At 30.4% G+C, this 144,179-nt stretch overlaps 2 protein-coding genes across 3 annotated transcripts; both read right to left on the bottom strand.

Annotated features, from left to right (window-relative positions):
- Positions 1-52,264: 52,264 nt before the first annotated feature.
- On the bottom strand, positions 52,265-92,128 carry LOC142324738 (uncharacterized). Its single transcript, XM_075365672.1, has 4 exons — positions 91,736-92,128; positions 83,617-83,916; positions 79,237-79,391; positions 52,265-52,429 (listed from the first exon to the last, which is right to left on the bottom strand). Exons 2-4 carry the CDS (start codon positions 83,880-83,882, stop codon positions 52,413-52,415), a joined length of 438 nt encoding a protein of 145 aa, XP_075221787.1. The 5' UTR covers positions 83,883-83,916; positions 91,736-92,128; the 3' UTR covers positions 52,265-52,412.
- On the bottom strand, positions 92,021-134,354 carry LOC142324736 (uncharacterized). Of its 2 annotated transcripts, none has more exons than XM_075365668.1 (9): positions 134,120-134,354; positions 131,489-131,644; positions 104,923-105,089; positions 103,928-104,027; positions 103,401-103,488; positions 102,626-102,832; positions 101,489-101,583; positions 94,542-94,676; positions 92,021-92,154 (listed from the first exon to the last, which is right to left on the bottom strand). In XM_075365668.1, exons 4-9 carry the CDS (start codon positions 103,986-103,988, stop codon positions 92,129-92,131), a joined length of 612 nt encoding a protein of 203 aa, XP_075221783.1. In that variant the 5' UTR covers positions 103,989-104,027; positions 104,923-105,089; positions 131,489-131,644; positions 134,120-134,354; the 3' UTR covers positions 92,021-92,128. The 2 variants fall into 2 exon arrangements, with proteins under 2 accessions (XP_075221783.1, XP_075221784.1); XM_075365669.1 differs by having other exon boundaries at positions 103,401-103,479.
- Positions 134,355-144,179: the final 9,825 nt, after the last annotated feature.

The following is a 144,179-nucleotide window of genomic DNA, read 5'->3' as shown; positions in this document are numbered from 1 at the left end:
ATAATTTTAATTTCTTGATGGATTTTTTTAATTTGAGGTTTTTTAATTTTATGATCAACTGATGATGAGGGTAACCTTCAAAAGTCTTTTGATTACAAATAAGTATTGAAATCAGATAAGAAACATTATTGGATTCTGTACTGTAGTGGATAGTTGAATTTTACTTTTATTTAATATAATTAGTACAGAGAGAGATACGGGCAGCAATAAAGAAAACACACACACACATGCACACACATTTTACATTAACAAAAAACAAAATGTTGTCAATTTCACAGATATAGAAGAGGACTTTTGTTCACTTACCCTTGCATTAAACTATCAGAAATTTAGTCATTTAAATCTATAATAGCCAATGAGAGCAAGCCTCTTTAGTTACATTTTCTTTTAGTTCAGTAGTCTTTAATTTATTTCCTGCTAGCAATACTTTGAATAGACTAATGAGTATAATTATATTTATTGACCTATTTTTTCAATTTAATAATTTATTAAGCTGTTACAACTACATCTTTAATCACACTTAGTCAACCGTTAATTAATATAATTAAAACAAAGTGCAAGAGACATTGTTCAACCACCATCAAATTGCCGTAATTGAGTTAGCACCATCTGAAAAAAGTGTATAAAACATACATTAACTAACAGTAGATTACACTTAAACACAAAAATACACATTTATTAAAATACACAGTTAATAAGGCAGAAGATAAAATCAAAAATTGAAATATATAAAAATTAAGAGAAGGTTACGATTTGAAGGTTACATGATCTGAATGTATCCACAATGATAAACAAAATAATTTTCAATAAATTTTGACTTCTTACAAGTGCTACGGATATATTAAGGAAATGCAAGTAAAAAAAAATAACATATCAGATAAAAAAGCCTTGATTAAAATAAATTCAGAGAAATAGTACACAACACAGAAATTCTTGTGGTAGAAGAGAATTGCCCACACAGTGAAATAAGTTGCAAACCATATTTACAGCATAAATAGCTGGAAGCTTGAACCACCATGAAAGATATATTAAAAAAATGACTAGTTTTAGAAATTTAAAGCATTTTACTAAAATAAAAAGGATGAAATAAAATTTACATAAATAGATTTTATGTAAATAGATTTTTATTTTACAACTCATTAAGTGCTTTTAACAATGCATATTAAAAAATTATTTCCTTTTTACACCTTTATTTTCTCTGTAATGTAACTGACATAAGAAGGTTGTGTTACAAAAAAAAGTTGGCAATATCTCAAGAAATTGTGAGAGGTTGGCATTAAATTGTGAAATCATGTCTTCAACTTATCAGTACTTGTAATTTGAAAATATTGTTTTCTTGTTGTGCATTTTCCAAAGCTGCAATACCATATTACTGTGTCAGTAATGTAGAGAAATATGTAACTTATAGATAAGTGAATACAATTATGTAATTTTTAAACATGCATTACGTACTTGCTACACATAAATATTTATTTACATATACTCTATACAAACTGGATATGCAAAAATCAAGATTTTTTTAGAATAAACTATTTTATCTCTAATAAATCATTGATATTATATAGAGATGGGAAAAATGGTCAAAGTGATTAGAGATTGTACAGTTATTGTGAAATGTAACTGGTAAACTAAATTCTGCCTGAAACTCAATACAAATGCTGTGACTAAATATCATACCTGAGTTATTGATGGAGGAGTTAGCCGTGTCATTATGAGCCTGTTGATCAGGAGATTCATTTATATTTTTGGTGTTTGAGTTCAGTCAAGTGGGGACTTCATCCAGATGCTGTTCTCTATCTTGTTCAACAGCCCAATTATCAGCCTGAGAAAATTTAACTCATAATTAACATCTACCAGCACATCATCACAATCATGATTTATTACAATGTAACATTTTATTTTATTATAGACAATTAAATTAGTTTTAGATGCTTTGATTGAGGAATATTATTTTCATTGCTTTTTATTTTAAGATAATAAATGTCAATTATTTAGAATATGGTAAGGTAATTCTGTCTAACGTAATTACCAATTACTAATACAAATTATTGTGTATTTGTGAAAGTGATTCAGACTAAATAGTGTTTATATTATTTTTTGCCTTATGGTTGAGTTTGGTTTTATTAAATCACAAGAATAATCTGAAGAGTATGTGTACCTTAGTTTTTCTATATTATTATTTTTAGTAATATTATACACTGTGAAAGTTAGAAAAAAGCTGGCACAAAAATATTTATCAAGTTTAAACAGAATTTAGAATTCCAAGATTAAATTGATATAAATACACAATTCTTCCAATTAATTTTTCTGTAATTTAAAAAAAACTCTACTGTAAAAAAAAAATATTAGGTAAAAAAATTACAACATAAGTAAATTCAATTTTAGTTATTAGATGTTTACATGATTATAAATGGCACACATACATAAACACACAGCACAGTGGTTTAGAAAAATTAGCTGATTTATAGGTAAAAAATAAATATTTTACAAGGGTGGATAAAATAAAAGTGAGAATTTCCATTTTGAACAAAACGAGCTGTTACTTCAAGATATGTCAGGTGGGATGTCAGGAGTGGGCATAGTGGCCAGCCATCCTTGTAAGATCCTGTCAATAGATCGTAAGTAATGTCTGAGAAAGTGAACTTCTTTCTGTTACATATTCCATCATCAGATTTCTCATTCATAAGGGCATAAAACTGGTAATATTCTGTGGAAACACTTTCAAGGCCATGTAATTTAGCTGGCATAAGAAATTCATGCAGGGCAATGAAGCTTACAAATTAAAAGAATATTTGTCATTCCATTGACATTCCATGGTTTTTGAAATTATTATTTCAATAATTAATATTTATAAATTATTATTTCCATGGTAATAACGCCAATTTATATAAGAAGTGGTCCTTTTCTATGAAAAAATGAGGCCTCATACAGCAGCTGTCACAAGCAAAATTGAAGGAAATGAGATGAACACAATTCAATGTCCTCCATATTAATCTGTCCTCCAGATTAATCACCATCCAATTTTCATCTCTTTGGACCAATCAAAGAAGTTCTGGGAGACCAACAATGGGGTGGTACATCAAAAAGGAAAAATCTACTGGGAAAAAGCATTTCAAATGAAGAAACGATATAGAAAAATGATGTAAACTTGTTTTCGCTTTTAGTGCAAATAAAGAATTTTTAAATGAAAAGTCGTGTTTATATATTTGATCCACCCTTATACTGAAAATGAGTTTTATTGTTTGAAAGAGTAACAAATGGTGAACAACATTATGTATTATTTACGTATGAAATTTTTTAAGAGCCCAGTATGATGATTTCTTGACTTATTACTAAACTTTCCCTTATGTATATGTAGCCAGGAAAGTAAAAATGTTACAGAAAACATTTTTTTCTTAAAAAAAAATGAAAAAATATAAAAGATTATACATAACTTCAGAAATAATCAATAAAAAGTAATAATATAAATACGTTTTTCTTTATGGAATTATTTAAGAATTAGACCTAGAATAAATATTTTTATTTCTGCCTTTCATTTTCTTTTGAAATGTTTCTATATTCAAAATACTTTAATTTACTTTAAATAAAATGGGTTTAAATAAAATGTGTACATTTGTGTCTTGAAATTAATAAAATGTAGTCATTTCATGAAAGACAATAATTAGCACATAAAATAATCATGGTACATAGGTGCACGATTGACTTTAGTGCAGGGAAAGAAGAAAGTAAGATTAAACATTCAGTAATTAATACAAATATAAAAGAGTAATATTCTGGAAAATGAAGATGTGGAAATGAGAGTCCATTATCAGAGGCTGAACCACAATTTATAATTCCTGTAAATTAACAAAGCTGAGTAACTGAATGTAATTTCATTAAATGATGTTGGCATTCAATGGGTAAAAATCACAGCAGATAATTTTACTTAAGTAAATGAAAATCAATTGTGGAATGTGATAAATAAAATACACATACATCACATATTGCATCAAAGGTGGCTGTTGAAGCAGTATTGTTGCCAATATTATTTTTCTTATGCAAGTGATTATCAATGCTGTTGCCACAAATGACATCAAAAGCTGCTCCAGTCATCAAAACATTTTCTTCACTACCACAACAAATACCAGCATTTTCCACATGATTAAGTTCCTGAAAAAAATTTATAAATTAATTTATGTGAGAAAGGGATCTGTGAAGATCTAAATAACTTACATGAAGATTTGTAATAATCAATAAATAACAAATGCCAGACGAAAAAATGTCTAGCCTGTAATACAATGATATTAACACAGGATACTCAATGCAAGAAGTATGACAATTTTGATTCTGGAATGAACTTTTAAATATAGTGTATTTTGAACTGGGCTTTAGTAGCTATTGTTGTCCTAAAAACACTCTTTTGTAAATTATACTGCTTAAATGATGCTCTCATTTATAGAAGCAGATGTGGAACTTTTTTTCTGGAAGTCTTGCGTTCTTTTATTATTATGGTGGATATTAGCAATTTTTCAATAAATAATTATTAAAACATAATTTCAATAAATAATGACAGAATGAATTGACAGATTGAATAAATAATGACAAAATGAAAGCACAGTCTTTCATTTTGGAATAGTGAGAAATTCCTACGGCTATTCACTAAAAATATTTCTTAGTGAGAAATCATAACTATTCACTAACTCGGGTGAATAGCCATTATGACTTGTTACAGTAAAATATTTCTTGGCTGAGATTACCTCATGATGAGTGTACTATGGCTAGGAGCATAATCATCATAGTCTACTTGTCTAGTCTTTTCCTCTGAACAGAATATCACTTATTTCATCAACCACATTTATTTATCTGTCAGACCATAAATCTCACACCCTATTCACATTTGCATCTATCATTTTGGGTTTGGTCGTCCACTTCTGAGTCGTCACTCATATCTCATCTATCTTTGAATTTTTTATGTCACCAAATGGTTATGGCTTTTTTAAAGTAACCACATATGCTATTTGGAAAATGATGATTTTCATGAAAAACTTTTTGTTTATACTCTACCCTAAATGTCAATCACTCACATTTTCATAGTCATAGTTCAAATGCGCTTATTATTGTTTTTGCAACAGAACACTAACAAATGGTTCTGCCAACTTGATATTTATGCAAGTATTTGGTAAAAATGGAAAAATACAATGGCTCATGTGATTCCAACCAAATCATTAGATGGGTTATTCTACATGTTCATTTGAGTAATAAAATTATTACAATCATATCAGGTGATATCAAGTTGTTCAAATAAACTGACTTCTGTTAATGACTGATGAACTCTTCATGACAAGAAATATTAACATCCTTGCCTTTTGTTCTGGGATCAAATTCCAGTCAGGTTTCACTTGCTACAAAATTTTCATCCCCATCAAAAAAATGACATTAATTGCAATTTGACAATTAAAGAAAAATAAAAATAAGCTGAAAACGAAGTGAGATTTTTAGTTTTTCCACATTAAGGTTAATAATCCACGGCCGCAAGCAGCTACGATTTTATCCGCTGCAGTTTACAGTATGTAAGCCATAACAACACTCATGAGCAATAAACTTAGCATAAATGACAGCAATAATTAAATTTGGATTCTAAATTATTTTTGTCTAATAAAATTTCTCTGATGATTAAACATGTCCTTTCTCCAACCTACCAGCTATAAAGCTCTCAAAAAGAAAAAAAAATAATACAATTTTAATAAAATTTAAAATCTTAAATTATTTCACACCTAACTAACTGTTCATACAATATGTGTTTAAAAACTGAGTTTCTTATAATGGTAATGAATAAACTCAGAACTCTTTATATATAGTGAAAGGAAACAGTAGTTTATTTAAGTTATATATTAAGCTATATATTTATAAATAATATATTTATTATGGAAGAGTGGTAGTGTTCTGTACCTTTCATATGTTTAAATAACAATTAAGTCTTGGCATTTTTGAACGGTACAAAATTCATTTCATAAACAAAAAGAAAAAAGCAATGTCTGAATTGATGCATAAGCCTGTTGACACCATTTGAGTAAATAAATAATGCTCATATAACCTCAGATGTGCATTTACAAACATAATTTAATTTGGAATTCGAGATAAAAGAATTATTAATATTTTTCTGCCTAATAAAGTATATATTTTACTGATCTGAATAAGCCATATCCATAAAGTTTTATTAAAAGAAAAAAAATCTTTTGTATTTATATATATATATAAATGGTCACAATCATTACATTTTATTTTATAAATTCCACATGAATTATATATATATATATATATATATATATATATATATATATGAGTGTGATCGTTATTTTTTAAATATCTTATTATAAGACTGTTTGTCTTATAAGAGTTGTGGTATTATTAATTTTTGAAATTTGTTTTTTGTATATATTATCAATTAAAGAATCATTATAACCATTATGTTTACCAATTTGTTTTATAACATCTATTTCTATTGTGTGTAATTAATTGCTCTATTAACCATATGTACTAATTTTGTGTGACCACGGATGATTTAAATTTCTATGTAATGTGGTTTTATTGGTTGTGGGTTTCCTACATACTGATATTAAAAATTGTTTATTTTTGTTAATTTTGACACTAACATCTAGAAAATTTATTTCTCTATTTATGTCAATTTCAAAAGTAAATTTCAAACTTATAAGAATTAATTTTATTCAAAATTATTAAATATTCATTGTGTATCAGAATGTATATAAATAATTTCAAATCCACTCAGTAATATAACACTGACTGACCAGGTTACAAGGTATTTTTAAATTTAATTTTAATTTAATTCTTAATTGACGTCACATTTATACATATGTACTTATTTTGTTTAATTGACTTCATATTTTGTATATATGATAGTAATTTTAATATTTTAATCTTTTAATTTTTATTCTAAAAAAAATTTGTTATATTTGATATGTAATTTTCTATAATTTATATACAACCGATGATGTGGGATCCTGCAAAAGTGCTAATGAAATAAAGAAAAAAAAAGGTAAGTGTCATTTCATTTACTTGGGTTGTTCAAATTGGTTTTTGATTATAAAAAAAATACAATATATAAATATATATGTAGGCATAAATGCTTCAATGCATTATATACAGTTCATGAATAAAGCTTTTTCTAAATGGTGAACAACCAAAGCGAAGAGTGTTATTTATCACTTGTGAAACACAGCAATAGAATGATGAACTGTTTTGAGATATGAGAAACATAAATAAAATTTCAATGAAAGACTGTAAAGGAAGAAAAAAACAAAACAGATTTTAAAAATGTAGTACTCAAAACAATACTGGTCTGCACAATACAATAGCTGGTCTGCTAGTAATAATATACATATTGTAAAGCGTCACCTTTATAGTAAACTGACACCAAAACCCAGCTCATAGAAAATGACTGATCATCAGGCAAAAATAGAAAAAAAATGTTTAGTTAAGAAAAAAGATTACATATGTAATAATATATAGTAGGTACTAGGTAGTGTACAGGGCTATTTTTTTGTAAAAATGCAAAGTAACAGAAAATAAATTGAAACTGGTTAAAGTTTAATGATCTCAGTAATTTGAAAAGTTTCCAATTTCATCATCCAATACAAGATGAATCAAATTTAAACAGTAATTTTACCATTTTATGCAGCAAGCAGTTCCGAACTGTAAGGTGAAGTGGGGGGGGGGGGTTAATGTTCAATCTGATAGAGAGGGGGAACCAGCTTGGGTAGTTCCACCATTCTGTTCTGTCGTCAGTACAGCCATGAATAAGCAAGAGGTTCTGTCGCCTGTTGCACAACTTATAATCAAAGTTTTTAACTAATGAACGCGTTAAACATGTGGAAATTTTAACATGTTTAAAAGTATAATTTGGGGACGCTACACTGTTCCAGAACTGAGTGTACGTGGGCCAGATAATTTAAGGGTGGGTGAGAAGAAAGTGTAGAAAATGAAAGTTATGATTGATGCCTAAGGTCAAGTCGCACAGCTGACAACATCTGTGCCATTTGAAAGCTTATCAAAGGTGACTGCCAATTCACTGTTGAAGAAATTGCATCAGAAGTTGGTATCAGCTACAGGAGTGCTCAATCTATTATCACTGATCATCTTGGCTTTAGAAAACTGAGGTTGTTAACTGAAAATCAAAAACAGGTCAGGTTGAAGAACTGTGAGAGACTTCTATATAGATTTTGGCAAGAAGGAGACAATTTTTTGAGGCATATCATAATATGTGATGAGACATGGGTTATCATTGCACTCTGGAGTCAAAAATGGCAAGTAAGGAGTGGCGAAGGAAGGATGAGGGCTGCCCAGTGAAGGCCAAAACCCGTCTGTCAGTCAGAAAAACTTTGCAAAATTTTTTTTTGACTAAAGGGGAACTTTAATCATCAATTTTCTCCACAATCCATGAATGGTGAATGCTGCTTACTAAGCTGCCAGCTGCTACAGTCAACAAAAGCCGCCTACCAAAACAGAAGATGGAGTATGCTCATTAGAGATATCATCCTTCTCCATGACAATACCAGGCCACACACCACAATTTGACAAGAGAGAGATTGGAAAAAATGCATTGGGAAACTATTGACCACCCTCCCTACAACCCAGATTTGTCCCTCTGTGATTATTTTTTGTTTGTGCCCTTGAAATGCTTGGAACAGAACAATTAAAAAAAAATAAAGCTGTTGAGTAGCATGCGTGAAAATGGTTGACAACTTATTCTCAAACGTTTTATGAAATATTCAAGCTTCCAAATCATTGGCAAAAGTGTGTAGATTGTGCAGGAGACTATAGATAAATGATGAAGGTATGAATTGTGTATATAATTAATCAATAAATTTATTAAAAAAAATTACTGTTTATATTTGATTTACCCTCGTACAATGCCAATTCTATATCCTAATTTAAACTGACGATACCATGCCACATAACCTAATTTTTATTAAATTAAATAAACTAATAAATAAATATCAATGAAATCTAATATTTATTACTTAAAATTAATAAAATTATATTCCATACCTGTTTTATATGTTGGCTACTGAAATTAATTTCAAAAATGGAATGTAATCTTTTTTGTAATATGTAGGGTTACTTTTTAAAACAATTCACTGAACACAGTTAAAATCACTGCAAAATACTCCAGTTCCAGTTACAATCTATTTCAGACAGCTATAAAAATGTATACCATACAGTATCTATAAAAGCAAAATATTGTAAATCAATGAGGATAGAGTGGTCTACCGAATAAATCATAACCACTACAAATTAGTTAGATGTACTCTATTCTGAAGAATTGAGTTCCCCTATTGCAAACTAATGTTAACTGGATAAGCTGTTTCAGGTTTTCCATTTGAATGTCAATAAAATAAGCATTACATTTGGAAGACCTGTTAGATACATATGATATTTTAATTCTCATTTCAAATATGTATTTTTTAAATTATTTTTATAAGGCCTTACATAGAAGTTGCATCCTAATGTAACAAAAATTATGCTGGATGTGGCTAACAATTTGAGCCAAGATTATTTAGTTATAATATTTATAGTTATTAATAATAATAAGTTTCTCTAACCATAGTTTTATTAGGAGTGGCAATTACTCAAATATAAATCATATTTTTTTATTCAAATGACATCAAAAAATAATATTTGCCTGCTCCAAAAAAGTGCTGCTCCCCCCAAAATGTGCCCCAGGAAAAAGCCAAGTGGGTACTCAAATTGTGCGAAATTGAGCCCAGAACCAGAATTCAAGACCCTCTTTGGGATAAATATACCTGACAGCCAGGGATGGACAAAAACCCTTTTAAGGATTTTTGAAAACCTTGTTTTCAACAGGGAAATTCATGTAATATAAATAACAAAAATGTATTACTGATATAACTCTGCTAATTACGAGAACATCTTTTTTTTTCATTTAAAATCTTTACCACTTGGAGCATTAATCAATTTAACAACTAATTAGATTAATGAATCTTGTTAATATTAATATCATAACTGTAATGGTTAAAGGTGATCTAACACAGGATTACATTTACCAAAAAAAAATAAAAATATTCTTAATAACTCACAAGCACTCAAACAAAAATAACAAAAGATAGTATACCCTGTTTATATCATCTGCAGCAGATCTGGTAGTCGATTGCTCATTCTCAGTAATGTTATTGGTGCTCATCTTTGGCAGACTGACTATGCAACTGGTGGTTACTACAGTAGCAGTAACGGTGGCAGAATGTCTACTTGATTGATCGGCTTCAGCTAATTCAGCATCAGACACTACTGCAGTATCACTCTGTCAAAAGCACGTACAGATTATTATTTTAATATACCCAATAAATTATTTACTCCATCAAATACCAAAGGGCATGCATCAAAACAAGAATAAACAAATTTTTATTTGTAATATTGAATAATAAAAGGGAGAATATTCTATTAGAAAATGTATTCATTATGAATGTAAGGAATTTGTACAATATTAATACTTTGTTCAATAATCAGTAAAACTATAAAAAGTATTGTGATAATGCAACACACTAGTAAAAATGATTATTGTATTATTTATCTGGTGCAAAAGATGTTTTTTAAAACATGTTAAAATTTTACTTAATTTTAATATTTGTAAATGTAATAATATATTAGATTACTTTTTAATAAAAAGCTAATTAAATATTTGTTAGTCTCATTAATATCATAATCCTTACCTTCATCCATCTACTAGACTGAGTTGCTAAACCTTTTTTTATGAAAAATCATCTACTAGACTGAGATCATAAACCTTTTTTTCCCCCTAAACCCCTGGGTTGGACATACAATTAAGTAAAGCTCAGTCCAGGGGAGCATCCTTTAACTGTAAGGGGGGCCTTCCCACCAACCAGCAATAAGTCCGGCATGGTAGATCTATGCCGTGGTATATTCTGCCATAGCATTCCTGCTACAATACGTACAGCAGGGAGAATCGCGTCTGCCCACTCTATGTAAATAATATTCAAAGGCACCATGGCCTGTAGACATATGGGATAATTGAAAATTCACCTCACTATGGCCATGTTTGATCCAAGCCTCTAGATCTGATATGAGACATTTATTCCACAACGATCTGTCACCTGTTGCCCATCTTTCACCCCAAATATTGAGCGTCCTACATTTCGCATCTGATGTATCCATGCCTCCATACCTATTACTCCTTTCCTCAATCTGTAAATCTATCACGCATGCTGACTCGTAAGAGACAGTTATGCAACCTGCAATTATGCTCAACAGCGTGCATCTGCATCTAAATAAAATACAGAATGTATTTTATTTAGATGTTTCACTCTCACAGCAGGGCCCAAAACTGGGGAGGCATACAGCATTGCAGACATTACTATCAACATTATTAGTCTTTGTTTAGAAGCGCAAGGAGGTGTAAGTGACGTCATCAGTATTTTAAGAGCTTAGTGGTCCTCTCTGCCTTGTCACAGCATTCAACCACATGCTGGCTAAATTTGCATGCTCTATCAATCTTTACCCCTAGCTACTTTACACTTGCTTTGTTCTGGAGTGGCTGGTCTCCCACTCTTAGATCGATGTGACCTATCTTTCTTCTGCCGGTTAATGTTGTGAACTCAAATTTTTTTGATGATCTAGTCCGTGTTCATTTAGTCACATACTTATACTAACAAAAGCTGCATTCCCATGCATCTCCAAGTCGCCCTCCATCTTACTGCTGACCAAGACAGTCAAATCGTCAGCATAGGTCACTGTTTCAGCTTCGTCTGGTAGATGGAGGCTAAGCACTCCATCACATACTAAGAGCCAAAGAAGCGGGCCCAAGACTGATACTTGTGGTACCCCCAAATATCTGGAATTGCAGGCTCTTGTTTTGTACGCCTGCAGTTATCCAATGATCCTTCAAGTATTCCCCAATCTGCCTACATAGAGCTATCATAAGGGCCATTTTATTGAATTCCAGGTTAAGGATCTGAACGCGTTCTTGACACCCAAAAATATAAACATTGGCATAGAGCTCGTTCTCCATGTACTTCTGCCCAGTTTACCACTATGGCAATGGCTTGAACTGCTGACCATCTGCACCAAAGTTTGAATTGATTTGCATGGATGCTGACGTCCACTTTGAACTCCTCCAGTAAGAGGAGACGTGTGTCTTTCCAGAACCTTGGAAAGACCTTGTTCTCTAGACCGTAATTTGCAATATCAATCATTTCCCAAGGCACCAGTTTGACCAATTCCTTTAGCAAAGATGCAGGGATACCATCTGGTCCTTTCGATCCTTTAGATTAAGAATCACCATGACCTCTTTTGCAGAGAAGCGTTTCCTCTCGCATTCAACTACTAAATCATCTCCCACATGTTCTCTTGGGAAGAGCCTGGCAATATGCTCCATCGCTTGGTTACTTGCGAGGATGGGTAAAAGTCTCTCAAACCATTTTGTTGCAATCTGATAGGCTCGTTCCCACAAATCCTCATCCAACTCTCCACACAAATCTTGCCACTTACTTTCCTTGGCTCGTTTTATTTTGTAATTTAATGTTCTTCTGTTTGTAATATACTCATGAGCTGCAGCATCATAGGCATCACCGCCTATTCTTCTGAGTCGTTTACTGGAATTCTCAAGTTCTTGCCTCATGTGCTTGATTGTGTCCAACCATCAATATGCAGGCTGAAACCTCTTGTCACCAATTGGTATTTGCGCTATTTCTTGTATGATGAGGTCTTGCAGGACTTCAGGTGTCAGCTGTCTCCCGTCCCAAAACCTTGACATGTTTGTCACTACAGTCAAAAACTGCCACTGCATCAGTCTTTGAGGTTTAAATTGATCGATTGACCGAAAGGAGCGATTGATTATCTGGAGGAGCATGGCACGGTGATTGCTGGCTGTCTCACCTTCCAGGACCATCCAGTTACAGTGATTATAGTTCCACCTGTTGTCCAATATTGTCAGGTCTAATATGGATGAATGGACGCCGGCCCCTTGCTTCAAAGGTCGGCGTTGAGTCGTTCAAGCAGTACAGCCCAGCTGTCTGCATCAGGTCCGCAACCATCTCACGTCACCGATTTGTAGATGAGTTGCTTGCTACAACTGTCTTGCAGTTTAGATCACCTGTAAGTATGATCTTTTTTCATGTTCTATTGATTTCATCTTGCAAACGTCCTATGTATCTCTCATAAACATACACATCACAGTTTGGGCTAATATACAACCTTATTACAACAGCTTCTGCCAACTCCACAGCTATTATCCCTGTCCTTGATGGGGCAGTTGCCACCCAAATCTGCCACTAACATTGTGTATGGCAACATCCCCTGACTCGTCTGCACACTAGTCATTTCTTGCCGCTATATATATATTTGGCTCAGTTGTTATTAATATATTTGCACTGATATTTCTCGCCAGCTCTCCCACTAAGTTGTGAGAGAGGGAACTATGATTGATGTTTGAGAGCATAACCTTAATTGCTTTTATTTTGTTTGCACGTCGAACCTCCGGTGCGATAGTATGTGCTTCTACAGTTCCAGCATTTCATATGGTTCCTGCATTCTTGTACCTTATGTCCGGGTTCTCTGCAATTATAACTTAATTCAGTCCTGTTGGGCCCCTGACGCTCAACACTTCTATGGCGAGCCCCAACATTTATAACATCTGCTTGTTTCTTCTCTAATGTAGGCCTGACAATGGACCCACCCAACTCTGATGCGTTCATTAACCAGTCTGAGTGCCACCTGATGTGAAGTAATAACTGTAATATTCTGAATTCTTCGTTCTTGCCTATAACATCAACTATCGCATCACACACCTCCTTTTCTGTAGTATCAACAGCAATGTCTTTTATATGGACTACAGCCTGCCTATCACCTCATGTTCTCTTGCCGACTTGTAAACTCGCTGCTCGATCCCTTTAAGTGTAGCAGTAAATTGTTCCGTACTTTATTTGCCCTTAATTTTAACTTGTAATTCATTTCCTCTGCTCTGCCTTATAGAGAGCACTTCACCTGCCTCTTCTCCTTGACCAACGTCTTCATCGTACGCAGGAAGTCTGAGTTTATCTTACCCTGGGCGTGCATTACTACAGCGCGGCTGTCTTCGACTGGAGGGGTCGACCTCTTAGCTGAAGCTGACCACGATTTGGAGCATTCAAGTTCTGGGAGAACCACTGATACCGTCTTGGCATTTTTTCTGAAAAGGTAAGTCAGAATCTTTTTGACCACTGCTCCAAGCAGACCTTCTAGGAGGATAAATATCAGAGATGTTGACTTCCCCAGTACTCGCCTCACTGCCTTCAATATGATTGCTGCAGTTTCTCAATTACCACTTGTTGAATCGTAATATATGCTATATCTGCTTCTGTAGTTTACGACAAATAATCATGGAACGCTAAACGTCTCAACAAACGTTTACAAATCATAAAAATTTATTATCGAAATAAGATTCAGCTTCTTCCCCCAGAGAGAGATTCCTCTAACGACATCACCAGGTTTATAACTCGTGACAGCCAGCTACTCTGTTCCTGATCTTCAGGTGTGAAAAATGTCTATAAAATTACATGTCCCCATTTTCAACAGACAGTGTTTTCACCTCTCTAACTCTATTTATGAACTTCGGCGGCCATCTTCGCAGGAGCTGGTCCAGTAGGTCAGTAACTGATAAGTCACTCCTAAGAAACTCGTCATTTTCCGATATCTTCTGTGGGTCTGTCTGCCTTGATTGAGTGACTGGCATAAGGTTCTTCTGTATATGCCCCTGTGGAGGCATTTGTTCACACAAAATCATCAAATCTGTGCCGGCAAAGCACACTGCAAATCACTGGAAAGCACCTCTAGTTTAGTAACAAGGGTGAGCAAATTGATAGCTCCTTCTTCTTCGTCTGACGATGCAACTTGGGCACGTTCAGCCACTTGCATGGTCCTTCAAGAGGTCGACGGTGCAGCAATTGCACCTGGGTTTTCAGCTTCCATCCGCAACGATGATGTTGAGCCATGAACTGATGAACTACTCCTATCTGGTGACCTCTCTAGCCTACTGGACGCCTTAAAAGGGTTTCTGTCCATCCCTGGCTGTCAGGTATATTCTACCCCAAAGAGGGTCTTGAATTCTGGTTCTGGGCTCAATTTCGCACAATTTGAGTACCCACTCTGCTTTTTCCTGGGGCACTTTATGGGAGGAGCAGCACTTTTTTGGAGCAGGTAAAATGTATTACACCAAATCTGAGGTCGATTTCTGGAAGGTGAAGGTTGGTCAGAAAGGTACAGAAGGGTGTGAAATATGAAAAGTGATTTTTTTGAATTTTTTCAGGGTGGGTATTTTTGGTGTTGGGGGTTTTTGGAGTCAGAGAGTGTAGGGCTATATGATTGGTGAAGATCCGAAAGGGTTCAGGTGGATTAGGTATGGTTCAGGAGTTATTTACGGATAAATAAAGATTCCCCCTTATAATGAGCCTCAGGATAGAAAAATTATCACTGGTATAGAAAGTATTACAAGTCCTTGTTTACTTAAGTATAGTCACAGCCTTGCTGAGTTGTGTTTAAAGACTTAGAAAATACTCACTCAACTGGTCTACAGGTTAAGCATTGTCTTATATGGAGAAATAACACTGTCACTAAAAAACTCTAAAAACAGTACAATCCGTCAACCAAAAAACTCGAAACTTTAAAGACTTATCTGGTAACCTAATGTCAACAATTCCTCACTATGTATCAGTTAAAAAATTCACCATAAAACCAATCCAAAAAGCTATTAAATGCAGAGCTAGATACAACAAGACCTCTCAGTATGAGCATTCACACTCTACTAGATCATAAACCTACTCTTAACTCTTCCTCACCACCAATTCCCCTCAAAAACTTTATTTTAATCTGTTCTTTATTTCAGGTATTTTTTTTTTACAAAATCTATCCAAATATCTTTCCTGGTCTTCCTCTAGATTTTAACATTTAAACAAAAAATTTCTTCAGCAAATATCACTTGGCATTCTCTCACTACTTGGCATTCTCTGTAAGTCCCCAAACCAACTTTGTCTACATTTCAATTCTGTCCTATAGTGCACAATCTAATAGGTGTTTTCTTATTGTAGAATTTTTTACTTGAAATCTTAATCTTTCCTACCATGTCTCTTAAAAACTTCATTTTCTTTTTCTTCAACCAAGATTCTAAACCATTTTTTAGAACACACATGGAAACTCATGAAAGTTGTCTGTTTACATTTCATTTGTACTAATACCACACTAAATTTTAACAATGATAAAATCCTCCTGCCATCTGAATGCTATTATTCATTTTCTCACTTGTCTATCTCAGATAATTTACAATATAAATATAGATAGCTTTTAATAATTTCTAAAGCTTCTGCTTGCATTTGTAGACTGCCTCTTCTATTTCAATAATTTCTTGTCACCATTAATATTTTACTTTTCTCTGTGATTATTTCTATTTTTTATACTCAAACAGTAAAGAAATTTTTTAACTGTTTCCTCCTCTTTTCCTAATATAATATTTTAATCTTACCTGGTGAATAACATCAATAACAATTGAATAATAACAATTTTATTCTTTGTGGATAACAATGGTGTTGTTTCATGGCTTTCTATTTTTCTCTTCATCTTCTTACTAGTCTTTATTCACAGGAGTGACAAATAATCATAAGTTACAACCATGGTCCAGTTTACACTACATTATTATTTCCATTTTAATACTCATTTATTTTTGATGTTAAAAAATGTAACATTTAGAACTAATAAAAACCACATAAAGCTGTTTTAACAAATTCATGATAAGTCATTATTGTACAAGACTATATTATATACAAGTACAATACAAAACAGAAGATAATAAAAAATAACATAATATATATAAATTAAAAGATTAAGTCATACCGTGCATACCCCAGAATGTACATTGAATTTATACTGCAAAGGTCATTCAATAATTAAACAAGACTAATACTGTCGGAAAATATTATTTATTCAATGACAATAAAACTAATGCTACTTTTCAACATAAATCTCTGGTTACATTAAGGCACTTGTCCTACCTTTCTGTGAACATTTTTATTCCAATAGTAAAGTTACACAAAACACTGCTCACCTTAGTGTCTGGGCTATTCTTGTACTATATTCTTGAACTGGTCATTGTTACTAAACTTATTGCAATATAAAAATTCTTTGAAAGGACCAAACAAAATAAATCTGATGGTGTGAGATTGTGAATTTAAAATGTTATCAAGCCTGCATCAGCACACTTTTATAGAAAATTATACCTGAATTTAATTCTTTAGGAAATGTAATGCAGATGTTCAAAACTGTTTTTAAAATAAATAAATTTGGCTATCTAAAATGTACCATTTGGGACAATATTCTACCTGGCAAATGACCCAAGCAGTTGACAATAATCAGGAAGAAACAAGAGTAAGTATAAAAATAAGAAATAATTTTTATTTTTCAACCATTTCATTGGTCCTATTAGTGACAGTGTACCTATAATGGAATGTACTTTTTAGAATCAGTAGTCTTAAGCAAAAACTTACATTTAAATTTTATGTAAAATAAACAACACATTAGAGATAAAGTTCCAAAAGCAATATGCACTTGGCAATAATATTCATTACATATTTAGGTGACGGCTTTTAAATATTTTCATATTTACACAAAATAAACCAGGCATTCTGCATAGTTAAATACTTAATTAAAAAAATTATGTATAACACTAATGTTAATTTGATAATATACAAATAATTCCTTATTATATTTAGACTAGATAAAAATAAAAATAGCCTATTATCTACCGTAGAAAAGAGATGCAAATATTATTATTAATTGATGCATGCATAAATTTTTTCTAGATATATTCCGTAGATTTATTTACTTACTTTTCCACAAACTTCATTAATTAAAAAAAATATATATATATAATTACATTAAACATGCAAAACTACACCTCAAAACATATCAAAATGAACTTGAATAAAGTAAATAAACAAAAAAAGGCATGCTGAGATGGTAGATAATTACAAACACTGATTTCTTAGTGATTTTCAGACATAAGAAATGATTTCTTTTAAACAAAACTACTGTATGAGTGTAAAAAGGAAATTAGAGAATATTGTACAATATGGAAATAAGCACTGGGCAGAAAAAACAGATTTTAAAAACTAAATAAGCCATTGACAAATCTTGTAACTAAATATGGCAAGTGTTAGGTTACTGCTATGGTTAAGAGTATTAATGTTACAACTGTGACGTTTACAATCAGTACTGTTAAAAACTTGTTCTTAATAAAAACATAGCTTTTGTCTATGTTTACCAATAATTAGACAATATAAATACCTTTGGACACCTAAGAATTTGATTAGTGACCAAATGCTGTTCAGCTGCATTCTTTGAAGTTTGATGGTCATGCAATCGATCAATTCCTCCTACTGCCCCTCCTCTTCAGCAGTTTCAGTCTCCACTTCATCTTCATTATCTACTCCCTCACCCTTTAAACAAAACCAAATTTAGAATTGCTCATTGTTGCTGAACTTGGTGCCACATAAAATCTCTTTGAAAGGAACAAATAAAATAAATATGAGACTGAGAATTTAAAATGTTATTAAGCCTGCACACATTAATGTTAAAATGTTATCAAGCCAGCAATTAGCACATCCTGAGTCCATCAGGAAAGACATCCAGCTTGTGACGATACCAGTCACTACACCACTCCCTAGCCCTGACAGACTTTACTGGAGGTCATTTTTTAGACCCTCTAAACATAACACAGCACAGTCATCAGTTTGGCTTCTGTCAGGATTCCACTGATGTAAATTCCTTGGCAGACATTTCCATCAGTGTATTTACACAACTTACTATCACCATTGAATGGCCTCCAACCATGACAACCTATCATAACTAATACCCTCAACTATCAAATTAGATTCATGGAAGCATGATCATCTCTGCTTCTTCCTCTAACATCAAGGTTTCACACAAAAACTCTTCCTATACCTAACTTCAATTAGACTGTGGTGCACTCAGATTATTACTTGACTGAGTCTTTAAACACCAAAAATACTATCCCCATACCAACAAAACAAGTGTTGATCGCAACAATGACAATTTTGTCCTATAATTCAATTAACTCACGTCCTCATGATTTACTTAAAAATCAAGAAAAAAATTCACAAATTTAATAAGCCTCTAATGAGAAAACATATCCTATCTCTGCTCTGGACCATTTTTACATCAATATTAGAAATGATTCATGACTCTTGTCAGATTGCCTGGAACTTGTGATAATATAGTACCTAACAGAGAAAAACTAAATTAAATAATATTAAAAGGAGAAAATATTTTGAGTAATACGAGGGTTATTTTTTTTCAAGGTCTGATCGGTCGCGAAATAAAAACCCGTGCAAAAATCGGATGAACCTTTGCATATATGTGTTGCGCAGCGTCTCTAGTATGGCCTGCAATCACGCCGTGTCACTTTATTTAGTTCTGAACATGCAAACACGTGTCTACAACAATAGCATCTCCTGCCAAGTGTGAAGTGTGTGCGGTAATTCTATTTCTTCAGGCTGAGGGGTGTAATGCAGCTGAAATTCATCGACGAATAAGTAATGTGGACGGTGAAACTTCAATGAGAGACAGCAAAGTGCGACAATGGTGCAGGAACTTTAAAGCAGGATATACAGATGTTCATGATGCAGGCGGTCAGGGAAGGAAGCGAGTGTCAACCGATGATCTCGTTGAGCGAGTGGATGAGGCAATTCGAGAAAACAGTCTGCTCACAATTTCTGTATTGAGTGATTTTTCCAGAAAATTTCAAGGTCAGCTCTCTACACCACTGTGAGTGAGAGACTTCAGTACCGCAAACTGTGTGTGAGATGGGTTCCCAAGATGCTGTCCGACCATCACAAAACAATGAGAATGGACGGCTTTCTAACGTTTCTCCAGTGCTACCACAATGAAGAAGATTTTTTGAACAAAATTGTCACAGGGGACGAGACATGGGTCCATTTCAGAACTGAAGAAACAAAAAAACAATCCAAACAGTGGATGCATTCTCATTCTCCCAGTAAACCAAAAAAGTTCAAGCGAACCTTCTCAGAAAGTGTATGGTTACTGTGTTCTGGGACCGGAATGGAGTTCTCTTGGTGGAATTCATGGAACTTGGCACGACCATCACTGCAGCCTCATACTGCATGACTCTTCAACGTCTACAAAGCACAATTCAGAATAAGCAGAAAAGAATGTTGTCATCAGGCATTGTCTTTCTCCATGACAATGCTCGGCCACACACTGCAGCTGTAACAAAGAAGCTCCTGCAGTGTTTTCGTTGGGAAGTGTTTGATCACCCACCATACAGCCCGGACTTGGATCCATCCGATTTTCACCTCTTTGCTCACATGAAATGCTGGCTAGGAGGACAACATTTTGGCACAGACATCGAGCTGCAGACCAGCGTAGAAACATGGCTGAAAACACAGGCGGCTCTGTTCTATGACAAGGGTATTGGTACCACGCTACGAAAAATTTCTAAATTGGAATGGCTACTATGTAGAGAAATAGCGTAACTATGTAAGTACTTGTTACAAATAAAAAATTCTTTGCTCATAATTAACATATTTTTTATCTAGTTATAAAATAAACAAATATAAATATTTAAATATGATACGGGCGACAAAAGTTATTTGAATTTGCTCAAATTTTTTTCAAAAAAAAATATTTTAATAAAAGTTGTTGCTATACTGAATATGATTCAGTTTTATCATTGCAGAAGGCAGGAACAGTTATTCATTAATAACCATAAAAATGTTGTCATTGCAGATAGTGTGCAAATTAAAGTCTGTGCAGTGAATAGTTTTCTGTGGGCAAGGAGGTGTAACTCTACAAAAGTTCAACACCAGATTGCGAGATATTTTTATGGCAGGCATACACAAAATGGTGAGAGTTGTTAAAAATTGGATACATCAATATCAAAGACAATTAATAGCAAGAAATGTAAAATATAAGATCTTATATAAAGCAGAAGAAGTTTCTTCTACTTAAATATTTGAAAGTTAGGAATTCACAAAAACTTTTTCTGAGATCCAGCTGAACTGGTTTGTATATCAATGTTATTTTCAGATTAAAAGAATGATTAAATTATGAAACTACCATAATTATAAATGAATACCTGAAATGTATTTTTATTCTATCAGATAAATCTTTTTTCCTAACTTAAAAGCATATTTTAACATTTTTTTCAGTTCAATCTATATTCATGATTCAGTTGATATTACTTGAGAATATTGGAAAAACTAAGATACATTAAGGATATAATTAATTTTTGTTTAATTTTTATTTACAAAAACACAATTTGAAAAATACACAGCCATTATTATAAAAATTGAAGAATTTAAAGAAAAATGAAATTAAAGATTTAATTATTTTTAATACAGTTTTAAAAAATTAAATACATGTGTTGCACTATTTGGTAAAATAATATATATATATATATATATATTAATTAACCAACTTAATACTTTAAGGGTAAGCCCTTTTAGGAAAATTTTCATAAATTTATTGAAAATAAAACTAATGTAAAATTTATTATACACTGTTTTATTATCTTCCCTAAAAAATGATACTATAAAAATAAAAAATAAATAAAATATATATAATTCTAGTTCTAAAAGACAGATAAAAAACAAATAAAAATTAATTTTAATTTTCATAATTTTTATTATTTTATTATCAAAATCAATGTTTTCAATCTGTGACCATAATTATTTTGATTATCAGGCCCACCTTTCAAATTTACAATTATTTCTTTAAAAAATTTGGTGTTATAAACAGGCAAAAAATTGCCAACTTTTTGCCTAGAATAGACAAATTTAATTTGTATACAATAGTAAAATATATTAGTTAATTAATTAGAGTGGTAGATACTGAAGGCTTGAACTGCAAAACAAAATTTGTTTAATAGTTTGATAACTATTGCATTTTCTGGTATGGTGGTCAAACTAAGATCTAATTCCATTTCTTGGATCATTTTATAATAAAGCACTTGATTTTGGGTAAAAATTGTAAACCTCTCTACGTGGAAATCTAAATAAATAATCTTATATTTTTACAAATTTGAATATGAATATTGCCTTGTAGAAAGTTTTACTATTGTAAGCATTCTCGGTTCATCTTCGCCAAAAGTTATTTCATTGTGAAATGAGTTTTTAAGGAATTTGTAAATTGTGAATTCAATGAAAGAAGAATTAATTTTATGAGTCAAAATAGATCCATGTGTTGTGTACACTACTTTTATATAATTCTTTTATTAATTTTAACACACCATCTTTGTTTATTAAATAAAAAAATTATTCAAGACCAGATTTTATTTTTGAGAATGGAGCCTGCATACTTAACTATAAATCACTGAGAACTGTGATGATCTTTAAAAGATCTTCATAATCTTGGGGACTTTTTTTTACCACATATCTCAGAGTTCCAACTGTATTGACTGTGGCCTTGAACTGGGAGTAAATATGTTATTTTGATTCTTTTGTGATTTTAACCAACTGCAGAATGAAGACATTAATAAATTCAAATTTTTCCATCATCTGCACCACTCAAAAATAAACTATATTTTTAAACTAGAATAAAACAATTTTTCTTTTAAAAAAAATATCAACTAACACTGAATATATAGCATTGTTCTTCTTTTAATTTATATTCAACAGCAAAACAAATTACTTAAATAGTTATAGTGGTAAATACTAAAGGCTTGGAATTACAAAATTAAATTTTTTTCACTACCTGTTATATTTTCTGTTATTATGGTCAAACTGAGATTTGAATCTATTAGTTGAATCATTTTTTAATAAAACATTTGACATTGGGCAAAGATTATAAACATCTGAATGAATAATCTAATTTCTTTTACAAATTTGAAATATGAATATTGTTTCATTCTTAGTTTACTTCTGTGTTAATACTCAGTAAAAGGTTTGAATAATTTAACGCAATGAACTCCAAATAATTAAAGAACTGATTTATTTAAGCCATAATGTAGCTGTATACGGTATAGTTTATAGGTGATTTTTTTCTTAATTCCACAATATGATCTATTTTATGTGGATGGTTTCTCACCTTTCAGCAAATCCGTACTTTTAGTAATTTTTATAAATTATTTGAAATCTTTTACCAATTTTAAATAAATCACTCAGGAAATTTCCACTTTCAATTACAATACTTTACATCCATGCACTTTTAACACGTATAATCGCTACAAGCCTCAAAATGCAACATATCTTTCATTATCAAACATTTAGACAACTATTTTTTTTTTCTAATTCCACAAAATAGATTAAAACCTTCATTTTTATTTCCTATCCATTACATGACTACAATCTAGTTTACAACACTTTTTTTATTATTAATTTCAGCCAAGAATACATATACCTCATCATTTACAACAAACATACAACTGTCATAACCTCTTACAGTGTCACTGCATCTTGATGGGTTGAATAAAAATTTTAATTATGAAAGAATCTTTAATACTTTAGTCTCCTTTTATTATCTAATTCCTCAATTACTAAGCAACATGTTCAAGAAGTAAATCTTTTTTCAAGTTGGATGACAAAAATTTTTCAAATTTTTACTTGTTTTTTGTGAATAATCAACAGAAATCAGTTAAGGTGAAAAAGGAAAATTATATTGATTGCTTAAAAAAAAAAAATCATAAAAATAAAATAAGACTAATTGTTAAAACCTGTTATGACTCCCAACTATTAAATAAGTCTTTATTGATGTAGAAATTACTGCTGATGATATCTAGGAAATTGAATAAATCTTGTATCCATGCATATGTATTAAAAATATAATTATGTAGCTTAGCATATTGCATCCTAGCAGCAAAATATAATTATTTTAAAATTAATTTTCTCATTTGCTGTTTTATTCAGTAGCTACATTATTCAACACTTTTGCAAAGATTTTGGTTTCTTCAGAACATGTTTTTAATAAAAGAAAAAATATAATTAAAAGATTAAACTATAGAAATATTTGTTCAATAATACTGAGTTAATTAATTAATTTTTTTAATAAATGTGCATATTACCTTTGTACATAATATCATTATGATACAAAATATTATTTATTACCTGTTCTTAATTTATTATTTATTTAATATTTTAATTGAACATTAATTTATAATTACAACAGAGGCAGCATAAAATGTAATAATGTTCCCTCATTTCAAAGAGGTCTGCCTTATAAGTTCTGATTAATATCAATGAAAATGAAAGCGTAAATTTGTAGTAAGGTTTATGAGAACCAATAATAATTAATCATGCTATACAAACAGAAAAAATAAGATTCCAAACTTAACTTTTGAACAAAAACATATAAAAATAGCACTGAAGCTTAAATCCTTACATTTGTAGTACAGAAAACAAAAATTATAATGCTCAATTAGTACAAAAAGTACATCCCAACCCTGTACGGGAAGACACCCACCTTGTGATGCTTCTGGTTGCCACCCCCAACCACATTCTAGCCCTGATGGCCTTTAACGGGAAAGTGAAACAGTAAATATGAATTTCAGTCTTCATAATATATCATATAAAAATATCAAGTAAATTTTGTCTATCCAGATTTGATGGCTGATAAAAAAATAAATATCTACAGAAACCATCACATTGCAGGATTATAGTCTGCCTCACTTGCTTCTTGTAGTTATAGATTGTCTCGAGAGGTCAAAATAAACAAACTACAGAAAAGAAAAAAAAATACTCTAAAAAGACTTTTGTATGTGTTAATTATTTATTACACACAAAAAATGATTAATTAAAATATTAACACAGACAACTATTGTACAAGAATAAGTTCATACATAAACTGTCGGTACAATGTACATAAAAAATTTTTCTACTCATTTGGAACAAAATCATTGCTTTAAATAACAAAGCATAAACAGGTATTATTACTTTTTGGATGATATTCACACATGTTAGTCATTCTAAGTAACAGTAAAGAAAGGCTACAAAATAAAACTTAAGAGAAGATGACATACCTGTATCCTTGGAATTTAAAAAGGGCATCTTCAAGAAGTCCATCTAACTGACCAGTATTATGTGGTGATGGAACAAGCTGCAGAACAAGATTTCGGACTGATTCCAATAAACTGGGTGAACAAATTTCAGTCAGATGTAATTTTAAGAAAGGTAACATGTCCACAAGAATACTTCGTACCTACCAGTCCAATTTTCGACAATTCTGTAACAAATTCACTCTAATCATATAGAAAGAAAAGTATATATATATATAATTTTTTTTTTTGTTTTCTGATAGAATGTCATTAGATTTCTGGTCTTCCAATACAATTTTCCATCAGACATGTTTCTATAATCAATCAGTTCTTTACATTCTCTGAAATGTCCCCAATTTATAACAGAATTACTTTTACAGATAACACACATAGAAGATGCAAGGATTTTTATCCTGAAAAGATATATAATATACATATGTATACATGAGGTCTATTTAAAAGAAAACCAAACTTTTTCTAAAAAGGATTTTACTGAATATTTGGAGCATTTTCAATTTTTCTCCTTCCTATAGTCCATACTTTTCATTGTGTCTTCTTTTACATAGAAACAGTTCTGGAAAGCACTTTTCAAAATATTTTCTGAATATTCAGCAAATTTTCTTTTATGGATTCTATTTTCTCAACTGTTATCATTTTAATGGCAATTTTAATTTTAAAAATAAAAAAGTAAGCAGGGGCTAGCTTGTGGAGGAAGTACCTGAGTAAATTTTATACAAAACTTTCTAGTTGCAGCAAAACAAACTAAAATTTACTTAATTACAAATATTACACTCAAGATCAGACAGTTAAACTAGGCAGGATTAAATCAGCTCCCAAAAAAAGTTCATAAAAGAGATAGATAGGTCTTCCAGGACATAAAAAAAGTCATGAGCGTTCAATGTTGCCACACAATCATTAAACAGAACACAAAATTTAAAAATTGAAAAAGCAAAGGATAAAAAAAGATTTCAAATTCTGATGAAAGAGCAGAATGATGAAAATGAAGAGATAGATAAGAATACAATTTTTAAAACTATGAAAAATCACATAAAAGAACTTAATAATTATGTTGAAAAATGTACTAATGGCCCACAAGTACTGAACTACTTGGATGGTTTTCAATTTACAGAAAAAAGGCTGATGTAAATTAAGCAGTACCAAGAGGTGACCTCTTGTGATGCGTTATATTTTAAAAGATGTTATAATCCCATTTATAGAAAAATATTTTATTTAAATGAACTACTGAATTACTTATAAAGGCAATGGAGAAAGTAATGATGAATATTATATACAACAGTGTTGTATATAATCAATGTTTTAATTTAAATGCCAAAATGAAAAATCCATAAAAAGACTTTACTAACAGAATATTAATGATTAACAGAAATAAAATACGTAGTAATATAAGCATTCTTAATTTATAAAATGAAGAAATATATCACTAATAAAACAAAACATTTCTTATTATAACTGCAATAATCTGAGTATTTTTATTAATCCAAGAGTCCACATTAATTAAGATTAACAAGACTATAATGTTATTTGAATATATTTTGTTATAAAACAACAAATTTGGAAGATGTATGCTAATGGTAAAAGCAGGATTTTAACAGTTAAAAATAGGTCATCATGAGGCTCTTATTTATGCTTTAATTATTATTCACAGTATTATTTTCTTACAATGCAAATTCTGACATAAACGATTCTAAAATAATAATTCTGCCATAATCAAAAAATATAGACTGAGCAACTTAAAACCAAACTGAGACAGCTTGAGTTATTTATGTGTCAACTTCAATGCTACTACTGTCACTGCTACTACTAGTGTCACTATTGATTGTGTATATTACTACTCCAGTCTATTGTTGTCAGTTGTAAACTGTTCATGCTTTTGTGCAGTATAATTTTGTTCTTTCCAGCTTTGTTTTTCTAAAATGCCTTATTTGTTAAAGGAAAGGGTTGCCTGCTATAGTGAAAGGTTATGTGTGTTCTGGAGCCTTTCAAGAAATGTGTCAAATATTCATGGAAAAATTCCAAATTCCAGTTTTCCAGCTAAGAGTAGAATACATGAGTTGGTTAAAAAATTGCGTACAACAGTCGGTTTCAAACACAAAACAAAAATATATGATCTTCTTTTAGGACTCCAAAAGCCATAGCCAAAATTAAAAAAAGAATTTCCACTGGTAAAAAAAAATTATATGTACATTGTCATAAGGAATTGGTGTAAAATACACAATTTGCCATAAGATTCTTCACGATTTAAACTTTCAACCATATTGTCTAAGAACTTAAGAAAACAGATAAACAAAAAGTCTTGATTACTGTAACTGGCTTCTCAAAAACATTGCTGATGGGTAGGTAGACTCGATGGAGAATTTCATTTCACCTAAATGGGTGGTATGTATCGGATGACTGAAAATCCTCACCAGATGTTTGAGTAACCACTTCACAATGAGTAAATTGGGTGTTTGGTGCACTGTTTATGGTAATCGTATAGTTGGGCCAATATTCTTTGACTCATCAATACAGAAGTGTGTACAATTTTAAAAGAGTTCTACGTTCAGTTAACAAATCAAGAAAAGGAATAGTGAAGTAATCTGCTTTTTCAAATGAGATGAAGTAACATATCACACATCAAATGATTCACTAGCATACATTCGTGCTACTTTTACACAGAACAATCTGTCAATAGAGAACAGTGGCCTCTGCGATCTCCAGATTTGTCTAGTTGCTATTTTTCTCTTGGGGACTACTTGAAGCATAGAGTTTATAAATCAAATCTCCACACTATCAAAGAGATGCAGGTGAACATTCAACAAAAAATCAATAGCACTGACAAAAACATTTTGTATCAAGAAATTCTCAATATGATCCATTAGCAAAAAAAAAAAATCAATAAAAATGCATCAATGTACAGGGCACTTATTTTGAAGATCATTTGTAAAAATATGATAAATAAGTAAACTTTTCCTAAACTAAATACAAATTTTTATTTAATTTCATTTTCATTTCATTTATAAAATGTTACACATCGCAACTGTGTTAAGTTTGTAGTGGTCCAATTTTAAGTTGCTTGCCCAGTATAACTCCAAAGTGAAGTGAAAATATGCACTACGATTTGTGTCTTAAAACAATTTTTCTTTGATATTCTTTGAGATTTTTAAGTATAATATTAAAGTCATTATACAGCTGGTATTCAAGTGTTATCTGTATAATTAACTCAAGTTAATAATTAATTATATATAATTGATTTTTTATTTATCAGTTAATTAATTAAATTAAATTGTTTGATTTAAATGAATGTAAGCTGGAGTAGTTTATTAGATCAAACATTTTCTTAATCTAACAATTAATTTTCTTAATTTATTAACAGGTTTAAATTTAAAAATAAGAGGGTCAGTCGAATATAAACTGGAGTTTGTCTTCACAGCTTGCATACAACATGAGTGGGCTGGCGCGGCAGAGTGATATTGATGATAAAGATGTGGGAATGGTGATGATACTTCAGCTGGCTCAGCATTTGTGTCTATGGTCAGTAGTGTCATAAAAGAACAAGAGGTTTTATCATCAATTGTACAACAAATTATCGTGATGTTTCTCACAAATGAGGGCACCATTAAAAGGTCTATGTGAGGTGGGTTCCAAGAATTTTGACAAAGCAGAAACAGGCCCAATAAGCAAATTTCCAATAGGAAATTTGCCAAAGTCTCCAGAACCAATTTTGACAAGAAGCAAATAAGTTTTTGCGTTGAACAGTAATGTGTGATGAGGCATAGATACATCACTACATTCTTGAGTTGGAATTGGTGGGTAAAGAGTGGCATAAGAATGGAGAGTCTCACCCTGTAAAAGTAAAAATGCCTTCATCAGCTGGAAAACTCTTCGCAACCTGGCTGAAAAGGCATACTGTTGGTCTATCTTTCCATGAACATCACACTGAGAATGCTGTGTACCATTTCAGCTCTTGGACAAAGTGAAAGCTGCCTATAGAAACAAAAGGCACTGTCAGCTAATCAGAGATGTAATTTTTCTCCATGACAATATAAGGTATCACACAGCTGTTAGCACTCTGGATAAAATTTACTGGAAAACCTTAAACCTCATAAAGTCTAGATTTATCCCCTTCAATTTCGTTTTTTGGGACACTGAAGAAGCCCAAAAAACACGCACGTCAATTGCAGACTGACACTGAACTCCTAGGGATTGACACATGCTCAAACATTTTATGAAACAGATATCCACAAGCTCCCCACACATTCAGAAAAATATGTAGAACTTCAGGAAGACTACATTAGATAAGCAATAAATATGTATTGTATTTTTATTATGTATTAATAAATGTTTAAAGTTCTGTGCTTGTAAAATTTCTGTTTCATCAGAAGCTCTGTATTTTTTAAGTCTTGTTTTAAATTCAATTGCATAGGCATATTAAAGAAAAATGAATTAAATAATTTGATAACCTGCTTTGGATTGGTAACAATAATGTTTTAATGTTTAACTGAAAGTATGTGTCCGTCTTATTAGAAACAGAACCGAGATTTAACAACTTTCTAAGCAGTTTTTGTTTTATTACTGGATTTTGGAATCAGTTCAATTTTTATAAAGAATATTCAGTTTTCGCACTTATTTTTGCAAATTTTATTTTAAAAAAGAGGGTCATAAGAAAATATACTCAAAAGGGATTTAATTGCTTTCACAGGACAATACTCCTGTAGCACATTATCTGTGTGTTACAATTAAATAAATCTCCTAATCTTTGTGAAATCACAAAGATTAATGTAAAAGTCATAAATATTAATCACAAAGATAAGTAATGTTCATTTACATTTCATATATATATATATATATATCTTTTAAATGTAAATGTTTATAAAATTTTCTCTTACATAAAGTAAAAAAAATACAAGGAGGTAGGAGATGTATTTATTGACATCTTTATGATATTGGAGGATTACAATATTAAGATAATAGCTTAAGGAAATTTTAATATAGATAAAAATACAATCATATTTACAGAATTTCTTAATATTCTAAGTATGTTCATCCTTTTTTGAAATTTTTCAGTGAAAAATTTCAATTAAATTAAAATTTCTTTCAGATGAAATATAATTGGAAATTATGTTAAGACAGAGTGCAGAGAGTGTGAAGAACTCACGTTATTGAATAAAAACATTCTGTTTGTCTAATTTTTAACACAGAATTCAAAATGATAGTTCTTTTTCTAGATATTAAAACAAATGATCCAAAATTTACTCAAAACTGAGAAGTAGTTTTTTAATTATTCTGTGAAGAAAACTGGAGACTTATCTATCTGTTTTGCATAGGTAATACAATACAATAAATTAAAATAAAACACAAACAATTAAATCCATATAGAAATTATAATTTTTTTTTAAACTAGCAGAATAACATACCACAAGTAAAACAGTGGATGGAGTGGTGTCTTTAGTGCATCGCCAAGTTATGTTATGAGGTTGTTGCCTGTAGTATCTTCCATCATCGATATCATTTTCATACTCTGTATAATTATCCCTACTTCCACCAACTGTAGAAAGTGACTTTGGTAAACCATTTTCCATTTGTTGCTCTTCCTGTGTGTTTTTTTAAATAAAGAAACAAATAATCAATATGGTGAACAATTGGGCAATTAATAAAAAACAAATCAGCATTCTGAATTGAAACTTCATTAATATATCAGCAATCATGAAATATTATAATTAATACAAATACAAAAGTTTAAATGTAGTTGTATATAACATTTTCAAATTTTAAAATCCTTATCCTCCATGAGCACATTCTGAAATTATCTATTACACTAAATCAGTTCTGCCAAATTAAACATCTTTCTGAAATTCCGTTCATTGATTAATTACCTGAAACTTATTTTTATATTTATGTACATATTTTTTCAATAGGCTATTTCTTTAGCACTATTATTGATTTCAATTATTTTAATATTATCATATTTTCTACATATGCAATACATATTTCATAATTTGTTATTTACAATTAGATGTTCCACTACAATTGAAACATGTTATTGCCTATCTCGTAGCAACCTTAGTGCTCAAAAAATTTATTTTTAAATAATGAAGTAGGCGAAACTATATAAAACCTGCTTTATTATATTTATCAGAATTAGATCTGTTGTTATAAATTATTATGTTAAATATCTTGTCAGTTTAAAAGCAATCTTATTATTCGTTAAAATGGGTTTTTTTTTTTAATGTATAAGTTAAAGAAATATAAAAACAATTTTTTTATTTTATTTAATGTTGCAAATTTATTATATTATGTCATGTTTAAATCTACTTTTATATATTTATTTATGGCCATCAAAATATTTAAATGTATGTCTATTATCTGCAGGTTGATAGACTGACTGGAAATACTTTCCAAATTCACTAAGTTGTTTGATATCTGTAATAATTTTGAATTTTAATTAGATGTACTCAACTAGCTTCATTTGTAAGGTATTTCACATATTTAGATTGATTGGTTTGCAAGCTTTACTTCTAGCTCTTTCTCTATCTCTCTGCTTCTCGGAATTGTATCCCTCCTTAGCAGATCCTTACTCTTTTTTCTTAAGAGTTAATATACACCTAACCTGTTCTCTTAAAGTTTTGATGCCACGTTCTTATGCTTAAGATACTTAATGAGCTTCCTGGAAAACCAGCCAAGAAAAGAATTTGACCTTGTTCGTCTCACAGGAATATAATCACAAATTTTGGTAAATAAAATATAAAAAAGAAAAGACAGCATCACTAATGTTTGAGAATGAATAGACTACATTCCAGTCTGTCTTTTGTTCCAATTAACTTTTGGGACATTGAAGTCACCCAGCATCATAATTCTATATTGCTCCTAATTTAATTTGTTGCATATCAAATTAAAATATCCTGTCGCCATCTCAGGTCTGAAATTATGGTTACCATAACCTAGTAGGTTATCATCACTTATTCATACCTCAGCCCAAAAACATTCTGTATTAAGCTCTAATCATTCCTAAAAGATAAAATCTTTTTATCAACCACAACAAGGGAATCTCCTCCATGAGTTTTATCCAGTTCTATGTAATTCCTATTGGCTCTGAAAGCTATCCAACTATCAAGAAATTAATTTACTTTTAAAGTGGGGTCATGAAAAGATGTCGCTGTAACGGCTGTATCGTGTTGTACTGCAGCCATAGTTTGACATACAACATGGTAAGAGTTAGGATGTGTTTTTGACTGCTCCTTCCATACAAGTTCCTTGTATAGAATTATGATATTTCATTTGTGAGTTTTGTTAATATTTAGGGAGTTATTCTAGCGTAAATTAATTATTTTCATTTATTTATAGCTTGGATAGTCTAGGCTATCAGGTGGTGGTTCTTTATTGAATTTCACCTTATTTGGGGGGGTTTTCCTTAGTGACTGCTTTATTAAGTGTTCAATTTTTAGTTAGCGGTGTTTATTTGTTATTTATTGGTAATTAATACAATTACGAATACTTGTTTATCAATAAGGACCATAATTTGTTTACAATAGCAACGGTTACCATCTTGCTTCATTGTGATTACTGTGTTTTTGTCACAGTCACATTGCCTTGTCTTGATTGGCTTGTTACTTTGTTTACGTGTGTTCTGATTGGACATTTGTCTGTTGGTTATGGACAACTACTACGTTATTTACTTCATTATTTATTGTTTATATTTTCTTTATTAGGTGATTTGAGAGTATTATGTCAAGAAAGGAGAAGCAGATTAGGCTTAGGCAGGGTAAACGACCCACTCATGTTGGTGAGGTATTGACTGAGGTATGAATTGATGATTTGTCTGCCTCTTCAAAAGAGGAGGATCCTAGTGCTGGTATGTCTACCCCAGCCAAAAGTATGAACTTACTTGGGAGCTTCATAAGGTTCTTGGATGTGCAGGAAGTTCAGCTTCGCATTTGCGAGAGTTCAACGAATGGTATGATAAGGTTATGCAATTTTTAGAGAGTTCTAAAAGTAGTTCAGAAGGTTCACAAAAGGTAGTTTCCTCTAGACTGAATGATCTTAAATCATTATTTGTAACACTGATCTCTGGAAACGCTACATTGCAGAAGGCAGGTTGTTTGTTTTCTTTTCTTCTTGTAAGATCAAGAATTATTTAGGTATCCAGTCTTGTTTTGAGCGGTACAAGCATGATGAGTGTCCCAAGAAGTCAGAGGGTCCTACTTGTGCAAATAAGGATTCCAATCACTCTGTGAGTAGTAAGAATTGTGGTTTTTATTGGAAGGCTGTCGATATATATGAATTCTTTCGCATTAAATGGTTAAATTTGGTCAGTTAAACGCACAGAGTGCTTATGTTGTACAGATTGAGATAAGTGAGGTTGCTCTTCATAGAGGTTTGGATGTTGTTCTTCATCAACATCCACATGTTGCGTCTAGTGATCTGCCAGGTTTTTCTAATTGGAAACGATTCTGTTGTGGTTTTGAGAGTATGTCTGCTGTTGTCTGCAGAAGGGAACTAGATTGCTTCTTCTTACGGCAGCTCTCATATATTCATCATGTTGTTGTTCATGTAGATGTTGAGAACTTGCATCTGTATACTGCAAGTTCATATTTTCAGTACAGAAATCCTGCTGATCATATTCTTAAGGTCTGGGACAAAATTCTTAGATTCTTTGGTCAAAGTCCAGTCCTTATTTGTGGGGATGTTAATGCTAAGTCACAGTTGGGCATAGTAGGTTCACCGATGATGGCAATGAATTAATTGAGGGCTTTTTAGCTTACAGGTATTTAATATGCCTGGTGTGCTGCCCATCTACACAGGTAACATAGATGGGTATCAGTTGTTTGGTGGAACAAACATCATAGGTAGGTTTATTCCTGCCAATGTTAATGGCTGGAAGGTGGTTGATGATTGCTTAAGTGATCTTCAATTGATTGTTTATGATATTGGTAGTGGCTTGAGTGAGCGCTACCGACATACCGTTCCAGTGCAGCAGGGTCATTTTCTGTACAGGCATGCGGACTGGAGGAAGTTTGTTGATTTTCTGTCAGCCAGGCTTTGTGTTCTTGATTGGAGTTTGGAGACATTGGGTTTAGAGGACCTGGCAGATAGGTTACCAGTGACTTTCATTGATGCTGCTAAACATTAGATTCCTCATGGTTCTGATTTAGAGAGGCTCGTACCACGGTGGAATAGGGAATTAACAGGTCTGAAACAGACTGTCTATCATTTATGGAGAGTGTCTAGGTAGGTGTAAGGGTGATCCAGAATGGCAGGTTAGCCCTAGTTGCAAAGTATAGAGATTGAAAATTTCATTATTTCCATAAGGTCCGCACAGCTAAGAGGGATTCTTTGCATTCCTTTGTTAGTGAACAGGGAAACAAGGATCCCTGGGGTGTTTTGTATAGGATTTTAAGACACAAATGTAGAAATAATGTTCTTCTGTCTGCTTTCTCGATCCGGCATGGCGTAATATCAGATGTATCTGAAATTTTACACCATTACATAATGATTTACTCCCTGATGACAATGAAGCTTGGGAGACTGCATGCCATCTGCAGGTGAGACATGAGGTCACTCTGTTTCGTGGAGATGGATTGTCTGTGGAGATTGCTGAGGCCGAAGTGCATCAGGCTATTTGTAGTTTAGGCAGGGATAAGGCTCTCGGCTTTGATAGAATAACGGCTGAGTTCCTTGTTTGCTTGATAAGGGTAAGTGTGAGAATTACCAGACAGGTGTTCAATAAATTGTTACTTGCTGGAAAAAAGGGATTGTTAAATTGCTGTTTAAAGGAGACAACAAGGATTCCACTGTTAGTCTTACGGGCCTCTGATGCTGCTGTCGGTTATTGATAAAGTCTTTGAGAAGGTTCTATATCATCATATAAATGAAAGGCGTAAATAAATGCGTAGGTTACTGATGGAAAACCAGTATGGGTTTCATCCTGGAAAAGGTACTGAGGACACCATACTCCGTGTGATGAGTGTGGTATCGACAAGTGCAGCAGAATGTCTTTGGAATTCTCCTGGACATTTCCGGTGCTTTTAATAATCTGTGGTGGCCTTTGCTATTTACCAATTGCAGAAAAGGGCATGTACTGATAGTGAATTGCAATTATTGCAAAGATATTTCAGTCATTGCAATGTGTTGCTCCATGAGAGCAACAATGAGGTTGGCAAGACACTGTCTAAGGGTTATCCCCAAGACAGTGTGTTTGGTCCTGTTGTGGGTTGAGTTTGATTCTCTTTTAAGGTTGAACTCTTTGAGGTTGAACTCAGGGCTACTTGTGCGTGCACACATGAGATTAAAACATTATATGCATAATCTTTTCCCTGATATTAGATGCTTGCAGCGTGCTTCCTGGACTTCCCCGAATAAGTATGTTACACTGTTTCTTCCAGGACACAGTGCTTTTAGGGATAAGCTGGTGTAATTCTGCCTGGTGGATGCGGATTTTTGCCTGCAGTGCACAGTTCTGGATGATCGCTTTTCATGTATTATATGAGTGCACAAAATACAATGAGAAGTGTACAGAGGTGATTTATCGTCTTGGCATTCTTGGGTTGGGAGTAGATATACAGAAGATTTGGAGTAACCAGACCGAATGGTCAATAATGAGGAATTTATGATTTATTTTGCAAAAAAAAGGATAGCGGAGGGGGTGTCGATTCCTGACTGGACTTTCCTTTTTTCTGTTATTTTCTCATTTCTTTGTTATTTTGTATCTGCCGGTTTTTATGTTATTGTTATATTGTGGTTTTGTCTAATGTTTTACTTTCATATTTTTCACTTGTTGGTTGGTATGAGTTGTGTGTCGAATTCACTTTTATTTCCTCAGGTAGGTGATTTCAGTTTCTTCATTCAATATTTAGGAATTCAGTCTTGTTTAAGACTACATTTCAGATGTGTTTTGTTACGAGTTAATTTTTTTGGTAGTATACTGATGGGAATGTCACTTGTGGCATTCATATCGGTGACAAACTAGCCAAGGCGAGACTGTAATATGTCAACCACCAAATTTTCTGAAGATGATCTACAGTAACGCTCATCAGTGCTACGTACGGAAAAGTTGTTGTGGTAACTAGAAACATCACGTGGCAAATGTCTTCCCCTATGGGGCCAGAATGTACTGCAGCCATCAATACAAAAAATTCAACAGCTTTTATTCGAAGGTCTCTCTAACGTTTTGATATGAAATATGAAGTTAATTTCAATCTGTTACTGAATTTAGTTTACGCCCTCCTCCAAGATCATCTTCTGATTATTAGGTGCTTTATATATTTGATTGTCCTTCAGTAATCCATAAAATGGTAAGAACAAAATTCTCTTAGGCCAGAGCTCAGGGACAACAGCTTTCTCATAATCCTATACAGACATCAATCTTATAGTAACATGAAAGAGCTTATCCTTTTCTATTAGTTTGAGTGCAGTGAAAACATTTCTATATCAGAAACTTGAGTAGTCTTCAAACTGTGTCACAAATAGTGCTTTCTTTCTAGATTTAATAAAATGATACACTACTGCTCACAATAGATTTCCTCTTTTCACTAATTTCCTTAATTATCCCATATTTCTTCAACTGCTTACAGGGTTTCACCACTTTCTAGTCATTTGCAAAATACCAATTTTTTGTGAAAGATAAAATATACTTTTTTGACTGCTATTTGTTTTTAAAATTATCTAATTTCAAAAATGAAGTTTGCCCCTTTTAAAAATTCATAAAATATCTTTTTTGTCAAATTTGAATAATTTTTAATCAAAATGAGTGTTGGTTGTGAAATAGTCAAGATACCTTTAACTTCATTTTGAAAATAACCCTATTTTAGTTTGACTTGACTAATTGAATAGGGTACTCCTAACCTCATTTTAATAAATGGTGGTTGCTGATTTATATTTAAAATTAAGCTGTGCCTACTACTGAACGTTATGGTATCCTAGCTAATAGTTTGACAAATTAGGATGTATAGTTTTCTTACTATTTTTTTTAGGTAGTTTGAAACCAGTCGTTGGTTACAATTGCCATATTTTTTTTTTTTTTAATAGCATGACCATCAATAGGTATTGCTTTAGAGGATGAGCTAATGCTATGTCTGACTGTCTCGCGTCATGTAGGCTGGTATATTTTTCATACCTATATCTTCCTCAATTTTTGTAGGAATTAAAAATTCACATTATCAAAAAAATTATTTATATTATATTTAAAAATGATGGACAGTTTTTTCTAAACCTACTGCAGCTATTTCATTTTCTACATAAGTTATTAAAACACTCTTTATAAATTTTTATTTTAAAAACCCATGTATTACCATCTCTGACACTTATGTGTGTTTTCATTTATTTAGATGAAATGCTGACCTGCTCGATGCTATTCCAATGCTTTTGAAGAAAATGAAAGCAAGCTAAACAGGTTTATAATGAAAATTAATTTCAGCTGTTTTAAAATGATTCAAAACTATTACTGCTTCAACTGAGACATTAATTTTACTTAAATTTAGTTTTACTGTTTCCTATAAAATTTCAGGATATTTCATTTGTACCACAAGATTTTGAATATCTAATGTTTAAATCTGCCTCTTCTTTTATGATTAACTCCAAGACCATTGTAGAATAATTCCAGATACTATCTCTAAAAGAATTTTTGGCATTAAAGAATGTATGTTATTTTAGTTAAATAAATAATGTATATGTATATAATATTGTGTAGTATTATATATAATATATGTTGTGCAATATTTTAAACATAATGAATAATGTTGTATAATATGTTAGAAATTTAGAGGAGAGAGAGAGAGAGAGAGAGAGAGTGAGAGAGAGAGTGCAAGAGAGGGAGAGAGAGAGTGCAAGAGAGAGAGAGAGCGAGAGATTCATTTTTATTATAGATAAAACTGCTTGAAAATTACTTTAACTTTTCAGAAGAAACAGTACAGAAATCTGAAAAACATTACATGAATATATATATATATATATTTTATTAATATAAGAATTAAAAGGATTTAATAAATATATGTTATTAAAAACATATGAATTATATTTTATAAGATATCATAAAATAATAATACTGCCATGGAACCATGAAATATGAATATTATGAAATTGATTTTTTTACATTATTGATTTTTTATAAACGAGTTAGTACAAATGTAAAACCTTTTACGTTATATTACTTATGCTGATTACTGAAATACAGGTGCTGTGATAATTTTCAGTTGCACTGAAAATGATGGTCCTGAGAAAATTGAATTAATGAACTATGAAAAAGTGCCTTTTTTTGAAGTCAAGACTCAGTTGGCTTGTATTCCAAATCTTTCTCATTGTTCAGTTAGTTTTTCTGTATTATTTTATATTTTATGTCGCTACTTATATGTTTTTGTTTGGTATGAGTTATAACCATAACATTTGTAATAACCATAACTATAACGTGATATACAAGTCACTATTGAAAATAAGCATAACTGTTTTCATAGATTACATGCGTTCCATTCCCGACTTACTAAAGAAATTGAAGAATGAATTTCTTGCTTTCTTCACTTAGCTGAATATAATGCTGTACTCAGCCTACTGCAAGTCAGATGATGTTGAGTTTGTAATTTCATTTATGATGTATAATCTATATATATATATATATATATATATATACAATATTTCTGCAGAAACAGAAACGTTTCACCTGCTGTGACTCAGAAAAGAATTATTTTTTATACATCATTAAATATTTTTAAAGAGAAGCAATCCATTGTGTAGAAAATCATGCTAAGGTTTATTGCTGGAAAAACCAAAGGATCTCCCCTTATATAATAAAAAAACACTGCAATTGTGGTAGCAGTGTACCATATTAAAATATTATTAGCATACTACTTTTACTAGAAAGTAATGTTTTCATATTCTATGAAAGATTTGTCATTTTAAAACTATTATAAAAGAACTTGCAGTAATATTTTATATGTTACCAGTATTGTTGGATATGAACATAAATAATTAAAAAATTTGGTTTATATGAATATATTAAATACTTAACTGAAATCGTGTAAATGTAATATTGTATAATTTTATATTTAATTATATGTAAATGTATGTTAGTCTAAATACATCACTGAACAGTTATATTGATAAATTAAGTACAAAAATAATATCGGTTTGAAATTTTTGTCTGTTTACGCATTGATCGCCTAAAGTAGTTTTATCTCTAAAAAATCCTTCTGAAAATGATTGAATATTTTTGTTAACAAAACATCTTGTCTTCTGTGTGAGATTGCTTAATAAAAACCGATCTGAGTCTAATGTTTTTGATAAGTAACTTTCCTTCCAAATAACAACTTTAACAAAAGCTGGATTGAGCCTCCACAAGGTGCGCTTGGATATATCCCAAACAAATAGGAGAAATTTGTCTGGTGAACTGAATCTAAATAAACTTCACAGCTTCATTTATCATCAAATCACATCTCTCTGTTACCTCACTAGATCACATCTAGCGTTATAACTCAGGACCTAGTCCCAACATAGGTGACCCCTTGACAGTCAACCGTGAAAGGTCTTTTAAGGAATATTCCTTTGACTGAATCAAACAACACCAGAGTTCATAGAAGGCAGCAGCATTAGTTTACGGCGGGCTGCTCCACTTAGAAGAACGGGATCGAAAGCATTGGAATACCTCAAAACTACACACATGCACAAGAAAAATACAAAGTCAAAAATCAAACCAAAGCAAATCAGCTACATCTCCACACACAATGTAAATTCTCTCATACAGACTGGCATACCAAAAATAATAACTGGCCTAATGGACCAACATGAAATTCATCATTGGTCTGCAGGAAATAAGAAATATAGTCTAGGGCGCCATGGAATCTCAAAGACATAAGCTCTACAAACATATACCTGGGGAGAGAGTGATGAAAAATGTCCCACAGTTTGGAACAGGCTTTTTAGTCAGCCTCAAAATAATAAACTCCATACAAGAATTCAAGTCACAATCCGCAAGAATCTCAACACTCATCCTAAAAGCATCTAATGAAATCTGCACTGTAATAAACACCCATGCACCCACTAATAATAAAAATAACTCTACAAAAGACCATAAAGAAACGGTAAAGTTCTGGGCTCTACTTTACCCGACTAAATAACACTCCCAAAAACCTTGCTAAATAATTACTCGAGAGACTTCAGTACTTAACTAAGAAGAGAAAGAAGATACCACAACACCATCAGAAAATGACCTGCACAAACGAAAACAAACAAAAACAGACTTGTCGATCTCTACTGAAACCACAACCTAATCAGAAAATCTATTTATTTCAATTGGAAACCTCAAAACCTCAAAATGCCCCTACTACACTAAAGGAGAATGGCGACTAGACCAAGTCTTCACAGACAAACACCACCACAAGGAGATCTACAATGTAAATAGCGAATGTGACGAAACAGTGGAGAAAGACATCAAACATGACTATTCATCAATCCAGAAAATCAGAAACATCCTTCTAAAATGTACTAAAACAAAGAAAAGAAACCACCCGTATTTTATTTTTTAATTTTCTGGTGACCCCTTCCTTAGTAATCCCCACCAGGAAATCCGTTTGGATCTTTGTGTGTGAGAAATACTACTTTTTTTGAAAATGGTAATTTAGTATACCGGGAGGAGTTCTTGTTTGTCTTCTTCTTTTTTATCTGTAAAGGTTTTAATTTGATATTGCCAAATTCTTGTTTTAATAATCAAAATCAAAATTTACATTTCAGTTTTTCGAATCTGATAAATATTATGACATAATGCCTCTTCATAAATCCACTAGCAGTTGGGAAGTAGATGACCTAAAAGGAAATAAGTATTTCTTTAATGTCTGTGGGAAGATTAAGAAACCATCACTAATTGATAGCTTTGAAGCTAAATTAAAAAAAAAAAGTGTTGTTAATACCAATTCAAATGTTGTTTTTCAGTAAATATAATAAATTTACATATTCAATTAAGATAATGATATTAGTATTGCTATGTTTCCTGTTTTGATTTTTTAATTTATATCGGTTTGGATTGATACAAAAGTTATTTCAGTGTAACACTTTGTTTTGTTTTTTGTCGAACGCTAGTTCTTTTTCACTAAATTTTAAACTTCTCTTTATTCTTTAATGGTAAATTACAGTTTTTGAAGATCAGTTATAAAAACCTACAGAAAATTATCTTTATGAGAATGACAAGATTCACTGTTAAACTGTAATTATGCTTACAATGTATTGTGACTTTGCAAAATGAAAAACACCATTTTCTAATTCATTTCCTCCGTATAACTCTTCAATATATTCCACCCATCTATCGACTTTACCTTTCGTATTATATATTGGTGTACCATCTTTGTTTAACACATTATTAGATTTTAATTTATGTACCCCAAACTTTTCCTTAACTTTCCTGTATGCTCCGTCTATTTTACCAATGTTCATTTCTCTTTCCACTTCTGAACACTTTTCTTTAATCCACTCTTCTTTCGCCAGTTTACACTTCCTGTTTATAGCATTACTTAATTGCCGATAGTTCCTTTTACTTTCTTCATCACTAGCATTCTTATATTTTCTACGTTCATCCATCAGCTGCAATATATCGTCTGAAACCCAAGGTTTTCTACCAGTTCTCTTTATTCCGCCTAAGTTTGCTTCTGCTGATTTAAGAATTTCCTTTTTAACATTCTCCCATTCTTCTTCTACATTTTCTACCTTATCTTTTTTACTCAGCCCTCTTGCGATGTCCTCCTCAAAAATCTTCTTTACCTCCTCTTCCTCAAGCTTCTCTAAATTCCACCGATTCATCTGACACCTTTTCTTCAGGTTTTTAAACCCCAATCTACATTTCATTATCACCAAATTATGGTCGCTATCAATGTCTGCTCCAGGGTAAGTTTTGCAGTCAACGAGTTGATTTCTAAATCTTTGCTTTACCATGATATAATCTATCTGGTACCTTGCAGTATTGCCTGGCTTTTTCCAAGTGTATATTCATCTATTATGATTTTTAAATTGGGTGTTGGCAATTACTAAATTATACTTCGTGCAAAACTCTATAAGTCGGTCCCACTTTCATTCCTTTTGCCCAGCCCGTATCCACCCACTATATTTCTTTCCTTGCCTTTTCCAATGCTTGCATTCCAATCTCCAACTATTATTAAATTTTCATCTCCTTTTACGTGTTTAATTGCTTCATCTATCTCTTCGTATACACACTCTACCTCATCATCATCATGGGCGCTTGTAGGCATATAGATGTTAACAATCGTTGTCGGTTTAGGTTTTGATTTTATCCTTATTAAAATGATTCTATCGCTATGCATTTTGAAATACTCTACTCTCTTCCCTATCTTCTTGTTCATCACGAAACCTACTCCTGCCTGCCCATTATTTGAAGCTGAGTTAATTACTCTAAAATCACCTGACCAAAAGTCGCCTTTCTCTTCCCACCGAACCTCACTAATTCCTACTACATCCACATTTATCCTATCCATTTCCCTTTTTAAATTTTCTAGCCTACCAACCTTTTTTAAGCTTCTAACATTCCACGCTCCGACTCGTAGAATGTTATTTTTTAATTTTCTGGTGACCCCTTCCTTAGTAGTCCCCACCCGGAGATCCGAACGGGGGAAACTAGTCCCCCGTTATTTTACCAAGGAACCTCCGGAATAATTTACCAAGGAAAGCGCCTCCATCATTGCTATATGAAAATGCAGAGAGCCACATTTTCTTGGAAAAAAAGCAGCTGTAGTTTTCCATTGCTTTCAGCAGCGCAGTACTTAGAGGACTGAGTGATGTTGATATGTCCGTTTAAGTCATTGTGACTCACGCCCCTAACAACTACTGAAAGAGCTGCTGCCCTCTTTCAGGAATCATTCCTTAGTCTGGCTCTCAACAGATACCTCTCCGATATGGTTGCACCTTCGGTCCAGCTACTCTGTATCCCTGAGCACTCAAGCCCCCACACCAACGGCAAGGTCTCATGATTCATAGAGGAGGGAAATTCTAACTACATATATTTTGCTATGAAAAATAGTCATCATTATGATTATCTAATGTTTATATTAAACACTAAAACAAATACAGTACCTATTATTCTAGTGGTTATTTAATAGAAAAATAGTACCATATATAATTTATAAAATAACATTTTTATATTATAGCTACAGAGCTACAGGAAACTAACAAGAGAGAAAATTAAACATAGGCCAGATCAAAAATTATTTATATGAATTTCTGTGATAATTATGATAAAAACTGTAATAAATTCTTAACATTCTGTAAATTCAATTTATTTTTAAAATCTTACTAAAGTAAATTTCAACCATTTGTAAATTCAACTACATTGTTTTGCAGGATGATCTTTACTTACTTCTTAAAGAAATTAAAACTGAAGGCTCGTCAGCAGTACTGTTTGGAGGAAATATAGATTCAGAAAAAGAATGTAACAAATTCAGTGGATATGTAAACGCAACAGTTGAACCCCTGGTTTAAAATTTTACTGATGTTGAAAAAACACAGTGAAATGAAAAATTAGATATAAAGTACACAGAATTATACTTTTAATCATTAAATAGTAATATCAACTATTTAATACATGTAAACACTGAAGTCAATTTTTGTAGCACAGTATTTTCAGAAAGAAGCTGGCAAAAAATATCATTACACATCCCCAGCATTTACCCTGAACTAAAATTACAATCTTTCTCCTGTGATGAAACTGAAAATTATTGATATAACCCTTATTTACTTTCTTATTATTTTATTAAAAGAAAAACATTTGTAGAATGAACTGTTAACTGATAAGAATTTTCAAAAATTTGTACAAATTCAATCCCACACCAAGATACTCTGTCTAACCGTATTGTAAAATACACCTAAAATACCTTTAACAATACTTTAAGCTGTTTAAACAAAAATGAGATTTATTAAAAATTCTATAATATACTTTATGGAAAATTTGTAAATTACTTCAATTACCCAATTTCCATGTGGTGGGAGTTATCCCTTTCCATCTACACTCATTGTACATATCACAGCATGGTTCTAGCATTTCTGCCTTTCCTGTAGAGGTTCAATTCCAGTCAAGGTTGACATTTGACATCATATGAAAAAAAAGATGCAATCTTGAAGTCACTGGCGTGAAATAAATACCAAACTTCATGAATGATTATAAACTGTTCTAAAAGCCAAATACTCTTGCATATGTCCATGTGCAAATACACACACAGAATTGTACATAACATAAAGTAATGTTTATTTTTTATTTCAATCACATTTTTACTCTGTTATGGGTTTTGAAACTTATTGTCTTACTCTACCTTCAGGCATCCAATAAGTTAGATTAAATACTATATAAAACATTTAAATGTTTTATATACAAAGTTTTATCTTTTACCTTAAACTGCACATAAAAATGAGTTAACTTATACAAATATTGAAATGTGTATGTTACATAAACTGCAATCAAACCGATAAAATAATTTTAAAAACAAGGCTAAAGTATGATTTAGCTGACTGATGAGTTCACTAGGGTACTGTACTACTATACATTGAAAACCAAAATACTAATAAAATGTTTTGTAATGATTAATAATGGCTATCAGACCAAAAACACAAAAAGCTGATTCTATGTTCAAATACAAATTGGACTGGCATCTGTCCAAATCTAATAATAAATTTCATTACTTAAGTAATGAATTATTCTCCAATTCAGTTGAATGTGTTGTTTTTTTACAATGATTTTAGTTAAGTACAGAATTTTTTAACAAAGATTTTATTATTTTTTGACCAGAAGTCTAGACAAAAAATCCAGAGGTGTCAGGTTTAACTGATACTCTGTTCTGTTATGTCTGAAAGAAATACGGTTTAGTAAAGATAAAAGTGAATAATAAATTTAATTTAACCAACATTTTCTTGGTTTTACTGATATGTAAACTAACACATTTCCTCATGACTAATAATATTTTTCATGAACTAAGAATAACTTAATTATATGTATACTCCTATAAGTTAAATAATGTAGAGAGAAGTTCTTCCATTTCCCACATTATTTTTCAGTAGACAAAGTTTAACCTCTCTAATAATATTAAATAGCCACAACCCGATTGGTCATTGTGAATTAGAGATGAGAATATCCAAAAGTTGTAACATTTTTTTTATTCCTAGCATTATCTGTCCAACAAAATTTACAACCTAACAACTCGACCTGGAATTTTAAAATATGGTATGCAAATAGAAATAAATGAAAATTATTTTTAGAGAATACCTTTCACCAGTATCTACCAGTTATAGCCCAGACTCTGGTAAAAATTCTACTCACAAACAGAATGTTGAGCTAATTAATAATAACAATAGTAATAAGATATTGAATATGTTCTTTTAAAATTTAAACATACTGGATTCTGCTAATGATTTATATAATTTCATTAAGACTGGCTCTTATAAAATTATATGTTGCTGAATGTTGAAAATTATTTACTCTGCAACAATATTTCCATGAGAACAATGAGCACTGAAGTGTTATGATTTGTACAAGAAATTGTTTTTGTTTTATTGCAAATGTTTTAAAATTAATCTGATTTTTATTTGTCTTAGATCTTCTCTTTAAAAAACAAATAAGTTTTTTAATGAATATCACCTTAAGCAGCATGTCAGTGACCTATTTTTTATTTTATGTTATAACTTTTATTTACTAAGTGCTGATTATAATATGCACCTCCATACTGCAAATAGTAGCGTCTCTGCCTTTCATCCGGAAGTCCTGGGTTTGAATCCTAATCAGTCACGACATTTTTCATACAGTAAGTACATTTCCATATCCCACACACAAGCTTTAAGATTGTGGCGATTTCATCAAGCAAAAGAAAAAAAACAATCTAAATCAAGTATGTAAAAATTGGCTTACTTATTATTTTACAAGTCTAATCATTCAAAACATTTTTCCCAATATAAGACATCAGAATGAAGGAAAACCTTAACATGCACAACTATTATGTAAAGACTTTAAGAGAACCTAAAGAAACATTGATAATTACATCCTTCCTTTTCAGATGATTTTTATTTGTCTTAGATCTTCTCTTTAAAAAACAAATAAGTTTTTTAATGAATATCACCTTAAGCAGCATGTCAGTGACCTATTTTTTATTTTATGTTATAACTTTTATTTACTAAGTGCTGATTATAATATGCACCTCCATACTGCAAATAGTAGCGTCTCTGCCTTTCATCCGGAAGTCCTGGGTTTGAATCCTAATCAGTCACGACATTTTTCATACAGTAAGTACATTTCCATATCCCACACACAAGCTTTAAGATTGTGGCGATTTCATCAAGCAAAAGAAAAAAAACAATCTAAATCAAGTATGTAAAAATTGGCTTACTTATTATTTTACAAGTCTAATCATTCAAAACATTTTTCCCAATATAAGACATCAGAATGAAGGAAAACCTTAACATGCACAACTATTATGTAAAGACTTTAAGAGAACCTAAAGAAACATTGATAATTACATCCTTCCTTTTCAGATGATTTTTATTTGTCTTAGATCTTCTCTTTAAAAAACAAATAAGTTTTTTAATGAATATCACCTTAAGCAGCATGTCAGTGACCTATTTTTTATTTTATGTTATAACTTTTATTTACTAAGTGCTGATTATAATATGCACCTCCATACTGCAAATAGTAGTGTCTCTGCCTTTCATCCGGAAGTCCTGGGTTTGAATCCTAATCAGTCACGACATTTTTCATACAGTAAGTACATTTCCATATCCCACACACAAGCTTTAAGATTGTGGCAATATCATCAAGCAAAAGAAAAAAAACAATCTAAATCAAGTATGTAAAAATTGGCTTACTTATTATTTTACAAGTCTAATCATTCAAAACATTTTTCCCAATATAAGACATCAGAATGAAGGAAAACCTTAACATGCACAACTATTATGTAAAGACTTTAAGAGAACCTAAAGAAACATTGATAATTACATCCTTCCTTTTCAGATTTCCAAACCTTTATTTGCTTTAGGGAATAATTTTGGGTAATTTCATCAAGTAGTTGCCGATTTTTAAGCTTCACCAACATTGGTCCTAACTTCGTAGCCAATCTCATAACTGGCTTGCTCCCAAAACATGTACAAAATTTTACTGCTCAACAATTTTCTATAAGCCTAAATACAGTATAGTAATATATGTAACACTGTTTTGTAATTTTAAAGATGTGCACAATTAAAAACAGCAATCAATTTCATTGAACGTTATGATTTTAGAATAAAAAGATTTAATCACATACCTCATAATTTGCTACCATTTCAAGACTACATTACATGTATTTGTTATTGAAGATGAGTAAAATGAGCTTGTAGCTTCATGGTCGCACAACAAACCCCATTATTCATTATTGCTTGATAGTACATAAAGTATCTATCAGTCTATAGCATGAGTTAGTGTTTTTTAAACACCTGTTATAATGTTATGTTTTTATTCATTATGTTGTGCTGAAGAACTCTTGTGAACCTATAAACCTTAACCAGCAAGAATATATCTCTGGAAAATTTAATTTAAGTTTTAGAATCTAACAGCAACTTTTGGAAGTACAGATATCTAAATTCATCTTACTTGTTACTCGTTCAGATCTATTCATAAGATACAGAGTGTATCACAAAGTTCTCCTGGGACTTCCATAAAATATTCTACTCATGAAAATATTGGAAAAAGTTTGTACTATGTATATGTAAAACATATTTCCTAAAATGTTTTGTTTCTGTTACACTAGTGAAAGATTTCACTTGGATTTCAGCAATCCTGGTGAAATGAGGTTGTACTGAAGTGGTTTGGCCTAGGAAGAGAAGATGATGATAAGTGTGCAGTCTCCTCCTACATCTTTTTGTATAAAATGTATATTGAAAGTAAAATCAAAAATGATCTAGAAGTATATGACACAATCTATAGAAGGCAAGGAAAATACAATGCATATAAGGTGGCATGGCTTTTGAGAACATAAGCATGGTTTTTAGACAGAATATTCAATAGATCATTCCAAAATTTGGGATGTAAATGAACATGAATAAAAAATGTTGGGAAAATAACAATGAAAAATGTAATATACTGCATACATGGAATAAATGAAAGATTAAAAAAATTTAACTGATTTACTATAAAAAATTGACAAATCTGTCAAAGAAAAATAATAATCAGCTTCCTGATATGTAAATGTGAGCACTGAAAAATTTATATTATTTGAGTAAGACAATACTGGGTAGCACTACTGTGTGTACATTCAAGGGCTATTTTTTTTCAAGGTTCGATCGGTCACAAAATTAAAACCACAGTGAAAATAAAAAACTTTTTATTTGTAACAAGTACTTACATATTTACGCTATTTCTCTACATAGTCGCCACTCTGATTTAGACATTTGTCGTAGCGTGGTACCAACTTTCCAATACCCTCGTCGTAGAACGGAGCCGTCTGTGTTTTCAGCCATGTTTCTACGCCAGTCTGCAGCTCGATGTCTGTGCCAAAATGTTGTCCTCCTAGCCAGCGTTTCATGTGAGCAAAGAGGTGAAAATCGGATAGAGCCACGTCCGGGCTGTATGGTGGGTGATCAAACACTTCCCAACGAAAACTCTGCAGGAGCTTCTTTGTTACAGCTGCAGTGTGTGATCGAGCATTGTCATGGAGAAAGACAATGCCTGATGACAACATTCCTCTCCCCTTATTCTGAATTGCCCTTCGTAGACGTTGAAGAGTCACGCAGTATGAATGAGGCTGCAGTGATGGTCGTGCCACATTCCATAAATTCCACCAAGAGAACTCCATTCCGGTCCCAGAACACAGTAGCCATACACTTTCTGTTGGAGAAGGTTCTTTGGTTTACTGGGAGAATGAGAATGCATCCGCTGTTTGGATTGTTCTTTTGTTTCTTCAGTTTTGAAATGGACCCATGTCTCGTCCCCTGTGACAATTTTGTTAAAAAAATCTTCTCCTTCATTGTAGTAGCGCTGGAGAAACGTTAGGGAGGCGTCCATTCTCATTGTTTTGTGATAGTCGGCCAGCATCTTGGGAACCCATCTCGCACACAGCTTGCGATACTGAAGTCTCTCACTCACAATGGTGTAGAGAGCTGACCTTGAAATTTTCTGGAAAAATCACTCAATACAGAAATTGTGAACCGACAATTTTCTTGAATCGCCTCATCCACTCGCTCAATGAGATCATCGGTTGACACTCGCTTCCTTCTCTGACCGCCTGCATCATGAACATCTGCACGTCCTGCTTTAAAGTTCCTGCACCATTGTCACACTTTGCTGTCACTCATTGAAGTTTCACCGTACACATTACTTATTCGTCGATGAAGTTCAGATGCATTACACCCCTCAGTCTGAAGAAATCGAATTACTGCATGCACTTCACACTTGGCGGGAGATGCTATTGTTGTAGACATGTTTACGTGCTAGCTGCATGTTCAGAACTAAACAAAGTAACGCGGTGTGATTGATTGCCATACTAGAGATGCTGTGCAACACATATACGCAAAGGTTCATCCGATTTTTGCGCGGGTTTTTATTTTGCGACCGATCGGACCTTGAAAAAAAATAACTCTCATAGAACATATATTGTATTTTTCCTACACAATGAAGTAAGATTCAATATAAATAACTGAGGAAGATGTACAAGAGTTCATGTCAATTGCAGGAATTGTGTTAGGGATGTAAACCCCTCACCATATTGAAAAACAAGTATTACTCAAACTAAAATATGCACTTAACCTCTTATCTGGATTTTATTTTTTTTAACATACACAGTATATAAAAATATATAGCTTAAAAATCGGATTGAATACATGCACATGTAACTGTAAAAAAAATCAATAACTCATGCTAGTTTTTATATTAATTTTTTTCAATAATTTAAACTTCCTTGTTTAACATTATTTTGTTCATATAGAAGGCAACTTCTATATGAAGTTGCCTTCATATAGGCCCCAACTGTTGTAATTTTGTCATTTGTTTTTCATTTCTATTAACTTTTATTTCCTACCTTTTAAATTTTATTCTATGATTTACTCTATATAACTATCTTAAGGTACTCAGTGTTAACAGGTTCACCAGTTCCTCAAACTACTTGGTGCTTCTATTATGTGACAATGATTTTCATCCTTTATTTTCTTTTGCTTACCTTCAATTTGTATAATAGAAGGATAATATTGAATTATAGTTTTATTGATTCAAGCACTTAGTAGCCCACTGCGTACTTGTATTCTTCCATATATTACATTTTCATGAAATATACAAATTCAGGTAAATCACATTCCTATTACTATTTTTTATTACATAATAATTCATTTTTTTATCTTATTCAGCATTATTTTTTGATAAAGTAAATTAATTTACTGTATGCACGACTATTCACAAGCATTTGGAAACATATATGTGGGGTAATGAAAAAGCACTTCACTTATTTTTTTTTTATTGCTGTAACCAATTGTGTGGAGGGGAATGATTGTGGAATGTGACCAAAACTCTTTCTTACTGATTGCACATCATTCACTGTTTTGCTACCATTGCAACAACCAGTTTGAAACCATTGCAGCAGTAAAAGTAAAATGCATGAGTAGCAACTGTCGTGTTCTCATTGCCACTCAAAATGATTGAACGGGCTGAGTAGTGAATCTGCATTAAATTTTGTTAGAAACTTGGCGACATGAAATTAGAGACAATAAGAAAAATTCAAACAGCTTTTGGTGATCAAACTATGGGCGTTACACAAATTAAAGAGCAATATTACCACTTCCAAGATGCCCAAATGTCTGTCAAAAATAATGAATGCTCAGACAGCTACTTCTTCCACCAGCAAAAGTTCAAAAAAATATCAATCAAGTTGAGAAATGCTGATAAATGATGAATGATCGTCGAATAACCATTAGAGATCTTGAAGAATTATATTGGACTCGGTGAAACAGATTTTAACGAAAGATCTGGTATGCAGCATGTAGCAGCAAAATTTGTCCCACAACTTGTCATTCATGATCAAAAGGAAAACCACCTGAAAGTTGTGCAAAACATGCGTGAATGTGCTACTAGTGATCCCGATTTAATGAAAAACAAATAAAATAAAATAACCGGAGATGTAACACGGGTCTATGATAATGATCCTGTGACAAAGACCGGTCACGATGAAATCCATCATTTCATTGGAAAACTCCAAGTTCTCTGTAGCAAAAGAAATGCAGGAATCACAAAGCAATTTGAAGGTCATGTTGAAATTTTTTTTACATCAAGGCACAGCTCATCACAAGTGTGCTCCTCTAGAACAAACTGTCAATGAAGAGTACTATTACATTAACTGTTTAAAGAAGATTACTATTACATAACTGTTCTTCGTAGGCTAAGAATTGCTGTTCGATGCAAGAAACTACAGCTTTGGGAAAATTCATCATGACAATACTCCAGCCCTTGCATCACAACTTACCCAGAGATTCTTGCCAAAACACAAGATCAAACTACTTCAGCAGACTCCTTAATCACCAGACATGGCTCCCTGTGATTTTTGGCTATGCACCTTCCTATGTTTAAAATTCTGCTTAGAGGAAAGAAGTCTTCAAAGAGATCAAAAGAAATGCAGCAAGATGACTTATGGGTTCACTTAAAATGACTTTGGAAAAAGCTTCCAACAATTGCTGGGATAAAACTGTTACATCAAAAGGAGTCTAATTTGAAGGGAAAAAAGTCACTGAACTATGTTAACTATTTTTGTTTTTATGAGCCAAGATGGGATATTTTTTGTTTACACCTTGTATTTTACTTCATCTGAATATAAATCTGAAGCAAGTCTAATTTTACGTTTGTTAGTATCTTTGGATATCATTCCTTTATTCTAGTATCAGCTATCAGCATTCATTCTAGTATCAGCATTGTTTTTATTTGTTGTTGATTAGGGCTTAATGAATACAAGTGCCCATGTGTTACTTATAGCATGTACAAGGGATAAAATAATTTCTCACACATAAGATATCACATGAGAACAGAACCGATTGAACTGATGATGATCTAAACTGATAAATAATTTTTTTATAAAATCAAAATTATTTTCATAATCCTGTTAAGAATTCAAATCATTAATAATTTTAACCGTATAAAAACAATCTTTAGAAGTTTGAAAACATTTGAACTTAGGTATAAAAAGCTGCATAAATAATAAAACTTATTAGAAAAAGGTTTATTTGTTTATTTAAGTTGGTTCATTAAATTTACACAAACAATTTTTCAAATTTAGTCAACTGAAATTAACTTCCATGTATTTAGACTTTAAAAATTATGTTAAGAATATATTTAAAATTAACCGAAGTAAAATATTCCAACTGAGTAACTGGTTGGTGAAACTGGAATTTAATTAATGGCCATACCTGTAAAAGAAAAAAAAAATATATATATATATAACTGATTAATAATTATATAAAAAACATATTTCAGTAAAAATGCTATTGAAAAATTAGCTTTTCTTCTTTTATACAGTCAATTCAGATGCTATACATGTAAAAAGATGATGCACGGTTATAAAGCATGGTAATAACAACAAAGAATTGAATGATCCAAAAGTGAATGATGATTTTTAACAAAACAACCACAAATTGTAAAACTAGTATTAAGACACCCACCTTGTGACGTTACCGGTTGCCACACTACCCCCTCCATTCTGAGCCCTGAAGGGCTTTACCGAAGTTTGTCTTTAGACCCTCTAACTGAATACATCTCTGTTGAGATGCCATCGATGTAAATGCCTCGGTAGACATTTGAATCAGTAAAATACAAATCAAATTTTTCCTTCACATAGGCCTCAAAATGGCCATCTTCAAATCCAACCTAACATGATTCCCTCAACCCAACTAATCGAAACCACAGACCCCGCACCTAGTCCAAAAGTTTCTGATGTAATGGTGAGGGGTGAAGCTCTTTATCAAACTAATATGGGTAATTTTCAGACAGTTTCAAAAAATAAGAATGCAAGCCTGATATTATTTTGGCAGGAATTTCTGTCAATAATCTGAAAATTAAAGATATAAGTACGTGTTTGATAAAACATAATTTGCAGTAATACACAAAATTTTTTCCTGAAAAAATATTCAGCATTTAATTGAAGAAAATATAAATTTTCAAGACATTTGTTATGAACCTGTTGAAGCAGTGCTAGTATTTATACAGTAGATTTTTAATTATTTTTATTTTGGTCAAGAAATTAGTTAAAATGTTCATATTTAAAAAATAGAACTGTTTGTATGTTGATGATTGGTGTTTTGAAAATATAACAACCTAAATCCAAAATTTCAGAAACAAAACAGCCCATACATCAAACATTAAGAATCAAAAGCGCCAATCTCCAATCTTGCTTTCTAACATTAGCCGCACTAATTCTGTTTAATAATATCAATCGCTGAGAATTATTTTCATAATTATATTTAATTTTTTACATAGTTATAGTTTTTTGCTTTCTGCCAGAAAACTGGTTAAGTGGAGATTGGCAGTTTTGATACTGAGCTTCAATTGATGTAAATTAAGTCAGTAAAACAGATACTATTTTTCAGAAATTTGCTTCATTCAATTAAAATAACAAATGTCAAGCTAGAGAAAAAGAGGTGATGTCAGAATGCAATTTAATACAGCTTTCATTTACAAATTAGCTAATTATTACAAAACATTTTCTATTCTTTTTTATTATTTTGACCAATTAGTTGATTAAATTTACAAATTTAAATTAAATTTAATGTAAATTAAATTAAATTTACAAAAATTTATTTTCATACAGCTATTTACACACTGCTATTTGAATTATTATTTTTGATGTAAAAGACCACCTGAACTAATTGAATAATAGTTGCTTCATATTTCAAATGCTATGGCTGAAAGTCTATCAAAGTCAATCCATAAGTTAGCACAGCAGCAAGAAAGTGGACTTATTACTGCATATAAAGCTGTAAGAAAAGAAGTAAAACTTGTGTGTTCAAGAACTGAAACCCAGATCATGCACAAAAGAGTGTATTATTATTCTCCCACGCTGTGGCCGACAACTAAACCATATGAATTACACGAAATGAAAATTTGAATCTGGATCAGCAGTAGTAGAGTGTGCATTTTGGGTACAATCTTTTCTGAACATACAGTCAATAGTAATAATTATTTGTACTGTTTTAAAAAACCTCATTAATCGGTTAACAGAAGTGGAAATCAGTTACGGTTGGTTAAAAGTTGGTGCCACAGCACACAAAGTGTAAAAGTCAATAACTTTTACAAAACATCCTTGGCAAATGATTCACTTGAGGAATTTGTGGCCTTCACAATTTGCCTGATCCGACTCCCCTAGATTACTTTCTATGGGGGACAGTGTAATAAGCAGTGTAGTGTAACAGACCACACATGATTGATAAACTAAAAACTGCAATAATGGCATACATATGAGACAAAGTGGCCAGTTAAAGAGTTTGAAAACAAATTGAAACAAATGCAGTGTTGTACTGATGTTGGAGGTAGTTATTTTCAACACCTTTTATAAACTATTCCAGTTGTAACATCCATTTCTATAAAACAATGAAATAAAAATACAAAGTACTAATTAAGAAAGTTTTATAATTATACATGAATAATTCCAGTGCACTTTCTGAATGTATTTTATTACATTCACTGTAGACTTGGACATGAAAATATTCTTCAGAAGATTCTAATTATTGGTGATTTCATATAAGAACACAGTTTTTATACGCAAATTTACCTGGAATTTTTACAGAATAAATTTCTATGTCCTTATATGTATGTCTGTTTACCAGAAAATGGATCGGTTCACAAAGGCCTCCAGGCCTCACTCCATATATTGCTTACAGGATCAGATGAAAAGTGACGTTTATAAACACACTGTAAGTTTAACCAACCATCTAATTTTTAACTAATTCTGCTCTCAAAGGAACATTAGGTATATTTTTGAAATTAGTACATAGATTTTAACGATGGAAATTTTTAAAATTCATTACTTTCAATTTAGTATACTAATTTTTAACCGTATCTTCAACGTTAAGTCAACAAAAATTCTTTATTTTTTCACAAATCTCAATTTTTACTCCTAATTTAATTCAAATTTCTCAAATTAAATTCTGTACAAAATTCGTTATAAAGTTTTGTAAAACAATGATTTAATAAAAGTTATTTTTGTTTTGACTATCTTAGATAACAATTATTATAGTGAAAAAGTATATCTTTTTTTTTTTTAACAGAATTTGGCCTAGAGCAAAAATCAGGATTATCTTTCAGCCTTAATTTATGATTAAATAAAACACTTATGGCATATGTTTAATATTACTTTCTTATTTTCAGCTTTAGAATCACCTTTGAAATAAATTTCCTAAACCAGTGGAAACACCTTCATATTCTCAATCACTATAAATGAAAGCACACAAGTTTGACTTTTGGCATTTTGAATAAAATGATGCAGATAAATAAATTGTGGAATCCAACATACAGTTAGACATTACTTGCTCACTTTGGTATTTATTCTACTCAAGGAATTATAAGTAAACTTTTAACAGGTGAATTTGATAACACTTTAGTACTAAAGACATGTAAAATGAAAATCTTATCACAGGAAAATTTTTATTAACAGAACTGAACATTTAGGATTGCATGTGGGAAAAATATACAAAGAATCTTTAAAGTAATCATATTTCTTTTAAAAATAATAATAATAAAATAATTTTTAAAAATCAGTTAATAAATAGCAGAGTATGGCAGAAAATGATGTAATTTTGTATCTATTTTCATGTCCTCCACTTTACGTTCAATTCAATTAAATATTGTTTTTATTTATTGTTAATTTTGCTATTGTAAATTAGTATCAAATTAAGTAATAATTTTCTCACAATATTAGATCTAATAATTATAAAAATAAAACAACTCTCTGTATAATCTTATGTTAATTATTGTAGAACATTAGGGTAATTTTTTTAAAAATAAACAGTTAACTATTGTTAAAAGTTATTAAGAGATGTCTAAACGTCTATTAGGAAACCTGTTTTCATATAGTTTTTTTGCTTCTGTCCTGTTGCAGTTTGCTAAACCATACATTAAATGCATGTCACACATTTCCATAAAAGGATATTCAAACTCCATGATGATAAAACAACGCAACTTAAAAAATAAACCAACAACACTGAATTTTAAACAAAACACTCACAAGTAAACAACGAGTTTAAATTACTTTAAAATTATATGGTTTTATTTTTAAATAATGTGCATGCGTTTTAACATTATTGACATGATCGTCAGCAGTAATAGTTACTGTGAAAAATTATTCAAAAGTAAAAATTAACATTAGCTGTTTTACTATCATTTTAAATTAAATTTTATTGCGAGAATTATTACTTAATTTGATAATAATTTACAATACCAGAACTAACAATAAATAAAAACAATAATATTTAACTGAATTGAATGTAAAGGATATGAAAACGGACACAAAATTGCAACAATTTTCTGCTATAACTTGGCTATTTGTTAACAGATTTAAAAAAATAAAATGTAATTTTGTTCAAAATTTTGAACAAGAATGTAAAGGATATGAAAACAGACACAAAATTGCAACAATTTTCTGCTATAACTTGGCTATTTGTTAACAGATTTAAAAAAATAAAATGTAATTTTGTTCAAAATTTTGAACAAAATAATAAAATTTGAACATACATTTTGATAAAACTAATATTTATGGAGATACAACGGTTGAAAAAATAAAAATAAGTCCTGATTTTTTGCTAATTTTAAAACTTCATTACCAAAACATTTACCAAATATTAATGTGATTTTGTCTATCCGAACTTGAGAAATAAAATTTTTATACAAAAATAACAAACTCAAAATAAACATCGACAACTATAATGAATAAAGATTTTAATAAATAAATATGTGAAATCTGTTGTGATTTTTAATGACCTTTGTTTAGAACTGATACACTGCATATTGTTAAGTAGATGGGATAGTAGAGTATAGAGAATATATCGAAAGTAAGAGATATATCTACAGGATCCCATATCTATCATAACTATTATATTTTTTAAATGTTACAATTCAAAGAATATGTAATATGAGAATGTCAACGGATTTCTCATATTCAGTTTTCTAGAGGCAAATCACAATATGTACAATCTTTCAAATGACTCAAAATAACAAAAAAATTAAATTAACAGCAATTCCTAACAATCTACATAAGAGGTCTGTAAATAAAGTAATGAGACTGGTTCAGAAAAATGTTTTATTTACAATCCAATTATACATGGACTATCACCTTTGAAATAGTTCCCTTGAGAAATCATGCAATGTTTCAAACAGTTTTCCCACTATTCATAGCACTGTTGGAATTCAGAAACCGGAATATCCTTCAGATGGTCAGTTCCTTTTTTTTATGCATTTTACAATTTTAAACTAGTGTCCTTTAAGGTGGTTTTTTGAAGTTAGGAACAGGAAAAAATCGCAGGGACTCAAGTCAGGTGAATAAGGTGGTTGAGAAACTACAGGAATGTTTTTCTTTGCCAAAAACTCATTGAAAGTGCAATGTGACAAGGTGCACTGTCATTTTGCAGCATCCAGTTGTCTTTGATGGCTGGTCTGATGCAGGCAAGTCTTTCTGCAGTCTTTCACTTGTCAGTATTTACTCGGTAAACATATTGATTTACAGACTGTCCTGTAGGCAAAAACTCCTTATGGACAATATCATTACTATCAAAGAAACAAATTAGCATGGTTTTGATATCTGATTTGCTCGTTTTTGCTGTAGGTGGTGAATTTGAAGTATGCCACTCCTTGCTCTGGCGTTTTTTTCTGGTCCGTACTCAAATATTCAAGATTCATCACCAGTAATAACATTTTTTTATAAAATCAGAATCAGTTTATATTCGCCTTAGAAGATTGCACCACACTTCCACCCTGTTGTTTTTCTGTTCAACAGTGAGGTGTTTTGGGACCAATTGTGCATACATTTTTTCATGTTACATTCATTTGTCAAAATTTGATTGACTGTGGTATTGTTCAAATTTAATTGTTCTACAATCATTCTGACAGTTAATTGCCAATCGTACCATATCAAGTCTCTGATTAGCTCAAAATTGTCTCACTTTTGACATTAATGGTCTTCCAGAGCATGGATCATCTGCAACTGACTACCAGCCATCTGAAAATGGTTTAACCACCTAAAAACTTGGGCTTGTGACTAAGCTATTGACTATAAGCCCTTTTTAATTTTGAAAAGTTTCAGTAGTATTCTCACACAGTTTAACACAAATCTTGATTGCACAACATTGCTCTTAATTAATATCACTCATTTTTGTAACGCACAACAAAAACTCGTTTCACCAAAAATTTGTTTACGTCTCATGTGGCAACAATAGACTAAAAATATTAATATCTAATATAAATCAGCTGTTCATATAACCATACGTTTATTAGTAACTTTACAGTGTTGCCACTTTGGCTACAAAAAAAAAACTAATCTCATTACTTATTTACAGACTTTATACAACTGAATAGTTCTTCATAAAGAAAAATATTTTACCTTATCATACAGCAAAACAGGAGGATTTAAAATCCTTCCAGATACAGGTGTAAAACGATCTGCAATACTGATGCCGAAATCTCTAACACACGGGTCAGAATTGAAGTCAGCCATTCTAATCTGTAAAAATAATATTAAATTATTATTATAACTAAAATACTATTTTATACATATAAGGATAATTCAGTTGCATTTTTGCAACTTTTCCTTATATTCAATGAAAATATGATGAATGATCATTTTGATTTTCATCCTTATAATGGATTAAACATGTTGAAAAAATGTTTAACACATCTGACCCATCAAAACAAATTTTACATTCTCTTTATAAAAAAGTGTATGAAAACAGGATAGAAATTATAAACAACTTTCCAGATATTAGTCTTCATTGCGATGTGTAAGGCTGCAACAGGTAAATAAACTTTAAAAAAAAAAATAGTTACGGTACTACACAACAATCCTAAATCAAATTCAGTTAGGGATGTACTATTGTCCACTATCTGCAGATATTAATGTAAGGTTTGTCAGCGGCCCAAGGTAACATGATAAAACTTCCATGACATAAGTATTTTGTATATCCTCTCAATTTTCATAATTTTTATCCTTTTGCCGGTGAATAGTTACATCCAGTATATATCCACAGATTCTATCAGGTAGAAAACTACATAAAAAGACTGCAGCTATATGAAAATTCTTTAAAAAATATTTTCCTTGAACTAAGAAATGGACAAACAAATTTTTCTTAGTAAAGATTACACTATTTGAGCCTCTACTTTCCGCCTCTTTTAAAATTTCTGTCTATTATTTTTTTTTCTATTATAATTTTTGTCTATTATATTAAAAGCTGAACTTCTTTTTTAATACCATTTAAGAATAATAATCTTTACTTTGTTAAAATGTAAAGGATATCATACGAGAACAGATAATTTTGAACTGTTCATAGCAAAGCTGTTAATGTCAGGACTGTGGTCTGTTCCCCAGCTGATTCTATTTAGTCACAATGATGTGTCAGTCAGGAATGCATCAAAGTACAAATAAAAACATTGATATGACTACACAAGAAATTTCATAATCTTGATCCAGGTTCTATTGTTTACATTTAAGAGCAAGGGCTGAATATTTTGAAACCACATATTCAGTGTCGATTACAAAGCATCTAGGTCTAATAAAAAATATCTGAATGTCAGAAATTGTTGAACAAACCACCATCAAGCATCAAGAGTATTAACTTAAGATTTGACAAATTTCATCTGTTAAAATTCAATGGTAATGGAAGTTTTATTTTTGCTAAATAAAATCTTACTAAAAGGTGATAAAAATAAAACTTCCCTCAAAAATCTTTGGACATTGATGAAATCCACTTTCACATCAAAATTGTAATGGAATTATAAGGCCAGAGTTTTTCAAAAATGGAAATGTGACTTCAGAATAGTATAATGACGTACAAGTCAGTTAGTACTGATCAATAAATTAAACTTTTACCTGATGATAATTCCACATGGTTTCAGCAGGTTGGAGCTAAAGCCTGTAATGGAAAAATCGATCTGCTTTATGAACCGATGTCTTTTAATAAACTATTTCGTGCTCTGGAATAGCAATATGATTAGGCTTGCAGCGATCACCGTATGTTTATATGAAATCTCTTCTTACAAGAATTTAATCTCAAAGACAGAAATCAACATTCACTCATTACTACCTTAACAGATTACTGAACTGAAGGCTAGTCTTTAGTCTAGCCGTTGGAGCAAGTTAGAATGAAGAATATTCCTTCACAATAGCAAGAATGCAATTTCATTCTGTGACGGCGACTGTTCAAGAAACAACTTTCATATTAAATGATTGATACATAATTTTAGCTTCAATTTTCAATTGTATATGAATGAAAATAAAAAAAAAAATTAATTTAAGTAGATATTTACTTTAACTGCTAATTCTCTAAACAATCTATTTTACAAAATATTTAGAAATTATCTCTAAATAAAAATGAGAAAATATATAAATCAAGATTAAAAAAACTATAACGGTTTTTGTCTTAGCAGATCAATTACAACATAATCATATACTCACAGCTTCCAGAATCTTTCTTTTTCGTACATCTGCGGGTTGTGCAGCACTTCGAACCATTGACGCTGTTTGTTTTTCATTAAGTTTTTTTGCTAAAGCCTGACCTTTAGCAATCGTACATAACTAAAAGGAAAAAACACAATTCTTTTTTAAATAACAAAAGAAACATGAAAATCAAGTTTTTATATCTAATTAAAGAAAATATAAAAGCATGATTTCATATATATTTGTTTAAGGTAAACTGAAAAGTTTAAAAGTTTTATTTAAATTCTGAATTGGAAAACCCGCCAAGGAAACAGTAATATTTATGGTCATGATGAGCCTGACTTACAATTAGCAGATTTAATCTTCTCTAAATGTCGGTCACATAATGCGCAATTAATAAGTAACAAATATTTTTGCAAGATTTTTGAACATTTTGTTACATACGAGGATAAGTCAATTACTATCCACAATTTACTTATATTTTTGTTTATATTGGTAGTACTGTCATGTTGCGTAGATGACGCATGCATGGTTTAATTACTGTTATGTCTGTACAGGTTTGATGCTGCCTGCCGTTAACCATGGCTGCTCTGCTTTCTATTTGCACCAAAGAAGAGCAACGTTCAGTGATCAGTTTTTTGAGTCGGAAGGTGTATCAGGGGCCAAAATTCATCTAAAACTTTTGGTACAGTATGGGAACAGTGTGTTGCCACAACGAAGTGTCTACGAATGGATTGAAAAATTAAAAAATGGTCGCACAAGTGTTACGACAAAGGAGCCAGACACGATCGTTTACCACCACAAATGAGGAAAACATTGAATGTGCATGTGACATGGTTTTCTTTGACAGACGAGTAACTATTGATGAAGCGGCACATCGTCTGCAAATTAGTCACGGTTCTGTCTATGAAATCATCCACAACAGAATTGGGTTTCATAAAGTCTGTGTAAGATGAGTCCCAAAAAACAACTCAAACAGTTGCATAAACAAACACGCTTGGACATCTGCCAAAAAGATTTGGATCGCTATGGTAACGAATGGGACATCTTCTTAGACAGAATCGTCACTGGTGACAAAACATGGATCCATCATTACAAGCCCCATAAAGGGATACCCAGCATAAAGTTTGGCACTCACATTTGTTCCTCCATTTCTGGATATTCTATGCTGGACGAAACCTCTAGAGGACATGCCATATTGATGACACTACACATGTACTGAATGTCGTACAGAATTGCTGCTGGGGAAGCGTGAAGACAACACAACCCGTGCTGCCACAAGACGATATATCCCTTTCAGTTCACGAAAATGGCAAAAGTCTAACTTATTTTTTTTGTCGACCTATATCAATTTTTTTGGGATTAACATGAAGGTATAGGTGCACAACTTACAGAGTTGAAGTTTATTCATCTGAACTTCTGTGACTTACTTTGCTATAATGGGACCAATTTTTTTGTAATGTTAATTAATTTTTTTTTATAATGCCAATTTGGAAAAAATATAATAAATAACACCAATCTTCTGTACGTAAATATTTGTTTTTCTCTTATATATTTTAATTATCTGATGCTTGTTTACCTATTCTAAATGTTATTATTTTAAATTTTAAACACTTTTAAATTAGAACTCTTACATTTACAAATAAACTGGCTTCACAATTGGAAAAACAGTCAAACATAAAAATGAATATTTATTTGCTTGCATCCTTACATATTTACAATACTAAATTTGATACTTCTTATGCTACCTAAGTAAACATATGTTTGCATGTAGTTGTGATGCACAGCTACATGCAAACTATCACGTGATATCTGGCATTATAGTATTCTCCATGACCAAACAGAACAGAACTTGACAAAACAGAACGGCAAAAGAGCAGAACATATATTTAAATTGGTCTAATTTCGATTGATTAAAGAAAATACAGTATTTATTTTTTGACTATTGAAGGGAGTAATTGGAATAATACTCATATAATATAATTAAATTTTCTAGTGAAATTTATTTAGAATTCCTGACACAAAACGTGCATTTAAATAAAGTAAAGAACATATAAGTAATATCAGATTATCTATTTATTATTAAAGTAAAGTAATTTATTTATTAATTTTGTATTTAATCATTCATATTTATCGCATAATGGCAGAATAGGGGAGAACAAATACCCATTATTTTTATTTTGACATTTTAGTTAATTTCTGTATAAATACTAAATTAATGGTCTGAGGTCATAAAATATCATCAGTAGTATCATTTCACTGAATCTGATAAAAGTTATTCTATAAAAAACAATATTTCTATTAACTATATAATTTAAGTTTTTTTGTAATAATTCCTCACGTCTGATGATTATTTTTAGATTGTTTTTTTATTATAACGCAAAGATCTAACTTAAAATATAAAAAATCTGAAGATGTGGCGAACCAAATCTGCAGTCATTAAATAACAAAGAAATAAGTGTGGGTTTTAATTATGCATAATTGTTAATAGAATACGACAGTATAAAAATTGTAAATAAATAATCTTCTTTGGCCAGACTTATTGCTGAAAATATTCAATACTGCTACATCTTTATTCAAATATTTATTAATCACTTTGTTCATTACCAACCTATTTTAATAAATGTGGGTTTTAATTATGCAGAATTGTTGATAGAATACGATGGTATAAAAATTGTGAAAATGCCACAAGTAGATTTCCTTTGGCTAGACTTAATATGCTGACAATTGTCTAGTTATGAAGACGAAATGAAAATTTAAAAATTAAAATTGAGAATCTGTAATGTGATCACAGGTAGTTTTTTTTTCATTTCTTGGAAAAGCATATTTAAATTCGTATAATGGCTTAGTGTAATTATTAATCCATAATCTTTCTTATAGGATTTTAAGAAAGCTACCTGCTATATTTTATTGTATTATTTTTTTCAAAAACCGATCAAATATTTTAAAAACTCTTTTAGTGCTTGATAGTATTTAAATTTTGTAATTTTACTTACGGTTTTCAACCTATAACATTCTATGACAATTCTTTTGATGACTAGGTAAAAGTGTTTAAATTTATAACATAGTGTTTTTTTTTATTTATAAGCAAACAGAGTCTATTGGTATTTATACTAAAACCGAAGTGTTTTATCCCATTACTTAAACAGTAGGTATGATTAAAGAATAAAATTAATAATAAACATTTTGTTTCTTCCCCTATTCTGCGATTATGACAAAAAATAAATGACTAAATACAAAATAATTAAATATTTAGGGAATTCTAAATAAATTTTATTAGAAAATTTAATAATAAGTATATATATAAGTATTTCTCTAATTATTCCCTTCAATGGTCAAAAAATAAATACTGTATTTCTTTAATCTATTAAAATTAGACCTAAGTAAATATGATATGTTCTGTTTTGTCATAGAACCGTATTCTCATATTAGATACACAGATACAGACTATAACCATCTAACAATTCATCTATTTTTCCTGTAGTTATGTTGCAATCAGGCAAACATCCTGTATGTACCATATACAAAAGCCTACATTCTGAAATGTTATATGACTGATATAAATAAAAATATTAAAGTGGTTGGCGCAAGAGAGTGTAACATTAATCTTTTCATCCAGTTTACAATTACAAAACCAAATATTTATACGCTTCTTAGGAGCTGAATTGTTATTAAATATGAGATGTGTAAAAAATATTGAACTTGCATAATAAAACTTTTATCAATTTATTTACCACTTTACATAGCTATGTCCCCTTCAAAATAGTCCCTATTATTGGTGATGTTTGGCTTTCAATCTTTCTTCTGTTTTTTAAACATTTCTTGGAAGCTTAACTTTCTTGGATGGCATGCAGCTGTTGTATCATGTTTTCCTCAGTCTCATTTTATAGTTTCAAAACAACATCCTTTCAAGATTGTTCAATTTAGACAAAAGAGATCTACAGAGTAAAGTGGTGAGGCATGGCACAATTACCTAGTTTTAATTATTAGTTTTGCCAGATGATGGATAAGAAGTGGAGCTTGTATATTTTCATTGTGTAACATACTTGCACAACTATGATTTTCGCTCAGTTCAGGCTTCTTTTAGGGTACAGCATATCTCAAATGATGCCATAAAACTTCCATGTAAAACTCCTTGTTTAGTGCCTGACCACAAGAAACAAATTCAAAATGGGCCAAGCCTTTCAATTCACATTTGATGGGCTCATGTGAACTATTTTTTTGGGTCAGGACGATTCTTTCCCCACCATTAAGATGATTACATTTCAATTTCCATATCACAGCCATAAATTCAACTCTCATTGCTATAATGTTTATCAAAAGGTTTTATTGGCATCAGCATGATGAAGAAGGTTTTTACTGATGTTATTGTGATTTTATCTGATCCTTGATCAGCAAATGCAACAAGAATTTTGCAAATGCAAAAGTTTTTTAGTTAAAACTGCATTACCTGATGCTACGCTAACCTCAGTAATGTCACGGTTACGGGGCTAGCTTCAGGAACTGTATCAATGTTATCGTTTGTTGACGTAGAAGGTCATCTAAGGTCCGAGGACGTTCATTTGTTACAAATGGTTCATCATTTATTAAATTATTCATTTATTTTTTATTTTATTATTAATTATTTGTTACAAATAGTTTCCTGAATAATTGCTGAAAATTTTAACTGTCTTAAATAAACATTTTTCGGAATTTAAGCAAAATTTAATCCCCAACAATTGTCTTTAAGACCTTTCATTTTCACTTAATTAAAAAACCAACAGTAGTATACAAGTTTTCTCAAACTGTTGTTAGCTCTAAATGAACAATGGGAAAGATGCAATAAAGACCACTGTTCCTGAAAGTTGTCGATTGCTACATTTCAATTGTTGAAAAACTCTCTATGTATCGGTTGGGATCTATTACAGAAGCTTGCTTTTTTTTTTAATACACCATCATATTTCTATTTTATTTATGTTAAATGTATACGAGGTGTAGCTATTAAATAACAAGACTAATCCTGCTACAGAAGAATTGCGCATGCACCAAATTCATAAGACCGACAGTTGTTTAGTATAAAGCCTTCTCTTACGATTGTTGCCACTCCAGTTTCTGTAGACATATTAGTCTGGTCATGGTCTTTGTTTGGATAACATAAGTGTTTTATTAGAGCAAATAAGTGTTGTAAAATGTCATAAAACTTTTTCTCCATTCCAACTCAAAAACGGATAGAAATATTGAAAAAATTGGTTCTTATCCGATCTGACCGTCTGTTAACTATTCTTGTCTTTATTCAACGTCCTTGCTCAGCTCCGTGAAAAAAATAAGAAAAAACTATCCGAATTGCGGAAGAACAAGTCATGGGTTCTTCACCAGGACAACGCACCAGCTTACACTGCATTGTCTGTCAAGATCTTTCTAGCCAAGTATAACATACCAGTGTTAGATCCTCCACCTTATTCGCTTCACCTGACACCATGTGACTTTAATCTGTTCCCCAAGGTCAAGTCTACATTAAAAGGAGCATTTCAAATTGTTGAAGCTGTGAAAGAAAAATAGGCACGTGTCATGAAAGAGTTCACAGAAGCCTTCCAGCACTGTTTCAAACAACAGAAAATACACACTAAGCGTTTTAGGGATAGAGAAGAGGGTGTAGATCGAAGGGGATAATAACTAAATATGAATAAATTTAAAATAAAATATTTTATTACACCATTAGTCTCATTATTTAATAGCCACATCTCGCATAGAATAATGACCTCTGGATTCAATACTATAAGAAGTTATTCATTTCCAATGATAAAAATTAAATTTTTAAATAATCTAGTCTTTATACTTCATTATATATTATACTTTATACATCCAAAATGGTAAATAAATAAAAATAAAAAACTGAACATTCGTGTTTTAAGAAATATTATATTTTTTAATTATTTCCTCCTCTTTATTACCTAGATCGTGTGCATGCGTGCGTGCATGTGCACACACACACACACACATATATGTGTGTGTGTGGATCTTTTCAAAATTAATTTTTCTACATTTCTAATTGAAAAAAATATATACCTTAATTAAACACTTAACAAAGTTTTCTTCCATTAAACCCAAAAACGTGTTATTTTTTATCCCCAATTTTTGTGTTTTACATCAGATATCTTTAAAACTAATATGGAACAAATATGTTTCTTTGTGATGGTCAAACATGTAAACAAGGCATATTTGGATATCTAAGTCTGAAGTTTTTATACTGATGAAGATACTGTCCGACACTAATATTCTTAGTTCTTTGAGCATCTCTGACTTTTTCAACCAAATCAAATCTAAGGTAGAAAAAGTAAACAAGTAAAAATAAAAATTAATAAATCATCATATTAATAACCATAACCATTTTAAGAAATCCCCTCCAAAGAAAATCTAAGAGGAGACAGTCTTATTAAAAATATCAACACTTAACTGGTGTTTGAGGCAAAATGTGATCCTTTACTCTGATAGATAGTGTCATTTGCTGTATATACAGGGGTGATTGATATTTACAGTCATTTAAAACTTTATTCTATAGTCACTTTCCAAATCGGTTAGCTATTGGAAGATATATTTCACTGTACGTTAAAATATTATTTAATGTATATTGTTGGTGATTACTTTTAATAACTAGATTTTTCATGGATTAGCAGAAAGGCAGACTGCAAAATGGAAGAATTTGTGCTTAATAAGAACACTTCAAATTTGTTGAAATTAAATTAATAAAGAAACTAGATCTAACATTTATCTTAATCAGATACAGACAAATAAAGATAATCTGTACTTCTTGTTAGTCGTTTGTTAAGATAGTAAATTTACAACTACCTGAAGGCAAAATATAGTTTTACCGGTATTTGAAATAAAATTGTTACGCTTAATCTGTGAATAATCATTTTTTCAATAGCTAATTTTAATCAATTAATTAATTAGGATTTAAGTAGGCTATAGTTTACCACACTTATTTAATATTTATTGGAGCGGTAAGGAAACAGAAAGTAGTAACTTAAGGGATTAATTTTTTTACAATATCTTGAAGGACAATAGTCATAAAAAGATTCTAAAAATTATTTGCAGAGGATGGTTTCATTTACTAAGTTTAATTGTACAGAAACGTACTTTGAAAATAAAAAAGTTAATAAAAAATTATGGCTGTCAGAAAATAGCATCTAAAGAAACAAAGAAAAACTAAAAAAAACAGTAAAATTTAATCACCCTGTCGAGCAAGTCTCTAGATTTAGGTTAAACAGGTAGAAATGTTACTTTTGACTGCAGCCATGAATTCAAAATAAGCTTTTCACCTTGTAATCTATGTGTGGCTTAAGAATATCTATGTGCAAGAATAAGTGCAAAGGAATTGATCACGGAATAAAATTTTATAAAGACTATACCTACGTTAATGTATAGAACTGAAAGTCAAGACCTGAGTTTAAAAGGAGATTTCAACCAGCAGAGAAATACCTTATGAATCCTTAAGGACTGTACTTTGTAGGACCAATTTTGGAATACTTTCATTAAAGATCTACAACTTCATTTAAAATATTGCAGATATTTCATCAATACTTATTAAATATGTATATTATTTATATTCAATTATTAAAGTAAACTGATCCTGATTTACATACAAAATTATTAGACATCTTTATCATTAGGCAAAAGAAAGGAAAGGTATACAACAACAAGGCATTAACAGACATTAATTAGAAATAAAATAAAAAAGTGACAGCAAAACAAAGGTCAGTACAGATGAAGAATTTATTACTATAGTAAACAAAAAAAAAAACAAAGATAATTACCTCTGATTGATACTACTTCCCAACACTCTATTAACTTAGTAAGTTCTTTTAGAATAAGGTTGGTTTGGTATTTCATAATCCACTTTCAGACCACCAATATACTTTTGTAAACTCTCCTTTTGCCAATTATCTAACTCTTTATCAAATACTCTATCACCAATAGTTGCATTTTGATCCCTAATTACTTTTATTAGATTTTCTGGTTTCGGAAAACCTTTGTGGGCGACTGAAAAAAAAAGTTGTTTGTTACTGCATGCCGATGCTAACAATGCTTAGTAAACATGAATGAGTCTGTAAATAAATATTACTGAATAATATTTACCTGTTCCTGCAGCAGCAATGAATATAAGTCCTTCAATGTGTTACAAGGGATAAAGATCCTATGTTGTTTTGAATTTTTACAAATGTTTATGGAACTAAGTTTCCCATACAATATCAGCTCACTTAGTCATTTTTTAAATAAAACCTAGCGTATGTAAAAGTAAATATAGAAAAATATAATAAATAGGAGCCACTGATTAGAAAATAGAATGCTGTCCACAACATTCTACAAAATAGGATTTGTCTTCAGTCTACTGAATTAGGAGAGAATTTAAAAAAAAATATTATTCATTATAATAATTCTTTTAACATACTGAGTTTTTTTTACATCCTCCTTAAGTAAAAAAGGATTTCTTAAGGTAGTCTTTCATGAAAAAATGTTTTAAGAAAAAATTACTTGAAACAGAAGTTCTAGAGAAATTATTTCCTTAAAACTTTTTTTTTTTATTTTTTTTTACTTTTTTTAGTTTCCTTCAAAAAGAAAGAACACCCAAAAATCAATCACTTTCCAAGATTTTTCTTTCCTTTTTAGGAAAGGAAGAAAGCTAACTAAGCTCTGAAATCCAGAGCTTAGTTAAAAAATCTATTAACATTTTTTTAAATTTTTAAATAAGGAATAAACTGTCTGCTATTTTATATTTCATGAGAAAAAAGTAATTTTTTTGAAGAAAAAAATCCTTTTCCTGTACGTTACAGAAAACGTACAGGAAAAGACTTTTCCTGTACAAAACATTACATTGGTTTGCTTGGCATTTCTCCCACCACCACCCCATTCGGTCGCCCTAAAGCATAAGACCGAATGTCAGTGCTAACCTAAAAGTGTGAGTGGAATAAGCGTGGTACCATAAAGCACTTGCTTGCATGTCCCGCCGCCCACTTGTCATATATCACTAAAATGGGTAGGCGTATCCCGTCAATTACTGAAACATATATGAGTATCAATAATTAATTTATCTCGTCAAAGACAGCAATTCGCTGCCACAGCGAATTCTAGGCCGCTGAATGCCAGCATATCTGTTCACCATTAAAGCACTTGGAGCCACAGCGAATTCTAGGCCGCTGAATGCCAACATATCTGTTCACCATTAAAGCACTTGGAGCCACAGCGAATTCTAGGCTGATGAATGCCAGCATATCTGTTCACCATTAAAGCACTTGGAGCCTTAATCTGGCTGGTAGCCAGCCATATCTCTCGATTAGCTTCCTACAGCAGCGTGGAAGGAGTCTTTTCCCTTAGGTAAACTGCTGATGTCAGTTGAACAAAGCAACCTCATCAAGGAACTCCCACACGGTCTGACAATGAACTTTCACCACTAAATCGATTAGGAGAGCTTTTCCCAGTACAGTGGTAGCCTCATAGAAGGCCTGTTTTAAAAACACCAGTGCATACAATTAACACTCTGCGCTGAGCACTCCTTAAATTTTAAATCAGTGCTAGATTTCTTTTGAACCTATGCACCCGAACAGATGCCGCATATGAAGTCAAACTTTCAAAGACACCTAGGTAAACAATGTACAAACGACAGCCAGTAATCCTTTCGAGCAATCCTCCTAAGCTTGTGCATACAGAGATGACGTCCGCTGTAACTTGCCTAATGTAACTGCTAAACAGCAACTTCTCATCAAACAAAACACCTAGGTACTTATGAACTCGAACTCAGCTGATTACACAGCCTTTATACTTAATACAGGGGTTACAACTGTATAATTTGTCTGCACCCTTGAGAAACATAAACTTCATTTTGGGCACAGAAGTCCTTAAATTTTGAATGTCCATCCAGCCCTCTGCAGCTAACAAAGCCAACTGCGCTCTGTCGTCTAGCTGCAGTCGAGAGTTACTACAAACTAACAGGAGACAGTCATCTGCGAAAGCCTGAACTGTGACCCCTTCCGGGAATGTCAGTCCCAAAAACCCGTCGAATACCAGGTTTCACAGGAAGGGGTTGAGAACGGATAACAAGAAAACTGCAGAGGATTGTAAACATCGCATAATAACAAAGCCTGTTGAACATATTCCTGGCTGAAATTTTTTTTATATGAACTAAAACTTTATCCTTACCATCAACATTAAGAAATGGCTTCCAGCCAAGAATCGCACTTTGGTAGAAACCATACCGTAGTTCTAAACCATCTCCAAGATCAACAATTTGTTCATGCTGAGGTGGAGTAAAAAATGAACGCCCAACAGCAACAAATCTACAAGAAAAAAAATTTTTTATTTTACATACAATAAAGCATCAAATATTTATTAATATTAGTTAATATTTCAACTGACATTATCAGGAAATAATTATCCAAAATAGATAATGTTTGTATGTAGCAATAATGCAGGTGACCTTCTGCCAAAAATACAGTCAATTGGTTTCTCTATTTTGTCTTAATCTCAGCCAATTCCCTAGACTATAAATATGCTATAACATCTTCCTCAAAACTATAAAAATATTACAAAAATTTTTAAAAATTGATTTATACTTTTTAGTCATATTTTAATCAAATTATTATCATATATTTTGCATGAGTTTAATTAGTAGGTTAATTTTGATTTCAAAAGATAACATCATTACTGAAATTTATAATCTACATATATAAAAATGAATGTTTGTCTGTCTGTCTGTATGTCTCTTATGCCTTCCTAAACCATTCATCCGATAGCAATGAAACTTTGGGGAATGGTTGGACGCATGCCAGGGAAAGTTTCTGAATATGTTTGGACCCGCTAAGTGGCACTGGCGTCGAGATATTTAGAAAAATTGTACTTATAGTCCGATTTGCCTCATATTCACAATACGTGTTACTTACACGGAAAGAATTATTTCTGCAAAAAATGAAACCGCTAGATGGCACTGGGGTTGAGATATTTAGAAAAATTATATTAATTGACCGATTTGGTTCATATTCAGAATATGAACATTAGTTATGTAAAAAAAATATTTTTGCAAGAATTATACCCGCTAGCTGGGGCCGGTGTCTAAATATTTACGAAACAAACAAATATACAAACAGACTTTTTATTATATATATATATATACATATATATGTACAAAAGACATGTTTGTATGTGTGTTCGCTAAAGACCAAAAAACTAATGGACCGATTTACGTTCGGGCAAAAGGTAAAACAGGGACAAGGGGAAAGGTGGAAAGAGAAAAGGGAAAGGGTAAACAGGAAACTGGGAGAGGGTTGAGGGAGAAGGGTGAAAGAGAGAAGTTGGAAAGAGGAAGGAAAATAAGCGAAAGGTAAAATTTGTGAAGTTTCATAATATTCAGTTTTTTAATTTTTTTTATCAAATTTTCAATTGTGTTCATTTAAACTCTCTCGCTCCTTTATATATATATACTCAAATCTGGCAATAGCGAAGCATTGCCGGATCTGCTAGTATATCTATAAAATATCAAACAGATTTGCAATCAAGCATTTACTACATAAAATAACAAAATAGTGAAGTTTATATTTCATTTACTTTATTATCACAAATTTCATCTATGATGTGAAATTTCACCAATATGCAATGTCAGGAAGTATGTTATATTAAGGATGCAAGATTTAAGGAGAAACATGAAAGAAAAACAACATTGTGAGTTAGAAAAGCAAGTAAAAATAGAAAGTTCTATCAAATACCAAACGTGAAGAAAAGTACAAATAAGTAATACCAACCTTTTTTGAAGCTAGAAACACATCTTATTTGCTGATGTCAAAAAAGGAACTACATTAAATCCACAGCATTACTTAATTGGCTACATACTAGCATACTGCTACAGTAATGCTTACCCTTCGGTGCAACAACCTGAGTGCTGCTTATAAAGTTTAGTCAGGAAATACTCATAAATTTCTAATCGGAAACCAGCGATTTCAATTTCAGCTGCTGTTGCATGGCTGCCTAGCAGGTGGATTTCTACATTAATGGTATTAAAAAAGCTACTGACAATAACAGATTAAATTTAGCTACAGTAGAAAAAAGATTTACCTATTGTATTACATAACAAATATTTTGATTAGTTTACAGCTAAATGCTCTTTACTTAATGGATGACCCTTAAATGTTTTTTAACTTTTTTTCTCTCTTCAGTATTTTACATCAGCAAATGATGAGATAAAATCTACTACCTGAAAATTTTACTTTTTCTAAGTACAAATTAAATGTGTTTAGGGTTCAAGCATATTAAATTATACTTTAAAATACAAAACATTGTATAGACTGAATAAATGAGATACCGTGTTAATGAATGACTGCTACAGTTTTATCCTTAAAAAAAATATTTAAAATATTAAGATCATTTTTAAAATTCCAAAAATGTTCATATTACCAATATCTAATTTATTTCAGATAAGAAAAATGAAGATTGAATCCGATTATAAGGATTTGGTGCTGGACATCCATTTTTAATAAAGGGTATGGTAGAATTGACTGGACGATTTAAAACTGGTGTTGAATTATATGCCAGTGAACAGCACAGTATTTGCATTGTTGGTTTATTCAGTGACCACGCTACAGCACAGTTCAAGATGTTTTGTTAACATTCTGTATCGATACTTGAGGCAGATAGGAGTGTTAGAAGAATGTTACACATAGATTTACATTTTCACCTGTTTAAAACTCATTGGTTCAAGAATTGCTGTGCCTTGAGTGAACAGAATGTAGAGGCACACATCAGTGAATGGAATTTTGTACAAAGCTCTTAGAGATTAATAATGCATAACCGTAATTATACAATTATTCAATTTAGAAGTCTAAGATAAGGCCCATTTTCATCTAAGTGGATGTACTGATAAACAGAATTTCAAATAAATAGCAAAGAAAATCTCTATTATATCAATCTCCTTTGCATAACAAGAAAATAACAATTCGGTGGGGCATAACAAGAAAATAACAATTTGGTGGAAGTTAACAGGTACAGGTTTATATGGAGTGAGTTTATTTTGGATTTTCAGAGGGTACCTTTTGCAAGGCAATGGAAGAGCAGTTGACTATACTATTTGAACATTATACAGCTATGCTGGATGATTTTTTTCTCTTCCTGATACTAAGACAGCACCCATGTTGACTTGTGCTCATTATAGTTAACAAGATGGTGTGATATCTCACATGTCATGACTCATAATATAGACTGTTTGATGATCAAACAGAATACTGTCCAGAATGTGTCGCCTATCATAATGGTGAAGGCCAAAGCCTTCGTGCTTTTCTTATTTATAACCATGCAATTACTTATGAGGATACTTAAAGCATTGAAACTGACCTCATAACATAGACAAGTTAAAAGAATCTTTCACACTAATCCAACTTATCGCATCAGAAATGCTAAGAAAGGATATGGACTCTCTCAAGCAACATAAAGACTTATTTGCTTAACAGTGGAACCCATTTTAGAAAACTATTTTTAAAAATGTTATTTAAGTCATAAAAAATGCTCAATAAACTTAGAATACACCGATTTAACAATAAATCACTTATTTTTAACATTTTTAATAATGTAGAATCTTTTATAGTTTTAACCTGCAATGTAATATCTGTTTGTAATCTTTTATTTAAGAGGTAAGTTACTAAAATCCACAACCATATTAAGCTAATTACATATTTGAGTTACAAGAACAGAGCACTGTATGCGATGTATATAAATCTTTGCCAGGTTTTTAGGAACTAAATGATAATACGTTTTTGTACTCATAATAATATTCTTTGCAATCTCATCGGTAATTCATCAAGTGGTTTCTTAAGAATAGATAAACATAAAAATGACACGCAAAGGAAATTAACAATATAAAAATAAAGCTTACAATTACAGTTACAATATGGGCAGAATAAATAAAATTTGTCTAAGTTTTTAATTTTTGGCCATTAAATGCATACACATTAACTGTTACTAGTTCTAAAATTTTCCTATGAAATCCTAAATTTTCAAATAAATGTGTGGAGATGCATTTATGCATTTGACCCCTGCTTCTAATTCAAAACCCGCACTTATTTTTAAGTGCGGGTTCCAATGCACCATTCTGCTTGCAATGTAAATTACTAACTGTAGTTTTCTCATCAGCGGTTTATTTGCAATAAACATTATGTACAAAAATAAATTATTTGTTTTACAACTACAATCATCAAATTCATTAACAAAATTAACTAAAGTTTGTTACTGGCACTGTACATTTTAACATTATGATTTCTTTTATATTTAAAAGAAACCAAATACTGGAAACTATTATTGTGATTGGAACCACATGCATCATAATATACTTCATTTCAAATCTTGAAAATCTTCGATTGTCATAATGTGCACTCTCTCCATATTTCTGAAGGGTATGCACCCTTGTTTAGATGAAAATTTTCATTCCGTATGAAGTGAAGCATTATTTTCTTAGTTTTATCAGATACCGATTTCAGAAGCACGACATACATCTAAAGCCTGACCAAAACTTAGGGTATCTTCATGTAACATTATTTAACATGTGAGTGGTTCTTTATTTCCTACATAACAAAATCTTCAATAAACAAATCACTAATATCTTTAACCATTTCTGCTTTTAATTTACAGATATGTAACAAACTGATCAATGGACTTTGCTGGAAGTTGGTAAGTAAAACATTAATGTCCAATACATTTTTCATGTATGTATATACATTACTTTTCTAATGTCTATTCTTTCAAGAATCATATTCCTCTGTACTAATATACAAAATTACATTTATTTGATCTATCTAAGTACAGAAAAATAAATGAAGTAGGATGAAGTTTACCTTATTCCATTATACATGCAAAAACGTTTTCACGAATTTCTCACATCATCAGTTGCATTACATTTTTTCAAATTATTCACATCAAATTATATATTATACATAAATATTACAAAATAATTTAAAAAAATTATTTTTTATAAAAGAATAAAATTTAGTTATAATTGAACATTATTCTTTTATATATTAAATACCTGAAAAAAAATCTTTTATTTAAAATTAAACATTAAAAATGAAAAATTACATAAAGATAAATATGAACAATAAATAAAAGAATAATAAATTGTTTAAATACAAAAAAATATAGTGGTCTAGTTAGCCACTGTTACATTACAAACAGAGTTGAAATATAGTGAATTATACATTAACAATGTCTGAAGAAGTGCTGCCATCTGTTGCAGCTTTTATAATCGTGTCATCCTCATACCCTGTTTGAAGGATGATCAAATTAAATTTACTTTTATATCATATATATATATATATACACACACACTTTTATATATATATGATATAAACATCTCATAGAAAGTTTTGAAAGATCTTGTGATCTTTTCTATATAAATGTGGTCACAATCATTAATTCTTTTTTATAAATTCCACTCAAAATAAACATAGTCATCCTCAACATAGTCTAACGATGCAAAGTGATTGAAAATTGAATGCTCTTCCACCCCGTAAAAGTTCATTCCCCTAGCCATCCTACATATTCCCTTCTAAAATTGCTAACCAACACCAAAACATACCCAGAGACAAGCAAAAACAAATGTTAATAAACTACTAGTGATCTAGTGATAAATGATAAGTCTAATGATAAAACTAGTTCTAATGAACTACAGTGCATCAATCAACTAAGCTTACGAAACTACTGTTTTTATCGTTATCGTACATACAATATAATTTTTTTTATTTTTGAAATTACTATTAGTGATTTGGAAGAATAACATGGAAAAATCAATTTAAATTCCCATATGAAGAATATACAAGAATATACATTTATCTAAGAATACTACAATGATAATGGCAAAGAAGCTGTTCAAGAATACTGTTGGAAACTTCCAAACTGAACTATTCAAAACAAAACAGATTTTTATAAATACTCATAGATAACTGAGAGAAAGAAGGTCATTATAGAAAATTTAAAACAGGAAAATAATAGTCATGAAGAGATGTACATCCAAGTCCTTGATTAAGTGTATAATGATTGATTAACTAATATGATGATGATATATGATGATAACTTGATGAATATGAGCATGTGGAGAACATTACTTTGATAATGTTCTCATCTTCACCGTTTACAATATCTGTAAGAATATGGGTAAATCATAGAATCAATTACTCCCAATGGAGTAGCATTAGCCATGCAAATACTCTTCACTGACAAACTAACACAACACTGTGTTAGTTTGTATTATGGTATTAATAATTCAAGAAACAATCATATATGAAATGATGGCAATCCTCATACAACTTTTGAATCAAATAGATTTAAATTTTGAATTTATTTATATGGAAAAACAGAAAGTATTAGTATATTTACACAAATACAACAATGATGAAAACTTTGATTAAGAATCATGTTTGCTGTCCAAGAAATTAAACAGCCTAATTATGCTGGAGAAGGCAGTTAGTTGCATTCATAAATTGTCACCATGAAATGTACATAACACTGGAGGTGAATATCTGGACAGTGATAAAATTACATAATTTTATCTCTGTGTAAATTGAATTAATAATTCAATAATAATAATTTTATTATTAATAAAATTAAATAATGATATAATTCTGTTATAAAATTAATAAGAGAGTAGGCCTAATTTTTTCAATTTATCACCTGTAAGGAAAGATTTTCAGAATTTTATTGTTCTTAGTTTTTCAATAAAAATGATTTTAATTAATTTTATTAACTCTAATTATATCAATTTTCTCAGAGTTAAATTCTCTAACAGTCTGACTCATTTGATTACTGGGAAATTAACAATGTAAATTTAGAGCAAACCTAAAACTCCAATTCTTTTTTTGCATATTTAAACAATTTTTTTGGAACTGCTGGAAATACAGTTTCACTCATTTTTTTAATTTTTTCATATAAGACTACATACAAAACAACAAATTTTTGTTCAATAATTTGGGTTGTGTTATAGAGTTTTAGCAGTATTTGCCTTAACAGCAGAAATCTGGGTGAAATATTTATGCTAGTTATAACAAAACAAAGAGTTTTTCGGACCAGATCTACGAGGGTTATTTTTTTTTCAAGGTCCGATCGGTCACAAAATTAAAACTACAGTGAAAATAACAAATTATTTATTTTTAACAAGTACTTACATAGTTACGCTATTTCTCTACATAGTCGCCACTCCGATTTAGACATTTGTCATAGAGTGGTACCAACTTTCCAATACCCTCGTCATAGAGCAGAGCCGCCTGTGCTTCAGCCATGTTTCTACACTGGTCTGCAGCTCAATGTCTGTGCCAAAATGTTGTCCTCCTAGCCAGTGTTTCATGTGAGCAAAGAGGTGAAAATCGGATGGAACCAAGTCCAGGCTGTATGGTGGGTGATCAAACACTTCCCAACGAAAACGCTGTAGGAGTTTCTTTGTTACAGCTGCAGTGTGCAGCCGAACATTGTCATGGAGAAAGACAATGCCTGATGACAACATTCTTTTCCGCTTATTCTGAATTGCTCTTCGTAGACATTGAAGAGTCACGCAGTATGAATGAGGCTGCAGTGATGGTTGTGCCACATTCCTTGAATTCCACCAAGAGAACTCCATTCCGGTCCCAGAACACAGTAGCCATACACTTTCTGTTGAAGAAGGTTCGCTTAAACTTCTTTGGTTTACTGGAAGAATGAGAATGCATCCACTGTTTGGATTGTTCTTTTGTTTCTTCAGTTTCTAAATGGACCCATGTCTCGTCCCCTGTGACAATTTTGTTCAAAAAAATCTTCTCCTTCGTTGTGGTAGCACTGGAGAAACGTTAGGGAAGCGTCCATTCTCATTGTTTTGTGATGGTCGGACAGCATCTTGGGAACCCATCTTGCACACAGTTTGCGGTACTGAAGTCTCTCACTCACAATGGTGTAAAGAGCTGACCTTGAAATTTCTGGAAACGAATCACTCAAAACAGAAATTGTGAACCGACGATTTTCTCGAATTGCCTCATCCATTCGCTCAACGAGATCATCAGTTGACACTCGCTTCCTTCCCTGACCGCCTGCATCATGAACATCTGCACGTTTAAAGTTCCTGCACTATTGTCGCACTTTGCTGTCACTCATTGAAGTTTCACCGTCCACATTACTTATTCGTCTATGAATTTCAGCTGCATTACACCCCTCAGCCTGAAGAAATTGAATTACCACACACACTTCACATTTGGCAGGAGATGCTATTGTTGTAGATATGTTTACGTGCTAGCTACGTGTTCAGAACAAAACGAAGTGACGCAGCGTGATTGAAGGCTGTACTAGAGACACTGCGCAAAGGTTCATCCAATTTTTGTGTGGGTTTTTATTTTGCGACCAATCGGACCTTGAAAAAAAATAACCCTCATATATATATATATATATATATAGAAACTCTTTTCATTATTCTGATAACAGGAAACACCAATAAAGTATGGAAGAGTGTTCAGAAACTTCCTGACACACTCTGTGTACATGGCCACACTCACACAAGTGAGTGAGTGTGTGTGTGTGTAAAAATATACATATATAGCAGATGGTTGAAATAATAATTACCTTTGGATGAATCAGATTTAATAGAAGAAGAACAGTTATCATGACTCAATTTACGACTAACTGCAGCCAACTGCCGGTTATTGTTCAATGAAGTCGAGGATAAAAATGATTGCGGATGATCCTGGTAGGTGTTCAATTTTTCCTTATGATTTGCCCTAAGTAAAGAAAGAAATTAATTTATGAAATCTTAATAATAGTATATTTAAAAACACTAATTCTATTTTAATATATTCTACAACACAGCAGTCAGCATGCTTCACACTCATGGATTCAATTTCTTGAATGAGTTTGGCATTTTATAATTTTATTTATCTATCATCAATAAAAATATATTTAAATACACTTATAACCCAAATACATTATTTACCAATACCAATCAATTTCAATGAAAAAGGAATTCATCAATTCAATTTTTTTTTTCAATAAATTACAAAATATATTTTAATTCTTTCTATCTTTTACATTATTTAAATAGTTTTGTATTAATCTAAAAACTCCTCCCCATCAAATATTATGAGGGAATTGTGAAAATAATTAAATCATAATCACAATAACATTGAAGTAATCACCTTATAGGATAAAAAGGGTGTTATTAACACCTCCTGCTTGCATAAATAGAATAAAGAAGCTATTTACACAATTCCTTATGTTTTTACCCTTATTCTTTTATCTTTATTTAATGCTCAAAATTTTACATGCATAAAAGTTTTATAACTCCTCCTATTGAGTATATGTATATAATAAGAATACAAAATGAATATCAGAAAGGGATGCATAATTTATTGCTCTATATTATTACTTCCAGCTTCCCTTTCTTAGGGTTATGACATATGTAAAGTAACAAGGGTTTAAAAATGGATGCAACCCAAAGATTAAGATGGTAGAAGACACATATAGGTAAATTTTATTTCTCTCAACATGTCAGTAGGTAACATTGTACTCTAGGTTAACAGCTTTGAACAACTGAAATGTCCTTCTTATGCACTAGTGCTATACCAGTATAAATCCATCTCTATTGTTTTAACTATGTCGTTTTCCAAGGAAGAACATGTGTTTATTATTGATACTTATTGTGCATATTAATCTTATAAACAAGTGAAAGATGATTTTTGGATAAAATTTCCCAATTCTTCAGTTCTTAATAAGTCAACAATATCACGTTTGATTAATAAAGTTCGTGAGACTATCAGTACATGATTGGAAAAGCACAGGTCGACCATCATTAACAGTAGAAGTTCTGGAGGATGTGAAAGAACTTTGACTCTCTCACCCAGCTCAGAAAGTTATCTTCACAGGCTGGGCTTTCATTAACTACAGCTTTCAGGACTACTAAAAAAATTACAATTGCATGCTTATTACATCAGTGTCATTCAAGAACTGAAAGAAATACACCACGGAAAATGTTTACAGTAATGTTTGTCATTGGTTTCGTATTTTTACTGATGACAATGGTATTGAAATTTTGGATGTTTATTTCAGCAACAAGGCGTGGTTTCACTTGGATGGCTACATTAACAGCCAAAGCTGCTGAGTATGGAGTGCTGAAAATCCTCATGTGTTTCATGAACAACCATTACAAGCACGTAAAATTGATGTTTGGTGTACGATTTCCCAGTATAATGTAATAGAGCGTTTATTTTTGACAAATCTGTAGATACTGCGATTTATCGCAACATAATCGAACAGTTTATTGCCATGTTAGACTTACATGAATTAGAATGTTGGTTCCAACAGGATAATGCAACGTGTCATACTGCTAATGAAACGTGGATATGTAACGAGAATGTTTTGGCCATTTTTTGATATCAAAAGGGTTGTGGCCTCCAAGATCCCCATATCTTACACCAGCGGCAGACTTTTACTTTGGGAGTATTTAAAAAGTGTAGTTTTTAAAAACAACCCTCATATACTTGATGAATTGAAGGCTAACACTGAAAATGAGATTTCAAACATTACTGAGCAAACATTACGAAAAGTGGCTGCAAATGTTATGAAACGTGTACAAACCTGCATCAAGATCATAGGAAATCATTTTGATAATCTATAATAAAGTTATTAAAGGTAATTTGACTACTGTTGTATACGTATTTTGTTAACATTAATATTTTTATAATAAATTCATGTCATCAAACAGCAGGATTGCGTCCTTTTTTAAATACCCAATGCTTGAAGAATAAATCACAATTGCTTTCTTTGGGATGTTCAATAAACGTCCACTCCATGCGGTGAACATATTTTAAAGCATACATAAGGGGAAAAAGAAAAAAAGTATTAAACATTCAGGATAATTTTTTATTTCTTTAAAATTTAAATTCATGAGCTACTCTTCAACATAATCTCTAACTTTAGGCATTTTCCACTGTTATTTTCTATTACAACTGGCTTATTAATGAAAGTTTCTGTGATAAAAGAAATGTTATCTACATATACACACATACAAATGTTATCCTGAATTAAACTATTTTCAAATCAATTGATTTAATGAAAAAATAAAACCAAATTTAAGCCCCAATAAACAACTGCCCTGCCAAGTACCAGAAAGTGCCAAACATCATGGTGCCACAAATGCAATCAATGCAACTGATTCAAACTAATACGACACTTCCGAAGGAAAAAAATGAGAGAAAGTGGATGATCAATCTACCACAAGAGTACTGCCTGTGATCAGAGCTCTGTGATCTTACTCAGGACCTAACCTTCTTAAGGTTAAAAAGAAGTTCTGACCTTAACTATTATTAAAGTTCAGGGTTTCTTTTTGTTTTAGATCTGGGTCTAAAATAACTTTTTTAACTTAAAAACAAAAAACTACTCTTTTTCTGTTAACGAGGTTCACACTAACAAAAGTGACTTAAATACACTTCATATTAAATAGGGTTAATTATTTTTACAATATTCAAAAACAACATTTAAAAACTTATTAAATAAAGTACAAATAGGTTGTATAAATGTTACATATATAAATACATTTATATCAAAACTATACACTATATATGTCAGATATAATGGTAAGCAAGGTAATCCACTGAAAACAAAAAAGAATTGTTCCAGCATTTGCCTACGATTTCGAGAAAATCTTAGAAAAACTTGGTCAGAGTAATATTATAAAGTACAAAATTAATGACTAAAAAAATAGAAGTGGTTTACTGTATATTAAAGTATTACCATGTGCATATAATACTATGAAATAATAGTGATGCAAGTATATGAAGGAAAAATATTTTCAGTGAAGAACATAATTTTAAAGTCATTAATTAATTGATAAATATCTGAGAACATGTTTTAATACACATTAAACAAGTTCACAGAAAGTTCAGATTTACCTAATTTAAAGTAATACTTTATTAAAAATTCAACACAGCAATGCTTTTTCAGACAAAAAATTAACTTAAATTAATCTATCAGATGTTTACATCATTAGATAATTTATTAAAAACAGAAACTGAACATAATAAGATCCCTTCTCATAGGCTTAAGTATAACAATTTGTAATACAAAAATGATAGTGTAGTAAATAAAAAAATATGTAAATAAATAATCTTAATTTCAACATTGAATGATTTCAATGACTGTACATTGTGATAATTTTTTCCAGTACTGTTATATTTTAACATTAAAAACACTATTTTAAAAATAATTCAATGTTATAAACTTTAATATGACTATTAAAAAACAATTATTTAATGTAAACCCAACTTTCAGTATTACAATTTTAATGGGAGTACTGTAGTGTAATAAATATTATATTGAGACAATATGGTTTGATATTTTTGCAAGAACAATAATTTGGTCAGTTACATAAAATTATTTCAAAACACTCCCAAATAATTTAAACCATAAACAACAAAAATATCAATATTATTATTCATAGAATTAGTATTAGTAAGATGTGTCCATATGAGAGGGAAAGTGGAAAATCTTTTATCTAAAATTAGTTACATCGTTACAACCTATCTGATGAATAAATTTGTGAACTGCTGACACTCAATTTCCAATCACATTCATAATTCTTATATCATGTAAGTAAATTATCTTCTGATGTAAATGCACTGGTATCTGTAAAAAGGGTAACAATGAATGGTTCTGAATGTGTAAGTATTGAGAAAAGCAAGAGGCCAAATATATTTCCTTGGATGGTCCACTATCACATTCTGAAGTAAGGAAGGGCATACTATATATTCTCTACTGGTTCTATTGTCAAAAGGTGATATTTCAATTGGCTGATTACAGTTGGTTAGGTATAACTTTACCCAGCTTAAGCTGCGCCTCTGACTTTACAATTACTAAGTTTTATCATCAGCAAGAAACTAGTCCAAACACAAGGAGCTGCAAAAGGATAGTAACAGATTGTTATCTAATGATATAACTTTAATCAATACTCACAAGTTATGCATCATCATATCATCGAGAGTCATATTAGACTGACTCTGTTGCTGAGATTGCTGTTGCTGTGAGTGCTGGGGCATGCTACTGCTACAAGTGACACCAGCAGTACTGGTTGCATTTCCTCCCCCAGTCCGCACTTGTGTTTCTCTGGCAAGTCTGCTGCTGTTACTACCTCCACTAGCTCCTCTGTAACGGTCTATACCTGTTGATATACTAGTGTCACCAGTAAAAGTTCCTGAACTATCTCTTCCTTCATTGCACATGCTGCGTGCTGATAACAAATTCTGTCTCGAGTAACTGTAAAAATTATATTAAAAAAATAATAGAATTAAACAGTAGATCAGCCCTAAAAATGAGTTGAATTTGTATTATATTTTACAAAAACTATACATTTCTAAATTTTATAAAAATATTCAGGCTCAAATAAGACTAATGTTCAATATATATATATTACATTTAATTGGTTTAATGGACATCTCCATTATTTCATTTTGACTTCAAATCAGTGTGTAATTATACAAGCCTGCGACTGTTGTGCTTTTTAGTTTTTGATAATTGATTCTTATGTATTTTTTAGCCCTGAATCTGAAAATAACCTTCATTTTTTCCATCATGTCAGGTATGCAAATTTTAAATTTCAAAATTCACAAATATATTGAAAAATTGTGAAACAATAAAATGTTTTTTTTTTTTTTGTAATAAATTAATATAATATATTTACTTTTTTGGCTAATACTATGCATTCTTATAGCTAAACAGTTGAGTGGTCTGAAGAGGTGGGTGGGGGGGGTCATTGATCCCCTAATTTCTAATGAAAATTGTCACAAAATAAGCTTAATTTCTATTATAATGCATTTTTAAATTAACTTACTTTAATTATCTAATTAATTTTTATGAGATATGTCATGTCTTTGGAAACCACTCCCCCTCTTCACCCACCATTAATGACGAAGTAAGTAAAATACTTACAATTTTATTCCATGTGTTGAAGTTTCTTTGAATGGCTTATATTCTGCTTCGTTTTTTCCTTCTATGTTCTCTATAGAGTTCATCTCGGTGTAACATCCAGCAACAGACTGCCATGATTGTAGAAGTCCATTTTACACAGACTACTCGATGATCTTTTGCGTGATGATAGCGAAGCTGGAGAGACTGCATACCATCTGCGACTTCAGCATGAGGTTGTTCTGTTACACAGAGATGCATTATCTGTGGAGACTGCTGAGGCCACAGTGCATTGTGCTATCTGTAGTCTTGGTAGAGATAAGATGCCTGGCTTTGATGGACTGACAGCTGAGTTCCTTGTTCACTCAGTTGGCGTTAACGTGAGAATTATCACACATGTATTTAATAAATTATTGATTGGTAGGTCATCACGTCGACCCCTGCTGTTGCTACCAGTTTTCAGCAAGGTCTTTGAGAAGGGGTTGTATCTTTATACAAATGAGAGGTTGGTCTCGTGTAGGTTGCTGATGGAAAACCAGTATGGGTTTCACCTCGAAAAAGGCACTGAGGATGCCATACTTCATGTGATGAGTGTGGCGTCGGCTAGTGAAGCGAAGTATGTCTTGGGGATCTTCCTAGACATTTCCAATCTGTGGTTCATTTAACAATCTGTGGTGGTCCTCTGTCATTTCCTAATTACAGAGGTGAGGATAAACTGAAAATGAACTGCAGGTATGAAAAGTTATTTTAGTCTTTGAGATGTGTTGCTCTGTGAGGGCAGCCATGAAGAAGGGAAGACACTAAGGGTTGTCCCCAAGGCAGTGTGTGTGGGTCCTCTTTAGTGGGTGGTGGATTTTGATTCTGCGACTGAGGCTGCCCAGTGGGTGTCTTGTTGTGGCCTATGTGGATGACGGGTTCCTGCTGGTCAAAAGATGCTCATGGAGGGAGGTTGAGCTCAGGGACAGTTGTGCATGCAAGGTGCTTGATCTGTGGGCTCATCAACACAAGATGACTTTTAACCTGGAGAAGACCACGATGATGCTCCTCAGAGGCCATTTGGCAAAGAGTCAGCAAGTTCGAGTATTGATGTCAGGCCATAGAATGAAGTACACTCATGTTCAGAAGTACCTCGGCAAGTATTTTGATAAGAAATTTCAATTCAAGGGGCACCTTTAATATGTTGCAGAAAAGGCCTGTAGGCCTGTAGTGCTTTTTAGGATCCGACATGTGTCAATCCAGATGGGGGTCTCAATTTTATGACCCTAAGCATCCTGTTCAAGGGTGTGTCTTCACCAATGTGAGAGTTAAATAGTGTCCATGTCCATGCCCACTATTTTAAATACTGTAATCCATAAAATTACTTTTAAATAGAACACTCTGGTTCACTTGTTCAATTGGTTATTTAATATTACTTTGTTTATTTTACACATTTAGTTATATTATATTTTATTCTTTTTACATTGTGTCATATTATATTATTAATGAGATGAGATGAATATGTATGTCTGTAGTTATGAATGTGATTTCTGAATGTGAAATGAACAATACAATATGTTAAAATTAATATACATCTTTGACAGCAGCTGTATTAAGCTACCTAGATATATCAATATCAACAAGATAGATATATCAATAAGAAAACGAGGCAGAACAAAATACATCATAAGAAATGTAATAAATAACATATGGGACCAAACAGTGTGTGTGAAGCAATTATGTTGTATGCTGCACCAGTTTGGGCAGATAGGATGAAATTCTGTAGTTACAGAGATATATTATTGATGGCCCAACAAGTATTACTTTTGATGGTATCGGGTAGTTATCAGATGGTTTCATAGGAAGTGGTCTTGGTGATTGCAAGAGTGAAATCGGTTGATATTCCAGCTCTTGAAAGACAGGGACGGTATGTTGCTAGGAAGTTGGACAAGTTGATTTCCGGAAAGATGCAGCATGGTTATCTATGGCAGGCTAGATAGGATGAGACTACTGATGAGCGATATACGCATGACCTCTTCCAGACATTAGAAGCTTGTGGGCACCTCATGGGTTTCCCCTAACAAGTACGTAACTCAATTTCTTACAGGTCATATGTCCTTTAGGGGTAGACTGGCTGGGTTCAACCTGGTAGATTCGGGTCTGTGCCTGTAGTATAGGGTGCAGGATGTTGCCTTCCATGTTTGTATTAGTGCGCCAAATATGATCTGGAGTGTACCGCAGTACTTTGTCGACTGGATGTCACTGGAGCAACACTTGACATTAGTCAAAACCAGAAGGATCGGGCTGAATGGTCAGTTGTTAGAGAATTTCTGCACTATTTGGCTAGGAAACAGATTGCAGAGGGAATCTAGGGTGCTGCTTAGTCTTGCTCCTGCGTCCTTTTTTTTGTTATGGATATATATATTATGAATATAATTTTCTTGTTTAAGTGTTTTTGTTTTGTTGGTGTTATATCATTTTGGTTGTTTTGCTGTTAGTTTTATTTTTTTCTGGTTTGTCTCACATGTGAACTCATTTCACCTTTCGGGTGGGTGATTCAGTTCCTTTGATGACTATAGTTTAATATAGTTTTCAGTCTTGCTTGAGACTAGAGATATGTTTTGTTATTTTTAGTAATAGTTATACCAATGGGAATGTTGCTTGTGGCATTCGCATTGGTGGCATCCCGCGTCCCGGCAACTGAGAGGTATATGCCAAGAATTAAAAGATGATCTCTGGTAAGGCCCATCAGGGCTAGGAATGGAGTGGGTGGTTGGAGGGTGTCTTCCCCTAGAGAATCAAGAGTAGTCCATTTTCCTTGATACCTTCTTTCTATTTCTTTCATGTCCTGATGAAATCTCTCACCCATCTCTTTGATTATGGCATCCAGATTTTCAGGAAAATAGTCCACATGTGAATTTAAAAAGTGAACCTTCAAGCTCATGGAACAGACTAAATTTTTGTACCTCTGCAGCATGTTTTCAATGACTGATTTGAAGTTCAGATCCTTCTTATTACCCAGAAACTTGATTTCTACGTCTTTAAAGGCTCTAAGGTTTATTTTTCTGCAATTTCCATTTATTTATCAAAATTACCATCTTTGAGAATTTTTCTTATGTCAGGACCAGTAAAGACACCCTAGTTTAGTTTGGCTTGTCACAGATGGATTTAAAACATTTACCTTCTTTTGATAAGACTTTGATAGATTGCTTCATCATGCCTAACTTGATCTGCAGAGGTGGCAGGAGAACTTTATTTGGATCTATAAGAGCTTTTCAGAGCACATTTTTGGTTCCATTATAATGAAGCTCTTTTTGGCCAATCTTTCCTTATCCAATGGTTTTTTCTGTCTCTGCTAACCCATTCACACAAAAAACAAGGAAACTTTGTCTATCCTTCCTGCTGTCCTAGGAGCACTGATATTATTTTGAGACTACTGCACATAATCCACTTATGATTGTCATATTTAATTTTATAGAATTCCAAATTATTATAACCCTCTTTTAAATGGACAGAATGTCCGAGGGGTATTGATGGATATGTATTCACATTGTGAAGGACAACTTTGAGGATTCTTTTGGATGAATCTACAATCTCCAATTGGTATTCATACACAATGTTAAATTTAATCAAAAGTCCACATATATAAGTGCAGAAGACTAATTCTCCTTCTTCTGAAAAAATATGGAAGAAAATCCTTTTCTCCATTTCCTCCATACCTTAACCAGGAAAATCAGCTGCTAGCAAGTTCTTCTCTTGCCTCGAACTAAGTAATTCTGAATTTTCTTTGGACTCAAAGTTTGGATTTAAGTCTCAAACCAAATCGATTAGTTCAGACTGTGAATAATGCTTTGGTACACAGCTATCTCCAGGTTCATACTCCTTGATGTTATCTTCATTTAAATCACTTGTGGAATCATCTGTTTCAGGTACATTTTCTGGTGGAATTGGCAGCAACACATCTGGACCATGAGGAATCGGGTGTAAAGCGGATGGCATATTTGGATAGATGATTCTTTTTTATTTTTCAAACTGAAACTGTGAACACTAGTTGAACAAAAGTAACAATCATTGGTGTGATTTCATGGCTCTCACCACACCATAAAAATATGAATGCTTCTTGTTCACTTATTTTCACTTTGAAATACAAGAGGTACACTTGTTGAATGAAAATTGTTATATTTCTTTTTTGCCTTTCCACCATTAATTCACCACAATGTAAGAAAAAGAAAATCTGCAGAATTTTTACAGCCTCTTGAAAGCCATTTTGAGAACAGAAAGTTTGCTTTTTGGCCTGAAAATATATATTCCACCAATAAAAAATGCATTTGATCACAGAAGACAGAAAAAACTGGATTTAAGCTTGCTGATGGTTGAAACAGCACTGATAGTAGTTGCAGGTGCATGAGTGGCACGGATAACTGCCAATAAACATCTTATATCTTGTTAAGTCTTGTCACAACCTGTCAGCCAAGCTGTCAGACTCCATGCATTTACTGACCAATGAGAGCCAACTCTCCCACTGCCTCATCATCTTCAACCCAACCTCTGCCCTCCTACTACTCAAATGTTCAGCTATAAGAATGCATAGTATAAGCAAAAAAAGTGAATATATTATATATTAATTTATTACACAAAAATAATTTTATGTCTATTTTATAGTATCACATAATCACAATTTTTCAACTTTACAAATTTTTAAATTTGTGATTTGCAAAAAATCCTGATGTGATGGAAAAAATGAATGTTATTTTCAGATTCAGTACTAAAAAATACTTAGGAATCAATTAACACAAGTTAAAAAAACATTCCACAACCCGAATTTTACAGGCTTGTGTAATTGTTGAAAAATATCTTTTGTAAAGCAGGTATAGTTTCATGCATGATTTTGAAATTGCTAATGGCTACTAATAACAGTCATTTAAGAAAACAAGCAAATATATGATACTAGTCAAGAAACATAAGAAACCACAAAAAAATTAACAAAAAATACTAATATATCTGTTTTGATAATGGGATTATTAAATATAATTGACTGAGCAAAGCAAGAATCTACTTTAACTTGGCATTTCATGCCAATTGACCAAGTTAATTGAAATGCTCCTGGTTTGTGTGCTATGTTACAGTTATGAACTAACATGTTTTCCAGTTTTTCAAGGGAAAATCTCCATTGCCAAGCCCCCAATAGTTGTATTTCCAGTCTGCTCTTGAAATTTACAAATCATTTCCAGTTCATCTTCAACAGCTACATATTGCATATTTACTATCTACATTTTACTCTATCTTTAAGCTTAAAGTCTGTCTCTATGATCATTCTACTATGGTGAGTATCATCCCTATCTCAGTATTAAGTATTTACTTAACCTTAAGTTTGTGTTTTGTTTCAAAACAAAAAAATATATATTCCACTTGCATTTTTTTTTCTTTAATGTAACCAAAAATATTGGGATATAATGAAAATACAGTTTATTTGAAAAGTTGCTGGGTACTTGAATTATGGAAGTGTAATGATGAACTTTCTTAATTATAACTTTTTATTTTTATTCCATTGTTCTACAGGAAACAGATATTACAATAACCAGAATAGTATATAAAAGGTGTTAAACATTTCAATTTGTTTTCAAACACTTTAACCAGCTGATGCACTGGAATTCTCATATATATGCTGTTATTGCAGTTTTTCATTCATCAATCATCTGTGATTTGTTGTGATACACTGTGTGTCGAGGATACCTATGCAATTTTGGTCTAATAAAACGTTTAAACCATTGACCATAATTTAGTCTTTTGGCATGATCTGTAGGTTTCAGTTCTTGAACACAAATTACTTTGTAGGGGAAAAATTTCAGCTCTTATATGTGGTAGCAAGTCAATATCTTGCTGCTGTGCTAACTTACACACTGACTTTTATGGACTTTCAGTCACAGCATCTGAAATATAAAGCAGCTTCTGTTCATTTTGTTTAGGGGGTCTTCAATAAAGTCTGTTGCCTAAACTTTCTTGATAAAGAGTTTGAACTGCACTGCGATGAGGAACAGGAGTTTTTCAAAACTTTTCAGAAAACTTGTGCTAAATCTAAATCTCAGTATACTGGTCACCTTCACTAAAGGACATGTTCAGCAATAAAAATGTATTCCTTTACCGAAAAAACCATTATGTTTCTCACAACTATTGATGCCTATAAACGAAATGAAGCACATTCAATCACAACTCAACAACTGACATCTTGGTTTATTACTGAACATGCCTGACGAACCCGTAGGACAACCTACCTAATGCCAAAAGAAATGAATACACCACATAATTCTAAAGCATACTGCACAGCTATTTTCTGAATGCAGTATACTTCTTCCACAGTCTTCAGTAAGTGATGTCCAATATTCCCGGAAACATTGGTTATGATCGTGTTAATATAGCAAGACAAATTTTTCACGGGATAATCTTCTACAATCAATTGTAACTGACAATTCTATTTTGTACTTTTAATTCTCACTTTAATTCAAATTGTAGAGCTCAATTTGTTACATTCTTTTCAAATGGAGTCTACTGTTCACAAAACTACCAGAGTATGTTTCAGAGGATTTTGGTTACAAACTTTCTATTTTCTACATCAAAAGTGTGGCGTGAAGTTTTGACCCTAAGTTTTAACACATTTATAAAGGTTATTCCACAAAAATATAAGTAAAAAGTAGATAATATTTATATGTACCTGTAGAAAAATTTTACCTATTTCAAATTAAAATACAGTAACTTTAGTGTTGTCGTGTTTTTCTTCAATGATAAATACTATCATTCAAATCCTACTATAAGTGGAAGTGAATCTTATTATAGTCTGGAAGTCTTTAGGGTAACTGTAGGTATGCAAATTTTATATCGTTAAGACCAAATTTTATATAGTTAAGAAAAATGCATCCCACATCATTAAGAAAGATATTAAGGTTTTATATTATAACTAAGGATGCATTACTAAAAGTCATTAATAACTGCATTAAAGATCATTAAAGATGCAAAAATTAATTGTAATTGATGGGTGGCAGACACAATAAAACTTGATAACATTTAAACTATAGTAACATAGGGCTTTTAAAAGCAGTAGAAAAGAGGTGCAATGAAGATTTTTTCTCTTATTAATAATATACTTCTTATTCCATCAAAAGATTTTATATTAAAGAAGGTTTAAGAAAATAATTATCACCTGCGAAAATTATCCCAATAATTGTTAGCACGATTTCCAGGTGGTACTTGATTGTTAAGTGTGCCAGTGGGGGAAGGTACAAATGATCCAATAGGACTAGAATGCTGAAAAGGCTGGAATTCAAGGTTTAAATTGTTACTGTACAGTGGATAAAAATAATGAGGTGGGGGTGGAGGGGGAGGAGGAGGAGGAGGAGGAGGAGGAGGAGGAAGCAATGAAATCAAAGCAGGCTGTGTTGCTGTTGGTGGTGATGTACTAATCAATCGGTTTCTGTGTTGAGAAGTATATCGACCAAGCTTTGAGTGAGAATTATTATGATGATCTCCTGCTGCAGCTGTGTCATTGTTATCTATTGAATTTGCTCCACCTCCAGAATGACGTGACTGAGTCTGACTATGCTACTGCTGCTGCTGCTGCAACTAATCAAAGAGACCAAATATATATATATGTATAAAAAACACAGAAAATTACAGTAGTTTAATAAAAAGAAGGTTCATGGACTTTTTATCATCTTATAAAATAACTTTTTGTTCAAATTATTTTTTTATAATGTTGTATACAGACTGAAGCCTGCATGAAATTCATTTTTTTAAATTTTTTTTGGTTACTGGAAACAATACAGTTTTTATTTACTGGTCTAAAAGACTGAACCTGTGTTTTTTGTTAAATTTTGAATAACCATAACATCACATGATCACATAATAATTAAGAAGAAGCGACTTAAAACTGTTCCAACTCATTTTGAATATTTTGCATATTTACACACTAGGTCAGAAGTTTTTGCCATGTAAAAGGTGGGGTCTATTTCCACTACACATATTGGGTTACATGAGCCATACTAGATCTCACTGTGTGTTACATATTAATTATAATAATATAATATACATTTGAAATGTACACTAGTCAATTTAATTATATAAATTGTGTTAATTTTAACGCATTAAATTTTAAGTACAATTTAAGTCTTCTATAGACTTAAATTTGATACTTCCTTTATTTACAAACATATGTAAAATGTGTAGTGCTTTCATACTAAATTATCTCATTTACTGAATGCATTGTCACATACCTTCAATTTCTTCTACCATTGTAAAAGTTATTAGAACCACAGATCACCTTTCTCTGTGTAGTTAACTACTTTAAAGGGTTAAAAGGATTCATTCAAAAATTGATTTTGTTAGTTACTTTTAACTATAAACATTTTTAACTAAATGAGTTATTAGATGTACCGAAATGAAATGGTATTTAATAACATACTTCCATCATGCTTGTAGAATAATGTATGTTATAAAAAAGAAGAGTGAATTTTTCATAAACTTTCAAATGCGTAAATATTTTCTTAAAGAATAATAAAAATTCTTAAAAAGTAGTTTCAAATAAAATTATTTGTTTCCAATATAGTAAGAAAATTAACAATACATATTTTACTAAGCATGGGAAAATAATACCAAAAAAAAAACAAACTTTGTGTCACTTCTTCTGAAGCAAACTAACCCTTCTAATAGTTTGAAAATACAAATGTATTATAAAAATATGTTTATGAAATTACAGTTAATTTTTCTATTGATGACAATCGCATAGGAAAAAACATAACAATGATTTGCAAAAAATTATATTTAGGTAAGGTTGACAACAGCTTAATGAAAATAATTCTACCAGACCAAGGGAAATCCATAAAGGTATGGCTCTAAATTTGCCTCTTACATTACAATAACCACTCACTTCAAAGTTGTTAAATATTGGTCATTAGAATGCATGAAAAGTATGTACATCCGTAAAGATAATGTTACTCTTATGACAAGGCTGTTCAAGGGGTAGAGTTACAAAATCAATAAAAAACTGGAATATAGGCTCCTTGGATTAAATAACAGATGTATTGAATTAGTGGAAATAATAATAAATGCAGTCAGTATGGAGTAAATACTGTCCGATTCATGAATTACTGGTTGTCTGATATACTGACTGTCATAAGAATATTATTAGAAAGAATCATCAAACAGGGTAAATAATTTTAAATATGCTCCGAAATGTGAATTATACTCAGATTCCATGATTCTCTCTGACCAAGACTTGTTACTTTCAGGAAAATGCTAGGGAAGTTGATTTCATTATCTGAATATCTAATGAACACAAAAACATTTTTAGGACTCAAAGCATCCTTTTACTAATAATAACTAAGAGCTTTAACACCCATTTTTCAACAGTTGGAAACACTGTTTGTTTTTTATGTTCACCATCAGAGTAACTCACACTAGATGGTTCAAAACCCATGCAAACAATAAATAAATAAATAAATCAACAAACAAGAATAAATTCAAATAAATAAAGAATAAAATTTTGTAACTGAAAACCTGAACACACAGGCAAAAAAATATTACTTTTTACATATAAGTTTGTCACAATTACTGTAGGTTTTCTTCAAACAAACTGAGGTTATTTCTAAATGACTCTGGGCCCAGAAATTCCTTAACAACCTAAATTCATCCAAGTAAGATAATTGGTTAAAGATGAAGTAAAGGATATATGTTTTATATTTTTTCTTATCTTATGAAATAGGTTTTTAATATTAATTTGTCAAGATAAATTTTATCACTGTTCAAAAGTATGTGAACTGGCAACTATGTTTGAATTTGTCTTCAAATAAAACATCCAAAAATTCCTTTATGGCCAACAGAATTACTATTGTTTATCCATATTTAAAGCTAGATAGTTACAATCCAATCAGTGAATAATCTTTTTACTGCTAATAAAGAATTTTTAAGTCTCTTTAAATAAATGCATGTGTTAATGAATATGTCAAACTTACAGCATGGAGTCTCTCTGAGAGATGTCAGTTCACACTGTTGATTCCATATCAACTGAAAGCATTGGTTTAATGATCCAAACATTAGCTGATGTTGCTGAGTACCTAGGAAATTATTTAAACCGGTTGCTGGATTACCTGAAATACAAAAAAAATGTTACTAAAATTTTAAAGAAATAAATACTGAAACTGCCAGAAACACACATACATGAAAATTTACAATGAACCCAAGAAGCTAATATGCAATGATATCCAAAGATTACCTTGAAACTGAACAATCAAGCAATATTTCATTTCTAACAATTTCTTTTTGTAAGTGAATTAAAGAGTTATTTCTAGTTTTCAGTGTATGGATAACGTTATTAAAAGTGTTCATTGTTAAGTTTTGGAGGCAGGGTGGAACTGAAGGTCATTAAAATTAGAAGATTGTATTTGAAATGCATGTAAATGCATAAAATTGTATGATTTTCATTTAAGTTGCCCAAAAAAATTCAAGTGGGAAGTGTTTTTACTAGATTATAATACATACTAATAATTATATTGTATCTAATTTTCCATCATTCTGGTGTTAATATAAGCTATATTTTCAATGCAAAAATTGACTATTAAAAAATAAAATTAATTATTTTTTAAAAAAGAAAAAATATACTGCATATGATCATGCAGCTTAGATACACAATTGTATTGTACAAACACATACCAGGAAAAAAGAGAATCAGAATAAAATCTTACATATCAAGCTAAAAGTTGTTTGTTTCTATGCTTCTCGCATCATGTGAGAACCAATTGACCAATTACTTTCAAATTTGCAGGATATATTCATGTTATCCAACGGAAGGTTTTAAGTCATAACCCCCTTGGGGGTAAAGTTGTCAATTACAGATATTCATTACAGAAGAAAAGGATTAATAATTAAAAATTAAATTAATTTCTATCAACATGGCAACAGAAATAAGTTCTGAAGTTTTCCTCGTCAAAGGTCAGTGTACTTTAGTTACTACTATTCTGTCTTTTGTAATTTAGTTTCTTTTTCAAGTTTCTATAAAGCTTGAATACTTTAACTTTTATTTATCAGGATTATTTTTACAACCATGAGAGTAATGAACACTGAGGAGGGTCCTAGTTAGATGATCAGGTGAGCAAAGTGATCCCCAACCGGCCAGTAAATACTAAATTAAATGAAAACTATAAATAAAAGTTATTATTAAAGATTTTCTTGGCATCTGCAGTGTTTTAATGGCTTTCAAAAAGACTGAACCCACTGTACATTGAAAAATTTGAAATGATCTATCCACCTAACAATATTGACACTTTTCAACAGAATGCTACGTTTCTTTAGAATATATATATATATATATATTATATACGTACAATTACCTACCTTTTATATTTACCTACCTATTATATACATAAAAGTGATAATCACAGTGTTCAACGTCTATAATATACAGGTCAACATTTGTTGCTAGTGGACTATAAATATCTTTTGTTAGAGTATGAGTTAAAACCAATTCAAAAACTAAATAAATCAGAAGTTCTGCAAACAGCACTCTTGTTTGTTCACTTTGTACTGAATTCAAACTGATCTATATAACAATTTTAAATTAATAAGGTGAAAATTAATAAAATAAGAAAAATAATTTTTTATCATAATTGATTATGGAAATTGTGGTCAAGTGCCAAAAATAATCTTACTGCAACAATATCATAAGCATTGTTTTCAGAGGTTCTACATACAAATCTGCAGTATTTAAATACAATTTTTTTCAAATAATTTTTCTGTTTTGTACACTATTAATTCTGATATTCAAACTCTGCTAAGAAATCTATGGTTAAATAATTCATATTTTTCTTGTAAATTCTTAACTGATTGGTATTTTCGTGCATCATACAAAACATAAATAAAGATAACCCTTCAATTTTTCTTAAATCAATTGAAACATTAATTTATTAACAAAATATATTTCAGACATTATATAGTAACTAACAATAAATAATTATTTATTTATTTTTTTAAAATATTTTTTTTACTTTTTCTATTTATGGAATATTGGTTCTGCAAAGTAAAAAACATGCTGGAAAGAGGGAGAATAATGCATTAAGAAAATTGCAAAAATTTGGTTAGATTTAAAAAAAATAAAGTGGAAAAAAGATTTGGCTGTAAGGAAGAAACAGAAAGAATTTATGGCAGAAAAAGATAACCTAGGATTTCAAAACTAACAAATGCACACTTAACACAAATTATGCATATACTGAACTACCCACATTTCATTGAGACTGTGCTTAAACCAAATTATATTAAAATATATTAAAAAAAAAAAAAAATAATCAGACTTGTAATGTAATCAGTTGATGCCATATTTATTTTCCTATTACAGATTTAAATGTTTTAAGAAAAAAACGTATCCAATATGAAAACATAAATAAAACAACCCATTCAATTAGATAATCAATTATATTTAACTCTAAATAATTTTTAAAAACATGAAAAAACTCTAGTCTACATGGGAAATATCAATCTCTATAATAAAATTAAAAGAAAAAAAAATGTACATAAAAACAATAGATAAAAACCACTAAGTGTACTGCAATAAAAAATGGATCTGAATGTTACATTGTAACAACAAAAGCATTCATAATAACTTGCTCTACATCTACAGAATCGATTGAAAAAAGTATCAAAGATCATAGATGTGCAGTAATAATAAATAGTAGTAAGGTTTCATCCTGGTCATAGATCTGCAGATATATCACAAAATGTCTTGTTAAAAGTGAGAGGGGAATTAGATACATAAATAATAAAAAGTCAATAGGCTGGGATGAAGTAAAACAATAATAACAGTCTGTAAAAAATTAAGTAGCTGTAGCTGTAACTAATCCAATAATTATGGATAATCATAAATCATTATTTGAAGAAGGCTATTTTCCTGTTACATAAAAATATGCTAAAGCCAGAAGTTATTTAAATAGGGGTCTAGGGAGGGCATGAAAACTACTGATCCATATCAATACTAAAATAATTTAAAGATTAGTCATAATTAACTTCAAAAATACTTAGAAAAACATAAAATCATTCTTGAAAATTAGTAACATTTTATGTGCTTAATAAGCAATGTTTCTGAATGTAAATTCATAATTTCAAAAATCTTTTGAAAATATCTTTTCTCTAAAATTCCTTCTTACCTAAAAGATCAGCATTCATTATTTTGGTTAAATATAATTCTATCATACATTAAATCTCAATAAAAAATACCTAGTGGATGATAAAACAGAGAGGATGTAATTAAAAACTGGGACAGCTGGTAGCTATTAAAAAAGATGACTACAAAAAATGTTTATGAGAGTGGAAGAACCACAGAGTTAAGTATGTGCTGCCACAAGAGGACTACTTTGAAGGAGACTAAATTGGAAGTCACTAGGTGAGCTATTTTTTTCATGGCCTATTGTCACATACTTTTTAAGCAGTCTTTGTACATGACCTATCAATTGACATGCTTGCCTCTTTCAAAAGACTCTTGTCACGTCTCTCATGTTGAATTCTTAATATGATATCACATTTCAACTCCTTTTCCTTCCTTATCAAGTAGCTATTACTTTCTTGTCTGCCTTTCTTATTGTCCATGTTTCCCTACCATAAAGTTATACTCCACACAAAGATCTTTAAGATCTAAAATCTTTCTAATTCTCAGATCAATGTTACACACTAGCATACTCTTTTCTGTAAAAGTTCCTCTTATGTTTGCCTGCCACTTTTGATCTTTACTTACTTCATATATCCTTTATAGTTTTACTCACTAAATAACTTAATTTTGTAACTTACAGTATAGTATGTTCATCATCAAAATATTTAACTCCTCTTTATCCTTACTTAGTTGAGTGTTATTTCTTTCAAACTCCTAGTAAAAAAAACCATCAATTCAGAACTTCATCTGACTCGTATGTGTTTTTTATCAAAAGAATAATGCCATCTTACCATTTTTTCCTTAGATAGCTTAAATCTGTCTTTCAGTATTGATTCTACTTACATCTACTGAAAAGTGATAGGGACAGGTAAAATGCCTGACTCATGCCTTTTTCAATGAGAACTCACCTTCATCTTCTACTTTTACAACCATTACTGGAATTTAGTACTGACTGTATACAAGTCTTTATTTCAGCCTAACATTTCTTAAAATGTTAAACATTTTGTTACATTATAGATTATCAAATCACAAGTCCTACAAATGTCATGTAGATATAAATAACTTTATTCTTCTTAAACCTGCAATAATGATGGATAGAATGGCAACTCTTGTACCCATGTTATTTTTGAACTGAACTGGCTATCATTTAACCACTCAATATTACATGAAAATAAGTAAGTATCGTAAGTATATTCCATATATAAGATTTTAAACAGATAGTGCAGTATTTTTACACTTACTTAGGTAACAATTATATTTTTTTTTAAAACCAAGATTCATCTCCAGCCTCATAAACCCTATATACTATTCTATAATAAAACGTCATTCTGGACCTGTCAAAACTGCAAATAACATTAATAAACCAGTCACTTCATGTCGGTATACCCCTACATCCTACATCCCTAACAATTTGTTTTACATATTCCAAACATTGCCTACATGCACAATTTTTTCCTTCTTCCTGGACCTCCAATATCAAAGCGACTATTCCAGGGTGCCTTAGGATGTGGACAATAAGTCTGTCTCTTCTTTTAACTATATTTTTCCAAATGCTTCTTTCTCTTTAATTTTCCGCAGTACCTTTTCATTTGTCACTTTATCCACCTATCTTATTTTTACCATTCTCCTATAGCACCACATTTCAAAAGCTTCTAATCTTTTCTTCTCAGGTACTGCAATCGTCCAAGTTTCACTTCTATATAAAGCGACACTCCAAATATATACTTTCAAAAATCTTTTCCTGACATTTAAATTAATTTTTGATGTAAACAAATTATATTTCTGACTGAAAGCTAGTTTCGCCTGTGCTATTCAGCATTTTATATCGCTCCTGCTTTGTCCATCTTTAGTAATTCTACTTCCCAAGTAACAAAATTCTTCTACCTCCATAATCTTTTCTCTTCCTATTTTCAAATTCAGTGGTCCATTTTCATTATTTCTAATACATTTCATTACTTTCATTTTGTTCTTGTTTATTTTCATGTGGTAGTTCTTGTGTAGGACTTCATCCATGCCGTTCATTGTTTCTTCTAAATCTTTTTTACTCTCGGTTAGAATTACTGTCATCAGCAAATCGTAGCATCTTTAACTTTTCACCTTGCACTATTACTCCAGATCTATATTGTTCTTTAACATCATAAGTACTTTCTAAGCACTTATGAAAACAATGGAAAGGTGAAGCTGTATGGTCTAAGGGAATATTTTTTCTATTTCTTTTTTTTTTTGTAATTTATGATGGCTCCTCTTGGGACCAGAGACCAGAGAAATAAAAGAGGAACTAACTTTCAGAGTTTTGAACAAAGTAGAAAAGTGCAAACAATCTTTATAAAAATCATAAAGAAAAAGAAACACATAGTTGAGACCTAAAGATACAGCAAAGTATCAAATAAATTATATAAAGGTAAGCAAAGATTTTTGAACTAAATTGCCAACTGTAATATAAACCAGAAGCAGACTCTAACCACTGATTCTAACCACAAGTAAGCAATGATTGCCTTTCAAAGTGTAGACTGAAGTTTACAAAATTAAAGGAAAGATGAGATCAGAGATGGGATACAGATATGCTAAAACAGAATTAAAATCCTAAATAGTTGGCAGAGTTCAAGAAGGTGCAACAAGAGAAGAGTCAACATAAGGGCATGAATAGAGTTAAAAAGAAAAATAATTGAAATGGGGAGAAAGATTTTAAATTTACAAAAGCTGATGGATGGATGAAAATATAAAATAGACAGAAAAAAAAGAATGAAATTTCTTGCATGGCAAAGAAATTGGAAAATAGCAAAGGAAGACGTATAGAAATAATGAAAAACATGATTATTACTGGAAATGTAGCTTCAGAGAAATGAAGCCAAAATGTTTTAGTAGCAAAGATGCAAATAGAAGACCTTTATTACAGATAAAAGAAAGACTTAATAAATGGCAGGAATATATAAGATATAAAAGAAGGAAACTTACCTGATGATGGTATTTAAAAGAAACTGAATTCAAACTATGATCTGAATTTGATTATAGTATAAAAATATTAATTTTGTATTATACAAATTTGATCTCAATATGATATTCACAATCTGAACCCTGAAAGACTTCAAGAATAAAGTACTATAGATAGATGAAATATCATCTGAATTAATATGCAGTCTAAAAGAATATGCTTTAATTATTAACATTCAAAATTTATAACATTTGAGAAATTTCCACAGCTTTTAAGAGTAGAATTTTTACTATTTAAAGAAAGCAGGAACAAATAAATTTGAGTAGTATCACATCAGTTTATCATCTAATACATAAAAAAAATACTGAAAAAAATGGTGTAAAATTTACGAAGTTTAAATACAAGTATGATAACTGGCGATCCTCACAAACGGAAGAGAAAACAGTCAGTAGCGGGCAACTGTCAATCAAGTGCTAAAGATTAATTTTTACAACTACAACAACTTAAATTGGTTTGTTACTTTTTTAACCTGCTCCTTTTTCATTGGATAAATGTTTATCATTTTAAAGTTTTATAATTTAATACAATCGTCTAAATATTACATCAAGAGTAAAAAGTTATTAATAAAAGAAAAACATCCAAACTAACCAATTAGTTACAGATAGAAACAGGCATACTGTCTTGCCTGTAGTTTGTCTTCAGTTTGAGACCGTTTTAACAAAATTAATCTCTGCCCAGAACAAGTGTTCATTTTCATCTACACTAATAAAATTATTAAAAAGTTAAATAAATGATTAAAGATAAATACAATAATACAAAGTATCTGTTCAACATACCAGTAGAATGTTTTCTCCAAACATTGCGAGGCATTTGGATTGATGCAGTACAGTTCAGCGTTCCAGTATTGCCATTTGATGTATCCATTACTTCTCTACAACACATCAAACCATTATCTCATTTATTACATATAGTGAAACATTGTGTATAAATTTAATTAGGGTAGAAATATCAGTTGTATGACAAATGAAGAACCTTTCAATGTAAAAGAGTTGAATATTAAGGATACCAGACTACCTTTTACTCCTTTTAGATATATTTATTTTGAATATCTAATTGACTACAATCTTGAGAAGTGATTTTTTTAAAATTATGTCAAGATTCTTCATAACTTAAATGCTACATTTTAACTACACACCATAGTTCCTCCAGAATCTAAAAATAAAAATTGCTGACTTTCACTGACCATCTTGTGAATTTTCTAAACTCAGAATAATTCAGTCAATTAACATACATGTAGGTAAGAAATACTTATTGTTTTCAGTACTTCTACAACTTCCAATAATCACTTTACTTACAACTTTAATTATTTCATTAACTAAAAATTAAATTATACAAAAGTTTTTTAAAATCATACATTTATAGGATAAATACTATACTAAGAATAAACTCAGAAATAGCGTATAATGAGGGATATGTTATAAATAAATTAACAAAATGTATAAATGAAGAAGCAAAAAAAAATGATCATACAATATAAAGTATTCATAGTAATATAATGTATAACTAATAATAATATATATTCATTATAGAATTCTAGGCTCTATGAGTATTTTATTACGGTAATGTAAGTGAATATCAAGATCTATTTCATAACAATAAAAGCAAATAGTATATTTTATGTTACAAGGCATTTTTAAGGTGATAAGTGAAATGTACTTCATGAATTAAACAAATTTCAATAATTAACAATTTTAACTGCTTAATATATATGTTTTTAATTTTTAAAAGTGCTTCTAAAATTTCAGGAAGATTTATTAAAGATGATGAGGGACAATTCAAAAACTATTACTACATAATAGGAAAATCCCCCAACTAAGGAAAAAAAAATTTAAATAATAGTAAAAAAAATATTTCTTTTGTACATATTCTTTTCTAATTATTTCCTAAACAAAGACAAAAATGATTATTCTCACCGTGACAGAGTCATATATCTTGGTTGACCACAACTAGATGATGGTAATGATTGATCTTTACAAACATTACCAGAGGAAGCAGTACCAACTGCAGTACTGCCAAAACTAACTCCACTTCCTAAATTGCCACCAACAGATGTCAATGAAGTTGTCTTCTCGATTAATGTACCTGGATCATTGTCTTCATCTGATCTTCCACCATCGTCACTAAAAAAATTTCAAATAAGAAATAAAAAATTGTCTGACCCATACAAAACATTCAGTCTGTCATTAAATTTATATAAAATGTTTAACTCTATAATCTAATCAATTATATTGCTTTCAACAAAAGTTGGTATCAGTTACCACAATGGCACATAATAAAAAAATTATATATATACTAAATAAATCTAGAAAATAACAAGCTTTAGAAAAGTCATGAATCATTCTTATGATTGTACTGATGAACTAAATTTAAACGGTGTTAAATCTTTAGAGCTAGGATTGACTGTATTGATTGTGGAGTGAAATCAAACGAAACCATATTCTTCTAGGACAGTTGAATTTATTTTGTACAATACTAAATAACACTAGTCACATTAGACCAAGAAATACATGACTGCGCCAGATGGGATTCTTTACTCGAATGAATGTATAAAACTGACTCACAGGCCAGCTCTAATAGAAACTAGAGCGCAGCACTAGCTGGCTCAAACTAGGAACAGAACAAACAGAGAGCATCATTTTTCATTACATATGAAGTAAATGTTTATAAAAATACATTTTATAATTTTACCTAGAATAATCAGGTGAGCCTCTCCAAGTGGTGGATGTGGCTGATAACTCCTGATATCCATAACTGGAAGCACCATATCCTGCAACAGCTTAATAGATAAATTTAAACTTATAATTTTTACACCAGAATAATAACAATAATAATAAAATATTTTTTGAAAGGTGGTGTTTTATATATATATATATATATTAACTTAGTAAATCAATTTTTTCTTTATTGTTGTCCATATGTTCCTCTGTATTAACTGGATTGAAGAAAATTAAAATTTAGCTACCCACCACCACAGATTTATTCTTTTATTTTATTTAATATATGAATACAGTATATAACATAAATAATTCATAAGAACAAAAATGACAAGAACACTAACCAATATATCATAAATCAAAAATTACAAATGTTAACTGAAAATATCACAAATTTTTACAACTACTGTACATGCTGGAATTCCAACAAAGCAATTTCTAACAATGGCAAAGATAATCACAATTTTTTTTTTAATATAAAATCTAAAAAAAAAAAATCACCTTGCTGCTGTTGTGAATGTGTATCTGTATTAATACACGACATCGGGTCATCTTTCTTCATCCAATCCTCAAGCTCTTGAGTTTTTGCACACAACTTAGTCTAAGCAATAAAAATCACAGAAGTTAGTTACACATCAGAAATCAATGTTAAAAACAAAAGGTCATCCAAGAAAGTATCATTAGAATGCAATTAAAACAAGATTAATATCACTGAAAATTATACAAACAGATTTATTCATATCAATGAAAAAAAATATGTATATAAAAAAATTAAATTTGTACTCTTCAAACAGTTTTTTTAAGAGTTCTATCTTCAGAAAAAATTAAAAAAAGAAGACTCTAAGAGGTTCAGGATTCCTGACCTTTAATAAAAGTCCCTAAGCTGTCTAGCTTCCTAGAATTAAAAAAAAATACAGATGTATAAACTTTTATCTTTAAAAATATGGTGTCTATCTTAAACAAAAAATAAATATCATATGTCAGAGGCTAACTCCCTGCCTCCCAACAGCTTTTCTCCCCTTAGTCTCTTTATAAATTCAAACTATCAGAAAAAAAAATTAAAAGAACATTGTGAACTTGGTTCAAATCTCATTGCCTTGCTTTTCAAACTAAATTCTATCTTCAATATTCAGTAATTGAAATATTATGCTGTCCATAGATTCAGTTCCCTTACCCTTGAAGAGCTTCAACCTTAAATAACCATAATTTAAATACTGTAATGGTTAAACAGTTCTTTTCCAAAAAAATGTTCTGAATGTTTTCTTGTGAAAAATTGTTATGGAAATATTTTTAATTTACTACATGTAAATTCTGCGACTAAGTATTTGCAAAATAATTTAGTTTGGTTTATCTATAAATTTTGCCACATTATGCAGATCTACCTTCAAAAATTTGTTCAAATGTTTTGAATAAATCCTCATAACTTCACTGCATGCATATATGCAAATTTGTACACCACATATATACCTACTTTATAAGATAGAGATAATATTTACCACATTGTTTTTATTATGTTTGGCTGCAATAGGCTGGAATAGGCTGCTGAACTTGTCTTGATTGCTGAGGTTGCTGCCGCTGTTGTTGTGGTGGCTGCTGCTGCTGTGGCTGTGACTGTATGGCACCTGCCACAGGTTGATATAAATTCTGCAGATTAACTTCGCTTCTAAATAAACAGAAATTTATAAAACCCATAGTAAAAATTTAAACTAGAGGTATAGTCAGGTTGAGTAATAGTGTTTGGGGAGATACCCATAAATTACATTACCATAAAATTATAGTTTTTAGATCCAACATGATATTTTAAGAGCCCTCTCTACAGTTCTTACTTAAAATCTACTTTGAGAATAAAATTTAAAAAGACAAAATAGGGAGCCAAAAATCCACAAAAATTTAAGATTTCCACCATTTTTTTAATTTTTATTATGATCTAATTTTTCGTGTAAATCGATAACATAAATTTTAAATATCAAAGATATTAAAAAGAGAGAACTTAAATATTTTAATATTAAAATTCAGTTTTTCAGAGCATACTCAAGATTATAAATCCAAAATAAAAATTAAATATGTTACCTAATTTTTGCATATGAAAATCAAACAAAGGAAAGAATTATTAAATAAAATTTTTTTTACTGGAAAATGTAGCTATGTAGCTACATTTTACTAATTTAGTTAGACATAACAAATTTCCTATAAAATTGTGTAAACATTTTGTTTTATTAATTTTTAAGAATAAAATTGGAATAATTTACAAATTTCTACCAAAGAGTTTATGCGGGAATATTTAGAGCACCTGCATGTTATTTTATTAACATTTTTATAAACCCTCTCCCTCCCTCTTTTTGCTTAATAAAATATACAAAGTTCCTATGAAGAAAGAAAAACTTAAAAATACAATAAAACATGAATTACCATCCAATTTTGTAATCTTAATAAAATAAACAGCCCACAAATACCCAGAAAATATTTTTTCAAATTAGACAATAAATAAATCATGCCAAACATATTATATTAAAGAAAAATAAATAAAAGAAAAGGAATCTTACTAAAAACATATTTCTGATGAAAAAACCACAACTGCCTAAACATGAATAAAAATAAATAGCCATATACATTATTAAGTCACAAACTTGTCATCGCAAATCACTTGTTTAACAACTAATTTTTGAAGTTGAAGCTCTGACGTTCAAATCCAAGTAAAAATTGGTAACTTTTATAGAGATTTGAATATTAGACAGTGGATATAGGTGGTTGGGATTCAATTCTCAGACCTATGCGACCTGAGACAGCACAAGACTATACATTGCATTACATATACTATACATTAAATATATATTACATTTACATGTAATATATCATCCTCATATCACTGGGGCATGGGTAGGGGATTGCTTACTGTTCACTGGTTGAACAGACTGTAACATATATATTAGGAATATAATAATAATAAAAATAATATTATATTAAATCAGGTGAAATTTAAGCAATATAGATATTTTTAAATAGCATTATAAGTAATAAGTTTTATAATCAAAATTATAGGACCCATTTTTTTTATAAAATTCTCTAATGGAAAAATTTCCTTCTGAGAAATTTTAAGAAAGGATATCTTTAAACATTTTTAAGCAAGCTTTTTTCAATTGAGCCCAATGGTTTAGACAAGGACCTGAAAACTGATGCAGTTCTGAAGGATGGCCCACCTAATTGCACATACAAAATTTAAATGGAATAATTTCTGGTTTTTATTAGTAACACACGCATGCACATGTGTGCATACACACAGTGCGTTTGGAAAGTCACTCCTTTAGAGTTATTGGTGCATTCTGTTCTTTCAGCATTAGGTTGGTTGCCCAGTGGGTTCGTTGGACATTGCTCAGTAATAAACCAAAACGTCAGTTGAGTTGTAATTGAGAACATGCTTCATTTCATTTATCAGAATCAATAGTTGTGAGAGACATAATGGTTCTTTTGGTAGAGGGACACATTTTTCTCGTTTACACATCTTTCATAAAGTTAATACATATACTGATTTAGTGAAACAATTTTCTGAAAAGTTTCCGTATACTTCTGTTCCTCACCATAATGCACTTCGAACTCTTTATCAAAAAGTTTTGAGCAACAGGCTTTGTTGAAGACCCTCTAAACTTAATGAACATAAGCTGCTTGATATTTCAGTTGCTATGGCCAAAATTTCATGAAAGTCAATGCGTAAGTTAGCACAGCAGCAAGATATTAGATTTCCTATCACACATAAAACTGTAAGAAAAGAATTGAAAATTTTCCCTTACAAAGTAATGTGTGTTCAACAACTGAAACCTACAGATCATGCCAAAAGACTAAATTATTGTCAATAATTTAAACATTTTATTTGATCAAAATCCCGTACGTATCCTTGACATTATGTTTTTTTACAGATGAAGCATGGTTTCATCTGGGAGGGTATATTAATTCACAAACTATACAATTGTGGTCAACTAACCCCCATGAACACGAACAATCTTTACAAGTGAAAACTGGAGTCTGAATCAGTGTGAATAGAATACGCATTGTGAGTCCAATCTTTTTTGAACATGGAGTAATAGTGATTATTATTGTGCAGTTATCAGAAGGGAAAATCAATTATGATTGGTTTAAACAAGATGACGCCACATTGCACACAGCTAAGAGATCAATGACTTTTTTATGAGAAGCTTGTAGTCTGCACAATCATCTAATCTGACTCCCCGAGATTTCTTTTTACGGGAGACAGCGAAACAAGCAGTGTATATAACAGATCATGCATGACTGACGAAATAAAAACTGCAAAAAGGGCATACATACAAGACATTCCAGTACAACAGCTGGTTAAAGAGTTTGAAAACAGAACGAAATGTTTGCAGAGTTGTATTGATGTTGGGAGATAATTTTCAATACTTTTTATAAACTATTCAAGTTATTTTAATATTCGACTAAAAAATAATGAAATAAGCATACAAAATAATAATTAAGTAAGTTTTGTCACTACAATTCTATAATTCCAGTACACAGCAACTTTCTGAACACACACACATACACATACACACATACACATGACTATATCATAATTTGTACACTTTGAAATTTAGAGTTTTTATTTAAGAAATTAAAAATACATAGTGAAAAATACATAAAAATTTCACTACTAGAATTTCCATAATTTTATTAATTTTTTAAACCGATTTTTTTCAAATTATTTTTTGTTAACATTTTAGATCATAAATACAATAGTTTTTAATATAATTATGTAGTATTAGGAAAAGGTTAAGTAAATTTCATTTTTTCATCCTTCTTATATATATCTGTCTTCCTTCTTATGTTATGTTATGTCTACAGCTGCACTGTGAATTTAACATGATCCATACTGATGGCTCCCACCAGGTTGGTCTAGTGGTGAATGGGTCTACAAATATCAGCTGATTTTGAAGTCAAGAGTTCTAACACTCAAATCCTAGTAAAGGCAGTTACTTTTATACGGATTTGAATACCAGATCGTGGATACCGGTGTTCTTTGGTAGTTGGGTTTCAATTAATCACACATCTCAGAAATGGTTGACCAGAGACTGTACAAGACTACACTTCACTTACACTACATCCTACATCCTATGAAGTAGAACCTGGTGGTAATTCCTGGAGGCTAAACAGGAAAAAGGAAGGAAGGCTGATAGCTAAACAAAATTCAACTCGGAGAAGTGGCACATATTGAATAAAACAACAAATATACATATATACATTTTTATAATGCTCAAGAAACATTCCAAACTACATTTTGAGGATTTTTAAATTTATCTTTTCAGATCTGTTCACACACAACTTAACACATCTCTGTGTTCAATAAAATAATACCAAATGTTCTGTCATAAAAATTGTTCACTAAATTTATGGCATCACTTATGAAACAATCTTTATAATATGTGTATGATAAAACCACTACAACTAAAGAACACAGCAAGTCATACCAAGAGCTGAACTCATACTTAAGAAAATTTCATCACATTGAATTACTCATTACTTGAGTCATATCTGGCTTGATATGAGATGACATCATTTGACTGTTATGCATCAAATATAGGTCTACAGTATGGATCACAATATAAATCAGATGTGAATAAGTAAACATACAAACATACTAACTTATTTGTATTGTTTGTTCCAAAAATGATGGAACAAATAAATGTAAGGGGTTGTAACTTAAGAATGTTATGTGATGGGTTGTTTCGGAATACATATTCAGATTCAGCATATAAAATACTATGTAGAACATCTACTCCCTTTAAAGACCAAATTTTATACTGACCAGTGGTAATCGATGGATGAGGCCTTGATGAAAATCCATCAAAAAGAAAATGAACACTAAATATTTTTTTTTTAATTTCACAAAAAATATATAAATAAAAATAATAAAGGATTAATTTTATAATCAAAGACAGAATTAAAAAATAATCATCCACAAATAATCAAAAAATAAATTATCTACCAAAATACAAAACAAAAAAAAATATTTATACAATTATCATAAAAAGAAATTGATGAATCAGAAAAAATCAACCAAACAAAAATAATTAAAATTATATAAATAAAAATAATATTTCTAGAATAAAATACAGAAAAAAAGGAAATCCACATAAGCACACTAAAGAAACAAAAAATATTACCTTGGATAAGAAGACTACTTAGCCATACCACCTATAAAATAAATATCTTGATTACCAAAAACACACAGAAAAGTAATATGTTAACCTTTTTTTTTTTAAATATGTAAATATGTTTTCAAAGAAACATATTTTGTTTTCTTTTTCTTTTAGTTACAATGGATTTTCATCAAGTAAGGGCTTCATCCATCAATTATTTGATAAAAATATTTGCAGTTGCCTATGGTATTTCAAATTAATTTTGCAATCAAATATTACTACAAATAACATTTATTTATTTAATGGATGTAGTGTTTAGTGAACATGAAATTCAACTTTTAGAGAAAGGTTTTAGTTATAACTTAGTCAGACAAATATAAGAATATATAAATTTTAAGCTTAGAATATGAACTTATTTTGAAATTAAAGTTAATAAGGATATTTTGTTTCAAGAAATAATTAACAAAAAACAATGTTTTTCTACAAAAATTAAAAATTGTAAAAATGATAATTATAATGTTTACCAAAGAGTAAACATTAGATTACCAAAGAGCAGAAACTTAGATTTAATCAATTCAATAAAAAAAATAAGGCATTGGAGAATGATAATAGTTTTTACATATGCAGATAAAAGGAAAAACCTCTACTTCATTGCTTTGGAAAAATCTCAAAAACTCTGAATTTTTGATCCTAACAAATATGATATTAAGGTGAATCTTACAATTAAATTTCAAACAGTCTCAAAGAATTATTAAGAATTGTTCTATTTTCAGGGAAAGTGATGGTTTCACATTAACAGTAATGAATCCACAGCTATCCAAATTGTATTCTCTTATTAAATTACAAAAAGAAAATCACTCAATTAGACCAGTAGTTTCATATGTTAATGTTCCTGCTGATAAATTTTCTAGGAAGATTATTAATATTATCCAATATCATTGTAAATTTCAAACAAAATTTAATATTAAAAACTCAGCTGTGCTAGTTGAAAATATTAAGGATTTATATATTCCAGAAATCCTACTCTACTTTCATTTAATGTAAAAGATTTATTTCCTAGTATTCCACCACAAGAGGTTATCAATATTGTTAACAAGTTTCTGATTATCCAGAAAACTAATAAAATTACTAGAATTAAGATATTTGCATTGAACATTTGTTTTAATCAAAATTATTTTAATAGTAAGATTTACACTCTAAAGAGGGTCTAATTAATATTGGTAACCAACTTAACCATTAGGTGCTGAAATTTTTATAAATGACTTTATAACAAAATTTATGCTCATCCTTTCTTTAAATAGTTCAAATTTAGGTATAGATACATGGATGATATTTTTGGTTGGTTTACGGGTAGCTTGAAACAACTAGGAATATTCTTGAATTTTATTAACAAATAACACAAAAGTATATATTTTACTTTGGAAGTGGAACAAAATAATTCTATCGTCTTTTTAGATTAAAATATTACTAAAATTAATAACAAATTGGATTTTATCATACATCACAAACCCTCACATACTGATATTGTCACTCACAGTACATCATTATCTGTCTGCATGTAAATTAAATGCTTTTAACAATTACATTTATAGATTATTAGATATTCCAATATCAGATGATAATTTTGAGAACGAACTTAATATTATTATGAATATCTGTAAATAATGATTACCAAGTAAGTTTAATTAATCAAGTACTTCAGAATTTTATATGTAAATCTGAAAGTTTATTTGTTTGTATGTTCTTGCATCACATGAAAACCAACTGACTGATTGCTTCCAAATTTGCAGGATACATTCATGTTATCCCAGGGAAGGTTTTAAGCCACAGACTGAAGCTCTAGTCTCCTTGGGAGGTGAAATTGTCAATTAAAGATATTCATTAAAGAAGAAAAAAATTAAATTATACAAAACTACAGTTACTAGTTTTTCCTTCTTTAAGCAATTCATTCCAACAAAAGTAAACAAAATTTCAAAACAAAAGAAATTTCACACATTCACTTATATAATATACGTTTACTTATTAATAAAAAATTCTAATTTACTTTTAAATGATCAATTAGACTGTAATAGTTCATCATTATTAAACTTATAAATGTGAGATGGGCTTCGTATCTTATCGTCAATATTGCCCTCCTCTTTTTCTGACTTGACCAATAAGTTTATACATTACTGATACATGTGTAAACTTCCTATTGCTGCTCTTTATCTTTGTGTATTTTATCTCTTTTGGTTTTATACATTTACTTTTTTCTTTGTATCATATTTTTAAGCTTTTGTATTCTGTCTGTAACATCTGAAGAAGTTAATGTGTACTGAAACAGCTGTCACTTTCTGATTCTCAATTTGTTCACAATCTTATTTAGATATGGATCAATGGTTCAAATGAGAGATTGTTGAAATGAAAGACAGACAACAATTAGAAAAAAATCTAATGTTTTCAAAAATATTAGAAGTGCAGATAAACAGTTTCTTCACAAAAAAATTATGCATCTTATTTACAAATAGGATCTTCCATTCAGAATAAAGATGGTGAACACAGACAACAGTGTGTTCTTGATTGCAAAGTGTTATCAAATGAATCTATGACACCATCACAATTGAGACACTATCTTGAAACAAAACATAACAATAGTTAATAAAGCAATACAATATTTTCAAAACAAAAAAATGTAACTTCATGGTTTTCACAGAAATGTTGACTTTGTGTGTGGAATAAAATTCTTGTCTCTTACAAAGTCGCTCTTTTGACTGCCAGAAATAAGCAACCCCATACAAGGGGCAAGATTTAATTTTGCATGCAACAAAAGCAATAGCAGAGTTTTTATTGAAAAACATGCCAACAAGCATTTGTAATATAGTTATCTGCAAATACAATAAATAGAAGAATCAATGAGATGGCCCAAAATGTTAAAAATATTTTGCTAGAATGGTTATGTAATAGTGAATATTTTGTGTTACAGTTGGATGAAGTCATGATATTTTGAATAATGCTAATATGGTAGCTTTTGTACAAAACTAATACAAAAATAAATTTGTGAAGACTTGTTTAGTGAATTTGTGTTTCCTAATACACCTCTTTTCAATGTTGTCAATGACTTCATAACTATAAAGTTCCAGGAAAAATATGTAGGTATACACAAACATAGTGCTAGGGCATTGTCAGGAATATCCAGAAAGTGGCACCTCTTGAGAAATGGCCAAATTGTTGTGAACATTGCAAAGTACTATGTGCTCTACAAAATGAAAACTGTTCTCGACAAGGTAGTAAAAATTGCCAATTTTATTAAGGCCATCTTCTTAAAAGCCGGTTGTTGTCTGCTCTTTGTAATGAAATAGGAAGTGATCATGAACACTTTTTAAAGCATTCAGAAATGCACTGGCTGTCTTGGGGTAAATTGTTTTGAGTTTTGTGATGAAATAAGGTTGATTCTAATAAATTCTAAATTTGAATTAACACAATTTAAATGATTTCACAACATTGCTTTTATCTCTTGCTTATTTGGAGGACATTGTTTAACATCTTAAATACTCATAACTCAAGCCTTCAAGGTACAACTGTCACTGTGTTTTTAGTGCAAAATGAGATAGAAGCAACAAACAAGAAGTTAAATCTGTAGTAACCATTTGAAGAAAGGAAAATATGTTTCCTTTCATACCTTGAGGTAGTGATTTCATTGAACAACCCCTTTCCAGTGATGTTGCTGAGAGTATGATTTAATATATGAGGTCACTGGCGTCTCAACTACATCTGTACTTTCCGATTTGTCCTGACAAAAAATGATTGGATGTTTCTAGACTTGGAATAAGAACTTCCTTTCGTAAAAAGACATAAGGACAATTAGAACATTCAAAATAATATTATCAAGCAAACACCCAAAGCAATACCATACACGATCTTCAGGTTATATCTTAATCCAACATATATACGTCACTGCAATTATATCCAGCTGCTGTCAAAGAACCACAATTCTCTGCTTTGCTACAGGACTAGATCCAAAGACACCAGCAGAAAGTAAGTTTTTTAAATGAAAAATCCTAAGAATGATTTATCTAATGAAGAAGTAAATAAATAAAGATCCATAATCTAATTAAAATCTCATCATACCTTATATAACTCATATTGTTTAATTATGTCCAATCTACACCCTAACTTCTGTTATAAAAAAATGTAAGAAATCTAAAAATTTGTAAGTATCTCAAAAATTTGAGTTCTTTTAAATATTTAATTCATGTCTCACATGTGTTCACTGAAATAATAAATATTTTACACTATCAATACATAATAATACATTACACATCACATAACAATTATTTAAAATATACATATAAACATGTGAAATACTGTTGAGAATTATACATGAAGATACTAAATATAAAAAAATAACTACAAAATAAATCACAATTCATAAGGTACTGGCAAAATTATTTGAGAATATATTTACGTGTATGTTGAACAAAGATGGAGAAAACACTATTTTTTCAATTTAAAAAAAAAGTATTATTTAAATAATCTTCCACAATTAATATTGTTTCTGCCAAAGAAATCTTTTAATTCCATTTTAAATAAATTGATGAGATGATTTTTCAAAATGGTTCAGTAATTTATTAAAAATTGTAATTAAAACTTAATAAAGCTTTTCCTCATAAGCCAAAATATTACACTGAGAAAAAAAAACAGTTCTGTTACCTTGTTAATCTATATTTTTATTTACATTATTTAATACATTTTCTAAAAATCTGGGAAACAGCCGAGTCATAAACAATTTTTTTCTAAAATCGTAGTGAAAGTCTGTAAATACATTATGCTTTTCAAGAAATGTTTAAAGTATAATTTTCATAATGAAACTGCCCATAATTTTGAAAATTAAAGATTTTAAAGTGTTATTTATGGATGGTAACGAGATTCTTAATGACACAAAATTATTTATGATTATCATTGATTCTTAAAAAAGAAAAGCAATCACATGCTGTTTCAGCAGTTGAAAATATGAACCCATTGCCCATTTAAAAAGGACTTTATGAATTTTGAAGCAAACACTAGGCAAAAGACATGGGTGTCACAAGGATGTAAAATTGTTAACATATAACATGATGGTTTAAGTAAATTCTTAATAATCTTGCTTATCACTATTGAAAATAATAAAGCTTAATACACAGCCCTTAGGACATGTTTCTCTAACATAAACCTCACAGGACTCGCACATAGAAATTTTTTTAAGGAAGTTCCATTTTGGACCTTCCTTAACAAGCTTTGTACTTTGTAAAACTAACACACTCAATTTTTTCAATGTCCCAACCAAACCGAAAAGTTAATTTTGTTGATTTCTAGTTGTTGGAAATTGGTTGTTCATTTTTATAAGTGAAGTATAGCAGAGGTTAGGTCCTGTGCAAAACAATTAATCAATCTAGCCCACTTAGAAGCAGTTCTCTTTCTCTTCATTTATTTATCATTACTTGATGACTGCCATGGAAGTTACGTCACCTTCTGTCCTAGTTCTATCTATGGGATCCTGTCAGCCACTTCTTTATAAAAGCTCTATGGGTTAACTACCACCCTCTTTTTTGAACCTGTGGAATTTTCTAAGCACTCTTTTATTTCGTAGTTAGCAGTTACACAAAAAACATAACTAGCAGCTTATTACAGCTTGGATTACCTAGTAATCCAAGGCCTCCTGTTTTTTTTTATTGGTCAAGTCAGACCAATATTTCTTAAACTTTTAGAAATTAATTTCTTTAAACGATTTTTACAATAAAAAATTATAATACCATATTTTTTAAACCTTCAAATAAATTTACACTAATACAAGGTCTGTTCAGAAAATATCTGAACATATTTAACTGCAGGCCAACAGAGATATTTAGTGGCATGCAGCAATAGTGGCAGCAATGTGTTCTACATAAACCCCTTTGTAACCAGATATTCTTGGATTGTTGTTTAGATTTTGAGTTTTTATTTGACTGCAACATGTTTAAGTGTAACAGCAATTTTTTTTGTGAGCAACAATACAATGTAAAATTTTGTGGGAAACTGGAGAAAATTTTCAAAGAAACATTTCAACTTTTCAAACAAGCTTACAGAGATGATGCTCTGGGTCATATGCAATGTTACAAATGGTTTTCACGATTCAGAAGTGGTCGTCATTCAACTGAAGATGACCCTTGACTAGGACGGCCTTCGATTTTAACTGATGACACCCATGTTCAGAAAATCAACAATCTGGTGCATGCAAATCACCAACTGACAGTCACAGAACTTGCAGAAGAGATTAACATCTCGATTAGTTCATTTCATGACATTTTGACTGAAAAATTGAGCATGCATTGAGTTGCAGTAAAGTTTGTTCATTGTTTGATGACTGAACAGCAGGAAAAACATCAAGTGAATGTTTGTCATCAACTTCTTAAACAAGCCAATGATGATGAAACATTCATGCAAAGGATTACAACAGGAGACAAAAGCTGGGTTTACCCATGCTGGGGATCTCCATGCCCCAAGCTCCATAGGGAAAGCTAGGGATCTACATGCCCCAAGAAAGCATGTGTCTCGATCCAATGTCAAAATTATGCTCTCTGTTTTCTTGATTTTAGTGGAATTGTGCATTTTGAATTCTTGCCTCATGATGAAACAGTGAACTGTACGTATTATCAAGATATTACAATCGTTACGTAAACAAATTTGTAAAAAGAGACCAGAGTTGTGGTGAGACAACTCATGGTTTCCTTCACCACAACAATGTGCCCCCACACACTCAGCTTTGAAAATTCATAGTTTTGTGCCGAAAATCAGATAACTGCCATCCTTCAGCCTCCCTACTTGCAATTTTTTCTTATTTCAGTAATTAAAATCGGTGATGAAAGGACACCATTTTCGAGACTATTGATGACATTAAAGCAAACTCATGCACCTTAAAGACCATTTCAAATGAAGCTTTAAAGGACTGCTTCGCAAAGTAGAATCACTGCTGGGAAAAGTGTGTGAATAGGAAAGGGGAGTATAATTTGAAGGAGACAAGGACCAATAATCAGTAAAATAATAAAAATTTAAAAAATAAGGTTTCTGAACAAACCTCATATATTGAAAAATAATTACCTCTTAAATATTTAATAACTGTTTAACCTGTTTCAATCAATTAGCACAGAGAGAAGTATCAGTTTTTGGCCACATCTCTTAATAAATTTGACTGTATTGCTTTACAAAATGTATTTTTAAATGTGCTGTCTTTTTGATAAACATATGTTGGACATCAAATGAATACTGTTCCTGAAATATACATATTCTTTTTCAAAAATATTTATTTTATTTAGCAAAGTTTGATTTTTTGTTACTCCAATAAAGAGCTGCATTTTATAATAATGTTCTGATATGTTTATGATATGTTCTATTAGTGAAAATAAGAAAAATGTTCATACTATAGACATACAGGCCTAGAAATGCCTTGGTTATAATTAGCAAAAGATTTGAACTGATTTCTGTTCTAGAAGTAAAAATGATAGGCTACAATGAAATTCTTGGGTTACAAATTAAAGTGCAAAATTAGTGATTTTAATTAGTTAACTTTATCTGCAATTTTTTTTTAATGGTCCTAGAACTGTATCTTCAGTAATTTTCAAGAAAACTATTGAGTAAAACACAAAAAATATGAGTAAAAAAAAAAAAAATACTTTTTTAACAAATAAAACTACTTAACAAGATTTGTAGAGAATTTAATTCTGAGGAAACCAATGCATGTAAAGTTCACTGTCATACATAAAAGAAATTTAGACCTTAAACATACCATGTCTGATAGTAAAATATTGTCGATATTAAAAAACCAAACCAATGAATGATCTTTTAAATTATTGAAAAATCTGGTAGAATTTTTTTTTTAAATTAAAAGAGTTAACAATTAAATAAGGTACCATTTTAATGGCAATATTAAGTTAAAAAATTAGCGAACAATCTTAGTTGATTGCAAGATCACCTAACCAACACTGGACCTGTGGGGTAACATGAAATCTTAATGTATGAACAATAAGTTAATGAATTAAGCATGTGAAACTAACCAGATATAATACAGAGAACACCCAAGAAATTTTATACAACCCAAGTACATTTATATAAAAGATACATGATAAAAATGTTTTTATATACATGATTAGCGGAGAATTATGTATGCAGTGACTATCAATATTTTGAATAATTCTTAGCTATATGTCTGTAATGTATTGTTTTAATTATTTACTTTGAGTAATTATTTTTTTACATTCTTTTTTTTTCAATATAAAAAAGATCTTTGAGTCAGTCAAAATTAAAAAATGTTTCTGCTATGTTTTGTTAAACAAGTAAAAATTGCTAAATCCTTTATCTGCTGTTACTTGATTGAATATTTACAATTTTCTCTGAATTAGACTCTATTAATTTAATATACAAAATTTTATAAATTTACTGCAAATTTAACAAAGAAAGTTACACCAGACCTGAAAAGTGTGCTTTTTATTAAATTTTTGGGCTTGACAACAGTTCTCTCAAAAACTGAAAGATATATTTTAACTGAAAGACATATATATTTTTTCATGTGATGTCAACAAACATATACAACCATTAATTTTTTGTAATAATTTGGGTAAATAAGAATTTCAATAGTTTCACTTTGCAACAGAAGCAGGAATTATGACAAAATCTTTTGCTATTTATAACTCAAAAGCAAAGTTTCAAAACATCTATTTACATGAACTTCTTTATTTAAAATCTATTTATTATTTTATTTTTATGCAGTACATATCCTGAAATAACTGTTGTTCTTCATGAGACAACTTGTGTGTTAAATAAAAATAAATGTACAAAATAACAATAATAAAACTTTGATATAATCAAATACATTAATAATAGAATATAACATAATCTAAGCAAAAATTCAACTATGAATTTTATATCAATTCCAGTTTTTTATAGCTCCAATAATATTCATTCAAATTTTATTTCTGTCAATCATGCGTTCATTTATATACATGAAACTTTTAAAAATAAGAAATATTTATATTATAGTTCATGCAGCAAGTACATAATATGTGGCAAAACATTTTTTATATTTTGATTAACCTGTTTCAGTATGTAAACACAAGAAAATTTATAAACACACTGTAAATGCTCCAAAGTTTTTAAATGAAAACTGCAGCATAGGCACATATTTTACTTATATAAACTGATTAAAATGCTTCTGAAAACCTGTAGCACTCACTCTTTTTGCCATTTTACATTTTTTTATTTATAACACTTCATAATACACAACCATTAAGCATGAGCAATTAATTAAAAGAATTAATTACTTAGCATTAATTTAAAATACTAAAACTTTAAAATAATAGCAAAATAAATATACTTTCTCAGGTATGTTTAATTAAAAACTATTTGCTTCACATTTGATAAATCATGCAACTAGTCTAACCTATTATTTAATTTAAAAATCACTATTTATTTATAATTAAAAAAAATTCATATTAAAATTTAAATAAATCATTGTAAAAGTGGTTGAATTAGTGAATAGCTGCATAAATGATTTGAACCAATTGTCATTTTCAGATCCAAAACTGCCATACTACATTATAAAAGTTTTTTAGCTAATACATTGTTATCACCAATGAAATTTAGAGATGTTTTGATCACACTGTTATAAATTGCTGATATTTAAGTGGTAATGTCTATTGTTTCTTTGATAATCATTGCAACTGTAATTATTGATTTTCTACTACTACTTTTTATTTAATTTCATTTTTTACGATGCTCATGTTCAGTTTGTTTAAATATGTTTAGTATAATTTTTATTCATTGCATGTACTTTATTTTTACATTAGCAACAGAGTTTATTATCTTAATTTTATATATAAACTTTTTATTATAAATTACAAGAATACTGACTGCATGTTTGATCTAAAATTTTATTTTATGGGTACTTATGAAGTAAAAAATTATTCTTTTACCATTTATTGTAAAATTCTCCTACTTAGTTGAAGTAGTGTATATAATGCACTGTTTCACAACAAAAAATGGATGCATTACTTTGTACTGCTTTGCACTATCTATCCCAGTTTTTCTTATGAATCTATTCCATGTACAAGATCTGAACTAAATGAGGCACCATTCAAAGTTTCTTTGTTTTAAAGTAATGATGTCCACTATGCAGTCAGGCCCTGTGGTTGAACAGAGTTCTGCAAGTATCACTTGTTGAACTGTATATCACCTGCAATTTTGTGGGCTTGGTTATGCCGATATTAAACCATACATTTGGCTCAAAAAGAAAGTTAACAGAAACCATTTCATGCTGCACTTCCCCCCATCAAGCTTAGAATGGCTGTTACTTTTGATAATGATCATGTCTTTTTTATGAGCAACTTCTGACTCAAGTTGGATCATCTATAATCATTATATTTTTGGCTTTCATCATGCATAACAAAGAATATTATATTTAATAGTTGTTATAATACATGTAGTAATAATACAAGCCAATTTACTCACACTAAAATACTTTTATAATAATGTCTGACAATAAGCGAAGATTTAGGAGCACCCTTTGCTCATCACACAAAATGGGTGCAATAAAAATGAAAAAAAAACCAGTACCTAATATCTTAGATCAGATGCTAAAGCATTTATTCTTAAAGTGGGCGATAACACTCTCTTGTGGGTGCTGGAGGCCTTCAAGGGGGATGGTAAAAGGCCCACAAAAAATTGGAGACGTTCAGGTCAGTCAAGGAAGGTGATGGCCGATTTAAAAAAGTTTGAGAATTAATGTGTTAAAGCTATAACTGCTTTGCATAAAACTATTAAACTAATAATGATTATGTTAAAATTTATGGTTACTATAAGATAACACATTTTGTACATATTTTTAGCACTAACAAGAAATTTTCAAAATGATTGAAAAATAATTTTTTTCTTTACAATTAAACTAGATAAAATTCCAATTCTTCATATGAGTAACAAATGAATTTTTCAGCTCTTTTTTATTTTTATTGCCCTTTTGAAACACACACACACACACACACACACACACATTTACTTGCTTCACATCAGTATTTAATTTTCATCAAGTCAATCTGAAATTTTATCAGTAAACAGAATATATGAATAGGTATTTATTCTTTCACATGATGCTTTTGTTAAATGTTTCCAATATTTATGACTATGAACTGGAAATATGAAACATTATCCAGTTTTGATACTTGTAAAAATGGTTTGAAATCTTGAATTAAGGTGTCAGAATTTTTTAGTTAGCATCTGTATCAAATTTTAAACTTTTAAAATTTAATCCTTCCTCAATATAAATGATTATTATCATGAATCCTCTATGTTTAATGCACTTACGGCAGGTATATATTTTACTTATGTAAGCATTATTACTTACCATTATTCTAACTACTCTTTCTGTTTAAAAATTACACTGTATAGTTTATCTACATGCGTTTCAAACCATCTGAACTTTCATCTATTTCACAACTGCATTTTAAGACTCTAAGAAAAGAAAGAAATCCACTTCAGTTCAATGAGAAGGGATCTTATGTTCCCTTGAATGAGTAAAGATGAATGATAACTCATTCATCTTTTGTTCGCTACATGAGAGAAGCTTACAGTTCACTAAAGACTAGCCAAACCTGGTTTTACTTTTTCACACACTACCTCAATAAGAATCATTTTTAGGATTTTAAAATTTAAATAATTTAAATGTTCCTCCAAAAATAAAATTAATACACTTGCTGATTAATGAAAGAACATTTGGACTTTCTACTAAGACTGATTAACAAAGACCCTTTTTACGGGGAATAAAAAGGAAAACCTAATTTTTTTCAGTTTATTAAAGTTACTTTCAAAAATAAATTTTAGTTTTTATTACAACTGGATAAAAAAATTTGTAAGGGGATGAAATGCACTCCAATTCTGCTTCATGCTTTTCAGGGTTGTTCATATGGAAAACCTGAGATATTTGATAGAATATTAATTTTATTATCTATGATCAATTTCAAGCTTCTATCAAAACAGGTACAGAAGAGATAAGGAGGTCAGGAGATAAAACTACGCAATTTAACTCTTTTAGGTTTGTTTCTAAGGAAAATTCCCAAACTTGGAGTAAATATTAGCTTGAGGTTAGTGGAGTAATTATATATGACATCAGTATCATTTTAACTGAAGCGATGTATACTGTATGGAAAATTGGTCTTCAGATCTTTACACACGTTAGGAAAAAAAGATGAAATACACTTTTTTGAAAGGAGCTTTGATGTACATGAACACCCACATCAGTTTTCATGTTTCCAGTTCTGATCTCTGCATATCTTTTTTAACCATTATTTAATTATGCGATTATTATTTAAAATAACTCTCTCGTACTGAAGACCCCTTTGGAATAACTTGTGTGTTTATATAATTTTGAAAAAGTTTTATCATGTTAATTATGGAGTAGAATATTAAGTATCCACACATAATTTTTAGCACCTCAAGAAATTTTAATAAAATTTATTTTTAAAATAGATTTTTTTGCAGTTATATATTGGCTACAATTTTATAATATTTTACTTTTCTAGCTACTTAGAAAAAGGGAGAACTAATAAAAAGTAAGTAATGTAAGGGTTTCCTTGTTTGTTAGTTTACATCCCTTTTCATCCCCCTAGGAAAAGTGGGGCAAAACCTTCAAAATAAAGTACACTATGGAAAAACCATCACTATATCAAGATTCAAGCTCTTCCAATCTCAGAACCTTTTTCAATCCTCCTCCTACTTAATTTATTCCCTTATGAATTGATAAACTAATGATGATAATAACTATGTTGAATTTCAGCTTTCTAGTTATATAAAAAAAAGAAGAGAATCAGCAATTTCTCCATTCATGCAAATATAATTATTTACACTTATTTCCTAAAATACTGAAGTGAAAAAAGTGTTTATATAATTATTAAAAAGTTTTATCATGTTAATTATGGAGTGGAATATTAAGTATCTACACATAACTTTTAGCACCTCAAGAAATATTAATAAAATTATTTTTTAAATCACAAGATTTTTTCCATTTATATTATAGACTACAATTTTAGAATTATTGGTTGAACAACTTCATATTAAACCAATGTTAGATTTCTTATTAAACCAATAGATTAGAAAGTTTACAAAAATTCAAAATCATTCTAAAAGAAATCCTAAATGGTTTTAATATGAGAGTTAAAATTTCAAAACTGAATTTCCCAAAATATTTTTCTTTAATTTTGAAAAATTAGACTTTTTATAAAACTACACAAATCATTCTTGAACTTTTTCAGTAATCCATCAACATGAATTGTTACTATTGCTTATAAGTGGTTTGGCAAAGTGAATTACTTCAAGCCTAATCTGTCACCAGTTTCATCATTCTACAGCAGATATTTATTGAATTACAGCTGTTCAAGTACAAGTAAAAAATGTTTTGGGCATTAAGATGGGTGATATTTATGAGGTAATATTTATATTTATGACAGCTGACTCATAAATAAAAAATGTTTATGAAGGTCAGTGTGTGTTGTTGTAAATGGCTAAGGAGAACCGAGGATAGTTGTCAATCAACAGATAATCATCCACATCTGGTGCCTTAACATCATGTAAATAATCCTCACACTTCATATAATCATGAAATCATGCATTCCTAGTTAGTGGATAGTTCAGAATTAGCAGAAGATTGCAACAAATTAATAGGATCTTGTCATATCTTATGAAGAAAAAAAATTAAAAAATACAAAAATACTTGCAAAGTTTGTTACACAAACTTTGCATATATGTTTGAATGCTAGCTCACTCACCAGCCTTGATTTCCAGCCAAAACTAAGATAACTATGCTTCCTCAGAAACCCAATTACCTGACCAGGATTCACCAGACCTTGCTTATTCTTTAAACTGAAATCCCCTTTAAAAGGATGATGATTTGGGATTAAAAAAAATTGCAAATAAACAAATGCTATACTGAAAAATGCCTACCAAGACTGCTTCCAGGGGTGACAAATTGAAATCAGAGCATCGCCTATGAAGGAAATACATTAAAGATAGGCTTCACTCTGAGTAGGATGTTACAAAAATTTATAAATATTCCAAAACTTTATAACTAGACCTCACTTTTAATTCAAAAGATGTAATAAATATATTTTATACATTTTTGCTTATCGTCTACAAGAAACTAAACACAACTAATAAAACTTATTATTAAACTTGATCCATCAAGTACAGAATAAAATTAAATTACGTAGGATGACATTTACCTTATATCATTACACAGAATCATAATCATTATAATCACATAATACATAATCACATAATTACATAATCATTATACATTGTACATAAAGAGTACTTTCACAATTTTTCACATTTACAGTTGATACAATCTTTTTATTATTCACGTAAAGTTACATATTATAAATACAACCAATAACAAAATAAATTCTTGATAAATACAATAAAACAGAATTTGCTAAAACTTTAGATATAAACTTTAAAATCAAAATTAAAAGTTAAAATTCCATACATAAAAATATGTCGTCAAATAATAAAAATATTAATTAAAAGTTAACAAAAATGAATTTGACAGTAATATAATATTAGCTACCTAAATCACACACACACAAATTCATTCTTTTTAACACATTTATCATTTTAACTTTTAATTAATATTTTTATCATTTGACGACATATTTTTATGAATGGAATTTGTAACTTTAACTTTCAATTTTTTTTAAATTTTTTACCTAAAGTTTTAGCAAATTCTGTTTTATTGTATATATCAAGAATTGATTTTGTTAATGGTGTGTATGTAATTTTACATGAACAATAAAAAGATTATATCAACTGAAGATAGGAGAAAACCATGAAAGTACTCTTGTGAATATACAATGATATAAGGTTAAGTGTCATCCTACCTAATTTAATTTTATTCTGTAGTTGGTGGATCAAATTATTTATTTATATTTGTATAATAGTACAGAGTAAAGAGTCTATATGTATGTATGTATGTATGTATGTATAATAAGATAAAGAATTAAAAATAACACAAATTCAACATTAAATTAATGTTGAATTCATTAAAAAATGTTTAAAAAAGTTATCTCCTTACTTAAAAATCAAAGTAAATAATACAATTATAAAGGAAGTGTTTTATATATACAAAAAAAGACTTTTTAACCTGTAATTGATGACTTGTACAAAAAAAATATAGACTTTAAAAAACTATACAGAATTATACAGAATACATGTGTAAATTAGTAACAACTATGGTTTCCAAACTTTAAAATAAACAAACAACATTATTTTTACGTAGTATTAACTATAACAGTTTATTTCCCTTTTATTAAAAAAAAAAAAAATAATCTGATGTGGACACCACATGACTTCCTTGTACACCTATTAAATTAAATTATATATACACATTTTTAAAAGTACATAAAATGTTATTTCACTAATAACTTCTGATTTTTCTTCGTATTTTCTTTTTATTATTACTGAATTATTATTTATTGTAAAAGTTTTTTTTTTACAATCAGAGGTTAAGAATTATATTATTAATAAATCAAAATATTTAAATTAAAAAAAAGGAAGAAAATGTTGCGAACAAAAAAAATAAAAACATTAAGAGATGATAAATATAAAGAGGAAGAAAATGTTACACCAAGGAAAAAATAAAACGATTAAGAGGATGAAGAATATAAAATGAGAGAAAATTTGAAAACTAGAGAATGTATACATAAATTAGGATCAGAAGAGTTATATCAAACCAAAGAGCGATAGTGACTGGCAACAAATAACAACTAAACAAAATAATGACAAACTCCATCTTAGGGAAAATACTGACCAACAAAATCAGAGGATTAATAAACTAAAAATAAGAATTTTTTGCAATTTATTAAAGATCAGGCATGTATGCCTCAGTATATATGTTGTTCTTGTGAGGGTCTATTTTTCAGTCACTCTGTAGTTAACTTCAATGTAGATAAATTAAACAGAAATTCCAGAATAATTAAATAAAATTGAACAGAAATTTAACTAGAATATCCAAAAATAATACAATTCTAAATTATAATTTTCAATTAATATTAAATAATCAGATATTTCACCAAATCTATTATACACACATGTGTATGCGCGCATGCACACATGTAATAATGCCAATTAAATTACATATGCACATTTTTAAAAGTACATAAAATTTATTTCACTAATAACTTCTGATTTTTTTTTCATATTTTTTTGTTGTTTCATTGTTATTATTGAATATTATTTATAAAAAGATTTTTTTTACAATCACATGTTAATAATTAAATAATAATATACATAAACATAAATTTTGATAAAATAACACTTCAAAATTTAATTTACAATTAAACTAATACATTTATAGAAAGAAATAAAAAAAAAATTTTTATTCAATAGACCCATTACAAAAGCAGATAATATTCCTATTATTAAAATATACAAAACATAATATGTGCAAGTAAATAAATTTAAAAAAAAAGAATTAATAAACTATAATTTGACCTCATAAATTAAAATTTTGAACTAAAACCATTAAATAACTGCAAAGATAAAGTAGAAAATATACTCCACGAGATCAAAAAGTTAGTAGAAAATTTAAAAGAAATACAATTAGGAAATACAACTATTTTATTTTGTGCAACATAAAAGAAATTTAACAAGGAAATATAAAACTTGTACAAAAATTACTTGACTATAACAGTATAAACCAATAAATCATCATTAATCAAGCAATAACACTACATTGTTCAAATCAAAATTATTTTACATTCCATGATACATTGTTTATGGAAAGAAAGGTCCAATGGGTTCTTCTTAGTGTAGTAATCAGAAGACGTATGTAGTGATTTTTAATATTACGCACATTATTTTTAAATGCATACTAAATAAAAATGTTGGATCAGATGTAGTGATGAAATTTTAGTATTTATAATATACAGATAATTTGTAAACGTAATAAAATAATCAACTGAACAATTTTTTCAAAACACACAAGAAACAGAAAACAATAAATCTACAAATCTTTTTAATATTAATAATATTAAAATTTTATACATAAAATTATAAATATAATTTTCCATAAAATTAAAAAAAGTATTTTTTCCATAAAATCATAAGCTAAAACTGTTAGCAGGAAACCATTATTAACAATAATAAGAATTAGTGAAAGATCAATATATCAATATTATCAAAACATTTTCTAATTTTTATAGTATGATTAATAATTTAAAGTCTTAGACTATATTGTGTGTTACATACATCAATATGTATCAATGTTGCACAATGGCATTCCAAGCCCACCAAAATGCAGAATTCAGTTCTACGACTAACCTCTTCATGCTATTTATCACAGGGACTGATTATATAGTGAATACTATTACTCCCACAGAATGTCTCTTACATCTCATACATCCACCCACAAGATTAGTTGGGACATAAAGCAAGTTGATAAAATAAAAATTTGATGATAAAAATGGATTAATTAAAAAAAATATATATATGTAGTGAACACAATTTTAGCATTAAAGATATAAATTTACTAAATCCAACAACCATATTTACGAGATAACCACTGTCATTTTTTTTTTAATGTTCTAATAAGTTACCAAATTATCAGATAACAGTATTAAAAAATAAAATAAATAAAAATAAGTATAACAGTACAGATGTTTATAAAATAAACAGTGGTAACAAAATGCCAGCCTCCATGACGAGAGAGATAACATCTTTCATCTGAAAGATCCCACTTTTGAATCCCAGTTAGATATAGCATTTTTTATATACCTCAATTTCCCCATTCTATATTTCAATATATACACAAACTTGAGCTTATATGATAAAAATTAAGCACCAAGAAAAAGGAGTAAAATATTTTATGTCCACAAGACCAGCAGAAAACATGTTTTCTACTGATATGTTGGAGCATTTTGTTTGGTAAATAAAAATTCAATTGTGCGATAATATTAAATATTACACTATTCTTAAAATACAAAATATAGTATCCTTTACAGACATCTGATACAATGACATATCAGATATAGTGACCAAAACTTTGTCGGTTGGTTTGGTATACTGTTAATTCATAAATGCTGTATGTATATTGTTTATAATTACACCGGTTACAGAGACAAATCGGTTATTATGACTTACTTTTTCTACTTCAATGCAACAATTTATTGCTTATAATGACGGATGGAAGTAACGTAGTATAACAACATTGTAGCTACAGAAATATTTCTGTAAAGAAAGTATTTTTGGTTAAAATGAGTCATCTTTTCCTTTTTATCTGCAAATGTAGTTTTAGTTCTTGTTTTTCTTATCTTCTTCCTGTACCAGATTACTGTAAATTGAAGCACCCGTATTCAGTTATTAATCTTTTGCTGTGAGCATATCATATCGTGTGGGTACAGTATTTTACTTTACGTATCCTGTGTAATTCATTTAATAATAATTTAATTATGACTTCGTGAAAAACATTTGCAATAGAGGACATTATCTGGTGATTAGAGAATGGTGAAACTAATAAAGACATTGCCCAAAAATTAGGCATAGGACATTAGACAATATCGATGTGGCAGAACTGTGAAAAAATTAAGAAAAGTTTTGAAACAAATTCTATGAAATCAAAAAAATTATGGCCTTGTCAACATAATGATGCAGACCAAGCGCTGTTAAAATGGTTTAAATACCAGAGGGCTAGTGATATCCCTATTAGCAGCCCTATACTGCAAACTAAGGTGAAAGATTTTTCTGAAAAATTGGGTAAGCCATGTGAAATAATTTCAGCTTGGATACAATGGTTCCATCAGTATCAAGATATTGTGTAAGGGAGAATAACCGGCGAGGCCGCAGCAGCTCCAACCGGTGTGTCAGAAAAATGGCTAGAAACTATTTGGCCAAAATTAAAGATAAATCCGGTCTTTTTTTAAACTGACGGCACAAAGAACCCTTCAGTTTAAAGGCGAAATGTGTTTGGGGGAAACTTATCAAAAGAAAGACTAACAATACTAACTGCTACAAATATGACTGGAACTGACAAAAAAATTCTGGTTATAGGCTGTCTGGCTTATCCACACATTGAAAATCTTCTGTGTATAAAGTTAGTGTCTTACTACCAAAAACAAAAGCAACCTTAAGTCCCTAGATCAAGGCATGAAAAGTCAGCATGATTAAGTCACTACAAAAAAACACCTAATTTTACAAATGATACAGGATTTAGATCAAAAAATGGAAACACAAAATAATTATTCTGGATGCTATAATTACATTAGAAAGATCATGGAATGAGGTTTCTCCGCTGACTGTAAAAAAATCGCTTTCGACATGCAGGATTTTTACCACAGGCTGGCGAAGTTACTGACATCACATGCAAAGAAGAATCTTTAGTGGAATAGAGCAATAGTCTGCAAAACCAATCGTTGGCAAATGCATTGCTTGAAGATTATCAAGAGGTTGACAAAGATTTAAAAACACATGAAACTGTAACAGATGATGTAGTGGCTTCAGTACTAGTGAAATAGATGGGGACATAGGTAATGACAATGAAGGTAACAATAGCAACAACGATGAAGACATCAACCTGCCAAATCTTACAGAAGTTTTAGCGGCAATGAAAACCATTTGCCAATTTCTCAGTTTTACAGAAATTATTAATTAAGAAACAAAGAGTGTTTCTTTTGATTTAGAAAAGAACCTTCATAAACTGTATTACAACACGAAATGTTCAAAACAAAGCAAAATAACAGACTTTTTGCAGAAAAAGTAATTTTTACAATTTTTTTCCATCTTATTTTACTCTACCGTATTTGTATTTATTATTGCATACTTCTGTTTCTTTTATATTATTCTATTACAGAAATAAATTATTATTATTTTTAAACATTATTATTTTAATTTATTACAATACCCGTGTAGATGGCATATTAAAGTAGTACCACAAAAATGCTACCTAAACATCAGTTACTGTGACTATCGGTTATAATGAATTAAAATCGTCGGCCCCTTAGAGGTCACTATAAACAATATTTACTGTACATCAATATAAAAATTAATAATAAAGATTCACGTCATACTCTGGAAAACTTACACAAAATAATCAGCAATGAGAATACAATAAGTTAGTCATAGATGAATAAATTATGGCACAACAAAAAAAAAAAAACAAATAACAGAAATTCAACAACTGGATCAGATAAATTACACATCTAAGCAGTAAGTTGGGTTTTTGTTAAAAATAATTTTAGCAAAAAACAAACTTTTTAAGCCGTAATAAAACCAACGTCAAAGACAGCACTAAGTATTTAAAAACACCTTCCAATTCCTATTTCTTTATTTTTGATGCAGTTTTTTAAATTAGTTTATTTTTTTTTTTTAAAGTAGTTTACTTCCATTCACAGGACTTCACATTATTTACTAGCTGGCATTTAAGTAATATTGATAGGAGGAGAATTACACACTGCAGAAAAACTAATAAAATCAGTCTTCTACATGAGAAGAAACACAATAACACTTTGTAAAAAAAAAAATCATAAGGAAGGGGAAGTTCTAGATCATCTACACCTGCTCTTTTTCCAACTGGATGATTTTTTCTTTAAATTTTAATTTCTGATGATTTCAAGACTATAAGGCGTTTATGAAAGTTTTCTAGATGTTAAGTATAAAAATAATCATAAAAAATACAAATGAAAATAAAAAGAGGACAATCATCAAATTTTAATTTAATAGTACTAAAGTTTTATTTACTTTTTTAACACTTATTACAACCTACAAGAGCTTCTGAGAACAACAAAATATTAACTTAAACACATCAACATAATCTTTCATTACTAACAAACATTATCTTTTTTTAGAAATTCTGTCAACTTTCCTATATAAATTTTCATTACACATTTTCCACACAATATGAATAACCAAACAGACAGTATGCTTTTGGCAAAAAGACGTTATGATCAGTATAACAAAAAATTATAACAATAGTTATTTGTAAAATTAAGCAATAATTGTTTAAAGGAAAGTTCATTTACTTACTAATTTTCAAAATAAAACCACAGTTAACTGTAAACTGTCTTATAATACTTTAAAACACAAAAATACTTTCATTCAAATTTTTCAGCAAATAGAAAGCCTAAAACTAATGAAAATACATGTTGTTTTTTTTTCATTTTATATATGTCACAGACTTTGACATACATCTTAGGAAGAGTGGAAGGCCTGTTTACCTGATAAGTACCTCAGCCACTAGTTTGAGCATTTATGCAAATCCAGATAGGAAAGTACAATCCCACAGTTGCCTAAACCCAAATGAAGAATTATTTTTAAAAGATGAAGCGGATGAATTGCCATCAGTACTGAAGGTGTCAGCATACCATCACAGATGGAATCAGATTGTTAGTTGACACATTTACTGAGGCAATTATTAGAGAAAAAAGAAATAAAAAATAAGGAATGACCGACTCTAACCAAGTTAGTAAACAGTTTTGCCCAGGAGTTTTCACAAATTTAAGTGAAAATCAGTAAAATCTAGACTTAGAACTTTGTCCATATTAAAAATAGACAAATAGTAAATACAGAATTTTTGGTAAACTGCATCAATAAAAATCCTTGAATTTCTAAATTTAAAGTGGTGATAAAAATAATTGTTAAATATACAAATTACATTACAGAACTAAACACTGAACTGCTTTGATAGTAATGAATCTAAAAAAATAATACCAAACAATAAACAGATTCATATAAGCTGCTGTTAAAAGTTGCTTCCCATAACGCTCAACTGTAATTCAATTTTATAAATATACCCTATGAAATGATTTTCTTATAGTTTAACTTTTCCCACGATTATTCATGAAATTTATTATCATTTTAATAAAGATCTGGAGTAAAATTAAAAACAATGTGCACTTACAAGTCCAAATTGTCATCTCCTGATAAAGGCCCATTTGATGAACTAAGCAGTAATAATATTTTCTGTGGAACTGGTTTACCTGCTTCTCTAAATTATTCCACTAAATTAAGAAGCTCTTGTAAATGGTGTAACCTGGCCTTAGCTTCATACAACTTCCTAAAAACAATGAAGACAAATTTTTACAAAGATACAATAGATAAAAAAAGAAATTAGTATGTAAAATTGAAAAATACACCATTATATGATAGGTTATCCAGAAAGTAAGTTCCAAATAGCTATTAAAAAGATCAAGAACAAACTCATAAAACCCACATTGTGGTGGCAGTGTGTCAAGTTTTGCCATGAATCAACACAACGTCCTGGGTAAGCAAGCCACATTGCCTATTCTGGATTACACGATGCAATTATTTTGGCTTTTCACAACAGACATCACTATTTAGACACATGATTTTGCAGGTGGAAAACATTAGCTTACATTTTGTCTTTCTGGGTGACAGAGGGTATCACCATTTCACAAATTATCATTTCATATCAGGCATTACTTGTGATGCCCATGTCTTATCCCTAATGATATATGGCTGAAGAAGTTGATGCCTGTTCTCTGTACAGAGTCAAAAATTCAAATGCGCTATTCAACCATTTCATTTTGTGATTTTCCATAAACATCTTAGGCAACCAGCATGCACACAATTTTTAACAATTCAATTTCTTAGACATTTTATGTAAAAACAAATGTGAAATTACTGGAAAATGCATGAAAAAAGGTACTTGGTGAATCATCTGTTCTCTTTAATCTTGTCATCAATTGTATGCATCAAATCACATCCCACTCATCTCCATAACATGGAATCACTCACTGCATTTTCTCCATTAACGCAGCAAATCTGATGGTGAATTTCAACCGATTTAATAATCTTTGCAGTCAAGAAAAAGATCACAGATAAAATAAATATTATTATCTCATATATTTAATATTTATAATATTATAATTAATATTGTAATTTCACACACAGTGGGTTTTTCAATTTTCTTAAACGTTATAATACACACTAAGAAGTGAACAGACACACTACTGAATAAGAATGGCATAGGCTTAGAACACACGTGCAGAATCATAATCAAAGCACTGCAGCAGTAATATTTAGAAATGGAACTACTTTCTGGATATATCTCATATCATACTCACCAATAATGAGAAGAGACAAATATTAGTATTAAAGTAAACATACATAAAAGATTCTGTTACAAAAGTAACTGATCTTATTTTCTTCCAAAACTACAGCCTCCCACTAAAGATACACTATACATTTGGGGAAATTTATTAACAGTGATTGAGAAAATTCATTGCTTTACTAATGATAAGGAGCCAAAATCAAATATTCTTTTATAATTTTAAATTTATTAAAATATTTTTACGAATGTTTTCTAATACAATAACATTAATTTTAATAGTAAAGATCGAAACTGTACTACAGTTGAAGAGCTTGTCCATGTACAAGGTCAATAAACCTAAGTTCAATAGAATTACTAAAACAATATACACAATACAGGTAATTTTTGTATTTGCTATGGTAAGTTAGTCAAACCTAATCTGTATTTAGAAATCTACCTGGCTTAAACTTGTCATTTCATTTAATAATTTAGCACGTCTATTTTACGATTAAATTTTCTGAAGATATTTTTTAAATTTAATTGCGAGTAGTTTTACAAAGTAAATTCTAGTGAGTAAAATTAGCTAGTCAGTATAGACAGTTCTATAAATAAGAAATCATATGATGAGGGATATGAAATTAAGGGATACAATGTCTTTAATTTATGTAATATATTTCTTTAATATCAAATATTTTATTATAAATGTATTCAACTATATCTGATCTTTATCTATGGCCAAAATTTGATCTTGAAGTTGAACCAGAAAGTGCTTTATGTAGATTTAAAATTTGTACTGTACAAGGAAAAAAGACAAACTTTTAAAAAGCTAAAATATAAACCAAGAAAAACAAAATTCAGATGACAAAATAGGTATGAATGTAATTAAATTTAATGGATAGTAAATGGGTCAGGAACTAAGCAAAATAGAGAATTAAGTAGAATTTTTCAGGGTATACATTCAGTTTCAACAATTAAGCAGAGAAAACACCAATATGTTATTTTTGGTTTAAATCACCTCCATTAGGTATCTATGATGTCTATACAAATAATTTATCTATGATTTTATAAGAAAAAACTCATAAATACAAATATATTTTTCTTTTGGATGACTTTAATGTTAATATTAATCCAAAGGAACAAACATACCCAAACTCTAGAGTTATAATAAAAATCTTTAACCTATTTACAGCAAATGAAATCATAAAAATGATTAAAACTTCCCGATCAACCAGTGAAAAACTAATATACCTGTACCTGAAAATAATACAGCTGAACAACCATCAATTTACTACTTAAGTATTTCTAATATTCCAATGAAATTGAAATAATAGATTATATTTATAATAACAGATTATTCTAATAAGTTGGAATAACACATTGCCTGCTTTGAGGCAATGTATTAAAAAAAATGTATTAATTTATCTATGTTTTTAAATAGGTATGGGGATATAAGACAAGCAATTAAAACAATGCACTAACAATGATTTAGTATGCAACTGTTGAGCAGTAGTATTTGATGATACACCAGCACTATTACTATCCGATGCAACAGAGGTAGCCATTTAACAGGTAGCAGGTAACAGAGGCTTGCCATTGCCATATTAACAGCAGACTGCTGCTGATGACCATGGAATATGACCTGTGTTCTGTTGTCTTGTTTAATCTTTGAGTGAATTATTTCTTCTCCTTTGTCATCTTCATCCTCCTCTTCAAAGCTTCCAAATTCCTTTCAACAAATAAAATAATAAGAAACAGAGAAAACCATTTCAGCCAGTGTTTTATGTATGCACAACACAACTTCTAATAACCCATATAAGATAACAAATACAAAAAAAGCTGATCAGAAATAACATTCTACTCCAGAAAAATGTACTAACTTTAGTTGAATAGGTCTACAGTAATGACACACTTTGGAGTGAGATTTCACAGTTCATTCATTCAATTTATTTAATTAAAATTAAATAAATTGAATAAAATAAAATCAAGTAAAATTTGAATTAAATTTCAATTTAATTGAAATAAAAATAAAATTAAATTAAATAAAATAAAATTAATTTATTCAATCTGTTTTCTAATCTAATGTTTCATTCATTCAATAACATCTGTATACCTCACTAAACTAAGCTAATTTTGAACTTGGAAGATGATCATCCCAAAAACTTTTTAAATTCATAGGGAGAGCCAATGAAATGCAGAAGGTATTGTAAATTGTTCAATTTTAATATGAATTTGATACTATAAACTATTTTATATTTTCCTACTTAAGAATCTATTTTAATTATTTTGTATTTATAATTAGTATTACTGAACTATATTTTATCTTACGATAATCAATTTATTAAACAATAAGGAAACTTTTTTTTGTAATGATTATATGAAAATTTTTCTGTTTGCTGCTATGTTCACTGTTATACCTAAGTCTGAAAACAATGTGGATCCTTCTCACCAGCTGCACAAATCTGCTGCCACCCATATTTCTTGTATCATCAAATGTCAAGGCATAAAACAAATTATAAGTCATTTTGTTACTGTACTGAATATTATCAGTACAAGTATAATATTATGTACTGATTCTTATAAAATCTACCTAAAAATACGTATATCCATTTAATGCTATATGTAAAGTACAGTACTAAATTTTCCTACGATGTAAAATAGAATATGTATACTGTACAGTACTATACATACTGTATAAGTATACTTTATTTCACTATGTTACAAATTACCTGCATAAACAAAAAAAAAATTAGTCATGTCAGAGTTGTTAAATGCGAATTAACACTACATAAATGTTTACATTTTCAGTAACTGAATTTTTGACTTCTTTCATATCTGCTCACTATGTTACCATGATCCAAATTATTTACAAACTTATGAAATTTTTTAAGTGAATTACGGTACTCAGTTTTAATAAGATAGGTCAATGTAATAAACAGCGAGAATACTATTGGCAGCTGATGAACAGATATTTGTTTACTTAATTATTTCCAAGAATGATGATAGTCCTTGACCTTGAATAACTTTGACTCAACCATGAGAGATTTCTTTTCTTGGATTTAAATAAAATTTAAAGTTGAGCTGCTATTAATAAGAAAGTAAAAACCAAAATTTAAAAATAAATTACAAAAATTTCTGTTGAAATGTTATCCTAATCATGGAAAAGTTTACTATGAGAAAGCATGATGTTACTATGTCTGCTCAGAGATGATCATTTGCAATGTCATCAAAATTACAAATTTTAGTCTACATAACTCATAAATTGCACATATTTTTCTTTCAAATATCATGAATGAATTTATTTTGTAATATTTCATTTTAAAATTTGTTTATTTCTCTGTAACCGTACATATTATAAAGTCTAACTGCAACTTTTACTTTCCTGATGATGAAAATCATGATTAATATGCCCTATTTACAACATGCATACATTCTTTTACAGTACTTGTTAATTTCAGGAAGAAATAGAAAGCCATAAGTGATTTCCAAGTAAGTAAAAGGAGTATTCATATAATAATCACAAAAGCTATCAGATAACATAGCGGGCGACATAAAATATGAATAAACTGATAAAATAAGTACATAATTTAAATTTACCTGTGAATTATTATGCAGATTAGCAGCATTAATTGATGATTATGAACTTGAAGTGAGATGTGATGCTGTAATGTTTGATAAAGCAGTATGCATTCTATTCAATTGCTCCTTCAAGGCAGCCAATTCAGAAATTTTATCTTCAATATTTTCATTTTCAACAGGACCACTACAGTTCTCTAAATGTTAAAAAAAAGATTAGTAAAGTAAAAATCCTGAGACTTATTAAGTACATACACTATATCATTAGCAACAACGACTGTGGTCAATATATCTGGTGTCACCAATATATAAACTACTACATACAAACCTTCTTTGATGAAACAAATAGAAAAACTTGTAAAAATATAAATAAATAAAACCAACTTTAAAAAACTGCACTAAAAGATAAAGAATAATTTTTCAATTCTTATTCAACATTTACTTCAATCAGCATCAAATAAAAACAAATCACAATTTTTTATTAAAAACAATACCAATTTTGTAACAATTATTAAGAGCAGACAAAAAAGAAATCAAAATTTAGACAGGATCAGAAAGTGTATTTTTAATTTTTAGTGGAGTTTTTTGAAGTCTGTTTTGTTGTAGCTTATTTTGCAATGTTAATTTTGATTTCATTTAAAATCTAGATACAGCTAAGAAAATTCCACCCAAATGAAAAAGAAACCAAGATACAAAAAAGTATCAAAAATCATTCAAATCATCAGTGCATTTAATTTCATTTTTCATTGAGAAAGTCCTCATTTAAAGTTTTTTTGGAAAACTTACAACAGGCTCATCAAATAAACAGAGTATTTCCTCTACAAAATAACAAAAGAATCATTGAAATCAGGCTGTTGAAGAACAAGGCTAGAATGTAAAAAAATGACAACCTCCTTCCTTTACTTATTGAAGAATCCTTTGTTCAAATTGATTAAAAATTACCACAACTAATTTACCTCCTTAAAAGAGAAGTAAAAATCAAGTAATAAAAAATAATACAGTAGATTCCATATAACACTGGTTAATTGGAACAGCCGGTTTTTAGGGACAGTTCTTTAAACAACAAAAACGAAATAAGATTTTACACAGATAAGTATTTCATTTATTTGGTTGATAACACCGCTTATTTGGGCCAATATCTGATGTATATTTCTAATTAAAAACAAATATGGCCAGTGGTGAACAACAAACTTTGTGGTTCTGAGAATTATGTGGCTAGATAATGGTGCGAGATAGAGGCAGTATACATTTTAACAGATAAACTGCAGTAATGATGCTTCTTTCCATTAATCATAACAAATAATAAATAATTAATCAAATGATAATCATAATAACAAACATAATTAATCATAACAAAGGAGTTTGTCATAGTACATGACATCACCTGTGATGTGATCGATGTTTAACAAATCCATTCTAAATTACGGTTTCTAAGAATTTCAGTGAGTCATGCCCATCTCAAACGACTAGCTCCTTTGCAATTTATGGTTTGCCACTTGTCTTTCATATAGTCTACATTGAACTTTATATTTCCATGCTTCTCTTTAGTTTTTGTATCAATGTATTTAAACTGTGTCAATTTTTGTTGTTAATCTCCTGTTAACAATTAATTAGAATGTGAATTAAAATTTTGTGTAAGATATGACATTGGGTGAACGAATAAAGCTTCTTGACAAAATAAAAATGTATCTACCTAACCTAAGCCAGCATATACTATAACTGGTGTACTGAAAAGTACGATAGCTCGTATTGTACTCTAAGAAGATAAAATACACCAAGAATGGATTTAAAAAAATCATGGAACATCTCAGAAAATTCACCACTCCAACTTTGCAAGGTTTTAGTGTCAATGGTCTAAAGCTCAAAGACGAGGCACAAGTTTTTGCTAAAAAGTTTAATCATAACAAATTTAAAGCAGTGGAAGGCTTGTTATCTTGTTGGAAAATGAGAAATCAGATAAAATATACGAAGCTCATGGTAAAAAACTGAGTGCTGATACAGAAAATGCTGCTTCATAGAAATCTATCAAACTCCCTGAAATTCTTCAGAATTTTTCTGCCATTGTCATTTACAACACCGATTAAATGGGACTGTATTATCGTGCTACACCGGATTGGTCCTTGTGCTACAAACATGAAGTGTTGTCTGGATTCAAAAATCTACGGACAATGTTACTGTGCTTTGTTGTGCTAATATGTTGGCAAGTGACAAATGAAAACTCATAATTGGGAAGGCTGCCAAGCCTTGTTGTTTTAAATGGCCTAGAATGAAGTTTGCTGGTACATTACATTTCTAATAAAAACGCTTAGATGACAAATGCAATCGTTTCAGAATGACTTAGCAATCAGGATGTTGAGTTGCAGAAAAAATTTGCAGACAGAAACACTATACTTCTAATTGACAATTGTGCTGCTCATCTGCGACCAAACTGTTTAAAAAAACATTACTATTGAATTTTTACTGTCAAATACAACAAGCCTCATCCAACAATTAGACATAGGAATTATAAAAAATATGAAGTCTATTTACCAATGTAAGTTGGTGAACCACATTCTTCTTCTAGAAATAGAGGAAAATTTACTGAATTCGAGCTCTACAGCTACAAAAGTAAGTGCAAGAGTCAACTTGTTGCAAGCAATTCAGTTCATAACTAACAGCTGGGGGAGAAGTAAAACAACAATAAAAAATTGTTTTGCCCAATGTGGTTTTTCTAATCCAAAAGAAGAGCCAGAAAATATGCAGGGACATGACAGTAACATGTCACTGCAACAAGTTGAAAATTATCAAGAATTCATGTAAATTGACAAAAATAATGAATGCATACAAATAAAGAAATATGACATCGCTGTTATAGAAAAATTCCAGCCCACATGGAGCACAATGGATAAAACCAATGATGTTGAAAATGAACCAGAAATACAAGTTGTAATTCAAGATGAAAAAAAATTATTGTGGACCTCAATGGTTTTTTATGCAGGATGGAAGGGAAGGCAGTCCCTCAATTGGAGTAGAAAATCTGTACAAATTTTGATGACTGTAAATCATTAAAACGAAAATGACAGTACAGGTTGAACAAATTGTTTCAAAGAGAACAATCAGGTGAGACTTTTATGCTGTGTATACATGGCTATCTATTTTATTTAAAATAGATCATGCAGCCTACTTAAGTCTCACACGAAAAATCTGAACATTTATTTTTTTTTAGGCTAAAACACGATAAATATTGATCAAAGATTTTCTCAAACTACTGCTCCATTTGTATAAAATGAAACAATGTATATAACATTGTTTCACAAATGAAAGGGGTACATTAATTTGTTGCTTCATACTGGCTGTCGTGTTTATCTTATAGCTATGATGTATGTAAACCAACTTAGGTAAAAGTAGCACTAATCAGAACTGTTTTCTCTAAGAATAATGACATCCAATCCCTGCAGGAACAGAGTGAAGGTTTGCTAGTATAGCTGAATTTTATCTATACTTTGGTAGGCTTAATTGTGCTGATATGCAACCATTTATTTTTTGGTTCAGTGAATAAAATAGGAACCATATCACTCCGCACTCTCCCTAGTAAGCTATCACTGTTTTTAGGATGCCTATGTCAATTAAAAGTGATTTGTAATTCATGTCAAGTCAACTACAACAATTATGATTATGGCACTTAACAATTTATAAATTTTCAAATAACTTTTTCTGTAAAGTATTTACAAAACACACTGTTCATAAGATTGGTCTGACAATCTACTCCTGAAAAATATAAAAAAAGTAAATTAATGCTTAAAAAAACTTTATTCATTCCGATCTAAATAAAATGTTATTTTATTTAACAGTGTAACAGAATAGTGTTTTACAAAGATTTTTGACTTTCCTTTTATTTCCTGCAGCACCAACAAAAATATACAACAAATTGCAGAAATTTCTTAACACACTGCAGAAATTCAGTGTGTTAGTGCTGAATTTCAATGCTGCATGGAAATGTACTTTTTGCAATATGATAATGTACTTTTAGTGCACACAAAACATGTCTTCCTTCTTATTTTTTCTGACAAAAAACACAAAAGTTTTTGATGGTGATGTTTGAGAAATATCATCTCCAATTTTAGTGGCCATAGCAAGAACATTTTCAGTATTATGCTCATGATATTTTTACATCTCTTGAAAGGGTGTTTTTGTCAGCTGGATACTGATATTTCTCCTTGGCATCAGTTTCTTCTTATTTTTAATTGACTGATGAAGATCTATCAATATGAATTAATCAGTACTATTTATTATGACACAGAATACACAGGGATTAACTAACTACTGCCACTCCAAAAAATAATTTGAATACTACTTTCCTATACAATTTCATACCCTTACACAAAAGTACTTGTGAGCTTTATTGACTAATTAGTGCGATTAATCAGTCAAACAATTAGTAATAAAAATAAAACATACATAATTGCCTCAGATAAAAATAAACAGCCAGGCATACTCTTAGAAAATTTTTAGTTTATGTTCCAATAACTAGCAAACAAATAAAATGGTCCAGACCTGGGCGGGAGGAACCACACTTTACTAATAATTCATAACCATAGGCAACTCATGCCCCTGAAGACTGGAATTGTGTATATTAAAAAGTACTAATGAAATATAAGTCATAAGTTGCTATAATTTATAAAATCTTAAAAATAAAAATATTGTAAAATTTAACAACCACACTGAGAGAAGTCTTGACCGCTTCTACACCACAATAGACAAAAGACGAATTCCAGCTCCCACAGACCGATATAGCGCCCAAAAAGATTAGAAAAATTTAACCCACAGCTAATGTGTTACATTTCCAGTTAAATAGCTGATACCTCAAAAATACAAGAGGATATCCAAAACGTTCTAAGGTCTATTAAAGAGAATCAAGAACACATATACAATTTTTACTGCTCTTTGAAGTAAAAATTTTACTCTACTTTTCTACATAGTTCACACCACTGTGAAGGCACTTACCAAAGTGGGGCACCAAAAGTTGTATCCCTTTGTCATAGAATGATGCTGCCTACAACACTAGTCACAAATCAATGACTTTCTTGACCTCGTTCATTGTTATGAAATTATCAGCCAGGAAAGAAGTTTTTAAGATGTACAACCAAGTGAGTTACTTGGTGTAAGTCTGGGCTACACAAGGCATGATCAAACTGTTATTAGCCAAAGAACAGAAGGATATGAGGAGAACATTGTGGTGACAGTGTGAGGGAAAACATTATCATTAATCAACACAATGTCCCAGTAAGTAAGCTGTGTTGCTTTTTGTGGATTACACGACACAATATTTTTCAGTTTTACAACAGACATCATTGTTGACTGTGTCAATAGTGATGTCAAGCTAAGTCAAGGAGCAAAACTTCTGATCTCAAAACACTGTGCATATGAGTTTTTGAAAGAGGAAAACATCGATTTGCATTTTGTGTTCCACTGTAATGAAGTGCATTGCCATTAAGAGCCATCATTCACATCTTGTTCCTAGTGACTATATGGCTCAAGAATTCCTCACCTTGTTCTCTTTACCGAGTAAAAAATTTCAACAAACTGTTCAACTATTTGATTTTGTGATTTTCTGTAAGCATCTTAGGTATCCAGAGTTTGCAGATAATCTCATGAAGAGATGAATGTGAAATCTCTGGAAAATGCATTAAATCATCACTAACAATTAAATCACAATTAGAGTATAGCAGACACTCCCTTGGGAGGCGTAATACCAACCAGTCGGACCGGCCCAGGGGAGTCGAGTATCAAAAAAAAAAAAAGGTCTTGTTACAATGTATAAAAATGAATGTTTGTTTATCCCGTATGCATTCCTACACCATCTACCCGATTGGGATGAAACTTTGGTGAGTTGTGCGCACGCCTGTGAAGGTTTCTAAATTAGTTTCGATCCGCTAGGTGGCGCTGGGATCGAGATAATTCAGAAAATTTATTTATGATTCTATTTGACTCATATTCAGAATAAGTATTAGTCACGTGAAAAGAAATATTTTTTGCAAAACATGGACCCGCTAGGTGGCGCTGGTGTCGAGATGTTTACGAAACAAATATACAGACTTTGTTCTTATATATATATATATATATATATCTCTCTTAGTTTTTCTTGAGCAAGACATAGGGGGGGATTTTTCATTAAACGTACAAACAGCACTTTTTGAGTCATTATAAAACTCAATTATATCTGGTTTACCACTCCCGTAATACTATTTTTACATATAGTCAATAACAAAAAAAAATTTTTTGTTGGCTTTGTTTGATATGGAACCATTATTTCATATTATCATAGCAGAACATTGAGATCTCAGCTTCTTATACATTTTCATTTCAGCTAGAATTTCAGGTTTATTTTTGTTTTAATGTTCTAACAATAGTTAGTTTAAATCAGAGTTTCTTAACCTTTTAGGTGAGCCGCACCCCATTGAAAAATACATTTTGATTTTTAGGTTTAGAAAAACACGTTTTTTAGTGAAATTTATTGTTTATTTTTTTAAAAATGTAAATTTTTTATAACAATATTATTTTTCTTAATGACTAGACAAAAAACAATTGGTTGATGTCATTGAAAATTCAAATACATACTTTTCAAATATCGCAAAAATAATATATGTATATTGTTAGAGGCTTCTCCCGCACCCCCAAAAATACCTTCCCACAACCCCAGTTAAGAACCACTGGTTTAAATGAATCAAGTAGAGTAGTGGTTTGTGGGATTGAAGTAAACTAATTATCATATTATATATTAATACTGCTTCAATGGATCACTCATGACAGTTTTATAACAAAAAAACACACTATTCAGAATATATTCACTATTCTTATGAAATATAATTAAAAATATTAAAACTACAGGCATATATGTTTACTATCTCGGTCAGTGAAGTAAAATTTTACTTCACTATGATGGCCAGAGATCATGTGTTTTCTATGGTGAAGTGGTAGCATCTCAGCCTTTCATTCGGAGGTCCCAGGTTCGAATCCCTGTCGGACATGGTATTTGTCATATGGTTCAAAATTTCATTTTCATATCCCATAGGCAAGCTTAAAGCTTATGTAGTGAAATCATAAAGCAAAAAAAAGTCAATCACTCTGCTGCTCTTAAAATCTGTTGGCGGCACATAATGACACTTCTGTTTTGTTTTACCAAACTAAAATTGAACATATTTTTAAATACAAATCATAATTTTTGAATGATTTAAATTTAAATGTATAAAAAGAAATTCAAAGAGGGCTTTGAAAAAATGACCTTTGCCATCATACAACTACAATACAAAATTCCAGTTGATTTCCTAGTTCTATATACCAATTTTGATGCATATGTCTGGATTAAATACTCCATTTTTAAAGAACAAAAACCAAAATAAAATTTAGTTTTTTTCTATATGTTTCACATTAAACCTTAAATATTGTGTGTAAACAACTTTCCTAAGAACCAAACAGAACCATCAATTTTTAATAATAAATTTTTTAATAATTTCATATTTTTAGCCTAGTAATAATGAATGGTATACATTTATTTGCAAAGATCTGCTAGTAATAAATTACTTAAGACTGACAAGAAAAAGAAAAGCTGAAAAATTAAAGTTTGTGAATGTTCATTCCACAAATTCTGAATTTTCAAATACTGAACAAAGTTTGGAAGCTTTGGCAGTCAACAGTCAGCACAGGAATTATGTGAACAGCATTATTCTTCTAGTAGAATATACACTGCTGCATTCTAAAGTTTCCACTAAAGCATTATTTGCACTAACAGCTTAAGCAGAAGATTTTCAAACATATCCCTATAATACAGGCTTATCATCAAATGATCTCTTAATGTTATACCTATTCTAAGATTCAAGTCTAGATAGCTACTCAGAGCTTTAAAATAAATAACCTCATGGATGAACTTAATACTGGCTGCATACCTCAGTGACGTGGCAATCCTTCAATGAGGGCCTGCAGGAGGTGT

The sequence above is a fragment of the Lycorma delicatula genome, chromosome 5 (assembly GCF_047948215.1).
Source record: "Lycorma delicatula isolate Av1 chromosome 5, ASM4794821v1, whole genome shotgun sequence".
Taxonomy (NCBI): Eukaryota; Metazoa; Arthropoda; class Insecta; order Hemiptera; family Fulgoridae; genus Lycorma; species Lycorma delicatula.
This window is presented reverse-complemented; position numbering and strand designations above follow the sequence as displayed.

What these genes read in the sequence shown, in the direction of transcription:
- LOC142324738 (XM_075365672.1), bottom strand. Translation starts at nt 83,882, where the DNA reads ATGTGCAATGAAGGAAGAGATAGTTCAGGAACTTTTACTGGTGACACT. An exon ending in GATATGATGATGCATAACTT is followed by an intron (nt 79,392 to 83,616) that starts GTGAGTATTGAT and finishes TTCTTTACTTAG; the next exon opens with GGCAAATCATAAGGAAAAAT.
- LOC142324736 (XM_075365668.1), bottom strand. Translation starts at nt 103,988, where the DNA reads ATGAAGAAAGATGACCCGATGTCGTGTATTAATACAGATACACATTCA. An exon ending in ACATTCACAACAGCAGCAAG is followed by an intron (nt 103,489 to 103,927) that starts GTGATTTTTTTT and finishes TTATCTATTAAG; the next exon opens with CTGTTGCAGGATATGGTGCT. An exon ending in AGATATATGACTCTGTCACG is followed by an intron (nt 101,584 to 102,625) that starts GTGAGAATAATC and finishes GATGTGTTGTAG; the next exon opens with AGAAGTAATGGATACATCAA.